Source organism: Spermophilus citellus (assembly GCF_964194105.1).
Source record: "Spermophilus citellus genome assembly, chromosome: 18".
Taxonomy (NCBI): domain Eukaryota; kingdom Metazoa; phylum Chordata; class Mammalia; order Rodentia; family Sciuridae; genus Spermophilus; species Spermophilus citellus.
In genome coordinates this window covers 14,926,554-15,028,026 of record NC_138200.1, presented here as the reverse complement: position 1 = coordinate 15,028,026, position 101,473 = coordinate 14,926,554, and the positions used below count along the sequence as shown (strand labels likewise).

Genomic DNA, 101,473 nt, shown 5'->3' with positions numbered 1-101,473 from the left:
GAAAAATTAAAATCCCTACCTCACACCATACACAAAAGTCACTTCCAGATGGATTGCCAACCGACATGGAATGCAACATGGTAAAGCTCTAGGAAAATAACGTAAGAGAACATGGGCACAGTGGTGTACTCCTGTGGTCCCAGCAGCTCAGGAGGCTGAGGCAGGAGGACTGTGAGTTCAAGGCCAGCCTCAGCAACTTAGCAAGGCCCTGAGCAACTTACCGAGACCCTTTCTCAAAATAAAAGATAAAAAGGGCCAAGGATGTGGCTCAGTGGTTAAGTGCCCCTAGGTTCCATCCCCAGTACCATGAAAAGAAAGAAAGAAAGAGGCATTAACAGCACATAAACTGACAAATGGCTTGTATGCAGAACATGTAAAAATGGACAACTCAACAGAAACCAGCCGAGACACTTGAACCAGCACATCACAGAAAAAACAAAAGGACAGACAGAAGGCCAATGTGGAAAAGAAAGACCTTCTATGTCCTGACTCATGGGAAACGCAAATTAAAATGACAGTGAGCTGCCACCTCACGCCTACCAGGATGACTTAAAGAGAGACAGCCGACAATGCCAACATTGTCCTCGAGGGCCCAAAGCGATGGAAATGTCCCCAGGGGGCTGGTGGGAGAGAGATTGTTACAATGACCTTGGAAAACTTTTGGGTGGTATCCACTAGAGATGGACAGGCATAGACCACAGGACTCAGGCATTCTGTCCAGGAGAAGTGTGTGTGTGTGTGTGTGTGTGTGTGTGTGTGTGTGTGTGTTCACCCACAGAATCTGCTCTAGAATGTTAAGAACAGAAGCAAACACGGATCCCCACTGCCTGGTGGATAAATAAATAGACCAGGGAATATGCACACAATGGATACTACTTGGCAACCAGGAGGAATGGATTGCATTTATCAGTCCAACCCAGATGAATTTCACAACAGTCATGCCGCGGGAGAGAAGTCAGCCCACGAGTCCACACTGTTACCCTGTGCAAAAAAAAAAAAAAAAAAAGGCAAAAATGGAACTACCGTGGATCGGGAGTCATACCTAGGTAGGAAAAGCAAAGTCAGGTCAACGTTGGCAAAGTAAGTTTCTCCACATGGAGGGAGAAAGTAGTACCTGGGAAGGGTCAGGAGGGGGCTGGGGAGGTGGAATTTCTGCCTGGATGATTGTCACACAGGTGTGCTCACCTTATTGTACTCATTCAATGGGACACTTATGTTTTGGGTTCTTTTCTGTCTGTATGTCATATTTCATAATTTAAGAAAGTTTAACTGGGCACGGTGGCACAGGCCTGTAATCCCAGTGACTTGGGAGGCTGAGGCTGGAGTTCAAGGCCAGCCTCAGCAACTTATCAAAACCCTAAGCAACTTAGTGAGACCCTTTCTCAAAATGAAAAATAAAAAGGGCTGGGGGGTGTGTCTCAGCAAAGTGCCTCTGGGTTCAATCCCCAGTACCAAAAAAAAAAAAAAAAAAAAGAAAGAAAGTTTAAATGAATTAGAAAAGTAGGCTCAAGTGGTGGTGATGAGTTGTCTGGGGTTTAACCATAATTGGAAGGGATGTAGGATACTTGCTCTGTGCTAGGCACTGTTCCAAGTGTTTCATATCTATTACTTTATTTAATCCTACAACAATCCTTTGAGGTAGTTACTGTTATTATCCCCTCTTAACAGATGGGGAAACTGAGGCATCATGAGGCTAAATCACTTGCCTAAGGCAGTCCTGCTCTAGCTATCTGGCCCCAGAGTAGATGCTCTGGTCACCACCCCAAGATTATAGCAAGACCTGGGGGCCGAGTCCCACTCCACCACACAAGGCCCAGCCAGTGACTCCAATGGGGCCCTTGAACTTGGGCTGGTGGGTGGACTTCCAGGGCCACAAGTACTTGGATAGGAGAAAAAAAAAAAAAACCCTTCATCGAGTTTGCTTTTATTATCCTTCAACTGGATAGCCTTAAAATGCGGTCTGGAATCTCTATGGGTTCCCCAAGATCTTTTTTAGGGGTTCATATGTTCATAATGATATAAAATGTCTTTGTCTCTTTCATTCTTCAAAGGCTCCTGTGACGAGACCGTCCCTCCGAGGGCTTTTGGAATGTATGCATGCCTGTGCTTATTTTATTTCTTTCTCTATTTTAGTTTTCTACAGAGTCAATAGTAACAGACGTGACCACAATATAAAAAAGTTCATAAGTTTTCAGAGTGACACTTCTGAGAGCCTTTGCTGTCCTTGAACTTCAGCGCGTCCTCCTGGGGTGAGGAACTCGGGGACCATGGGATTATTTGCAGGCTTTGTCCTTCGAGGAACTTACAGGGGGTTTTGAATCTATTACAGCCATTAGGGCGTCTCAAACGTCTTCCATGCACATCAAAACTTCTAAGTCACCTTATTCCTTTGGGCCTGCCACCCGAGTGACGTTAAATGCATTAATAAATAAACACATGACATATTTGTTTTAAAAATATTTGTCTGTCTGTAATCAGCATGGTGTCTCTGTAACTCTCTGTGTTTGGTTTACACGTGTAAAAACATGATCTTGAGAAGGGCTGGCCAGCTTGCCACAGGCGCTTTTAGCACAATGACAGTTAAGAATCTGTCCTGGGGAGACCATCAGAAAAATAAATAAATAAAACAAGGGGTGGTGTCATGACGGAGCCCACAGTAGTGGTGGTTAGAGGTTCTTGAGTCTGAGATGCTTTTCTTTATATTTTAAGGTGCTAGGGGCACCATGTAAGGTGGGTGCAGAGGGTGGGGGCACAAACCTGCAGAAGATTCCTCTGCAGTTCAAGTCTCAAGTTGCCTGTCTAGGATTCTGGGTGCTGGTCAGCCACAGAAACCCACACTCTGAACTTACAAAAAGGGGAGTGAGGTCATTGTAGCTGCAGACAAGAAGGGGTACAGAGGGGCTGGGGAGATGGCTCAGTTGGTAGAGTGCTTGCCTCACATGCTCAAGGCCCTGGGTTCAATTCCCAGTACCCCAAGAAAAGGGGGGGGTGGATCTTTTCTGCATATTTTGGTGACAAACAGCCCCAACATTCAAATAGCTCACAAAGGTTTGCGGAATTCACGCATTCATACTAGTAAAAATACCAGGCTTAGGATGCACTTGAACCCTCTGCCATCCCTGGCACGGCAAAAACCGAACCTATATCTGGTTTGTATCCAGTCCTTACTGAGCCAGGCCGGATTTCCAGCATCAACTTGTTTAATTCGCACAGCAGCCCGGGGGTTATGAACTATTATCACCTCCTTTTTACAGGTGAGAAAACAGAAGTTCAGAGAAGTTGAGTAACTCCCTAGTGCGCACAGCTCAGAGGCGGCACTGACATTCCAAGGGGGTCTGAGGAGGAGTCCGCGCACTAAGTTCAGAAAGGGAAGAAGCCCCAAGGAATTTCGAGAAAGATGTCGCGGGCTGGGCTGGAGCGGCCGGGGATTCCCCGGTGCCCACCCACCTGGGTACCCGGGGACGGGGCATCGCCGGGCGGGGGCGGGTGTATGTACCTGGGGCTCCGCAGCTGGGCGGTGGGGTGCGTGGGGGGACGAGCGCAGCCTTACCTGTCCCGGAGCTAACCCGGTGTCCGGCTGGGAGTAGTGGCGACTCGCGCTGTGCCTTTCTGGGTCCTCTTTCCTGTGCCCCACCCTGGGGGGCGGGCGGGCGTGGGGAGCCAGGGACCGGCCCGACCTGTGGGACCCGGGGCCCCAGCTGTCTGGGGAGCCGGTCACCCCGAGGCAACCAGTCCTTCCGGGGCTGGGACAACTGTGGGCGGCGGGAACCCAGCTGGGCGCCTGCAAGCTCTGCAAGCTCATAAATAGTGCGGCGACACTGGTGGCCGAGACCAGCGTGCGTGCAGCCGGCGCCCGCGAGGGTGAGCCGGGGTCCCCGAGGGCGTCCCAGTCCCAGCCGCCCGCCTTCGGGGGGACGGTTTCAGCCCCGATCAGCCCCAGATTGTCCCCGGGGAACCGGAGAGAGCCCTGGGGACAGAGAGGGAGGACGGAGAGGGCCGGGCGACAGCTGGGGGGAAGGACGAAGGCGGGAGGACAGCGGCACCAAGGCAGGATGGGGTGCGGGGGGCCAGGGGAGAGGCTGGCTTCGTGAGCGACCCGGTGATGGAGCGAGGGAGAGGGTCACTGAGACCGAAATGGAAGGCTGAGGACCGGGGCCAGCGGCGGGGTCCCTGGGGACGGGTGGGACACTAGGAATCTGGGCAATAAGGCCGAGGAGGCTGCGTTGCTCGAAGCTGGGGATGGGGAGCCAGGGGCACCCCACCACGCTGGGCGCCACCCTGTCCCCAGCCCCCTCCAGCTGTGAACTAGGGCCGAGCGCGGCCCCGGCAATGGGCGGTCCAGGGTTCAAATCCTCTCAGCTCCATCACGTCCTGGCCCTGCCACTGAGTCACCCGGTTGCTCAGTGTCCTCTCGGTGATAGGACGGTGCTCGCCGCGGCCACCTCCTCCTAGGAATGCGGGAGGCGTCCCGGGTGCACCTGTGCTCAGTGCCCAGCGCGTCGCCAGGCTCAGAGCCTTGCGCTCGGCTCCCGCTGACGGGTCTCCTCTCCCTCCAGCATCTGGATCACCAGCGCCTAGGAGGACCCCCTGCCACCCTCCCTCCGTCCAGAGGAGGGACCGGCCGACGCCACTGCCCTGCGGGAGCCCCTTCTCTCCACCCCTGCTCCCTCCCGCGGTCCCTGCCTGCCCGCCTGGTCCCCAGCATCCCCCAACCATGAGCCCCCGCTGTGGCTGCTGCACCTGCTGCTGGCTCCTCCTCCTCTCCTTGGGAGTCCAGCGGGCCCCAGGATACCCCAGCGCTGCCCCAGAGCAAGTCCATCTGTCCTACCCAGGTAAGTGTCCAGGGGTCCTGGCGATGAGTCTCCAGTGAGGCCCTGCGGTGCTTCCTTGGCTGGGGGGCAGGAAATCTGCGCTGAGTGCTGTGGACCCTGAGGCTACTGGCTGTTTCCTCCCTGGCCTCAGTTGTCTATCTCTGTGAAATGGGTCTACCAGCGGCCCCGCCTCTGGCTGTGTGGGAAATGACGGCGGTGTCCACCCCATCCTGGGTGCTCTCCTGCTCTCCAAAGGGGGCTGCTGCTGCCCGTGCTCACTGTGTCGCTATTGTATCTTCCGGACCTGGTGTGTTAGTGTACAGTAGGCCCTAAGATCCATTGTGGAGGAAACTTCTAATGCCCCCACCCCCCCAAAAAAAAAAAGTACTGGGATTGAACCTAAGGCCTCTACCACTGAGCCACATCTCCAGCCTTTTTTTTTTTTTTTTTTTTTTTTTTTGAGACAGGGTCTCTCCTGCCTCAGCCTCCTGAGTGGCTGGGATTACAGGCATGTGCTTCCTCACCAACTCCTCCTTATCCTGAGTGGAGCAGTCACAGGGGCACATGTCTTTAATCCCAGAGACTCAGGAGGCTGAGACAGGAGGATCTCAAGTTCCAGGCCAGCCTGGGGCTCAGTCCCTGGGCATCAAATCCTGGTACCAAAAATAATTAATTAATTTTAAAAAGGAAATGTGTGAAATCTTGTAATCTGAACCTTCTGCATCCATACCACCTGGTTTTGAATCTCAGTTTTGCTACTTACCTGCTGTGTAGTCTTGGGCAAGTGACTTAACCTCTCTGGACTCGGACTCCTCATCTGGACAATGGAGTAATAGGAGAATGACTTTGTGGTGAGTCCCTGTGGAGTGGCAGAAGTGAGCCTGGCATGCAGCAGTGATTGGTGCACGTTTTTGTCTCAGGACAATGCTGAAGATGATTGAGAACCTGGGAGAGCTTTACTTTACATGAGCTATGTCTATCAGCATTCACCAAACTAGAAATGGGAACTGCAGCCGGGGCTTGGCTCCGTGGTAGAGCACTTGCCTAGCACATGCGCCCCTTTGGTTCCCCCCCAAAAGCTGAGACATTTAAAAATATTTATTAAGTCATTTAAAATGAATAAGAACAAACACCTTCTATATTAGTATAAATGACTTTTTTTTTTTTTTTTTTTTTTTTTGGTACTGGGGATTGAACTCAGGGGCACTTAGCCACTGAGCCACATCCCAGCCCTATTTCATATTTTATTCAGAGACAGTGTTTTTCTGAATTGCTCAGAGCTTGGTTAAACTGTTGAGGCTGACTTTGAACTGCAACCTTCCTGCCTCAGCCTTCTGAGCTGCTGAGATTATAAGCATGAGCCAGGGGGGATACGGGCATGTACCACCGCACCTGGCTAAGTGACATTCTTTTTTTTTTTTAAAGAGAGAGTGATAGAGGAGAGAGAGATAGATAGAGAGAGAGAGAGAGAGAGAGAGAGAGAATTTTTAATATTTATTTTTTAGTTCTCGGCGGACACAACATCTTTGTTGGTATGTGATGCTGAGGATCGAACCCGGGCCGCACGCATGCCAGGCGAGCGCGCTACTGCTTGAGCCACATCCCCAGCCCGAAAGTGACATTCTTAATGAAAAAAAAAAAAATCCAGAAAATTCTATTTTGCCAAAAAAGAAACATAATAAGGACGAGGACAGTGGAATTGACTTAAATCTTTTATTCTGTCTTTTTCTTTTCTTTTCTTTTTGTGGTATTAGGAATTGAACCCAGAGGTGCTCTACCACTGAGTGACATCCCAATCCTTTATTATTATCATTATTATTATTAGGCTGGCTTCAAATTTGCAGTCCTCCTGCCGCAGGCCCCCAGTAGCAGGGGTCACAGGCGTGCCACTGTTCCCAACTAGATTTACACCTTTTAAAAGTCTGGCTGAACAGGTGACAACCAGATTTTCCCTCAATCTGCTCCTCTCCCAGTTTTTGGTGGTGCCTTGGTGCAGATGAGGTAGGTGAAGGAGATCTGGTCTCACTAGGCATGTGGCTGAAACAGGGAGGGAGAGTTCAGTAGGAGTTTCAGATAATTGTGGCTAGTTTTTCTTTGGTACTGCACCCAAACACAACATAAGTTTTTAAAAATTTATTTAGTCTTCAATGAACACACAGTATCTTTATTTATTTTTATGTGGCACTGAGGAGCGAACCCAGTGCCCCGCACATGTGAGGCAAGCGCTTTACCACTGAGCTACAGCCCCAGCCCCAAGTTTTTCCTTATTTTGAATAAAAATTTATAAAGGATTTTATTTTGAAGTAATTATAGACTTTCAAAAGAGTTTCAAGGGGTGTCTGGACTTCTTCTCTGCCCTGCATCCATCTTCCCCTCAGGGGACTCTCTTCCATCACCCCAGCCCTGTCAAGGCTCAGGCATGCCCATGGGTGCCATGTTGTTAGTGAACTTCTGGGCTCCACCTCTGCCTTTACTCTAATCCATAACCCCAGCCCCTCCCGGCATCTATTTCTACCCGTGATGGTTCCTCAGTCTTTTCTTGTTTTTAAGTCCTTGACTCCCCCAACCCCTGCTTTTTCCTGATTGAGACAGATTCTCACTATGTTGCCCAGGCTGGCCTTGAACTCCTGGGCTCAATCGATCCTCCTGCCTCAGTTTCCCCAGTAGCTGGGACTAAATACGACACCACTGCACCCGGCTCCTTGACACTTTTTTTTTTTTTTTTTTTTTTTTTGGTGCCAGGGATTGAACTCAGGGAGCCACACCCCCAGCCCTATTTTGTATTTTTTTAAAATTTAGAGACAAGGTCTCCCTGAATTGCTAATCACCTTGCCATTGCTGAGGCTGCCTTTGAACTTGTGATCCTCCTGTCTCAGACTCCTGAGCCACTGGGATTCCCAGCATGCGCCACTGCGCCTGGCTCAGGTTAATCTTTTAACTAATTTATTTTGAATGTCATATATAAATGTTGTATTTAGGAGGTTTGAATCTGAACCTCAGAATGGTCTGTAGATTTTTTTTTCATTGAGACATAAGATCTGGATATCTTTAAGGGGCACATTGTGAGAATTTGATACATGTATATAATGTATAATCATCAAATCAGGATAATAAGCACCTTCATTTCTTTAATGATGACTATCATAATTTTAGATTTAATAGTGGTTTCCAAAAATATTACAGAGAATTCCCATTCCCCACCCCCACTCATTCCCTGTCTGTGAGCACCTTGTGTAATCATGGTACAATGACAAAAACCTTTTTTTTTTTTTTTTTGACAAAAACCAGTGCAGGCTCTTCCTGCATTCCAATTCCAGATTATATGATCTGGAGTCAGACTCTTCAGTTTCATGAGCCTCAATTTACTTCTTTATAAAATAAGAGTGACAACAGGGACTACATAACACCCATAACAGCTTTATAACAGGACCTATACTCAACCTATACTTGCTCCAGAAAAATGGAGCCAGGCACAGCTGGGTGCATATTTAGTCCCAGCTACCTGGGAGGCTGAGGCAGGAGGATTGCTCAAGCCCAGGAGTTGGAGGCCAGCCTGGGCAACATAGCAAGCTCAAAATAATTTAAATTAAATTAAATTAAAAAAAAAAAAGACAACAAAACAGGAAACCAAGGCGTACAGGGCCCTCGACCTGCTGCAGGCCTGGTTCTGAGTTCACGAACTCCCCTAAGTCTGTGCTGTTGCAGGATCCAGTCCCTGATCTCATGCTACATTTTGTGGCTCCGCCTCCTGAGCCCCGTCCAATCTGTCAGTTTCTCGCTCCTCTGTGTTTGTGATCTGGGTATTTTTGAGTAGGATCAGGTATTTTGCAAGACGCCCCTCATTCTGAGTTTGTCTGGTGTCTCCTGATGGTGAATGAGGTTGTGGATTTCAGGCGACACTCCCATAGACGAGCTCTAGCAGCCCTTTCTCTGATTGATAGCAGAGGGTCCCTGATGTGGGCGTGGCTTTTGGCTGCCACCGCTGCTGTTGACCTTGACGGCTTGGTTAAGGAGACAGATGCCTGCTGGCTTTCTCCACGGTAAAGTCATTATTCTCCTCTTCACAGTTAATAAATGGCTTGAGGGAGCAGCTCAAGACTCAGAAATCCTATTCTCCCCCAGTGTTCACCCACTAATTTTAGTATCAATCAGTGGATTTTGTCTGCAATAATTATTAGTGTGGTGCTTGCCTAACTGTGATAATTTTCTCATTCTCTCTTTCTACCTAATTGAACTGTTAGTATAAGGAGGAGTGGTCCCTCCCTCCTCCGTTTATTCAATTATTTATTCCTATCATGGACTCATGGGTATTTCTTATTTTTCTTTTCCTTTTTCTTTTTGTGTTTTTGTTTTGTTTTGTTTCGTTCTGAGGATTAAACTCAGGGGCACTTAGCCACTGAGTCACATCCACAGCCCTATTTTATATTTTATTTAGAGACAAGGTTTTTCTGAGTTGCCCAGGGCCTTGCTAAGTTGCTGAGGCTGGTTTTGAATTCGAGATCCTCCTGCCTCAGCCTCCCAAGCTGCTGGGATTTTAGACGTACACCACTGCGCCTGGCTCATGGATCTTTATTTTATTCCATAAGTGAATTCCAATGCTATTGTTAATTATTCTTTGGCTCACAGTGTCCTGGATTTGGTCCTTTGAGATTGCTCCTGATTGGCTTCTGTGTTCTTTCTTTCTAACAACACCCCCCACCCCCCCCACCCCCCACCCCCGTTTTGAGCAGTTCCTCAGTTTCTGACACCATAAATGAGTTCCTGCCTCTTCCTGGGAATTACCTATTCTCCAGCGAGTCCAAACTCCTTTTACTGGAGAATGGGTATTTAGACACCAGTCTCAGCACCAGGTGTGTGCTCACTGGGCCTGGGGTCACTGGTTCATCTCTCTCAATAAGCAGAGCAAGGCGGTCCCTGTGGACAAACACGCACACCGCACATCTAGACGTCTGTATTTGTCTGTGTCAATATCCACACCACGAGCTCCTGCTGATACCTCTGATTTCCACCTAATACCGGGGTTTAACTGAACCAACCCCTTTCCTTACTTGCAATCTCTTTCTCCAACACCAAGGAGCCTGACTCTCCCTCCCACCCACGTGCCTGTTCCATCTTAGTGTATATGAAGCAGCCTCAGCAAAGACACCGGTCCCCCTGGCCCCGTTATTCTCCTCCCCTACTCCCTTGAGTGCGTTGTACTAGTCATTTTTTGATGTCACAAGGGCCACGTGTTAGTGTTTATATTTCATATTGGGTTCCTTCCACACGCTGCGTGGGCTTATTTATTTATTTACTCATAGTATTTATTTTTTTAGTTGTAGTTGGACACAATACCTTTATTCCCTTCATTTATTTATATGTGGTGCTGAGGATCGAACCCAGGGCCTTGCATGTGCTAGGCGAGTGCTCTACCACTGAGCCACAATCCCAGCCCAGATCATACTCTTAAGCCATTTTTTAAAAAATTTAATTGTATGTCCTGGAAATCATGCCATGACAGTGCATAGAGCTTCTTCTTCTTTGTGTGTTGTACTAAAGATTGAATCCAGGGCCTAGCATATGCTGAGCAAGCACTCCACCACTGAGCCACATCCCCAGCCCTATTTATCTTTTGAGACAGGGTCTCACCAAGTTGCTGAGGCTGGACTTGAACTTATGATCCTCCTGCCTCAGCCTCCCGAGCCTCTGGGATTACAGACAGGCATCTCAGCGCCAGCTCCTCATTCACGTTTGCCTCACTGCGTGGGTGGTGTTGAGGCTCCCTCCCATCCACTGGCATTTAGGTTGTTTCTGGAAGTTTACAATGACAACGAGTGCTGCCACCGCTGACCCTGTGCACGCACACTTTCGTGTGCTGGAGGAAGAGCCCAGTCCGCAACATTATGCCAGACCATCTGGTATTTTGACACCTTGACTTGGTTGCTGACATTTAAGAATTGGAAGCTACCACTTAAAAACCCGAATTTGCATATCTATCTATATTGTATGCTCCCGGGAGATAAAAGAAATCTCTGTGTAAAGATTTACTCTAGAAGTTGATAGGTTTGGTGGCGCCCCGCCAGTTCCTGCCTGGCAGCTCTCCAGAGCTGAGCCACCGCTGTCTCTCTTGGAGAGGACGGGTTCCACAGTTTGAGCATGCTCCGATGCCTGCGGCCTTACAGCTGGCCCTTGTCCCCGTTTATATCACCTCCCTGGCCTCCAGACATCTGTGTTGGCATCTCTCGGATGGCATCACGTGTGTGCAATATTTAGTTAGCACAGAGCCGTGCACAGTGAAGAATATTGATAACGATATTCATTTAACCCTGACTATATCAGGCATTGTTTCAAATGCTTGGCTTCCAGTCTCAGTAGCCACCAGTGATTGGTTCTAGAACCTTCCATGAACACCAAAGCCTGCTGATGCTCATGCCCAAGTCATCCAGTGGCACAGTCTTTGCACATAACCTCTGTGCCTCTACCCGTGCACTTTAACTCCTCCCTAGATCACGTACAATACCTAACACAACACAAATGACTGCTCACTGAGTTGTTTGAGGAACCAGGCCAAGGGAAGACACTCTGTGTGTTTACTACTGACTCATTATCCCCCCCCCCCGAATATTTTGAACGCACAGTTAGTTGAGGGTCAAAAAGGATGTGGAAATCAAAGACAAGGAGGGCTAATTTATTTTATTTTATTTTATTTTATTTTATTTTTAAAGAGAGAGTGAGAGAGGGGAGAGAGAGAGAGAGAATTTTGAATATTTATTATTATTTTTTTTTTAGTTCTCGGCGGACACAACATCTTTGTTTGTATGTGGTGCTGAGGATCGAACCCGGGCCGCACGCATGCCAGGCGAGCGCGCTACCGCTTGAGCCACATCCCCAGCCCCTAATTTATTTTAAAACATATATTTTTAGATGTCAATGGACCTTTATCATATTTATTTATATGCGGTGCGGAGCATGGAACCCAGGGCCTCACACATGCTAGACAAGGGCTCTATTAGATATATTAAATATATAAGTGCTCTATTATATATACTAAGCTTATCTTTAGTATTTATTTTTTAGTTATAGGTAGATGCAATATCTTTATTTATTTCTGTGTGGTGCAGAGGATGGAACCAGTGCGCCACCACTGAGCCACGTCCCCAGCCCCCTGTACATCTATTTTTTCATCTAAGCTTCCTAACGACCTTGCAGGGGACCTGGTATCGTCACTCCGTTTACACCCAGGGGAAGCGGGGCTGGGGCGGCGTGGCGACCTGGTGTTGTACCTGGGCAGCTCCCGGGTCCTTAGCCGACGGCTCTGCCCGCGCCCCTCGTGCCACCACCCAGGCCCCTGACCCGTGCCCTCCCGCAGGTGAGCCGGGCTCCATGACGGTGACCTGGACCACGTGGGTCCCCGCGCCGTCCGAAGTGCAGTTCGGGCTGCAGCCGTCGGGGCCCCTCCCTCTGCGCGCGCGGGGCAGCGCGCGGCCCTTCGTGGACGGCGGCATCCTGCGGAGGACGCTCTACATGCACCGGGTGACGCTGCGAGGGCTGCTGCCGGGGGCTCAGTACGGTGAGCGCCCCGAAGGCTGGGGTCCCCGAGGGTGGAGGCCCCGGGTGGGGACGGGAGCGCACCGATGATGCCCATGGGCCGTGGCCGGGCGGGCTGGTCACCCTGCGCACCGCGCCCCCCTCGCCGGGCACCGGGACGGAGCCGAGGAGGGCAGGGGCCTCCCCTGTCACCCGGCCTGGGGCGATGCGCTGACCGTGGCCTTTCTCGTCCCCGCAGTTTACCGCTGTGGCAGCGCCCAGGGCTGGAGCCGGCGGTTCCGCTTCCGAGCCCTGAAGAACGGGGTCCACTGGAGCCCCCGCCTGGCTGTGTTTGGGGACCTGGGGGCCGACAACCCCAAGGCCTTCCCCCGGCTGCGCAGAGACACCCAGCAGGGCCTGTTCGATGCCGTTCTCCATGTGGGTGAGGCATCGGCCCGGGCGCTGGGGACGCAGGGGCGCCCGGGAGAGGGACAGGGAGGAGGCTGGCCAGGAGGTGGTGTCCGAGGGTCACCAGCCTGCCCAGGTCACAGTCCCAGCTCGGCCCTGTAGGGTGAGAGATTTTTCCCTGTATAATAATGAAAATAGGTCGGGCCTGGTGGCCCCGCAGGTCACCCCACCGACTCAGGAGGCCGAGGCAGGAGGATCGCAAGTTCAAAGCAGCCTCAGCAAGTTAGCGAGGCCCTAAGCAGCTCAGCGAGACCCTGTCTCTAAATAAACTATTTAAAAAGGGCCTAGGAATCAACAACAAGCCAAGGTGCTGCCCCCCAAGTCACCGACCCTAGGGGGTCAGGGCTGGAAGATGGCGTGGGCCCTGCGTGGTTCACAGCACCAGCTCTGCAGTCGGGTCCCCTGATTGGACTCCTGGCTCTCACTCCGCAGCCATGTGGCCCGGAGCCTCAGTTTCCCCATTTGTCACAGGGACAGTAGGACACCCCCTTCTGGGGATGTTTGGAGGTCGGAGTGACCAGGTGTGCCAGGCATTTGGAGCTGAGCTTGGTACACAATCATCCCCAAACTCTATGTGTACTGATGTCATTGTTGATCTGGGAGGGGACAAGTGGCAGACAGAGATGGGGGCTGGCGTGATCAGACAGCATTGTCCTGAGGGGGCTCGGGGACCAGAGCATGTGCGGTGGGTTGGGCTAGGGATCTGGGAACGGGGATGACTCGGGGCCAGGGGTGTCACAGCTCCCCCCAGCCACCCTGAACCACCAGGTCAGCTCTCGGTTCTGGCCAATGCAGAGCCCCGTTGGTCCTGACTCTCTCCCTGCCACTTGGCCCCCAGGAGACTTTGCCTACAACATGGATCAGGACAACGCACGCGTCGGAGACAGGTTCATGCGGCTCATTGAACCCGTGGCTGCCAGCTTGCCGTACATGACGTGCCCTGGGAATCACGAAGAACGCTAGTGAGGATCGAGGGCTGTAGGGGTGGCAAGGGCTGGGTCAGTGAAAATGCTTCGTCCTTCTTAGTGTCTCACCTTAGTTCCTCATGCTGCTGTGTCCCATTTGTAGTGGCCAAAAAAACAGGAGATGAGGGGTGGGCTGGGAGCTGGACTCTGGGTCTGACAGTGCAGAGGTGGGCTTGGGGCTGCAGCTCCCAGACCCTCATCCTCACCCTCTGACTTGCTTTTTTCTAGCAACTTCTCTAACTACAAGGCCCGATTTAGTATGCCAGGGGACAATGAAGGCCTGTGGTACAGGTAATCTGGGGAGAGCTGGCGGGTTGGCCTTGTTCCCCTGAAGGACCAGAGGTGCAGAGGAGACCCCCAGCCCTGACCCCTGCCCTTTGACCCCACAGCTGGGACCTGGGCCCCGCCCACATCATCTCCTTCTCCACCGAGGTGTATTTCTTTCTGCATTACGGCCGCCACCTGGTCCAGAGGCAGTTCCGCTGGCTGGAGAGCGACCTCCAGGTAGGTGGGTGGAGGCCCCGTTGTGCCCGGGCTGGTCTCCTCTCTTCCTCGGCCTCACCCGGGCCCTTCTCTCTAGAAAGCCAATAAGAACCGGGCGGCGAGGCCATGGATCATCACCATGGGCCACCGGCCCATGTACTGCTCCAACGCCGACGTGGATGACTGCAGGTGGCATGAAAGCAAGGTGAGGACCTGGGGCAGGGCGGGGCAGGCAGCCAGGTGGCACCGCAGCCTGGGTCCCCCTCACGGCCTGCGCATCCCCCCAGGTCCGCAAAGGCCTCCACGGCAGGCTGTACGGGCTGGAGGATCTCTTCTACAAATACGGTGAGTGACCCTTGCCACCCCCTGGCCCAGCCCCACCCCCGCCCGCCCCACTCAGGGCCCTGACCCCATCTTCCCGCGTCAGGAGTGGACCTGCAGATCTGGGCTCACGAACACTCCTATGAGCGACTGTGGCCAATTTACAACTACCAGGTGAGGTTCCTGGACAGACGGCCCAGGACCCTCGGGCTGAGGTCAGTGTGGTCACAGCCCCTGGACATGCCCACCCTCCTGTCCCTTCTCCAGGTGTTCAATGGCAGCCTGAAGTTTCCCTACACCAACCCACGAGGCCCTGTCCACATCATCACAGGATCCGCGGTGAGCCCCCGGGGACAGGGGCCTTGCTCTTTCCCCTTTGGATATATGTATATATATATATTTCTTTTCTTTTTTTTTCCCCTGGTACTGGGGATTGGACCCAGGAAGGCTCTTCCTCTGAGCCACATTCCTCAGCCTTTTTTTTTTTTTTTAATTTTAAGACAGAATCTCACTAAATTGCTGAGGCTGGCCTCGAACTTGCAATCCTCCTGCCTCATCCTCCTAAATCGCTGGGATTACAGGCGTGCACCGCCGTGCCCAGCAAGAGGGCTTATTTTTAAAGTCGATTCTTACAAGCGATTAAGATCAAAGTCAGACTACTGGGGATCAAAATTCAAACGGTGCAGAGGGCAGGAGGTGAGCCTTGGCCGCCACGCCCCCCCCCCCTGCTGTTCTCAGCCGGGTCTCTTGGGTGGCATTTGAAGCTGTCCCTGCATATAGAAATGAGTAATGTCGAGACTGAGACGTGTTCTCAGATCGCCACTTTGCAAAGAGGACCTGGATCACGCTCAGACCCGGGGTTCTCTTGGTGCACATCAGCATTACCCAGGGAGCTTTTACAACTCAAAGCCTGGGCCCGCCCCAGACAAAACATGGGTCTTTGAGGGCGGGACCCTGACCTCAGACACACCTTGGAGCCACCACCTGGAAGAGGAAATAGCTGGTTACCAGGGTCTGCTGGCTTCTCGTCCTCCTCCCAGCCTCGGCCCATAGTGGTCACTATTCTGACCTTCCTCAGCAGGGATTGCTTTTTTGTCTCATTTGATTGATGGATGGACAGAGTGCTGGGGACTGAACCAGCAGCCTGTACCTCTGAGCTCCATTTATTATGTTCCGACACACAGTCCTGCCAAGTTGCTGAGGCTGGCCTTGAACTTGCCATCCTCCTGCCTCAGCCTCCCAGGTCGCTGAACTGGGCTCCTTTCATTTCCAACTGTGACGTGATCTCAGACGTTCGGGCTGAGAGGTTGCAAACATGACATAGGATGTTCTATGTGCCCTTCGCCGAGATTTCCCCAAATTTGAGCCTTTAGCCTCATTTGTGTTAATCTTACCCCGTCTCCTCTTAAGTACTATTTTTAGATCCATTCAAGAGTACACTGCAGGACTGGGCTAGGGCTCAGGGGTAGAGCGCGGGCCTGGCATGGGTGAGGCCCTGGGTTCCATCCCCAGCACCCCATAAAAATAAATAAGTAAAGGTTTTATGTTCATCTACAACTTAAAAAAAAAAAGAAAGTTGCAGACATGAATTCCTTTTACCCACCTGTGTTTCCTTTAACAAAGGACATTCTCTCTCATCACTCAGTGTGATGAGCAAAGTCAAGTCGTTAACATGGGTAACACACTGTCACCCAACCTACCGGCCTAATTCAGATGAGCCAATCAAGGCCAAAATAATCCTTCCCCAGCCCAGACCTGGGCCGTGGTCACGCATTGTGTTTAGGTATTTCTCTTTAGCTTCCTCTAATCAGGGACATTTCTCCACTCTCTCTCCATCTTTGGACATTGACAATTTTGAAGATTCTGTGACATTGTTTTGTAGCATATCCTTCAACTCGGGTTTGTCCAACGTTTGCCCATGATTAGATCAAAGTTCTGCATTGTGTGGGGGGGGGTAGGGAGAAAGTAGCAGGGATTGAACTTGGGGGCCCTCAACCACTGAGCCCCATCCCCAGCCCTACTTTGCATTTTATTTAGAGACGGGGTCTCACTGAGTTGCTTAGCGCCTCACTTTTGCCGAGGGTGGCTTTGAACTGGAGATCCTCCTGCCTCAGCCTCCAGAGCCGCTGGGATGACAGGCGTGGGTCTTGGTGCCTGCGAGGTCATGCATTTTTTGGTCACAACAGCAACCCTGGGTTGTCAGCGGGTCCTTCCAGGAAGCAGCGAGGCCTCTTGGACTTCTCTGAGCCTCCTGTTTCCCAGTTGGGCATGCAGCCTGGTCTGAGTGGCTCCTGGTTCTTGCTTCAATCACTTGTCACCAAACGGGGTTCAAAATGAGTCTCCCTCCTCTCCTGTGGAGGCCGCTCCTCTCCTGCATGGGCTCTTCCGCGCCTTGGGCCTGGGGTCTTAGAAAGCTCTCTCAGAAGGTTCCCTGTGTCCGGGGGAGACCCACCGTTTTCTTCTGTTCTTCAAATGGCTTCTGCCCTTCCATGTGCCCAGCTTTGTGGTGGTCACCCCGGGAGTTATCTGAGGGGCCCGGGGCATCTGGGAGGCTGCCTTTGGGACACAGCCGGGTGCTTTTCCAGAAATCTGAAGCCCAGCAGGAGGGAGGCTGGCCAGGCCCATGCGCCCCTGGAACACGGCTGTCAACTGGCTTTGTCTCTCTGGGGGGCAGCAGGGCCTGGCCTGACGGGTCCTTTCTGTTCCTTTGGGTCCTGAACCTGCCCCAGCTCCGCCTCTGACCCGCTCTTCCCCTGCAGGGCTGTGAGGAGCGACTGACCCCCTTTAGCATCTCTCCGGGGCCCTGGAGCGCCCTGCGCCTGAAGGAGTATGGGTACACCCGGCTGCACATCCTCAACGGGACCCACGTCCACATCCAGCAGGTGTCTGACGACCAGGTCAGTGAGGGACGAGTCGTTAGGTCCTGGAACTCAGGAATAAATAAGTCTCAGAGCTCGGGAGGCTGAGGCAGGAGGATCCCGAGTTCAAAGCCGGCCTCGGCAAAAGTGAGGCCCTAAGCAACTCAGTGAGCCCCTGTCTCTAAATAAAATGCAAACTAGGGCTGGGATGGGGTCAGTGGTCGAGGGCCCCTGAGGTCAATCCCCAGGACCAAAAATAAATAAGGAAATAAAATAAGATAAACACTAGAGCTGGAAATCCTGGGTTCAAATCCTGCCTCTGCCTCTGGCTGCCCTGTCCTGATGCTTCCCTCACCAAGTACAGCCGGCACCTCCGCTCAGACTCACACGCCTTGGCCACACAGACGGGGTGTGCTGGGATATACCGGGTGCCTGGACTCCAGGATTTGTGCTCTTTTAAAAAATTATTTTTGGTCCTGGAGATGGAACCCAGGTGCCTTACCACTGAGCTACGTCCTCGGCCCTTTTTATCTTTATTTTGAGACTGGATCTTGGTGAGTTGTTTGGGGTCTCACTAAATTGCTGAGGCTGGCCTCCAACTTGTGATCCTCTTGCCTTAGCCTTCACAGTCATTGGGATTACAGGTGTGCACCACGGTGCCTGGAGTTGAGACTGTGTTCTTAATAACAGCCGCCTCCACTTCCCCAGTACTTGTCGCATCTGGGCTCCCCTTTGGCCCCTGTACAAATATCTCATTTAATCCCCATAGTGTCTATGACAGAGGTTCTTCCACTACCGTCTTTTTCTTTTCCTGGGCTGGGGATGGAGCCCAGGGCTTCGCACAGGCTCACAAGCTCTCTCCCACTGAGCCACTTCCCCCGCCCTCAACTCTCCTTTTCAAATGAGGAAAATATCAACTCAGAGAGGTGCAGCAATTTTTCCAGGGCCACCCAGCCCACCAGGGGCAGGGACAGGCGCTGAGCACAGGCCACTGGCCCTCGGTCCAGGCTTTCAGCCCTCAGAGCCTTTCCTGATTCTGTCCTTTGCAGGATGGGAAGATCGTGGATGACGTCTGGGTGGTGAGACCCCTGGTTGGCCGGAGAATGTACCACTAGGGATGGGGGCCACTGTCATCGGGCACTTGCCACCGTGGACGGTCACAACTGGCCATTGCTGTGACTGGGTGGGGAGTCAGGCAGGTCCCGGCTCCCCTACCCCCTAGAGGCCCTGTGTGTCCTGACGGGGCTGGAGTGTGGGAGCCTGGCTGCAGGGGGACCCGCGTGACAGTGGAGCTGGCCCGGGTCTCGCCTGGCACAGACCCCCTCCTGGGTAGCATCGGGCACCGGCCTCGGGAATAAAAGGCTCCCAGCTGTGGCTCTGGGACAGGGGTCTGTGAGGGTGACCGGGGACAGGAACTCGAGTCCGTCACCTCCACCGAACCTGCCCGCTCTCTGGAGACCGCTCTCCCGCTGGACTGTCAACCTGGGCCCGGGCAGAGCCAGGGCTGCTCCCAGGCAGCTGCACACAGACTCCTTACATGAATGAAGGTCGCCATGCGTCCGGCTCTGGCCAGGGGACACTGGGGACAGCAATGAACCAGCCCCAGTCCTGCCCAGTGGCAGCCCACAGGCAGCAGGGGAACCGTCATCCAACCCAGGTGACCAACGAGGAACGGGGGGACATCACGGAGGGACCAGGGCTGCGAGGTCACGGCTCAAGGCTGAGCTGGTGTCCCCTGTGGGCCAGGCATGTCCCGTCCCGGGCTGAGTGAGGCTGGGGACGTGCCTGGGCCGTGGCGTCCACAGAGGGCAAGGGCCTGGCACTGAAGCCAGATGGAAATTGGATTCAAGTCTCAGCTGTGGTGAAGTGTCACCCCCTTCTCCACTGAGAAGTCCCAACGGGGCTGCTCCAGACATCCCCACCATGGCTGACTTAGGGCTGTCAGCAGAAGAGTCTCTGCAAAAGAGTCCATTGGAGACAAACTTCCTGTTTTCCTGTCGCCCTGTTTTACTTGGTCACTGGCCGGAAGATACCAGCCCTCCAGGTGCTGGACACCCTGTTACTAGTTTTCACAAACATGTATCCAGTGAAGTACTTTGTAGAAATGTGCAAACAAGGCCTCTGGCCTAGGGCTGGGCTTCACAGAGATGTCTACATTCCGAAGAGGAGAGAAGTTACCACCTGGGCTCCATGGTAACCCCTGGCAGGGGAGGAAGGGGAGGAGAAGTCCCCCCTTCTCAGGTGCTGTCCTTGAAGGGTTAACTTGCCCAGAACAGTGAGAGAAAAAGCTGCTTTATGTGAACTTCTGCAGACTGGGAACTTCTGAGCCCCTCCCCTTACACGCTGGGTATAAAACTCCTGAACTCGGGGTTCAGGGGGTTGATTGATGACCGCAGAAGCTGTGCCCCCTGAACTGTGTCCTGCTGTCTCCGGTGCCCTGCCTCGTCTGTCCCTACAACAGGAGCACTTCCTGTGTGACTGGGGGCAAGTGACCCACCCTCTCTGAACTTCTGTTTCTTCATTTGTAAATAAGAATGATATTAAATTCGTGTGACAGTCCTGTATTCCCAAGTCCTCTTTTTCTCGAGCCCCGGGTCCAATTAGCTGTAAATTCTGTGGACTTTGCTTTTAAAATGGACCCAGAATCTCTCCAGTTCTGCCACCTGCCAGCCCGGACCCTGGTCCTGTCTCTATTCACCTCCTGCCCACACCTGGGGCTCCTGCTCTCTCCGTGTCCCTGCTGTTCACCATCCACAGCCAAAGGGACCTGGAGCGCCTGGGTGGGTCATGTTCCCTCCGGCTCAGAGCTGGTCCTGAGATTTGCTCTACTAAATAATAAGCCACAGTCCTCCCGTGGCCCATGCGCCCCGCCCCCTCTCTGTGCTCACCCCCCCCAGGCCAGGATGCTGTCCCCAGGTATCCACAGGGTCCCCTCCCTTCAGGGCTCTGCTCAGCGGTACCTTCCCCATAAGTTCTCCCTGATCACTGGGTCACACGGCCCCCAGCTGGGGTGTGGCTCACAGGAGCACTTGACTCTGTCCCCAGCACCACGAAATCTGAAGACAAAGCCGCCCGACGTCTCCACCCAGCTCTACCTTGTGGAGCACGCTTAGATCCTGTGACCCACCGTCCAGACCCATTTCACTTATTTTTGGTCCCCTCCATCACCCCTAGGCCACGGGACAGTGTGCGGTTGTCCTGGTGCATAGTAGGTGCTCAGTAAACTGCCCGACCGCCTGGAGGAGGACTGAGAACCGCAGGTACAGGCCAGCACCTGAAAGCGCATGACAAAGAGCAAGAATGACAGTGATTTAGGCGACTCACCAAAGGCCCAGCCCCTGGGAGCTCCCACGGCTGGGTGCGCGGGAGGCAGGGAGGCCCGAGGGTGGGGCTCCTGGAACCACGCGTCTCCGCAGGTGCGCGGGAGGCTCCAGGTGGCGGGCGGGAGACCCGGGCTTCCTCAGGGCGGAGGGAGGGGGGCTTTGGAAGGTGCACAGATGGCATGCGAAGGCTCAGAGGACGGGGAGGGTCTGTGACCTGCTTTTCCTGCCTCATGAAATTCACATGGCCACACTGTCTGTCGCCTTTGTTTTTCCTGTCAGTGTGGGGCCTCCTACATCCAGGCAATCTCTGAGCTGTGCCCTCCTCCTCCTCCTCCTCCTCCTCCTCCTTCTTCTCCTTCTCTCTCTCTCTCTCTCTCTCTCTCTCTCTCTCTCTCTCTCTCTAATTTTGAGCCAGGCTCATTAAGTTTCTTAGGGCCTCATTAAGTTGCTAAGGCCAGCCTCGAACTTCTGATCCTCCTGCCTTGGCCTCCTGAGTTGGCAGGATTACAGCTGTGGGCCACCACTGCCCCCAACTTCAGCTCCTTCATTTTATTTATTTATTTTAAAATATTTATTTTTAAGTTGTAGTTGGACACAATACCTTTATTTTATTGACTTATTTTTAGGTGGTGTTGAGGATGGAACCCAGGGCCTCCCACGTGCTAGGAGAGCACCCTACTGCTGAGCCCCAACCCCAGCCCCAGCCCCTTCATTTTAAAAAATAAACTTTAGTCTTTCGAAACAGTCTACAGAAAAATTGCAAAGATAGTAGATCACCCACAAACCCCACACCCAGCTCTCCCTTTCATTGAAATCTTAGTGTCTTATCTTGTTGTCATGAACCAATGGACAGGACCCAGGTGAAGGGCCAGCCCAGGAGGCTGGGCCAAAGGAGGCGGTCTTAGAAGGCCGCTGACTGTAGGGTCCCATTCAAGGCTTTGGGAAAGGCAGCGTCACCAAGACTCACTCTGTGGCAGCCAGAGTGGGTTCATTGTTGCCTATGGGGGGGGGGGGCGGGGGGAGGATTAGGTGCCAAGGCACAGGAGGAAGCTCTGGGTGATAGAGATGTTCTCTCTCTGGTGCTGGGGATGGAACCCAGGACCCCACAAGGAGGAGGCAAGCACCGTACCCTGGAGCCACACCTTGGGGACTATGCGCTCTTTTTACGGCTGCCTAGATGTGTTTATTGACTTGGAATTTCTCTTTTTAATTCTGCCCATCACTTCATTTTATATTATGTTATTTATTGATTCCTATATTTATCATGTATCAACCAAGCATTTATGCTCTGAAAAAAAAAGAGAGAGAGAGAGACAGAAGTGGTTAGAAGCCCAGACCCTCCAATCCAGGCTGCCTGTGTGGCTTTGGAGAAGTGACTTACCCTCTCTGTGCCTTGTTTGCACATTTGTAGAATGGAGATGACAATAATGCTTAGAGATGTTGTGGGGAGCGAAGGAGGCTGTGCGCACTAAGTGCTCAGCACTGGCGGGGCCTGTGACGTGGAAGGCTCAGGGAGTGTTCACGGTTGTCACTACCCAATATGCTGGGCTCCCCGATGGCGTCAAGGGGTGTGTTCATGAGTGTGAGCCTCTTTCAGGGCCTCAGTGTTGAAGTCGGACTCCCTTCCTGTTCCAGGTGGGGGCTTCGCTCTCTCCCTCCCCTGCCCCGGCCTCAGTTTCCTCATCTGTTAAGTGGCTCTGAAGGTCCCACCCTATAGACAGTAAATACAGTGATGTGGGCAGGACCTTCAGAGAGGGCCTGGCGTGGAGGACAGAGAAAGTCTGGGAGCAGCAGAGTATCAGACAACAGGGATTCAGATATTCCACGATCATCAAAAACCAATGATGATAAAAATTCCTACAATAGTACTTGCAGGCTGGGCTGGGGCTCAGTGGAGAGCGCTTGCCCAGCACATGGGAGGCCCTGGGTTCGATTCCCAGCACCACATACAAATAAATGAATAAGATAAAGGTCCATCAACATCTCAAAAAATATTTTAAAAATAGTATTTACCACTGATGAATATTTTCACATACATGTTTATGCCTAAGTCAGTCTGTCTGTGTCTCTTTCTCTCTCTCTCTCTCTCCCCCCCCCCCTCTCTCCAGATTTGGAATTTAACCCAGAGGCACTTTACCACTAAACTACATTCTTGGCCCTTTTAATTTATTTTATTTCAGGACAGGGTCTTGCTAAGGTGCTGAGGCTGGTCTTGAACTTGTGATCCTCCTGCCTCAGCCTCCCAGGTCGCTGGGATCACAGGCTGCACCACTACACTCAGCTGCCTTTCTTTCCCTTTAAGATCAATTCCTAGAGTTGGAATTGCTGTATCAAGTGAAGAGTAGGTGACATCGTTGAGTCTCTTGATGGCTATCACCAAAAGGCTGCCTGAGAGGCTTTTTACTTTTTTTTTTTTAATTTTAAGAGTGCTTCTTATTTTGTATTCTTACCAGCACTGATTATGACATTTAAAAGATTTTTTCTCAGCTAAGTACAATAGCTCACGCTTGTAATCTTAGCAACTCAGGAGGCTGAGGCAGGAGGATCTCGAGTTCAAAGCCAGCCTCAGCAACGATGAGGTGCTAAGCAACTCAGTGAGACCCTGTCTCTAAATAAGATATTAAAAAAAAAAAAACCCAAAACATTAGAGGCCAGCCTCCGTAACTTAGTAAAAAGTCTTGTCTCAAAATACAAAATAAAAAGGGCTGAGATGTATAGCTCAGTGGTAAAGTGCCCCAGGGTTCAGTCCCTAGTGTGTGTGTGTGTGTGTGTGTGTGTATTTTTCGCCCAAGATACCTAAAGAATCAGTTTAGTATGCATTTCATTCATTGCTTATTCACCAATTCCATTTTTCTCATTTATTGTTTGGATTGTTTTTTTGTATTTTTGTTCATATCTTTTGCCTATATTTCTATTGTATAGACAGCTGTCTTATTGACTTGCAAGTGCTTTCTATATATGAAGGACCTAAAGCCTTGCTTGCTGTCCATACACCAGTGATTCACCGTTTTCCTTGATACCTAAAAATCTACAATCTTTATTGTTACGAGTTCGAATGCTCCTGGCCGTCTTCACCGTCTCCATCCAATTAGTCACCTCCACAGCACTCCTCCAGGGAGGCTCTGTGGGAGGCTCTTTGGACTCTGATTTCTTCTTCCAAGGCCTTGAAGTAGGAAGGGGGTCCTGCCCCACCCTGAGTAAGCTCTTGGGGCAGGTCTGTCACCGGGATTGTCCCAGGGGTCTGATCTCTACCTGGGTCCTCAGCTAAGGTACAAGGGGCTTCCCCTAGCACATTCTGCAGCCGATTGCCCTGAAACTCGGGCTGGGGCATCAGAGAGACAAAGACTGCGCCCTTTCTCCTCCCATCCCTGTGGCCTGGGTAGGATTCCATCCTCAGCCCCTGGTCTTGCTCCTTCTAGAGCAGAGATTCTGTGAGGGTTCAAAGGAGCACAACCAAGAGCCTTTCCTGCCGGTGAGGAGCCGCGGAATGCGGAGCGGGATCACACCATCTTGTAACACGTGCTCAGGCCACCAGGGGGCAGCAGAGGGCAGCCGGTGAGCAGCGCTAGGTCCAGGGTTTGCCCCACGAGGTTGAGGCTGAGCGAGGAAAGAGGTTTCTTTCAGCCTCGGTGGCCTCCTGGACGAGCAGAGGTGGGTGTCAGAGCTCGTTGTTCAAATCAAATGGCTGAGCAGGGCGCGGTGGCGCACGCCTGTAATCCCAGCGACCTGGGAGGCTGAGACAGGAGGACCACAAATTCAAGACCAGCCTCAGCAACAGCAAGGTCCTAGGCAATTCAGGGAGACCCTTTCTCAAAATAAAAAATAAAAAGGCGGGGCGCTGGGTTACACCTGTCATCCCAGCACCTCGAGAGGCTGAGGAAGAAGGATGGAGAGTTCAAAGCCAGCCTCAGCAAAAGCGAGGTGCTAAGCAACTCTAAATAACATACCAAAAAGGGCTGGGGATGTGGCTCAGTGTCAGCGCCCCTAGGTTCAATCCCTTGTGCCCCAAACAAACAAACAAACAAACAAAATCAAATGGCTAGAATTATGACTCTATCAAGAGTCATAATCATAGAAATGCTTGAAACACAGGAAATGTATTAAATTTCAAAATGGACATGCTAGGATTTGGGAATGTAGCTTGGTGGTAGCGCCCTTGCCTAGCATGCCAAGTCCCTGGGTTCGATTCCCAGCACCGCAAATAAATTCATAAGTGTACATTCCCTCTAACTCAACCGTTCTATTCATGGTAATCTATTCAGAGGAAATGATTAGAGCTGTGCACAAATGTTTAGCTCTTTGGATTTTTTAGGAAACAGATTTATAGTAGCAAAATATGTATTAACAGTATAGATGCTCAACAGAATAGAGGGTTTAAGCAAATTAGAGTTCATTGATAGGATGCTTCTTATGCAGCCCTTAAAATAATCTTCTGAAAAATGTTTAATAACATGGAAAGATACTAGTGATATCTTGTTTTTAAAAGACACAATGTTCTTTAGAAATGTATGTCTCTGACCCTATTTATTTATTTATTTAGTTGTTGATGGATTTTGTTCATTCATTTCTATGTGGTGCTGAGAATCGAACCCAGTGCCTCACACGTGCTAGGCAAGTGCCCTGTCACTGAGCCACAACCCTGGCCCTCCTATTTCTTTTTTTTTTTTTTAAAGAGAGAGAGAGAGAGAGAGAGAGAGAGAGAGAGAGAGAATTTTTAAATATTTATTATTTTTTAGTTCTTGGCGGACACAACATCTTTGTTGGTATGTGGTGCTGAGGATCGAACCCGGGCCGCACGCATGCGAGGCGAGCGTGCTACCGCTTGAGCCACATCCCCAGCCCCTCCTATTTCTTTTTTAAAGATAGGAAAATGTAAAGAGAACATACCTTAGCATCCATCATTCAGTCATGGTTTTCAGACATTAATGAACTGCCTACTGTGTGCTAGATGGTCGTTGGGGCACAGGAGCTGCATCAAACATTTAAGTGCATCTCTGAAGAGTGGAGTCACCAGTCGCTCAAAAACTACATACCCCAGCCCTTTTCATTTTATTTTGAGGCAGGGTCTCCCTAAGGGTGGCCTCAAACGTGTGAACCTCCTGCCTCAGCCTCCCAAGTAGCTGGAATCACAGGCTGCACCACCATGCCCAGCCATTTAACAAATGTTTATTGAGCACTCCCACGGCATCGATGCCAGCGCACTGGGTACGCGACGGTGAACAAGGACAAAAATCCACCATCTCTTGGAGCTGACATTCCAGCAGAGGAGGCAATTGACAATAGACGCAATCAGCAAGCACTAGTAAAGGTCTTGGTAGCATCTGAGAGACATGTTTGCTGCTTTAGGAGGGGTGGGCAGGAAGGAGCTCAGTGGGAAGAGCATGCTCCAGGCAGAAGGGAAAGCCCGTGCAAAGAAAGGCCTGCAGCTGAAAGTGCTCCTGATTTTTTTTTTTTCCAGGAAGAGTGAGAAGACTGGAGGCTGGTGAGTGAGGTCATAGATGTCCGAGTTTATTCGTTTTTGAAGTTTAAAAGGGTTTTTAAATTTTTCTATTGTTTTATTCATTACTTTAAAAACTTATTTTAAAAAGGAAGACCAAATAGTGTCAGATGACTGTCCTTCAAAACCTATTCCCTACTTTTCTGGGATCCTAAGCCAGCTAGTCCTCCTTTAACCTGTTTCTTATCTGTAAAATGACTAATAGAAATAAAACAGGCTGCGTTGCGTGTCCGGCTAATCCCAGGAAAGCGTTTACCGCATGGCTGACGCCTCGTGCTTAAGAACTATTCCTGGCGATTATTAACCCATTGCTGTCTTCCGTCCCCTAATTCCTTCTGGGAGAAGTGGGAGCGCGTGCGACAGGAAGACAGTCATTTCCCCTTTAAAAGAAACTGGGGTGGGCCGGGAGTGGGCTTCTCCGCACCTTTTCCAAATTCTCCAATCCCCGCCTGGCATTTTCTGCCCGAAAGTCTCCGATTGGACCATCTACACCAATTAGAAGCTGGAGCGGGCACAGCCCCGCGCTCAGCTCCGCCCCTACGTAGGCCCAGCCCTCTGCCCGGTCAGCGCCGTTGCTATGGGGACTGGTGGGCGGCGAGGGGGAAAGCCCCGGATGTTCGTTGGGGATTCAACATGGCGGCGGTAGTAGCCGCGGTGGCGGCGGCGCAAGAGAGCTGAAGGCGGCGTAAGGGCGCGGATTTCTGGGCCGAGTAGCCAGGCCGCCTGCGACGGTGGCGCCGAGCCGGTAGGCTAGGCGGTCTGGGCAGGGATGGCGGGGTAGGCCGGGCGCCGGCCGTGGAAGAGCTTTGAAGTCGGAGGGGGCGGGGCCGCCGGTGTCAAAGTTCACAAGTGGAGGGAAGGGTCGCGTTGAGAGGGTCGGGGGTCAGCGCTGAGGGGAGGGAGGCGTAGAGGAGATCCGAGATCCAGCTCTGGGGGGCGTGGCGAAGGGCAGGGCAAAGTTTGAAATTTGAAGTGGGGGCGCGGAACGAGTACCCCAAAAGTGTGTGGGGGGGTCAGAGTTACTAATGTGAGGGGAGGGTGCCCCTACATGGGTCAGAGGTCACAACTATGGGGTCGGTGGGTTGCAGATCTAAAGGCCACAACTAACAGGACAGGTGAATGAGTTTTAGGTTTGGGGGTCTTTTAGGGGATCAGAGGGGGCGTGGCTAGAGGGTACAAAGGTCAAAATCTGACAGGGAGACTGAGGGTTCCGAGGGTCTAAAACTGAAACCCAGGGGACATACTGCTGGAGCGAAGGGGCAGGGACATGCAGAAGAGAGGTCAAAAGTGCTTCCTGGTGGTGGGAGACGGGGAACCCCTCCCACAAATGATGACGCTGGTCTCCTGCTAGATCTCTTCCCCTGCTTCACTGTGTCCCCATCTAGGCCCCCACAGCCCCGTGGGGTCTTAGCCTGTTGTTAAGAACCAAAGTGACTTGCCCAAGGTCAGCTATAAGTTGTGCCGCCGAGAGTCCACCTCTGGATTCTGTCTCAGAGCCCTGTGTTTCTGCCTCTCCAAGAATCGCAGTGTTGGTTAACCTTTAATGAGGGCTCACCCCGGGCCGAGTGCCCGCACCTGGTTTTGTTCCATCGCTATCACAATTGGAGCAGTGAGTTATGGAGATAAACCCACTTTACAGGCAGAAAAAGAGAGGCTCAGAAAGCCGCTGAGGACAGGGGCTGATTCAGAGTCGGGTCAGAATGCTCCCAGAGCTCCTGCCTCTAGCTTCCACACTGACCATTCCCCGGTGGGTCTGTGTCTGGAAGCAGCAGGTTGGGCAGGGCTGGGCCACTCCCTGGGCAAGAACAGAGTGTCTGTTTGGTCTCCTTGGAAGGGTGTGATCTGGGCGGGTTCCCGTGGGCCTGTTGGAATGGGATGTTGGTGGGTGGCCCACAGTTCAGGGAGACTGATGGGCTCATGGTTGGGAGGGTGTCCTTGGGGGGGGGGGGACCTGTGAAAGCCGGATGTTGTGTGTTCTTGGCCCCCAGCCTCTCCCTGGGTCCTCAGTGGCTCCCACCTCCTTTCCTGCCACTGTTTCCCCAGCTCCCAAACTCTCCAGCTTCAGGCGTAGGCCTCCTGGCAGGCTCTGACCTCCCTGTTCCCCTTTGGCTGGAATTTCCCCACCCGCAGCCGCTCTCACCCTGCCCTGGACCACCGCCCCCTGCAGCCTCTCCCTCTGCTGCTTCCCAGCCTGCTGCCGGCCGCACCTGTTTGCTAGGGTGCGCTTGGAGTTTGCCTGTTAGAGGTGGGTGTTCCAAGCGCTGCCTGGCTTTGGGGAATGCCCTGGGGTGGCGGGTGATTGCTGGGCGCTGGGACTGCAGCAGAGGACAGGACCCACAGAGCCCCCAACCTCAGGGTCTCCTGTGGGAGCAGACTAGAACCAGACGCCCACCTGTGACACATGGTGACATCTCTGCCAACAGTGATGAGGGCTGGAGCGTGTTCATACCCTGGGCCTGGCCTGAGACCTTTGTCCCTGGGAAAGTCCCTTGAGGAAGCTCCGAAGGTTCGGTAGCCGAAGGTTCGGTAGCCGGGAAGGAGCGCCGGGCGCTGGCTGTAGTGGAGGCCATGTGTGGGGTTGGGGAGACCCTGAGGCTCAGCCGGGGAGGGCCGGGGGCAGGAGAGGGGCCAGGAATTTCCTCCCCTGTGACACAGCACAGTGCTGGGCTGCCTCGTGGAAGTGCTGCAGGGACTCAGAGCACCTGTCCTGGCCTGGATCAGGGAAGCCTGGCATCAGGGGGGCCTGGCATCAGGGGGCACGTCAGCACTAGGCTTGCTGCTGCCACTGCCACCAAGAAGGGCCTCGGAGCTGGTTCGAGGCCTCGCCCCACCTGCCCCTGGCTGGCTCTGCAGCCACCCCTCCCCCCAGGCTCTGGCATGGTTGGGAGCAGGCAGGCCGCCAGCAGCCCTCTGAGGCACCCAGCTCAAGCCTTGTGCTGCCAGCTTGGCACAGTGAGGGCAAGGCTCAGCCGTCGGAGACCCACACTTTCAGGTTCCTGCCTCGTCACCCAGCAACCTGGGACCTTGGGCAAGTGGTTTCTTATTAGCTGATTTTTACCTTGTGGTAGATTTTAGGCTGAAAATGTAGGGACGAGTTGTAGGGGTGCGCAGGAAGGTCAGAAGGGAACTCTCCCAGGTCCCAGGGAGCCAGCCGTGCTAGATGGCACGGAAGCCACCTCTCCCTGCAGCCTGCCTTCCCGGGCCCTGGGGCAGCGGGAGCTTCCCTGCTCAGCGCAGGCACACTTGTCCCACTGAGCCTAGGAATGGTGTCCCCGTCACATGTCTCCGTGCCCTGTGCTTTTCATGTTCCATCTTAGACTTCGGGTGTTGCTCTGGGCGGCTGGGTCCGGCCTGGGGCAGCGTTCAGTTTTCCTGCCTTTGAGGGTTTTGTGATTGGGTCTCAGGAGTTATCCACTTGCACTCTTGGTGGCCCTCCTGCTGGCTTCCGTCGGAGCTGTAACAGTGTTGCGGTGAACATTCTAGACTGTTTGCTGTATGCCAGGCCGAGTCTGGCCCAGTCGCCTTGCAGTGGCAGTGCTGCCTGTGGCTTCACAGCCCGGGCCCAGCGCCTCCCAACAGCTCCCAGCTGACCTCGTGCCACAGTCTGCAGCCACAACAGCAGGCTGTGGGGGACCCACCGGTAAGCCCGTTGGGAACGTTGGAAAGATGGTTCACGGCACTGCCTTAGCTGGGGCCGGACACCGACAAGTCCCACACCAGAGGCAGAGGCAGGCTGGGAGGGCTTTGACCTCTACCCCGGGGCAGGCAGGACGCTGACCCAGCTTTGATTCAGTTTTCCTTGGAGGGCAGCTGCCAGGGCTGGCGTTTGGGTGAGGGGCTGGGCTGACCTGAACCTGCTCCAGGGGCGAGGAGCGGGGAGTAAAGGTGGGAGGGGGTGGCACAGCCTCACTGCACTCTTGCATGTGACCAGCACAGACAGCCGCTGACAGACCTGCTGACTCCAGACTGTGACAGCCCAGAGTCAGGACTGTGAGGGAGGAGCCTCAGGCAGAGGGCTCAGGGCCTGGGTAGGGCCGTACCTGACCTAGCCTGGGAATTCCGCAAGGGCTTTCTAGAGAAAGGGACCAGAAAGGTTGATGAGAAACAGTGATGGGGCTGGAAAGGAGGCAGAAAGAAAGAAAACAGGCAGTGGGTACGGAAGGTGCAAAGGCCCTGAGGCCAGAGCGCCTAAAGCCCATTACTTCAGCTGAGGTGGGGGGGGGGATGCACGTGGAGGAGAAAGGGGTGTGGCGGACAAGCAGGAGGGGAAGTCATTTAAGGGTTTTAACAACATCTGGTTTCCCTTTATAAAGACTGTGCAGGCCGCTCTGGGAGGGAGGGACCCAGGGTGCCAGGGAGACGTGGGTGGGTGGGGGGGGTGTGTGTGCTGCTGTCATAGTCCACGCAGGAGAAGAGGGTGGGTTGGTGAAGGTGACTGTGATGCGGGCTTGTCCCCTGCTGACCGAGTCTGAGTTCTGACCCGCATTAATCCGTGGTCGTCCTGGCAGTCTGAGACGGTACGCTACTGTCCCACTTTAGGGATGAGAACGCAGATCCAGCCAGGGGTGTGCCTTGCCTCTGGATATGGCAGGCAAGGCAGAGGCGGGACTGCACCCCAGGCTTCGGGCTCCAGAGTCGCTGCTCACTGTGGCCCTCCTGGCCCCTGCTTGTCCCCTTGCTTCGTACCCAGGCTCCTTTTTAGACAGAAGCCCCGGGGACCCTCTGGACGGATGCAGAGTCCCTCCTTCCTCAGGCCCCGTCCCGCTCCCCTCCGTGTGGGCCGCACCCTCCTTCGGCTCGTGGCAGCTGGACTTCCTGGCCAGACGCCGTCGGGGTGTCCCCGCAGCTGTTTCTTCCATCTCCAGAGCAGGCGGTTAAGGTGCTGCCAGCAGGAAGCCGTCCCCTTCCAAGTCGCGGCCAGGGAACCGGGACCCTTTCCGTCCCAGCCATCATCCGGGGCCAGGGCTTATTGTCTGCTAGACACATTGACCACAGGAAGGGCAGAGGGAACTCTCCAGGTCCCAGGGGAGCCGGCTGTGCCAGATGGCACAGCAGCCACCTCTCCCTGCAGCCTTCTCCTGGGCCCCCGTCCCTGTCCCCAGTCGTGGCCTGCCTTCCCGGGCCCTGGGGGCAGCGGGAGCTTCCCTGCTGGGGTGCACAGCTGCCCCCAGGGCGGGTGCTCCCCTCAGGGCCGAGGAGGGGCTGAGGCCACTGGCCTGTGAGGTGCTGGCCTGGGCTTGGCGCAGAGCTGGGCGAGCCCTTGGTGAGCCTTGAGCTTGATGGCTTTCCCCGCTGCTGTTTCCTGCCCGCTGTCCTGTGGGCTCCCGGGTCCTTAGCAGCTGTGGTCACCTGGCTCCTGTTCTTGGCTCCTCACGGGCACGTGCTTCCTGAGTGTCACCGCCAGGGCTCTGCTGGGGACCCTGAGGACCAGGTGCTCCTGGCCCCATTTCTTTCCTCCTGTGCTTCGTTTTCAGGAGGCAGGTTTGGCCGCTGTGCCTGGGTCACCTAGCCCCCCGAACGCGCTGAAAGCCCTGCACAGCCAGCAGGTGGCCGCCCCGGGGCCAACGGCCTCCCTCTGGCTGCTGTCCCTTCCCGGAGACAGGGTGCCCGTGGTTTCCCTCCTCTTGCTATGTGTGTTCCTGGGAGCACCCCCGCCACCGCCACCGCCACTGCTTTTACCCAGAGGTCATGGAGGCCAGGTCTGTCCTGCCCTGGCATTTCCACTCTGAGGTTCTGGGTCAGAACAGCTCGTGCTGCCAGTGCCCGGCGGCTCCTGTGTGCCCCGCTGACCCCCTTCTGGCAGGCCAGGCCGGTTTCCCTGCTGTCGACAGGGCCACACTGCGTGTGAGCGTGGCTGTGGACAACTTCTAGAAGTGGGCTTGAGATTCGTCCCTTCAGCTGTGCCAGTATGTCCCACCCTGCAGACCGGTGGTGCCAGGTCACACTCCCACCCTGGTGTGTGGCAGCTCCACACCTTCGCTGCCTTGGACGGTAACACCTTTGACCTTTGCCACTTTGATGGGTGACAAACGGTCCTCATCATCTTTCTCATTTTAATAGAGTGGAGTGGAGTGTGGGTGTGTCGAAAGCCGTGGAGTGTCCTTTTCTGAGTTGTCTGAACCTGATCATTTTCCTTTTCCTGAGAAGGGGAAGCAGGCCTAGGCCTCGCCACCCCCCAGGCAGGTGACAGATCCGGCCTCCCCCCAGCCTTCCTGGCCCCACCCTGGAGCTCTCACCTGCCTGGTGCGGAGCGGGACTGCTGGGCTCCTACTTACTGGCTGAGTGTGCGGAGCAGTCACTGCCCCTGTCTCTGCCCTGTGTCCTTGTCTGTAAAATGGGGATGCGTCCGAGTAGGGTTGTTTTGAGGATATAAATGCACATTCAGCAGGTGAGATACTAAGTGCCAAGGACCGTGGCTGCTGAGTTCAGTAGTTGTGATAGTACCTGGCCCACGCCATTAACAGGCGCGGTCTAAGTGCCTTCTGCAAACTGACTTAATGGGCCTGTCCCTCCCATCAGCGCCAAGACATGGTGTCATTATCATCTCCCTTTAATAGGGGAGGGATGCTAAGCATGGTGGCGCATGCCTGCAGTCCTAAGTACTTGCAAGGCTGAGGCAGAGGGTCACGAGTTTAAGGCCAGCCCAGGCAGTGGGCGAGACCCCAACTCAAAATAAGCTTTAAAAAGGAAGCCAGGCTGGGTGGCGCATGCCTGCAGGCCCAGCGACTCAGGAGGCTGAGGCAGAGGCACCACAAGTTCGAAGCCAGCCTCAGCAACTTAATGAAGCCTTAAGCAACGCGGGGAGACCCTGTCTGAAAATAAAAGATAAAAAAGAGCTGGGGGTGTGGGTCAGTGGTTAAGCACCCCTGAGTTCAACCCCTGGTACCAAAAAAAGAAAAGGTAGGGCTGGGGTTGTAGTTCAGGGGTACAGTGCTTGCCTAGCATGCTGGGTTTAGTCCCCAGTGCTGGGAAAAATGGGGGAGGAAATTGGGACCTGGGTCACTCGCCCAGGGTCAGCCCTGGGTCATGGAGCAAGTAGGACTGGGACTGGCTCCGCAGGCCTGGCTCCTACCCTGGGACCCCTCCTGCTGCTGCTCGTCCCTCCTTCCCACAGCCCCTTCTAGGATGTCCCCATTCTAGGCAGGCTGCGGGGGAGCTTTGAGGGGACACTGTAGTGGGGGGGACATGGCAAAGTCCTCTCACTGCGAGTCTCGCCCCCTCCCACCCCAGGTGCTGGCCGGAAACTCCTGATAAAGCAGCATTGTGTGAAGCTTCGAGCTTATTCCCAGTCTGGTTTCCCCACTCCCACGGGACAGAAAGTGGCTTGTCATTCTGGACTGAGGGAGATGCTAGGGACTCCCCACTAGCCCTCTGACCCCACCAGTGGCCATGGTCGGGCATTGGAGAAAGAAGGACACTGCAGCCCCCGGCTCCTCGGAATAGTTTCCCTGCAATTGAGGAGCCCCTGCAGGGCCTTGAGCGAGGGGCCAGTCCCTTCCTGGTGCCCACGGGGCCTCCCCAGGCCTGGCCTGCCTCCCCCAAGGCTCCCACAGCGGCCACCCCCGGTACTTGACTCTGACAGGCGTCTGCCAGCCCGTGCTCCCCAAGGACCTTTACCAACGACAAGTGTGTGTGCTGCAGAGGGGGCATGATGTGCGTGCCAGTTAGCAGAGTGTCACAGGTGGACAGACCTTCATCCCTTCATCCCTTCCTGGTCACAACTTCCATGGTGACCGCCATTTGTTCCCTTTGGCCAGCGGGGCCTTGCTTTTCCAGAGGTGGGTACTCGGGGTGTGCGTTCCCGGCCACGGAACACCGCCCCCGCTGGCCGTGGCCTGTCCCTTCCTTCACCCCTCCTTGCTGCCAGCGAGTGTCTGTTTCTCTCTCTTGGTGGCTTCCCTGTCCCTTCTGCACATACATTTCAGGAGCACGACCAGGAGTGCGCTGTTGGCACAGAGAGCCTGGTGTCACCACGATGTGTGTCCCCTGCAGGGTGGGGGTGACAGCGTGGTCCCTGCGCAGCCCCAGCACTGGAGACTGTCAGTTTTCAGTTGCCACTGGGACAGGTTTATTCTTCTTCTCTCCTGCCAAAGTAGCACTTGGTTCTCGTCGGGTGGGTCTTCCTGTTCCTGCCCGCCTGTGCCTGGCGCTCCGGCTCGCGCTCCTTCCGTGCGGAGGAGTCAAGTGTGGATCCCTGATAAGCCTGCGCTGTGACCGGGGCCCCGGGGGTGAACCCCAATGTCAGCAGCCTGCACAGAGCCCTCCAGCAGGGGTACAGGCCTGGATCGAAGAGTGACACCAGGACAGGGCAGGACTCTGACATCCAAGCCCCCGTCTTGCCCCCTTCACCCCGTGCTGGGCCCAAGCCTGGTCTTGTCCCCAGCCCTTCCTCTCCTCATCCCGAATGGCAGCACCTGTCCCTCCCTCAGGCCACCTCACCGTCCGACCCTCCCCAGGGCCTCCTCGCTGTTCCCTACTATCCTTACAGCCTGTCCTCATAACACCTGGCCACATCACGCCCGGCCCTGCCGGGGACCCTCCTGTGACTCTCTCTGCCAGGGGAAGAGCCTTCAAGGCCCAGGGCCCTGACCCGGCCTTCCCGCCTGCCGCACCCTTGGCGCCCTCCGCCCTCTGCCATTCCTGGACATTCCAGGTCAGGTCTCGCCCCAGGTCTCTGTTTCTTCTGTTCCCTCTGCTGACAGCGCTGTCCCTCTGTCCATTCAGTCACCCTCAGAGACCCCTGCCCACAGGGTCTGCGGTGGCACATCCCACACCTGCGTTTTTCTTTGGCCGCCCCCCGGCTTGACCTTCGCCCTGGTGCTCGTCACCGTTACTTACGCTACGTGGTGATGGGGGTCTGTTGGGTTAGGGTGCACCCCTGCTCCTGTGAGAACTTGGCACACATTATTGGGGGTGGGCGTGGAAGGACGGGCCCTCGCTGTGTCCATAGTTTGTTCCCATGGTTGGTGGGCAGTGGTCTCAATAAATGCTGGTGGGCTGGCGCAGGCACATGCCTATAATCCCAGTTACTCAGAGGCTGAGGTGGGAGGATCACAATTATGAGGCCAGCCTCAGCAATTTAACGAGACCTTGTCTCAAAAACCAAAAAGGACTGGGGATGCGGCTGTGAGTAGAGTGCCGGGTTCAGTCTCCAGCACCAGAAAATAAATCAATAAACAAATGTGGGGGGCTCGCTCTGGCTGAGCTGTGATGACTGAGGGTGGTCACAGTGTCTAATGGGACCTGCTGTGGGCGGGAGTGCAGCCACTTTCCAGAGTAGGAAGTGTCACTCCAAGAATGACCTGGCCTATCTAGGGGAGGAGGGGTTATGGGCATGGGAGGCTGAGGCACAGCCCGTGGGTCCCCCCCACGAGATCACAGGGCCCTTTGAAGAGTGGGGAGAAGAATGGGGCTGCCCGGGTTCCCTTTCTGAGGCCCTCGGGCTGCGCGCCTCAGGCCTTCCTGCCCAGCGCAGGCCTTTCTCAACTCGCGCCCTTCACATCCTCCGCCTGGCGCCTGGCGTGTCCACCTAGATGTGATTGTCTAGTTTTAAACACGTGCTGGCCTGCTGTGACCTCCAAGAGGACACAGTGGTAGATAAACAGACCCGGCTGCCACCCCTGGAGCCTGTCTCCTTGCCTCAGCCGCCCGGGGCAGCCCTGCTCAGAGGCAAAGAAGGCCTGACATGACCTTGAGCCTGGGGAGTCCTCTTTCTGGACACAGGATCCTCGTTAGACTGATTAGAGGGCAGGGTGAGCCAGCGAGGTTTGCGCAGCCCGTCCTTCCTGGAACCCCGAGGTGGCCACACCCACCTGACCCATTTCACAGACCGAGGCCGGTGGCTGTCGTGGTGGCCAGTCCTTGGCGCGTTGCGGGCTGGCACTGAGCCGAGCGGATCCGCAGCGGCTCCTGGCCTGGGGACCGAGGGTGGAGCCACTCCCAAACTCTGGCCTTGGCCAAAGCCTCACCAGGCCACTGCCCGCGTCCCCTCGGCTGGCCGTCCTTTCTTCTTGATTTCTTATTTCTTCAAGTTGAACCCCGGGTCCGGGAGCGCCTCGCCCGGGTGCTGTGCGGCTTCCCCAGTTGGGGGCTTGTCTTCCTCTGAGGTCGAGTACTGCCGTGAATAACCGGGCTCCTTGTGGGGTCACTCTGCTGCCATCTCACTAGGCTCTACATTCCTGCTCCTCACACGTGGCCGTGGCGCTGCTGTGTGTAGGTGTGAGGGTGGCAGAGTGACCCCAGCACCAGGCATTCAAAACAGGCTGCCCACCCTGCCCTGGTGGCGGCTCTCACTCCTGTGTGCAGCCGTCGGGGGGGCTGTCACCTGGTGCAGGCCCTCGCGCACCGCGCTGTCCTCGCTGTCCTCCTGTCCCCAAGTCTTGGCTGCGGTGAGAGGACCCACCCTCCCACTCGCTCTCCTCGGGAGCGTCCTGGCTGTGCCTGGCTTCATGTTTTCATTTAACTATTAGCGCAGCAGCTTGTCAGTGCGTGCCCCACCCCCCATGCCTACTGGTCCATGAACTGGTGTGCCTTGGTCATCTCCCCAGCGTCTCTCGCAGAGTGTCACCCTTGCCCACACGGGCCTTGCCCACTTCCTGGTCTGTCACCGTGGCAGGAGGTCTCTGCCCTCCCTGGCACCAGGCAGGTCTGGCCGCAGGCTTGGCCTTGCGGGGGAGGATCTCTGGCATGGCGGGCCACCCCTCATTCCCGGCCTCTTCCCGACACCACCTCTGAGCCCTGGCAGAGGGTGGCAGGGTGCCCAGAGGGGAGGCTGTAATTTTCCTGAATGATTTCAAGGCTAATGAAAGGTTTTCTTGACTAATCAGCTTACAGTCTAATTATCAGGGAGCAGGATGCAGGAGCAGCTGTGCTGGGGTCTCCCCGCCACATGGCGGGATGGAGGCGGGGCCCAGCCTTACCCATGGGGGGGCAACAGCTGGGCCCACCCAATACCCTCCAGGAGGTAAGCAGGGTGGCTGTCCCTGAGGGTCCGGGGTGCAGGTCAGCAGGTGCTGGGGGGGAGCAGCCCCTCCCCCTCTGCTGGAGGAGCCGTGTCCCCTGGCCAGGCCCCTCATGGCCTCACTTCACTTACTTTTCCACTTACTTTTTGCACCTCTGGAGGCCCTGCCCCGCTGGGGGCCAGCTCTGATTACAGTTGTTCTGTCCCTCCTCATCCTGCCCACTCTGGTGAGCACTGGAGGGGCGGCCAGGCAGGGTGCTGTGGCTGGGAGCCCAGAGGAGCCAGGGCCCTGGGCTGGAGCTGAGGCGAGGGCTGGGGGTGAGGAGCAGGCCCTGACAGTGGTTCCGGGGCTCCCTGGGAAGGCAGTGGCTGGGCCCGGGATGGGGTGGGACCTGGGGATGGCCGTGCCAGGCTGGCTTCATTCCTTGCATTCCTCAGCAGGCCCCAGACTCTGGTGGCCCTGGTGGGGGAGGGTGGGCCAGCCCCTGGACACTGCCCTGCGCTGCGCTGCCCCCTCCCCTGGCCGCCCCAGGCCTCACTTTACACCTTCGCCCCCTGGGGAGCAGTGAGTGCTGCGGCCCAGGCTCTGGCTATGGGCGCCTGAGTTACAGGAGTGACAGCAGACCCAGTGACTAAGTGATGACACAGTGGGAAGTAGGGCTGGTGTCCCCATGCTCTGGCAGGGGTGGCCTGCCAAAGCTCAGGGGGGTGCTTCTGTGCTGCCTCGTCTGCCTTGGCCGCCCTGGGTCCCGTCCGGGACTGTCCAGCAGTCCGGGCAGCTGTGCCCAGTCCCTGCTTCTCAGCCTCTTGTCCCTCCCCAGCCCCTGCGGCTCTGCTTCTTCCCCCTGGCAGAAGGGCCCGGCTCTGTGTTTTGCAGTCAGATCCTGCTGAGGCCAGAGGCCTGCCGAGCGTCTGGTGGAAAGGGTGCTGAGGCGCTGGGTAGCCCCCCTGCACCTGGGGTCTGGAGGAGGAGCTGGGGGCCACGTCTGACCCACAGTGGGGCTGGTGCTGGGGCCGAGTTGTAGCCTGGCAGGAACACCAGACCCCTCCATGAACCCAGAATCTGGTCATCCACTGCCAGTTTTCATTTGCAGCCCTCGGGAGGACTGCCTGCCGGCCCCTGGCTGGCCACCAGCACAGGCGGGTGCTGCAGAGCCCACGTGGCATCACAGAGAACCTTAGTTATTTCATGGAGACGGCAGTGATCGCCAGTGCTCCCGTGTGCCCCTGCCTGTTGGGGGCCGCCGGCCGCCTCTCCCCCGGTGCAGCTCCAACACAGCCTCCTCTGTGCCTCAGGGAGCCCCTGAGCCTCAGATGTCCCACCTGACTCTTTCCTACTCCCCAGAGTTCCTGCTAGGGGAGTGTGTGAGTCGGCTGTGCACGGGCGCCACGCAGAGCTGCTGCCCCGTGTCACTGTGGTCCCTGTGACCGTTACACCTGTTGTAGTCGTTAGAGAGGCAAGGGTGCAAGATCTCGGGGTGAGCGATCCAGGACTTGCCACTCTGTGATTAGGTCACTTCTCCTTTTAAAAAATGTGTGGGTCCTCTGCGCCGTGGAAATGCTCACACAGCCAGGAGAATGGCCTCCTGCCCTCTCCAGGTCCCCGGTCCAGCTTTAGCAGGTACCAGTCGTGACCAGGCTTTCCCAGCTATACCCACAGCCCCTACCTCCCGATATTTCAAAACAGTTTCCAAAGATCGTGCACTTTACCCAGGAATGTTTCAGACTTAGTTATAATTTTAAAAAAAATTTTTTTAGTTGGACACACACCTTCATTTTATTTATTTTGTGTGGTGCTGAGGATCAAGCCCAGGGCCTCGCACGTGCTATGTTATGAGCCCCAGCCCCTCATAACACGAATTCCCTCATGTCCTCACGTTTCCCAGTTGTTTTCAAGTCCTTTTCCTTCTGTTGCGTGTCGGTCCAGAGTCTGCCCTTGGCCTTGGTTGAAAGGCTCCGCCTTCCACCCCGTGTGTCCTGTGGATTCCCCCAGTCTGCACCCAGCCAGGCCTCATCCCAGGTTCATTTCCTGGGCTACCTATAGCTGGGAGCAGGTCCAGAGGCTCGGCCTGAGGGGAACACCTTCCAGGGGTGGCAGAGTGTGAACCTGGGGGGCACTTAATGTCCGCATGGCTTCCAAGTTAACTTTGAAAATTAAGATTGCTAAGTGGAAAAAGACGAGTGGATTAAAGCAGACCTTTTAAAGCTCTCCTCACGAGGCGGTGCCGGACACAGCAGGAGCAAGGCGGGGGACCCAAAGGACGGAGGCCGACAACTCCCCTGGGCCGGTGTGTGACAGCTCCAGCTTCAGACTGACCCCTGGGTCCCCGTAATTGACTTGTGGTGCGCGGCTTTGGGGTCCCATTCTGCTAAAGGCGCAGGCCCTGCTCTGGCCCTGCCTGCCGTGCCACCCTGGGCAGCTTTCCCAGCCTCTCCGCCTCTTCTTCCTCGTCAACAGGATGGTGACCATGTCCTTTGGAGAACCAGTGCTCCAGAGCCGCTGTTCCTCTTGGGCAGGACCTTGGGCCTCAGCTGCCCACCGTCCTCAGGCTCTGGCTCCTGGCCCGCCCAGCCCTCCCCCCAGTGTCCTCTCCCGACCCCCCAGGGCTCCCTCATTCTTTCTGATCTTTGCTGATGTGCCACCACGTCAGGAGCCTTCCCAGATTTGTCCTCTTGTACAGCACTTTGACGCTCTATCCCTTTTCCCACTTATTTACTAGAACATCAGCCCGGGAGGGCGGGGACTCTATCTTACTCACTGTTGTGGGTGGCCCCAGTGCGTAGAGGAGTGGCTATCCCCAGAGCGGAGCGCATGATGCAGAGCCCTGACTGCAGATGAATGGGGTGGTGAGGTCAGACCTGCTCTGCTCTGTCCTGTGCGACCCGGGTCGGCGCCTTCCCTTGAACCTCACTGTTCTCTGCCCATCTTGCTTGGCGCTGCCGCTGCCCTGGTTTTGTGTGTAATGCTTTGTGGGGGCCTCATTGCTGTCCCCTGTCGCCAGCACAGGGCACAGAGGAGCCGGTCAGGGGCTGTCCCTGCCATGGGGTGCTTCACCTGATCTTAAGTAATAATAACTGCTTCCAGCTTCCGTGAACGGCTATGGTGCCCAGGACTGACCGGGACTGGGACGCCTTGGGCGTTTGGTGGCTAGAAAGGCATCCTGGGCTGGGACTGTGATTCCAGAAGGACGGGAGAGTGGCAGGTGTGGAAAGGCCTGGGTGTTCAGGCTGGGCCGGGGTCGGGGGGACCGAGACTGTCCGCAGGCCACGCAGACGCAGAGGGCGCGCCCGGGGTCCGGCCATGCTGCCTTGTGCCCTGCATGGTGGGAGTCTAGCCCGCGCGTGGGAGCTCCACGTGCAGTTTCGTGACTAGTGATGCCCTGTGGCTGCCCCAGATGGAGGGCGTGGGCACCGTGGCCCCGGGACCCGCCTGTCGCTCCACCAGGTCCTTTTCCTTCTTTCTTCTTGTTGTCTGTTTGTTGTGAAGGACTTTGGATGTCCCCGGGAGAGCAGAGAGTCACCTTGCTGACGTCCCTCTGGCCCGCTACCCACCTTGGACGAGCCTGTTGGCATGGCTGAGCCCGCAGCGGCTGCCCGTGTGCCCAGCGCCCTGCGCCCTGCCTGCCTGAGCCACAGGCTTGGCGCTGTAGGTCTGCGGGGAGGTGCGTGCGGCAGGCGTCCGTGGTGTTTTGCTCTCAGGGTTCTGCTGGGCACACGAGGGAAGCCCTGTGCTGTCAGAGCCTCTCCTTGGCGGGTCGGAGGTCCCTTCTCTGAGGCAGCCTTGGTGCCCTCTGTGATCCTGCCACCCAGCTGCCTCCACTCACCTGGCACCAGCCGCTTCCCCAGCCTTTGGAACAGCAGTGGAAGTGGTGCTTCCTGTTCCTAGTGACCACGCTGGTGCCCAGGTCACCAAAAGGGACTCAGGTGCAGACCCTGAGCACCAGTGCAGTGTTAAGGGTGCTCTGGTCCCCTGGCAGGTCTGTGTCACGCACAGGGACCTTCCTGCAGGAGGGCCTTTGCCCCTCCCTCCGCCCCATCCCCCCGTTAGCCAGGTGCTCGTGGCCCCTCGTGGGGACCCGCTGGGGCAGAGAGTACTCAGGCTCCGCACCTGGCTGCCTGGGTTTGCTGCACAGCCCTGCCACCTCCAGGTAGTGACTTTGGACTAACTGCCTCTGCTGGCCTCTTGCCCACGTGGAGACTGCTGTGTAAGGGACATCTCATCCACGGAAAGCACTCAAGAGCGGGCGCGGAGACGGCTTTGTGTCGTGGAGGAGGGCTGTCACTGTCACTTGTTCGCTCATTTAGCGGATTCACTGTGTGCCTCCTGGGAGTCCAGCCCACCAGCCACCCCTGTGACAGGCTGGCGGTGACCTGTCAGGCTGAGGACCAGCCCCCATAGGACTTGTGGATACATACCAGGTCCGGTGACAGCAGGGGCAGGGGAGGGACCCCGTGGCTGTGGGAGGCCAGGCTTCAGGCTGGGAAACCTGGGAAGGGTTCCTGGAGGAGGGGACATCTGGGCTGAGGAGCAGGAGTTAGTGTGTGGAGGTCTGCTTTGAGGAGAGTTCAAGGCAAAAGGATGGGAAGGGCCTGGCATTTTAAGTAAATTATTAGTATTTTTTTTTTTAAAGAGAGAGTGAGAGAGGGGGGGAGAGAGAGAGAGAGAGAATTTTTAATATTTATTTTTTAGTTCTCGGCGGAAACAACATCTTTGTTGGTATGTGGTGCTGAGGATCGAACCCGGGCCGCACGCATGCGAGGCGAGCACGCTACTGCTTGAGCCACATCCCCAGCCCAATTATTAGTATTTTTAAGTAAACTTTTTATTTTGACCACCGTAGATTCACATGGGTTTTAAATAGTGCGAAGGGGGATCTGGTGCCCTCTCCCCTCTTCCCCTCAGTGAGGCCATCTTGCAAAACCATGGACAAGCCCACACTCAGCGTGGACGTGGACAACAGTCAGGTGCGGAGCCGCCATCGTAGTAGCCCTCCTGACGTCCTCTGAGCCCACCCTGGCCACTCGCCCACCTGTTCCCGCGTGTGATCCTGTCGTGTGAGTGGAATCGCACTCTGGGCAGCCTTTGGAATGGGCTTCTGCATGCTCCTGCCCCCAGAGCGTCATGCGGACAGCGCGCACTGTGGGTCCCTTGCGTGTGGTCGCTGCCAGGTGCTGCGCCGATGCGTGGCTGTGCTTGAGCCCTCAGTCAGGGAGGTGCGGGTGCTTGTCCCTGCCTTCACCATCGCACAGAGAGAGGCTGTGGCATCCCCCTGCAGGTTTCCGTGGGGCACGTGGGTTTCGTTCTCTGGGGTGGACACCCAGCGGTGGGATTGCAGGACTGGGTGGTGGTCGCATGTTTTGAGGCAGTTTCCCCAGTGCGGCACCGTGGGGTTCCCACCGGGAGTGTGTGAGCGGTTCCCGTTCCTTTGGCCTCGCCAGCACTTGGTGTTGTCACGGCTTTTTTATTCTGACTCTTCTAATAAGTGAAGTGACAGCTCGCCGTGGTTTCAGTGTGTACCTCTGACGGCTGATGACGTTGGACTTCCTGTCCTGGCGTCTCTGCCATCTGGCTGTCCTCCTTGGTGGGATCTCTCAGGCCTCTTATTTTTCTTTCTTTTTTTTATTGTTGTGGTGCGGGGCTGTGTACCCCGGCCTTGTCCACGCAAGGCCTTGCGCACTCCGGCCCCTGAGCTCTCTCCCCTGCGCCTGGATTGTGCGGTTTTGGCTCTTGAGGCCTGAGGACGCTCTGCTGCCCGGGACAGCAGGCCTTGGTCAGTGTGACCTGCAGACCTTCCTCCCGTCGCGGCCTGTCATTTATCCTCTCCACGTGGACGTTTGTAGAGCAAGGTTTTTAATTTTGATGAGGTCACTTCATTAATTTTTCCTTCTATGGATCGTGCTTTTGGTGTCAGCCTAAGAGCCCTGCGCCTTGTGCTAGATGCTGAAGATAGTGCCCTAGTTTTTTTTTTTTTCCAAAATTTTTATAGGTGTGCATTTTGCATTTAACTTAACTACAGTGAGATAACCCTCCACACCTGCCAGGGTGGCTGCCATCACTAAAACAGAAATAACCAGCACTAAGAGGATGTGGAGAGAGCAGAGCCCCACGCTTTGCTGCGGGCATGTGAAATGATACAGCCTCTTTGGGGACCAGTTGGGCAGTTTCTCAGGATAAACACTGAAGTACCATGTCACCCAGCAGTTCCACTCCCAGGTATACATCCAAAAGAAGTGAAAGCACAAATGTGAACAGGTACTCGTACATCCAGGTTCATAGCGCCTCACAGCCCCGGGAGGCCGCCAGCCCGGCAGGGAGGAAAGAGAGGTGCTGCGGGGTCTTCAGAGGCGGGAGGCGTGTGTGCAGGTGCCGCCCCCAGCGCAGGACCCCAGGCAGGGCCGCCTCCAGGACAGAGCGCACAGGGCCAAGGACGCTGTCACTGCTCAGCCTCGGAGCCTTGGGCTTTGGCGCCGTAGAGACAGAAAGGAAAGGGCAGGTGGCAGGAAAGGGCAGGTGACTGATGCTGAGGACCCCATACAAGGACCTTGTTCCTGCTGCAGCCAGGGCTGCCCAGCCCACCCCCTCTGGCCAGAGCCTGAACCAGCTGGTCTGGTTTGGGGAGGTGGCCGCCCAGGTGCTCTCTGGTGACTGCTGCTAGGTGCCCCACCCCCACAGGAGGTGGGGCCTGCGGTTTGGGTCTTCTGGGACCCCCCATACCTGGCCTGCTCTGGCCCAGGCCTGGTCCAGCCCCTGCTTAGAGCCCTTGGCTGGGAGGACGGGGTGGACAGGGCTGGGCTGCGGCTGTGGGCCCCTGGCAGGGTGCCGTCCGTCCTCGCAGCGCCTGCCCTGTGCGTGGAGGGTCTCTGTCCTCAGGAGCTGGCTGCTGTTGGGAGGGGGGCCGAACAGGGGTGGACAGGACACAGGTGTCTGTCCACACACTCACCTTGTCACCTGCTTGCTTCACCAGGCACCCAACAGGAAGGGGACCCCCAGCAGAGGCCTGTCACTCAGCCCCTGAGGGGCTGCTCTCTGCTGACCCCGCAGGGCCTCCAGGCCATGTGTCGTGTGAGTGCAGGAGGGAGAGAGGCAGGCAGGCAGCAGGCTGGGACCCAGCCTGGAGCCTCAGGGTCGGCTTCCAGAGCAGGTGCGGGAGGCCAGGCCCTGCCCTCAGGAGGCTTTCAGCCCTGGGAGGGACTGATAGGTCACCACACCAGGGGACGTGCCCCGGGCCAGCAGGGAAGGTGGGGCCTGAGGGAGAGGGGCTGGATCCCCTCAGGGTGCTGGAGAGGTGGCTCTGGGCAGGCTGGCCTCCCCCTCAATCCTGGTTAAGGTGCTTGCCATCTGTACTGGGCGACACTCGGCTTCCTCCCTTTCCAAAATGGGCCTGCAGCAGCATCTGTCCCGTCCAGGGCAGTGGCTGGGTGACCACGCTCAGCTTAGGACCTGACCCGACCCGGAGTGCTGCTCCCGAGGCGGCCGCTTGCACTCCCCAGCGCTCGCCTCCCCTGAGACTGAGACGGAGATGGGCCAGCAGCAGGCGTCCAGGTCCTAGCCCCGTCCTCTCTCCCATTCACATCCCCCTCCCGGCTGCCCCCTCACCTCCCCTGGCTGTGCCCCCTCCCTCCCCTGGCTGTGTCCCCTCACCTCCCCTGGCTGTGTCCCCTCACCTCCCCTGGCTGTGCCCCTTCACCCCCTGGCTGTGCCCCTTCACCCCCTGGCTGGCTCCTACAACACTGGCTGGAATCCAGGGTGGGGCTCGTTCCAGACACCCCTGCACATCAGAGAGGCCACCCAGCCCTTGCCCAAGGGCCCTTCACCCTGCACCTAACTACCACCCTGATGCACCCTGACCTGAGCCTGCCTCCAGCCTGCTGGCCTCCCAGGGGCCCCAGGCACTCCGCCTTGCCCGGCTGTGGCTTCCCAGCCCTGGGGGCCAGCCTGGCGTCAGGGTCGAAGAGGAGGTCAGTGGAGGAGGTCAGTGGAGGCTGAGCCTGCTGAAGTGAGTTGGTACCTGAGTTTGGGTGGTTTGCTCTTAGCCACTCGCAATTCCCTGGGCCAGCCCTGTGCTGGGCAGTGGCCAGATAGTAGGTCCTGTCCTCGTGGAGCAGGTGCCACCAGCTGCCCCACTGCCCGCTGCCGTGGGCTCCCGGCTCTGGTCTCCCAGCTCGCCCTGCCTCCTCCTCCGCCTCCTTCCCACAGGTGGGAGCCACATCCAGGCTCAGCGGCTGCCAGCACAGGGCCGTCACCAGCACTGCCACCAGCACCGCCAGGGCAGCCGGGTGCAGGGCCAGCCACTTTGCTCTGCTGGTTCTGCGCATGCTCGCCTTGTCCCCCTTGCTGGAACCTCCACTGGCCGGCCGCCCCTTTGAGGGTGGCCTGGGCTCAGGGAGTAGGAGGGGAGGGAGCTGGCGGGGCCCTCTCACTGCCCACACCTTTCTTGGGCCGGGGTGGGTCATGGGCCTTTCTGTGTGGTGCTGGTGCCGTCAGCGGGGACTTGACCCGAGTCTCAGCAGGCCCCTGGCCTCGGTGCTCTGCACGTTCCTGAGTCTGGTCTCCTGGGCGGGAGGGTTCCTGCGGTGACCGAGTCACTTTGGGAACGCACCCGTGTCCCTTGGAGGGGCACAGTACCTGCTGCCTCTTGTCTCAGGAACCCTCGGCCGTCGTGGGAGGTCCGTGGACTGCGTGCCTGTGGGCGCATCCCGTGTTCTGGGGGTGGCTGCCCTCCATAGTGTGTGTCCCTGGGCTCCCCGGGTCCCTGCAGCATGTCCCTTGTGGGAGTTCCTGCTTCTCTGGGGTGCGTGGCTCCCTGCGTGTCTGTGGAGGGCGCAGGGCTCGCTCAGGGCCACCTCGCCTGCCCTCCTGTTGGTTGAGAGTTGAGGGGTCCTCGGCGTCGGAGCTCCTCCCTCCGTCTTCCCGCTGATGCCTCTGAACTCTGTTGGTGCCCCGTGTTCCAGGCAGGACCTCAGGCTCAGGGCACGTGTCCCTGCCCCGTGCTTCACAGTGAGCAAGGCACTGAGCCCTAGCCACCAGCTCCAGGGCCCCTGCTCCTGTGCTGGCTGCTGCCAGGGGCTCAGGGTGCGTTGCCAGGTCTCCCTGTGACCAGCGTCCGTGGTTCTGTGTGTCTGCCGTCCATTCTGCGTGTCTGCGAGGTGGTCTGGGGGCTCTGTCATGTGTAGTGCCCCAGCACTGAGGCCGCACGCGTGTGTGTGTCTGTAGCAGGATGCCCATGTGCTGGTGTTGGTAACTGGGCATCGGGCTCCACAGTAAGAGCACAAGTGTGTGCAGTGGGCGTCGGTGGCTGCTCAGGGTGCCGTGTGCCCATGGGGTAGGGGGCGGTGAGCGCTTGGGATCCCGGGCCAGGGAGGGCCCTATCGGGCCTCGTCTCCCTCCTTCCTGCCCGGCCTCAGGGGAGGGATGAGTGAGTCCTAGTCTGACTCCCTGTCCCCAGGCTCACCACGCTCTCAGGTTTGCTGTGGCATCCATCCCCGCCCTGGGCGCCTCTGGGGACGAGGGGCACAGTGTCTGTTCTGTCTGTGCCCCATTGTTGTGGCCCGTTTAGGAGCGGGGGCTGGCAGGTAAAGGAAGCACCGTCTCTATTCAGCCACGCTGTGTCCTGTGCCCTCCTGTGCTGGGCAGGGATGGGGACACCAAGCGACTCAGGTGGCTGAAGCCCTGCTTTTGGAAGGGAATAACCTGCCCTGGGAGGGCGGCCTGTCGTCGTCCTTCTTCACCATGGAGGGCTGAGGCGAGCATGTGCCTGCGGGCAGCCGGGCCTAGCCGGGCCTGGCCGGTCCTGCGCTCTGTGATGTTCTACGGGCTGTACTTGTGTCATCTCCATTTCTGTCCAAACATCCCCATGAGGTAGGGACTGTCATTACTCCGAATCTGCAGATGAGAGCACTGAGGCCCAGAGAGGTTGAGTGATTTGTCCCAGGGACACACAGCTTGGGATGGTAGAGTTGGTACCTGAGTTTGGGTGGTTTGCTCTTAGCCACTCGCAATCCCCTGGACCAGCCCTGTGCTGGGCAGTGGCCAGATAGTAGGTCCTGTCCTCGTGGAGCTACCGTCCATTGGTGGAAGCAGGTATCCATCAAAAGACCACGTGACACACGGACAGTGCCAGCTGGGACGGATGGCCACTCAGAGATGGCAAGGTATGGGGCAGTTGGAGGGTCAAGGAGGGGGCAACTGGGGGCCCAGGCCAAGTGCACAGTGTATGAAGGCACTGGGGGGGGGGCAGTGCTGCCTCTGGGCTCTCCCGATGACCAGCTTCCCAAGGTGAGGGCACCTCTGGGGCTGTGTCGCTGTGACCTGTCCCCGTGTGGCCGCTGATGGGTTCTCGAGGCCTCTCTGTGGCCCGCCTCCTGCCCTCTTAGCTAGAGCCCTGGCCACGAGGCTTGGGTGAGGTTATGAGGCTCCCTGCAGGGGGACAGCCTGGGTTGGTCACAGTGGGCACGGATGGCAGTGTTGGGCACACACACCGGGCTCTTTGCTGAATCCCGAGGCATCAACGTCCGACTCTGAGGTGGAGTGGAAGAGCGGCCTTGGGGACTCCTGCCGGCCCTGTCCCTCCTCTCCCTGCTCCTCCTCGGGTTCAGGACTCCTGTTGGCAATGGCGTCAGTCTTTGTCCCCAGGTCTTTACTGAGAGCTGCTGGTGCCAGGTGTTGCTCAGGTTGCCAGGACCCATGCTCCCCTGGGGGGTCCGGGGAAGGGCCCACGTGTGACACCCTGTGGCAAGTGCCCTGGGGAAATAGCAAGTGGACCCCAGCTTTGTCGAGAGTTGGGCTGGGCTCCTGAGGACCATATGGCCAGCAAGGGGAGTCGCAGCTCTGGGCAGAAGGGACAGTGGATACGCCATAGGCTTTGGCGTGGCCAAGGGGGGAGGCCCTGGTGGCCAGAGCAGAGCAGTGGGGGGCCAGGTGCAAAGGCGGAGCCCCAGGAGGAGGGGAGCAGGGGGATTTGGTCCCTTTGTTGACGGCCAGCTCCCTGTCCCCAGGCAGCGTTCCCATCTCACCTGGTCATGTGGGGAGTTGTCTCTGCTCATGTCCCATGAGCCTCTGGGTCCTTCCTCGGGAGCGGAGCGAGCCCCGATTTCCCCTGCTGTGGTGTCTCCCTGGGGAAGGGGTGGAGCCCACCTCCCTGGGCTCTGCCCCTTGTCCCCTGCGGTGCCTCTGCTGCCCTCCCCAGCTCAGTAGTCATGACTGTCGTGGAGTCGACGGGTGGGCGTGTCGGGGTCTTGTGCATAGAGAAGGTGGGGGCGTGTGGTCCTGCACCTGAGGACCCTGGGGAGGGGGAGGGGGCAGATGTGGCGGGGAGGGAGGGTGGGGGAGATGTGGCGGAGGGAGTGGCGTGGCTGGGGTGGGGTGGTGAGGAGCCGTGGGGGCTGCAGAGGGAAGCCAGACCCCCCACCCCCGCTGGTCAGCCCTGGCGGGAGCCGTCCTTCCTCCCAAAACCAGTGGTGGACATGATGGCCGGGGCAGGCCTCTGTGCAGGTGGGGGCCAGCGAGCACTTCCTCCCTGGCTCTCCCTCCCAGGGTTTCACGTTGGTGACTAGGAAAGGGTGTCTGTGACTCTGGCTGTGTCCCCTGGGCTTGCCATGGGCCCAGTTCCACTTGGGTCAGCCTGGAGGGCAGGCCGGAGGGTTCCTGGCCACACGTGTGCGCACGGGCACACACACACCAGGCGGCTTCGTCACACCGGGAGCTTGTTCTTCCCCCAGGCTGCACAGTGACGGAGCCTGGGCAGTGTGTCACTTTCCTCTCGGAAGCCGAGCAGGTGAGGGGCCACTGGAAACGGCCGCCGCCGCTGGGCCGGGCAGGAGCCGCTGGGGCTGAGGAAGGCGAGAGGTTTTCGTTGACGTGAGCACTTTCCGTGGTCCAGGGACACGTGTGCCTCATGTTCAGGATCGATCAAACACGACTTCAGGGGCACCTGTGCCTGTCCTCTGGTCTCTTCCCGGGGTCCCTGGGTCGCTCTCTGCCCCTGGGTCCCCAGGTCCCTCCTGACTGTCCAGTGCCCTGGCCCTGTCTGCGGTGGCCGGGGGAGGTGCAGCAGGCGCAGGTGCCAGGCCCTTCTCCGCTGTTGCCCAAGCGCCTGCAGGGGGGTGGGGGGACAGCATCTAGGTGTCTGTGTTGCTGGAAGCAGGGTGGGACAGTCCTTGTTCTCCGGAGCTGACCTTCGAGGGGAGAGGTGGACACAGAAGACTCACAGCCCCGCTGCACACGCTCACCGTCACCCCACGTGGCCAGTGTGGCAGGGGACGATCTGCAGAGGGTGACAGGACGGGACGTCTGAGTGTAGACCTGTGGGGGGGCAGGTGGGCAGCGGAGAGTCAGGGGCGGCCCTGCAGGGGCACTCGCTGCGCACCCGGGCACGGTGACCATGTGGCGAGCAGAGCGAGCGCAGGCAGGGGTGGCAGGAGGGCAGTGGGTGACGGGCAGGCCCTGCAAGGACCGTGGCCCCAGGAAGCAAAGGGCTTGAGGCAGCTCATCTGGAGTGAACTAGACGGCCCAGAGCCAGCTCTGCTCGATGGCTTTAGAGAAGGACTTCACCTCTGTGAGCCTCAGTCTCCACATCTATAAAATGGGACCCAGAGTGGCCACTGAACCCAGGTGCAGGTGGCCTGTGAGCTCCGCCTGGGCACTGAGGTGCGGGTCCCCTCGTGGTGACCCCACGGTGCCAGGCACAGAGCTGGGCCCAGAGAGCTACAGCGGCCGTCCTGTCTCTCTGCTGCTGCACACACTGGGCTGGAGGCCGAAGAGGCGAGAAACAAAAAAGGGAGGGAAGGGCCGGAGCCCTGCTGCGTGCTGCTCCCCACACTCCTCAGGACAGGACAGCCAGGGAGGAGGTGGGGACCCCTGGAGGGACCAGGGCCCAGAGGCAAAGTGAGGTCTGGGCATAGAGCAGGCAGGGAGGGAGGGGGCGTGGCCAGGGCTGGCCGGAGGGGATGGTAGCCGGCCTGCAGCCTTGGCAGGACAGGCAGGGGGAGCGCAGCCTCTGCCCGCTGGCTGGTTCACATCCCGGCTGCCTCTCCCTGGGCGCCCTGGATGGGGGGTTCTGCTCTCCGGGCCTCAGTTTCTGCATTTGAGGATCAGGGTGTGTCTTAGGCTGGCCACGAGGACAGACTCGGATTAGGCCCGAGAGCAGTGCCCACACAAGCTGACCTCCGCCAGCGGCCACCGCCGACTCCCACAGCTGGTGCAGCTGCAGGTTCAGGGTCAGAGGGGCCAGAGGTCTGTCCTGCCTCCCTCGCTGTCCCCTGGGCACGTGGGCTGTCCTGGCTGCCTTTTTCCTTGTCTCTGGCGTGGGCTTGTACTGTCCCCTTCTTCCTCCTGGGTCAGACTCATGGGCTAAATGAGGGGCGTGGCTGAGACCTTGGGAGAGGCCCAGCTGCTCAGCCCGGGTGCCTGGCGCTGAGCGCTGTCTGTGTGCAGCTTGTCCTGGCTCTGGCCCCGCGGACTCGGGCAGGCCTCAGCGCCTGCTTCCCTGTGTTCAGGGGGAGAACAGGCTGGACGTGGACATCCTAGGACTCGCTCGGGTGGCGCCTCGGAACTGCTCCAGGGAGCAGCGCCGTCATCGCTGCCTGCTGATGGGGGAGCCAGCGCAGGCCCCAGAGCTGCCTGGGACGGTGCTGGAGCTCCCTGGACATGGCGGGCCAGGTCCACCCTCCACGGGGGCAGTGAGGTCGCCCTGCCACTAACAGCAAGCCAGCTGCGGGCGCTCAGCCACCGACTCATGTTCCCAGCGGGCTGCGGACCCGCCCCTGCACCCCTGCCCACGAGGCCAGGCGCTGGCCAGGACTGCAGTGCCTGGAGCCGGCTGGGTGGGGCTCCCATGGTCATTATAAACACGGCCAGTTCCTCTGTTTGTCCTGTCCTCGGGGCTGTGCCCAGAGGAAAGGGGTGGCCCAGGCAAATATCCGGAGGTGTGCCCCTCTGCCCCTTCCCCACAGGGGCACATGAGGCTGTAGCCTGCAAGGTGGCTTGGGGGTGTATGCAGGGGCTGTGGGGCAGCGGGAGGCAGGCCACCCGGACAGCCCCGCGCTCCTGGTCCTGGGTTCCTCTTATCTCAGTATCTGCTCCTCCCCCCCTGGGTTTAGTGAGGGGTCTCGGCTGACCCTGTGCCCTTAGCCGGCAGAGGCCGTGGGAGCCGCCTTCGTGCCCGACAGTGGGAGAAGGAGCTGATAAACAACACGGAAAGTTCAAGATGAAGAACAGGCTGCACACGGAAGATGGGGAGGTCACGGGACACGGAGCAGGAACTAGAGTGCCCTGTGTGGGATGGGGTGGGGACTTTCAAGGTTGTAGGGACAACCCTGGGAGCCAGGACTAGAGACCTAGAGTTGAGCCAGGGAGCAGAGAGCGGCCAGGGCCACCAGGCAGACCAGGGGTGCATGGCTGGAGGACAGATGGACAGTGTTCAGGGCTGGGGAGAGACTGCGCAGGGGCTTGCTGACCCTCCTGGGGTCAGAGAGGGGGCTGGGGTGGAAGTGGAGGGTGCCCTGTCCGCCCAGGTCTGCTTACCACACACCCAGGCCCTGGAACCCAGGGCCAGCAGAGAAACAGAGCCAGTGGGGGAACCCTGGCCAGGCCTGGCTCTGGCCACCTCTGGCCTTTATGGACCAGTTGAGACAGGTTGGCTGCCTGTCCCCACCCGCTTCCCACTGGGCTCCTGCTGCCAGACCGGTTCCCCTGGTTGGCTCTCCAGGACGGCCTTCTCTGGCCAGGGCTGGCCGTCTCCCCCTTGGAGCTGCACTCAGGAGAGGAGCCCAGGAGCCAGAGAGCCAGGCCTGGGGTGGGGGCGTGTGGCCGCAGACCCTCTGCAAGTACCCTCTCCCTAGGCCATGAGATGGTGCCACCCTGCGCCCACTACTGTCAGGCACTGGGAGCCAGCTGGGAGCAAGACGGAAGTCCTCCTGGAGTGTCGCTCCTCACCCTGCTCCTCCACTCCCACAGCCCCTCTCTGTCCAGAAGCCCCCCTCAGCCCGCACTGTCCCTCCCTGGCTGCTCCAGCTCCCTGGATCCCAGCTCTGACCACTCTGAGTTGTCTTTTTTGGGGGCCAGAACTTTTTGCCCCATAGAGACAACCCCATGAGGTCAGAGACTGTCCAGGTCACCACTGTGTTCCTGCTACCAGCCAGCAAAGAGCTGGGCACAGAGGAGGCCCGTTGTCGAGTTCCTGAACAAGCGGACGGATGGATGGACAGACGGACATTTTCTCCCTGTTTTACAGATGAGTCATCCGAAGCCCCGAGAAGGCACATCACCTGCCCTTGGGCACTTCTAGCCCAGCCACCCTCAAACCAGGTCTGTGTAACCCCAGGGCCCATGTATTAGGGCATGGGGTGGGGCCCACGGCAAGTGGCAGTGCCTGGAGCCCTCCTCCCACAGGCACCTGCACGGCCTTCCAGTACTTGATGTCACTGTGCCCAGCCCTGAGCTGGGCACGTTGTTCACTCATTCATTCCTCACAGCGCCCTGTGGGATTGGCCAGCGCTTAGAGGGGTTCAGTCACTCACCCAGGGTCACAGGTAGCAAATGGCAGAGAGATTTGTGCTCCGGACACCTGGCTTCTCTGCCATCCTTTTGAGGGCTCCTGTAGGGTGCCACCATCACCCTCCCCTTGGGGGCCCCATGACAAGTTCCAGACCCTAAAGACAGGTTCGTGTCACAGTGAGCCCTGCCCGGCACCCTGCCTGTCTGTGGCTGTGGGTGGAGTCGTAGCTGAAGGTGGGCAGCAGCTGGAGCCCAGGGTCAGGGCCCGGCCAGCAGGGTCGGGGCGATGGCTGAGCACTCAGAACACGCTAGGCCTGGGTGGGACCCTGAGGAGATTGGGCAGCCAGGCCTGGCCCTGGCCCTCATGTCTGTTGGAGGGGGTGATGGAAACATCGAGCAGGGGACACGAGAAGCAGCACCAGACTTTTCACAAGTTAAACCATCGCTGGGACAGGGTGGTTTTACTTGGGGTGGGGAAGGATTCACTGAGCACTCAGTGCTGAGGAGGAGGGGTGTGGGGTGCCGGGCAGGGCGCCCAGGCAGAGGACAGCTGCCCAAAGACACTGATGGGTGAGGGAGGGCGCCCCGAGGTGAGAATGGAGAGTACTGGGGCGATCATGGGCCACGGAGGGCTGCGGGGCTCTTCCCATTGACCCCAAGCAGGGAGAGCTGCCGGGGGCTGCGAGCGACAGGGCTGTGCGTGACCTCCGAGTGCTGGACAGACCCAGGGCCGGGGGCCTGGAGGAGACTGCTGAGGAGAGGCTGCAAGGGACCCAGGCAGAGGAGAGGGAGCATCGGGCAGGTGTGGGCAAGCCCCACTGGCCCCTGGCCCGCCACTACCAGCATGTCCTCCCGCAGGTGCCCTGGTAGAGGAGCCTGAAGCCACGGCGCCATGTTTGGGAAGAGGAAGAAGCGGGTAGAGATCTCGGCACCATCCAACTTCGAACACCGCGTCCACACGGGCTTCGACCAGCAGGAGCAAAAGTTCACGGGGCTGCCCCGCCAGTGGCAGAGCCTGATCGAGGAGTCGGCCCGCCGGCCCAAGCCCCTCATCGACCCCGCCTGCATCACCTCCATCCAGCCCGGGGCCCCTAAGGTACACCGCCGCCTGCCACCGCCTCCCCGACCCCCACATCCCGGCCCAGTACTGGCCTCCCCACCCCCACCCACTTCCCTGCTTCCCCACCCAAAGCCCTTACTGGTCCACTGGCCTCCAGGCTCTGTAATCCTGTCCCCAGTGCCAGTCACCCAACTGCCAGCCTGCCCAGAGCCCCTTGGCAGTGCGGGGACAGGCCTGCTCCCAGGCAGTGACCAGCACCAAGTGGTCTGGGCTGGGATAGGGCACACAGAGGAGGCCCGGACGCAGGCCTGAGGGTGAGCGGCTCAGAAGGGCGAGCTACGGGCTGTGGAGGAGGCGGGCAGGTGCCCGGGAGGCCTGGGGGGCTTTCGCGTTTCCTGGGCTTTTCTGCCATCTTGAGCACAGCGACCAGGCTGGGGTTGGAGCTGGGACGTGGCTTCAGCCTGTACTCTGCCCCTTGACCCCACCCCCATGTGGAGTTTAGGAATTATGGTCCTGGTGGCCCGGGGGTGGCCAGGCTGGCCTTGGGGTGCAGAGTGTCTAGTGAGGCCACTCTTCATCCAAGGGTGATGGGACCCACAAGGGCTGCAGGCCGGGGCACTATAGCCAGCGGGTGGAGATGGGCACGCCTGTTGCTCGGCAGACTGGCGCCCTGGCAGGCCGGTGGCTGACTCATCCTCCCCCAGTGCCCTGGCGGGGAGGAGGCCGAGGTCATAGGGTTGATCGTGGACAAAGTGCTGGGCCTCAGTCTGGGGCCGCTGGGGCGCTCGTGGCCCTGCAGGGTACTGACTGCTGTGGCCTCTTTGCCCCTGCTTCGAAAGCAGGGTTCACGTCCAGAGCTGTGTTTGGGCTTCTCCTGCCACACACCAGCCACAGCCCAGTGGCGGCCACCTCTGTCTTCTGTGCCCACACTGCCCCTGTGGCACTCCAGGCCCTCCCTGTGGCCACTGTGTGCAGGCAGGGCCCAAACTAGCTGCCTCTGCTAGCCAGGAGCCCCGCCAGGAAGGGGCGCCTGTCTTAATTCATACAAAGGTGACCCTCAGTCCAACACTGTCCTCAGGCCCCACAGGCTTTGTGTTGGCTGCCCTGGGCCAGGAGTCCCCACGCCCCCAGGGGCCTCTTGGCCCCCTTCCAACCCTGCTGCCCAGCCACACCCTGCGTCTCGGGAGGCCAGGCTTCCAGGCTGGAGCTCAGACTCAGGAGGCAGGGGCAGCAGCAGGCCACCAGGGGCTGTTTTTTGCACATTAGAGGAAGTCCTGGGCCCCTGTCCCTGCTGCCAAAGACCCACAGCAGTGGTAGAGCCCTCCCCCAGCAGGTCCCATGGTTGGCTCCTGTGGCCTCTTCCCACTGGGCTGCTGCGTCTGCTGAGCACCTCTGTGTGCCACGCAGCTCGGGGGCCCAGATGTCGCGGGACTGGAAACTGATGGGAGAAAACGGTCACTGCCCTAGGAACGTGGCACGTGGCAGAGCCCTGCAGTGGACAGGTGTGCTCCTACTGCACTGAGGTCAGCCCCTGAGAAAAAGAACCCAGGGAGAGGCGGGAGGTGGGAGCTGGCGTTCTAGACTTCAAGGGGCTGGGGTCAGCCGAACCTGAGAAACCCAGTTTGAACAGAGACCTGAAGGGTGGGAGGGGAGAGGCCATGGCTCCCTGGGAGATGTGGGGCCCAGGTCGAGGGACAGCAGGTGCAGAGCCCTGAGACTTGCACCTTGTACGGGGCTTGAACCCTGAGGCGCTTAACCACTGAGCCGCCTCCCCAGTCCATTTTATTTTTTATTTTGAGACAGGGTCTCCCTAAGTTGCTCAGGCCTCACAGAGTTCCTTAAGGCTGGCCTTGAACTTGGGATCCTCCTGCCTCAGCCTCCCAGGCTTCGGGGATAACAGGCGTGGCCATCATGCCCAGGGTGTCTGCAGCTTAGCGGGTGTGGGAGAGCCCTGAAGGCCATAGCTCTGCCTGAGGGGAGGCAGGTGGTGGCCGCGGGCTGCGTTTGTATTTGCCATGCGGCACCCAGGGCCCCCTTCCCTGCAGTTTGGGCCCAGGCATGTCCACTGTCCCTGCACCCCACCTCTGGCCTCCAGGGGAGCAGAGAGCTGGTTTGGGGGAAATGACCCTGGCAGTCTGTAGAGGAGACGTGCCCAGCTGGGCCCTGGGCACAGCGTCCTGTCACTCACAGCCTTTCAGAGCTGACGATGGGGCGGGTGGCTCCCTCCTTCCACCAGAGCAGGACTCTTCCCGCCCGGGGAGCCAGATGAGGGGTTGCCACCTAGGGGTGCCATCCATCCTGGCTCTGGGGCGACAGCTGGGCCCTGGCGAATGCTCCTTCCGCTCCCTCCTGCCCTGAAGTGTGGTGGGGGAGGGCCCAGCCCCCTCCCCCGCCCTCCCGTCCCCCTCCATCACCCCCTGGCATTTCTTCATTGCGTCTCTGTCTTGTCTCTGTGTTGTGTCGTCCTGTCTGTCGGATGCACTTCCTGTGTCCCCTCCTCCTTGCCTGGCCCCCACCCTGCCATTGCCCGGGACCCCAGACCATCGTGCGGGGCAGCAAAAGTGCCAAGGATGGGGCCCTCACGCTGCTGCTGGACGAGTTTGAGAACATGTCGGTGACACGCTCCAACTCCCTGCGGAGAGACAGCCCGCCACCCCCCACCCGTGCCCGCCAGGAAAATGGGATGCCCGAGGAGCAGGCCACCCCAGCCAGAGGGGGCCCAGAGAAGTCTGGTGGCCGAGGCCGGGTCACTGGCCGCAGCGAGGCAGGGGGCAGCAGTGGTGACAGGCGGCGGGTGGGGCCCGAGAAGAGGCCCAAGTCTTCCAGGGAGGGCCCAGGAGGGCCCCCGGAGTCCTCCCGGGACAAACGCCCCCTCTCCGGGCCTGACGTCGGCACCCCCCAGCCTGCCAATCTGGCCAGTGGGGCGAAGCTGGCGGCCAGCAGGCCCTTTAACACGTACCCACGGGCCGATACGGACCACCCGCCCCGGGGTGCCCAGGTAACCTGTCCCCCACTGTCCCCTGCCCCTTGCTTCCCCCTCCCCGCCTGCCAGCCCCAGCCCAGGCCCAGCCCCTGTGCGTCACTCATCCTGACCACCATGTGTCTGTCCCTCAGCTCGGAACAGAGCCGCGCTGGCCCCTCAGCCCCCTCTCTCTTCTGTTTCAGGGAGAGCCTCACAGCAAGGCCCCGAACGGGCCCTCGGCAGGGGGCTTGGCTGCCCCCCAGTCCTCCTCTTCCCGGCCTCCCACCCGAGCCCACGGCACCCCCAGCCCTGGCGTGCTGGGCCCCCACGCTTCCGAGCCCCAGCTGGCCCCTCCGGCCCGCGCCCTCGCCACCCCCGCCGGGCCCCCTGCTGCCGGGCCCCCTGGACCCCGCTCACCCCAGCGGGAGCCACAGCGAGTGTCCCATGAGCAGTTCCGGGCCGCCCTTCAGCTGGTAGTGGACCCCGGGGACCCCCGCTCCTACCTGGACAACTTCATCAAGATCGGGGAGGGCTCCACGGGCATCGTGTGCATCGCCACCGTGCGCAGCTCCGGCAAGCTGGTGGCCGTCAAGAAGATGGACCTGCGTAAGCAGCAGAGGCGCGAGCTCCTGTTCAACGAGGTGGGTGGCCGGGCTGCAGCCAGGCCTCGGGACAGGGCCGGGCCGGGCAGGGAGGGTGCCTCTGGGTGGAGTGCCCGGGGGCCACAGCCTCGGCTCTCTTCCCAGCTCTTCCCCTCCTGCTCCTTGCACCAGCCACCTCCCCGCTGGAGGGTTCTGTCTCCTGGAGGGTTCTGTCTCCGCCCTAACAGCGCCTACCCTCCGTCCCAGTGTGCCTCCCAGCCTCAGGGGAGGTCCTAGGGACCCCTGAGGCCCTCCCTCAGTGTCCTCTGGGCCTTGTCACCCATCAGGGTCCACCTGGCTTTCAGATCATCCCCTCAGGCCTGTTCCTCCTCTGGTTCCCTGTCTCCAGGAGGCCCCACCACCCCTTCTGTCTCTAGGATAGCGCCCTGGACTCTCTTTGTCCTCCACCCATGTCTCTATGCAGCCTCCCCTCTTGGACATCCCCTAAACAGTCCCCATAAAAGAGCCCAGGGGGGCCAGATGCACTGGCGCATGGCTGTCATCCCAGCAGGTCAGGAGGCTGAGGCAGGAGGATCCCAAGTTCAAAACCAGCCTCAGAATTTATTGAGGCTCTAAGCAACTCAGTGAGACCCTGTCTCAAAATTGTAAAAGATTTTTTTTTTAAATCAGGCTGGGGTGTGGGTGTGGCTCAGTGGTTAGCATCTCTGGGTTCAATCCCTGCCCCCCCCCCAACAAATAGCCAGGGGTGTTTGCCGTGTGGGCCAGCCACGTCCCGCTCTGCTGCACAGACCCTCACAGCGCCCGTCCCCGTGCTCTCAGGTGGAGCCCTGGCCCTTCACTGTCCCTTGAGGTCCTTTTTGATCCGGCCCCAGTGAGGCGCCTGGTCTGTCCAGCTTCCTGCTCTGGCTCTCGTGGCCTCTTCCACAGGCAGCTCCCGGCTCAGCCCCCAGAGTCTGGGTAGGAGAAGTGTCCCCCTCTGACGCAGGATTCCTCAGAGGAGCTCAGGTTGGGGGTCGTGGGGACAGCCCCTGTCCTCCTGTCTCTGCGTTTCCTGGCTCTCCCTGGAACCCACCCTGTGCTCCCTGAACCCCGCCTGCCCATCCCCTGTGGGCAGGGTCCCCGCAGGCCCTGCTTCCCCTTGCGGCCTCTCGCTCCCCCGCACGTGCGTCTTGTTCACCTCAGGCTGCGGGGCTCGCCCGTCCCTCTCCAGCGCCAGCCTGGTGGTCAGGGCCCGCCACCGCTCGCCCAGGCGGGAATGGAGGACGGGGTCAGAAGGCCAGGTGGTGCATGGGGTGAAGGGTCGGCCCCCCCAGTGGAGGTGTCGGGCCTCCACCTGGCTTTAAGGCTGCTCGGGTTGGGTAGCGGGGAAGGCCACAGTAACCGGTGAGCAGAAGTGGGGTGGAACCTCCCGAGGGGACGCTGCGCCCTGCCTCACGGACACCCCCCAGGTGGTGATCATGCGGGACTACCAGCACGAGAACGTGGTGGAGATGTACAACAGCTACCTGGTGGGCGACGAGCTCTGGGTGGTCATGGAGTTCCTGGAGGGCGGCGCCCTCACCGACATCGTCACCCACACCAGGTACGCGGGTGGCCGCACCCTGGCTGACCACCAGCCTGCTGGCTCCCAAGCTCCCCTTCACACCCCCCTCCCGTGACAGGGTCACGTCCCCCTAGATAGGATGGGTAAGGCCACATCTCAGCCAGCAGTGCCATGAGCCCCAGCCTGGGTCCCTGTCTTCTTAGATTCTTCCCCGTCCCCACTCAAGGCAGGTCTGTGTCCCCCATTGACTGGGATTGTGTCTTCTCAGATCCCCCCACCCATACCCCAAGTCAGGGCCGTGTCCCTCTCAGACCCCCGAAGCAGGGCCCTGTCTGCTCCTCGCCCACTGCCCCCTCGCTCCTTGCCCCTCACCCCCTTGCCTCTCACCCACTGCCCATTGCCCCTCGCTCCTCGCCCCCTCGTCCCTTGCCCACTGCCCCCTCGCTCTTCGCCCATTCACCCAGTGCCCCTTGCCCACTGCCCCCTGCCCCTGGCTCCCTCGCCCACTGCCCCTCGCCCCCGCAGGATGAACGAGGAGCAGATCGCTGCTGTGTGCCTGGCCGTGCTGCAGGCCCTGTCTGTGCTCCACGCCCAGGGCGTCATCCACCGGGACATCAAGAGTGACTCGATTCTGCTGACCCACGATGGCAGGGTGAGGAGGCGGGTGGCCAGGTGCTGGTGCTCCCCCACCTCTCCCCAGGTCCCCTCTGTCATTGGGGACACGTGCTGACCCTCAGTTCAGGGCTGTGAGGAGCAGTAAGCTGATCTGTTTCCCGTGGAATAGTCCAGACCTGGGCCCAGGGGCAGGCGCCTAGACTGACAGGGGGCCTCGGCCAGGTGCTTCTGCCTCCGCTGAGCAGCTCAGTCCAGCCCCGGCGGGCCGTGGGCGCCCAGCCATCGCCCTGCCGTAGACAGAGGTTCAGAATCCAGGGCAGTACCCAGAACTTGTATATAACTCAAGGGGGACGCCATTGTCCTCGGGTAAGGGAGCCCGAGGTCCCTCGTGTTCCTGCGAAGGCAGGGGGTGCGCGGTTTTCACGGAGCCCGAGGCGGAGAACCCCAGGCTCTAGACAGGTGTGTTTGGGAACGTCCATGAGCCTCCTGAAATCGCAGGCTCCCCCCGAGAGCGTGTTTTCTGGAAAGATCTAGATACCCTCAGTAGTCGGGAGGGGCCCAGCGTTCCGGACCCTTGGTTCTGGGGTCTTGGCTGTTGCCGAGGCAGGCTGTGTCTGTCTTTCTGTCTCCACCACGCCTACGCGCGTTCACGCGCGCGCGCGCACACACACACACACACACACACTGGGGCACAGTGTGTTGCTTGTCCCCATCCCCACCCGGCCTTTGGTATGTGCAGGACTCAGGCGACTTCCCTTTAGAGCCCCAGGGCACCTGGTGTCCCCTACAGAGTTTGTTGGTTCCAAGATGAGAGACCCCGAGGGCTCCACAGGGGTCAGCTGCAGACCCCGGCTCTCACCTCTGGGCTGTGCCTTGGCATCAAGGTGTCCAGGGCAAGGAGAGAGCCTGGCGGGCCCCTCTGCTGCCCCCAAGGCCACGCCCTGACCTGGCTCTCTGTCCCCAGGTGAAGCTGTCAGACTTTGGGTTCTGCGCCCAGGTGAGCAAGGAGGTGCCCCGGAGGAAGTCGCTGGTGGGCACACCCTACTGGATGGCCCCGGAGCTCATCTCCCGCCTTCCCTACGGGCCAGAGGTGAGCGCAGTAGCCCAGCTGTCCTGGTGACATTTGCAGCACAGCCCTGGTGCTGGGCTGAGGAGACCAGTCTGGGCAGTGGTCACAGGGACGGTGCAGGGGAAGAGGGCGGATGCGTGTTCTCGTCGTTGGTGGAGCTCTGGTTCTGGGCCAGGCCCGGGGCCTGGCAGTGGGAACAGAATGCTGGCAGAAGTGGTCACTGTGGGAAGGGGCCGCAGCTGTGGGAGTTCACAGTGGGGAAGCCCGATCTGGCTTCAGGGAGCCCAAGTGCCCTCATGGCCACTCTCGGTGTACTGAGGGGCCCCTCCCCTTGGAGAGGGCAGACACTCTCCAGCCCATCCCGCTGCCAGCCCTGGCCTGTGTCCCCCCCTTGCCCTGGCCTGTGTCCCTCCCGCCGGTAGCTGCTTGGTGCAGGACTCCTCCCTGGTCAATCCACAGGACTTGACCCAGTGCCTGGCCAGGAGAAAGGCACCCTGGGAAGCACATGGGGGACTCAGGCTGGAGTGGGGTCACCCTGGCAGAGGAAGCTGGTGTGACTCCGAGGGGACATCTCAGAACCGTCTGAGACTGACAGAAACCCTCACAATCAGATTCAGAAAAATGTGAAGGTCATGGATCCCAGAACCGTCCCAGGCTTCCGACAGCCACCACGTGTTTGTTCCCTCCCCAGCCCTGAGTTCCTCGGGTGGCCTGTGCCTGGCACGCGCCCCCCGATGGAGCAGAGGCGGCCTCTGGGGGAGATGCTCTCCCCTGGGAGGGCCTCGCTGTTTCCTGGTGTTTCTGCTGAAGTCCCAGGACTAACTCTGGCTCAGCTTGGTCACATGCCCTGTGTCCCCACAGCTGACCCAGCAGCCTAGGTCATGGCCACATTGGGCCACAGTAGACCTGGTGCACTGAGAGGGAGGGCTCAGCGGAGGAGGCGCGAGTGCCCTTAGAGAGCAGGCGGGCAGGGCCGGGCGGGCAGACCCTCAGGAGGAAGCCATTCTGGGTCCAGGCGTCCAGGAGCAACACGGCGAGGGCAGACCAGATCCTCACCCAGGGCTTCCCACGGACTGGCCGCTCCTTCTCAGTCAGCCTGCTGTCCCTCCCCCAGGTGGACATCTGGTCACTGGGGGTCATGGTGATTGAGATGGTGGACGGGGAGCCCCCCTACTTCAACGAGCCACCCCTCAAAGCCATGAAGATGATTCGGGACAACCTGCCACCGCGACTGAAGAACCTGCACAAGGTCAGGCCCCGGCAGTGTGAGGAGCGGGTGGGACTGCGCCCCGGACAGGGCGCCCAGGGTCCCGCACCTCATCGTCCCCAGAGGTGCCGCCCAGCCGAACACGCCACGCGGCAGGGCCGGGACCTGCCCGCTCGCCCAGACAGGTCAGGCCCACTCCAGGGCCCGGCTGTGGCCTCGTCCTCCCAGATCACAGCAGTGGGGAGGAAGCGAGCCCCAGAGGCCGTGGGTCGTCACCGCCCCAGGTCAGGCTCTAACCAGGGCTTCTGGGCCCTCCCTGGTCAGCAAGTGCCGTCCGCTCATTAGAGGAGGCAAGGGAGACCTGAGGAGGTGGCAGCAGAGCTGGCCATGGGCCCGGTGCAGGGCTCTCTTGACCCTCCTCTGCCTCCCCCACAGGTGTCGCCGTCCCTGAAGGGCTTCCTGGACCGCCTGCTGGTGCGTGACCCAGCCCAGAGGGCCACGGCCGCCGAGCTGCTGAAGCACCCGTTCCTGACCAAGGCCGGGCCGCCCGCCAGCATCGTGCCCCTCATGCGCCAGAACCGTACCAGATGAGGCCAGCGCCCTGGCCCTGAACCAAAGAGCCCTTGGGTCACCCTGCCCTGCCAGAGGCCAGTAGGGCAGCGTCCCCACTCCTCCCAGCCCACGAGACACTCCGTGTGGTGCCACCTCCTCACTGGGGGCTTTGTGGGACCTACTACTGAACTCTGGTTTTGGACTTTGAAAAACACAGGGACTTGGAGCAAGTGAGGCTCCAAGGACCCCCACCCTCCGGGGCAGGCCCTCCCCTGCGTCTGTCTCCAGGACAGATGGACGGACGGATGGCGGCCCACACGTCGCTGGGAACCTGCAGCAGGGTCGCTGCAGGCGGGGACATATGGAAGGTGTGTGAGTGCGCGTGCCTGCGTGTGCACCTGACAGTCCCTCTGTCCTCAGCCCGCAGGTGGGCGTCTCTGAGACCTCGCCTGGCCTCCAGCCTCCTGAGCCATTGTGGAGGTCCATCATGAATGTCTGAGAGTGGCCTTCTCCAGAGCCCGCACCCCTGGGGCTGCAGGGGTCAGGGGGCCACCCCAGCCCCACCCCTGCAGCTCGTGACTACTGCACCAGACAGCCTCCGTTTTCTAGAGATCTATTTATATTGTCATTTTATAACACTAGCCCTGCCCCCAACTGGGGACAGATGATCCTTGTTCTGTGGGGTGGCACAGGGACAGAACCACTGCCTGAAGATCGGGTTCCTGCCCCGCCCTCCCCCGCCAAGTCAGTTTTACAATTAAAACATTTTCTTGTTTTGTGGGGTTTGTGCGTGTGGTGCCCAAGGCCCCGGCCTGGCTGCTTGGGGTGGGAAATCATGGGCAGGGGCCTGGCTGACCGGGATTTTGTGATGGTCCCCCGCCCAGGCCCCAGACAGGAGTGGGACAGACCCCGGTCCTGGAAGCAGCCCAGCAGGCTGAGTCCACGGGCCACAGCTGCCAAATGGCAGTTTCCTGGAAACTTCGAGAGTGTTTTGAGCTGACCTCACCCTCATCGTGACTACTGACGAGGCAGCAGATGAGCCAGTGACAGCAGACGGGCCACATGACAGACGGGCCAGTAGACACACGGGCTCTTTAGGGACCTGATGAAGTTGAGTGACCTGGAGCCGCCAGCCTGAGCTGCTTACTCGGCCAGCAGAGTGCGTCCCCTAAGCCGAGGGGCTGAGCCCAGTGGGCAGGCACGGAGGTGCCCACCTGCCTCCTCCCCAGCACCCAAGAGGGGGGCAGAGGCTGACAGGAGCTCCCCCTGGAGCCCAGTGGGCACCCTGGCACCAGGACCTCTGCCTGCTGGCGGGGTGGGCCGAGGTGGGTCCGCAGACCTGCCCTCCCACTGACGGGAGCCGCCGTCCCTGCGGGGCCTGCCTGGGTGTCCTGGGCGCTCACTGTTGGTGCCAGAGCTGTGCTCAGCCCGTGGAGTCCCCACTGGGACAGATTTAAGCCTGAGAGTGAGGAGCCCCCGCTGCACGAGAACCTTCTTGAGGCCCGGGGAATGGCATGTTCTGGAAAGAAGAGGCCCGAGCTGGCAAGACGAGGCAGAGACCAAGACCCAGCCAGGAGAGCCCGTGCGGGGGCTGGGGCTCCTGGGGGCACTCCTCGCCTCGCACTGAGGCCTGGCTCCGCCTCAGCCCAAAGTGGAGTGGACGGCCTTGGCCATGGGCAGTTCTGCCAGTGCCCACCACGGGCTGGGAGAAGGCTGCTGCTGCGCTGTGCGAGTTGCTCCAGAAAATAGGAGCCCAGGCAGGCGCACGCAGGCTCCCCGGTGACTGCTGGTTGGGGGGCCCTGTCACTGCAGTGGAATGACGTCCTGGGGAAGGGGAAGCTGCCACCCAGCAACCGGTGAAAACGGGAAACTGCTGCCACCCACATGCCATGCTGGGACAAGGGGCTGGTGTGGTCACTTGCAGGAACACTGGGAGGCCGCTTGCCTCTGTGTGCCCCCCCCCACCGCCTCCACCCTGGGCTTCAGGTGCCCCCTGCTGGCAGAGCCGGCTGGTCCCCCTGCGCCTCCGAGTGGCTCTCAGGCCTCAGTCTGGGCAGATCAGCCGCTCAGGGGGGAGGGTGTGAGCCTGGTGGCAGCCGCCTGGGGCCACAGGGGGCTCACTTTGCCCAAGTGTGACTGGCCAACTTCCATGAGCAACGGACGTCGACTCGGGCCAGGAGGTGCCGTGCTCAGGCCCAGGGTCCAGGCAGAGGAGCCAAGGGCGGTGACGAGGCCCCAGGTGGGCCACTTAACAGGTCAGACCGGTGCAGCAGCCTGGGAGTGTAGAAATGCAAACTCCTGGGCCCCACCCCAGGCTGAATCAGAGACTGGGCGGAGCCAAGCAGACTGTACCCCTGCCATGCTGGGGACAACACGGTGCTCTCCACTGGGCTGCATCCAGCCGTTGTCATTTTGAGACAAGTTATCGCTGAGTTGCTGAGGCTGGCCTCAAACATGTGATCCTCCTGCCTCAGCCTCCTGAGTCGCTGGGACTGCGGGTATGCGCCACCCTGCCAGCGGCAGTCTGTGGTCAAGACCTGTTCCAGTGTGGAAACCCCTGAGGTCCACACTGCTCTGGTGAGACACGGAGCCGTGTGGGATTCCCCCCTCTGAGGTGTTGGATCCCAGTGACCCTCCTTCCACCTCGTTCCTTCATTGGAACTAGCCGCTCCTCGTGGGATTCGGTACAAAAGGCCACACCACCACAAAGAGCTGGGAAAGGTGGGGCGCTCTCCTCAAGGGCTTGACCCAGAAGCAGCAGCATTTGGTGACTGGGCGCGAGGCACTTGGGAATGCAGTCTCATTCTGCACAGCCCTGTGGCCCTCAAAGCTATGGAACTGTGATTCCTCGCCTCAATGGTTCATTGAATTTTCTTGGCCTTACTGAAATTTTGACTAACAGCACAACAGAGAACGCAGAGGCAGACCAGATTCGTGCAGAAGCTTCCTAGCGGAGACCGATGGCCCACAAACCAATAGGGGAAATGTTAAGGCAGGTCGGTGGCCTGTAATCCCAGCAGCTCAGGAGGCTGAGGCAGGAGGATCGCCAGTTCACAGCCAGCCTCAGCCACTCAGACCCTGTCTCTAAAGAGCCTCTGGGTTCAATCCCCGGTACAAAAATAATCATTTATTAATAGGATTCAGAAATGGAGAAAATATTTGCAGAGTCTTACACTGATAAGACACCTTGGGGGAAATAGAGAGTGGTCCTAACAGGATGAGGGCAAAGGTGCGAAGAGGAAGTTTAGAGAAGAAAGAACCCAAGACCAACAAGGGCACGCAAAGGCGCACAGACTCGGGTCATCAGAGGAGCCCAAAGTCAGACGACCCGATGCCGATGCCGTCTCACACGGTGAGCGGTGGATCAAGTAGGCCTTGGTCAGATTAGGCACCGGACACATGCAGCTTCCTGTCACTCCAGCAGTCATCCTGGGACTTCCCAGAGCCAAGTGCAGTCTAGACACGGGGACTGTGCACGACGGTGGCCACGCAGCTTTATTTATGGGGCAGGAGCTGGACACAGCCTGTGTGCCCTTTCTGGGGACAGAGTGCAAAAATGGGGGGCTGTCCCCAGGATTCCTGTGTAGCTGCCAGAGCCAGAGACCAAGGGTGGCCTTGGGGAGGAGGGTCAGGCCAGTGAGACACAGAGGAAGTGCAAATACCAGGTCCAGGGAGTTCACATTACAAATTAAGGGCATAAACAATGGTCCTCATTTGCAAGTCAAAATACCAATTAAATACTACAGCCACCACTCTGGGGATCAAGGGAAAGAAGCCAGGGAGAAGCAACACCTCGATGGCCCATGGCCATGCTCTGGCTATTTTCTCAGCAAAGGGCACCTCCCCAAGTCTCAAGTATCAAAGGTAAAAATTATCCAGGTAAACCAGGCGAGGTGGCGCACCCCTGTCATCCTGGCAACTCAGGAGGCTGAGATTGGAGGATTGCAAGTTTGAGGCCAGCCTCAGCCTCTTGGCGAGACCCTGTCTCAAAATAAAAATTAAACAAGGACTGGGGGTTGCTTACCTAGCATGTGTGAGGCCCTGGGTTCCATCCTCAGCACCTCATAAAAATAATGAAATAAAGGTGCGCTGTTCACACACAACGACCAACGAGGTGTGTAGCCAGGAGTGAGGACAGGAGAGGGTGGATTCACCCACACTTCATGCCTCCTGGCAACACCCCACGTGTATCAGAAGACCCACTTCCCAGATGTGGAGACTGAGCCCCATGGAGAAGAAGGGCCAGGCCCTGAGTCAGGGCCAGGCCGTGGGCTGGTGGGGGTGCCTCAGCCCGGCCAGGAGCCTCGAACTCACTGATCCCCATGGCCAGACGGGGACATGGGTAGGCAAGCGGCTGAGAATCAAGGGCCACAGGGGCAGCCGCTGCCCAGGACGCTTGGCCTTGAAGGTCACCAAATGTTCTGATTTTTAATTTTTATTTTTCAAGAAATCTCCATTTCCCTGCTGAAGCCCTTAGATTTTAAAGGAACCAAATCACACAGACAGGAGCCATCGGCCACCATCAAATCCGACTGCGTCCCCGCCTCTTCTAAGCGCCTGGTTGACCTCATTCAACCCAAGTGGGCTGCACGGTGTCCCCAGGAGACGTGTCCTCCCGGGACCCAGGAGCGTGACCCTTGTGAACAGGGCCCGCAGCTGCGGCTGGGTCGGGTCTCCAGTCTCTGGGAGAGGCAAGGGATTGTCCCCACGGCTCCCAGGAGCGAGGCCCTGCTGACACCTAGATCTGCGGCTTGGGCTTCCAGGACACGGGAGCCGCGTCTGAGCCCCGTTTGTGGCCACGCGTCCAACAGCCCAGGAGACGGGAGCCCAGGACCAAGACCCTCCCTCGGCCCCTCACAGATGTCACCCAGCCAGGAAGGGGTGGGGCACTGGGCTTGGGGTCTCTGCACACACTCACCATGCCACACGGGTCACTGTGCCCTGGAGGGACCACAGTGTGGACAGGAAAGAGTCAGCTTCTCTCTTCCCCCATGGCCAGTGCCTCCATGGGCCCCGAGAGGCGACTGGGGCAGCCCAAGGAGACGCCTAGGACTGGGGGACAAGCGGGGCTCGTTCTGGGAGGTGGGACAGCTCAGCGTCCTTCTGCAGAAGCCCCGGGTCATCTTTGGAGTCCAGGGACCTCGGCAGCATCCTCCCCCCCTTCTTTCCCACCCCTCCTCTGACCCTCCACCAGGTCCTCACGGGGCTGTGGAATCTCGTCCGCGATGTGAACAGGTGACCCAAGCCCAAGGCACCAAATGCACCAGAAGGCAAAGTCGACCTTCCTCCCCCTCCTCCCCACCCCCCAGTGCCCCTCCCGAGACAGCCACTGGGAAAGAGTCCGCTGTCTCCTTCCAGAAAAGCAGCACCCACAGGAAACAGCGGACACGCTTTGCTCTGCGGGTCAGCATGCTGCCCGGGACGTCTGCGTCTTGCTTTTTCCTAACAATGCACCTTGGTGGCTGTCACTTGATGGTACCTAAAAAGCAGCCTGGCTCTTGATCGTGGCTGTGTAGTACTCCTCTCAACAGATGAACCAGGACAGATGGAAACTGTGCTGTTGACAGACACAGAAGGAGCTTGTGGCTGTCGCTGTTCTAAACGACACCACAGCAGAGATCTCACTGGCACATGATTTACCCAGCACACCTACACTTCCCTGGATGCTCACCTGCCCTGGGCCCCAGGTGATGCCTCTGGGTATCCCAGATCCCCTGTCCTTCTCTGGCTCTGACCACCCCAGTCTCCGTGTCTCTCTTGCTGTCTCTATGCCTCAGCCTGACTCTTTCCCTTTCTGTTCATCTCTTTGAGCCGGTGATGGTCGACCACCGAGCCACATCTCCAGCCCTTTTTAGTTTTTATTTAGAGACAGGATCTCACTAAATTGCTTAGGGCCTCGCTAAGTTGCTGAGGCTGGCCTCGTTTTTGCAATCCTCCTGCCTCAGCCTCCCATGCTGCTGGGATTCCAGGTGTGTTCCACCACGCCCGGCACGCAGACTCTATCTTTGACTGGCTCTGGCTCCTTCTGAATCCGTCTCTTCCTCCCCTATTGCCCTGTCCCCATCTCTGCCTCTGTCACAGCCAGCAAAGGGACAGACCTTGGCTAACCACCTGCCACCCCCAACACACAGCACTCAGCCCAGCCCACTCTGCCCCACCCCAGCCCCTTCCAATGCAGCCTCCTGTCCTGCAGCCCTGGTGGGAGCCCGGCCTGCTCCCCCAGCCTGGGCACCCGCTTCCCGCAGGCTCCGTCTTAGGGACATGCCGGCTTCTGGGGTGACGTGGGTTCTGCAGGGAAGTGGGGGAGCTGGCCCAGGTTCCCACTGGACGCTCTCCTCCCAGCCTCCTGGCCCTCCGTGCCTAGCAGGTGGAGCCGCTGGGCAAGTCTGGACCAGGACAAAGAGTGAACAAACCTGCCCCAGGCCCTGCCCTGGTGACACTGACATTCTGGCGGGATGAGCCAGATCATGATCCAGCAAACAGGTCCAGGACTCCGCGGATTTCTGGAGCACAATAAATGCAAGAAAGGACGGAGTGTGGCGACAGAGAAAAGCAGAGCTAGGAAGTCTGACTCGCCCGGGAAGACCCCTGGCCATATCTGTACATGAGGACAACCAGCAGTGCCTTAGGAAGTGACGACGGAGTGGAGATGAGGGCGGCTGTGGAGGCAGCTAGGAGAAGGCCATGCAGGCGGAGGGCAGCGTGTGCAAAGGCCCTGAGACAGGAGGGAAGCTGGAGGGCCCAGGAGCAGCAAAGAAATATGGAGCACCGTGCGCAGGACAGGGGGTACATGGGCTGCCCCAGCAGGAACCAGGGAGGACTGAAGCTCACTCCTGGGGAAATCCAAGCCTCCAAGAAGGAATGTCCTTTGCCAAGGACACTGTGATTATGGTAGGCGTTGTTACGTCCAGGCAGCCGGGGCTTCTGCACAATGCTCCATGTTGTGTTGTTGTGTGTGTGTTGCTGGGAGTCAAACCCAGGGCCTCTGCCAGCCCAGCACACCAGCATTACCTGGGAATTAATTTAAAATGTAAATTCTCGATGGGTGCCGTGGCGCATGCCTGTAATCCCAGTGAATCAGGAGGCTGAGGCAGGAGGAGGATTGCAAGTTCGAGGCCAACCTCAGCAACTTAGTGAGGCCCTGTCTTGATATAAAAAATAAAAAGGGCTCGGGATGGGGCTCACTGATAAAGCACCCCAGGGTCAATTCCCCGCCCCCAGAGTTAAAAAAAAAAAAAGGCAAAGTGTCAGGACCACAGAATCAGGGGAACGGGGTAGAGGCCAGCAGCCCACAAGTTCTCTGAGGGCTCTGAAGGGCACCCAAATTTGAGAACCACTGAGCTAAGCTCTCCTGCCTGCCCGAGCCTTGTCCCTCTCCCCTGATCGTCCCCGACTGCAGTGGGTGGACAGTGGGACCCATGAGTGCTGCTTAATCTGGGGAAAAGGTTAGTTGAGCTGGAGACCTCGAGGTGAGCTCGTCCTGGGCCATCTGGTCGACCCACAGCACACTGCCCACTGAGTGTCCTGAGAGGAGGGAGGCCCAGGGGCCACACAGGCAGGGGCTGCAGTGACGGGGCTGTCAGCAGAGGGCGCAGCAGCCACCAGACACTGGGAGAGGCAGGGAAGGCCTCCCCCGTGCCTCTGGAGAGAGCCACCAAATGCCACACCTGGAAGGGGCTTAAGGACAGGGAGCCACCAGGGAGGAGGATCATTCTGGTGTCAGGGACAACATGGGGGTTGGCCCTAACCTAGCCCCTCCCCAGGGACACTGGCCCAGCCCAGAGCACAGACCCTGGGGCCCAACTGCCAGGGTCCAGGCCCAGCCCTGCCATTCCCTGGCAGGTACTTCACCCACCCCCCGTGCCTCAGTTTCCACATATTTGGGGGGGGCACTGGGGTCGAACTCAGGGGCACTCGGCCACTGAGCCACACCCCAGCCCTATTTTGTACTTTATTTAGAGACGGGGTCCCACTGAGTTGCTCAGCGTCTCACTGTGGCTGAGGCTGGCCTCCAACTTGCAGTCTTCCTGCCTCAGCCTCCCCAGCCGCTGGGATCCCAGGTGGGCACGGGCTCCCGGCCTGATCCGCAGAGTGAAGTGTCTCTCAGAGGCTCCAGGCCCTTCCAGATGCCCAGCGTGGGGCTTGGGAACTAGCCTTTTTCTTTTCTTTCTTTCTTTTTCTATGGACACACACCTTTATCTTATTTATCTTTGTGTGGTGCTGAGGCTCGAACCCAGGGCCTCGCACGTGCTAGGCGAGCACTCTACCCCTGAACCCAGGAGTTGGCCTTTTGCAGAAGCTTCCCGGGTGATCTGACTCGCCCTAAGATCCGGAAACCCCTGAGGGTGGGGATGTGGGGGGCACGGGGTGGGACAGCACTCCAGGAGGAAGGACGTCAGGAGCAAAACCCCAGGATGGAGCAGGCGCCATGGCGCACACCTATCCCAAGTCCCAGGTTCCATCCATGGAGAGAACGGATCACGGAAATCCAGGGCCTGAATCCAAAGAGCTGGAGTCTCCTCCTGAAGGCACTGGGGAGCCATGGAGGGTTCAGGTGAGAGAGCGGCTGGCTGGGCGTGGCTGTCGTGTGGTGGGTGGGTCACAAGTGGGTGAGGAGCCCAGAGGGCCAAGACATGGGCAGCATGGTGGGGTCAGCGCCTCCTGGACTCCTCAGGCCCCTCCCTCATGGTGTCCCTGCTCCAGGCCACTCCCTGCCCTGGATTCTGGCTCCACTTGGCAGAGGTCCTCCTGCCCCTGACAGGTCTGAGGCAGTGGGTGGGCAGCCCGGGCGAGGGTGCGCGCTGAGTGCCTGTGGTGGCCGGGAGTGTCCCTGGTTACGGGTGTGTCATGGGTTCTGCTGGGGACTTCCGGGTGCACCCTGGGTCACGCCTACCATCCGTATCCCCTGATGTGCCCCCCTCCAGGGCCTGGCCACTTCCCGGGTCTCCCAGGCAGGTCACTTCACCCATCTGGCCTCAGTTCCACTATCACCAGCTGCTGCTTCTGCAAGCTGTAGTGAGGCTGAATGAGTTCAAGACAGATATTAATGTGCCCATCGTCCCCTGTCTGCTTCTGGGTGAACCAGTGTTTGTTCCAGGGGTGGATTTGGCTCTGTGTCCTGTGCAGCGCTTCTGAGTCTCCAGGGTGTGCCCAACTCACCAGGTCCAGCTGTGCAATCTTGGGGAGTTACTTGACCTCTCTGTGCCCCAGTTTCCTTGTCTGCACCCCGGGCATACCAACAGTGTGTGTGGAGGCCGGGTTGCTCCACCTACAGGACCAGGAAGAACGCCTGGCACGCAGGCAGCCCTCAATTACCCGAGCATCATCACTGGGGTGTCACAGCCTGTGACAGTTTGAGCACATGTCCCTGTGTCTCAAGGGAATGTGGAGCAGGAAGTGCGGTGGGAACAGGTGAGGACCAGTCCGGGAGGGTGGCCCCTATTTTCTCATCTGCAGAGTGAGGAACAGCAGCACCTCCCCCGGGCTGCGCTGGGGTGCCGGGCGCCCCCTCCCCACCTTTGATGGGAGATGAAATGAACCGGAAACCCCTAGAGCAGCACCTGCAAGCAGAGGCACTGTGGGGACAGCTAGTGACCGTCCCCACAGGGGGGCCACTCTGCTCCTGGCTTTTCTGAACCAGCGTGGGACGTGGCCCTGGGCACCTGGCCCTACAGGTTCCTCCACACCCGCCGGGTCCCCAGCGCCCATCCCCCTGCGCCCCATCCCCCTGCGCCCATCCCCGACTCCAGCAGCCCCGCCCTGTCCCCCTCTGCGACTCCCCAGGTCCCCACCTTGGCCTCTGCGCCTTCCTGGGCCTCACTTTACTGCCCGAGACCGAGAACAGCGGGCAGAGGGCGAGGGCGCAGGGGAGGGACCGAGGCTGGCGACCTCCGCGGAGGGACAGGGCGGGGAGGGGGTCGGGGTCAAGGAGCCCCTCACCTGCCGGGTCCCTTAACGAGGTGGCTCGGCCCAGGTGTCACACCCTCTCCGGGGCCAGCGGGTCCTCAGGTGGCCCCGGGAATGGGGCGGGGCGTGGGGGGGGCGGGAACCCCGGGAGGAGGGAGGTGGCCCCGGGCGCAGCGCCGTCCCCCACCGCCCCCGGCTGCGGCGCCCCGCCCCCCCAGGTAACCCCGAGCCCCGTGGAGCCGCGACAGTCGCGCACACCCGGGCGATGGAGGCGCAGCGGGACCGCGACGCGCTCGGCGGCGGGACGGGGGCTGACGCGCCAGAGAGCCCCCAGGAGCCGCCGCCGTCCCCGCCGTCCCCGCCGTCCCCGCCGTCCCCGCCGTCGCCAGCCACCCCCGAGAGCCCGCAGCTCCCGCAGCCCGAGCCGCCCGCGGAGGCCCACGCGCGGCAGCTGCTGCTGGACGAGTGGAGGCCCCTGGGCGGGCGCCTGCAGCTGCCCCCGCGCCTCACCTGGAAGCTGCTGCTCGTGCGGCGGCCGCTCTACCGCAACCTGCTGCGCTCGCCCAACCCCGAAGGTGCGGACGCTGCACCGGCGCCACCCGGACCGTCTGGATCTTCCTCTTGGCGACTCAGTTTCCCTGTCTGTTGTTCCCACCCCCCTCCACCTTCTTCATCCTTCTCGTTTCCTCTCTTGTCCTGTGTCTGTCCCTGCGTCCCTCTGTCCTGCCCCGCATCTCCACGTCCTAGCGTCTCTGCCTCCACCTGCGTCTCCCTGGGCGTCCCAGCCTCTGCCTGTCTCTGTCTCTGGGTGCCTCTCTCCCCCCTGTTTCACCGCATCCCCCTCCGGATACCGACCTCTCCCGGAGTCTGAGTCACTGCTCCCTGCCCTTCCAGTGCCACCCCAGGGCAGGGAGGTGACGGTGCGGAAGGACTGGCCTGAGGCTCCCCCTTTGTGCATTTCAGGGATCAACATTTACCAGCCAGCACCCCCTACCGGCCCTACCCGGCAGCCCCTGGAGGCTCTAGGTAGGTGCTCCCAGCCGCCGCTAGGGGAGGGTGGACCCCCAGAGGAACCGGCTGACCCTTGCCTCTTCCACTGCCAGGCAATTTCCGGGGATGGCACATTAGAACAGAGACGCTCCAGCAGGACCTCAGGTGAGCCGCAGGCTCTGGGGCCTGCCCCAGATTCCCTGCTGCAGCCGTCTTCGCTGGGCAGCCTGCAGAAACTGACTTGGCCTCTCTGGGCCTCCTTTCCTGCTGTCAACAGGGTTGGTCATGAGAGAGGATGGGGGCCAAGCCGGCAGCACCCAGTAGGTGCTCAGCCCATTCCACCGTTACTGTTACTGTTCTCAGCCTCTTTCCCCAGGATGGGAAGAGACACCTGAGGCCACACCTGTCCTCCATTATCTGCATCCCTACTCTGTGCAGAGGATGAGAGGGTGGGACTTGGTGGCTTGGAGTCGCACAGGCCTGGGTTGGGTCCTGGCTCTGCCACTTCTTTGCTGCTTGACTTTGATCTTAAGCCTCAGTTTTCCCATCTGCACAAAGGGTTCAGATTGCATCGACTCCAGGGGGCGGTGGGAGCCAGACGGTCAGGCGCAGCGCGGGTGGGTCTCCTCCTCCCAGGGCCTGGGAGGCCGGGGTCACAGCGGGTGCCAGACCCCACCTCCTCTGCCCCCCTTTACAGCTGGACGGTGAAGCAGCAGTGCGTGAGCCTCCTGGCCGAGGGCCTGTGGGAGGAGCTGCTGGACGACGAGCAGCCGGACATCACCGTCATGGACTGGTGAGCGCCCGCGCATGCGCTTGGCGGCCCAGGGACTCCCCAGAGCCCAGACTCCCCTGCTCCCTGACACTGAGCTCCTCACTGACCCCCGCCCCATGCTGCAGGCCCTGCCGTGCCCAGCTCTCTGGCCCATTCTCTGTCTCTCAGGTTTCAGTCTTTCCAGGCCCCTAAATCTTTGGGCTTTGCTGAGGCTGTTCCTTTTTGTATGAATGCTTGTCCCCTCTGTTATTGTTTTTCCTTTCTTTTTGGTCCTGGGAATTGAACCCAGGGGCAGTCTACCCCTGAACTGCATCCCCAGCCCTTTATTTTCTTATTTTGAGCAGGATCTCACTAAGTTGCTAAGGCTGGCCTCTAACTTGTGATCCTCCTGCCTCGGCCTCCATAGTTGCTAGGTTACAAGCATGTGCCACTGTGCCCGGCTTCTCTGTTATTCTTGGGATGGATTCATATATATGAGAACACACACACACACACACACACACACACAGACTTTTTTTAGTTGTAGATGGACACAATTCCTTTATTTTGTTTATTTAGGTGTTTTTTTTTTTTTTTTTTTTTTTTTTTTTTTTTTTTTTTACTGTGGTGCTGGGGATGGCCTCCGGCCTCATGTGCCAGGCGAGGGCTCTACCTCTGAGCCCTGGCCCAGGATGGCCTCCCTTGACCGCAGGAGTCAGTAGCACGAGGCTGGGGAGGAAGCCTTCCCTGACCACCCCCTGCTGGGTCACATGGGTTTGCCCCAGGGCTCTGGGTCCCCGTCCCATCCCGACCCCTCTGCCTGCGCCCCCCTTCCATCCCAACCAGATGTCACTGTCCCCCTGGACTGTGAGTCCCCTGAGGACAGGGCGTGGGGCTATCTTGGTCCCTTGGCTGCCAGGGCCATCCAGGCTGGGCCTGCAGACTGGGTGGGGAGCGGGTATTGATTGCGGGAGGGGACGCGGTTGTTGGGACGTGGTGGCAGCCCAAGGCCCGACCCCTGCCTGCAGGTACGAGGACAGCCGACTGGACCAGTGCGTCTACGAGCTGCACGTGTGGCTGCTGGCCGCGGACCGTCGCACGGTCATCGCGCAGCACCACGTGGCCCCCCGGAGCTCTGGGCGTGGCCCCGCTGGCCACTGGGTACAGGTGAGGCGCCTGGCCCCGCCCCGCGCGACAGCCGCTGCTTTCCCACGACCTCGCGGGCGGAGGGGAGCAGGGGGGGGTCTAACCAGGACTCCCTCCCACCGCCCAGGTGTCCCACGTGTTCCGCCAGTACGGCCCCGGGGTGCGCTTCGTCCACTTCCTGCACAAGACCAAGAACCGCATGGAGCCCGGTGGGCTTCGCCGGACAAGGGTGACCGACTCCTCCGTGTCTGTGCAGCTCAGGGAGTGACAGGCTGACCTTGGGCCTCCCAGAGCCTCCCCTGACCCCAGAGCACCCCCTGACCTTTGACCCCGACCTTGGCTTCTCCCCTGAAACCTTCACACATCCCTGAATGTCTGGCACTCTGAGCTCCAGAGGCAGGGCCACTCCTTGCAAAGTCAGTGCTTGTCAGATAGTAGGTGCTCAATAAACTTCCCTGAGTGAATGAATGGCCACCTGTGCCCTGGGATGCTGGGCGCTGCCCTGGTCTCCCCTTCCTAGATCTTCCCTCCGTTCATTTCTCGTTTGCAAACCCTCCAACACTTGGCCCTCCACCATCTTCATGAGCCCTGGACTTTTTGCGCGGACCCTGACCTCTGTGATTTCTTCCCCCTCCTCCCCAGTACAGACCACTCGACATCCCTCCCACCATTTCTCCTGTGTCTCTTAACCCCTAGACTCTTCCCAAGTCCCCTCCGGCCCCAGCTCGTGCCAGTCATCATGCCCCAAGGCTGTCCCCATGCTCCTCCCCCCACCATCCCTGTGTCTCTGCTCTAGTCCCCCAAGGTCTCCAAACCCAGATGTCCCCAAGGGCACTTGTCCCTAGGGTGGGGACACAGAAACATCCAGATATGAGCTAAAATATCTTCCATGTGTGGGGGAAGGGGATTAGAAGTTCTCAACCCCACCCCAAGGTCAAGCTCTAGCAGACTACTCCACCTGCCTGTGTTGGGGGTGGCCAGGGCCCTAGAAGGCCCCTGGTGTCCCAGGCCTGAGTCCTGAGGGTCCCAGCTACCTGAGGGCCAGAACGGCTCAGGGCAGGATTTGTACCAAATCACTAACCACCAGCCAGCTCCTCCCACGGCTCCTCCCCCCGTGTCTCTGCGTCCCACCCCAACTCCACTTCAGAGCTGGTGGCTGGGCCACCCTCCCGGGCATTTGCATGGCCAACCTCCGTGGACGTGGGTCCCAAGCACACTAGATGGCAAACGGACAACTTGTCAAGGGCTGTATTGCAGAGAGGGTGGCGGGTGGTGGGCTGAAGGCGCCCTCCTCCAGGGTCTTGAAGCCAGGGCTGGGCGGGGGCTGCAGTGAGTCCCTCCGGGATCAGTAGCACCTGCAACGTAATCCGAAATGGTCACCGGGCTGTCAGGGCTCGGGTCCAGGGCATGGTGGGGAGCTGGGGTGGGGGTCCAGGGCTCCGAGTTGGGGAGCGGGGCTGCTGGCCTGGGAGTGTGTGGTCGGGGCTCCTGGGGCTCTTGGGGAGCGTGGCTGGGCTGCTTTGGGGGTGACACAGTAGGTGCCAGCGTCTGGGGGCCTGGGTATTTGAGTGTAGGGTGGGCTCAGGGGCCTCCAGGGCTGGGCTGGGGACTGCGGGACTGATTTGAGGGTTGGGGCTGATCTAGGGGGTGCAGGTGGGTGGGGAGCCCCAGGGCGGCTGGGAGGGGTGTCCTGGAACGGTCCTGGGGTCTCCAGGGCTGGTGGGTTAAAGCCTGAGAGTCCCAGAGTTGGGTGGGGGAGCTTTAGATGTGACAGTCTGCAGCAGGAGGCTGCTGTGGGCCTGGGGCTCCTCCCCTCAGGCAATCCTCCCTGGGGAGCACATGGGGGGAGCAAGTGGATCATTCCAGAAGGGGGGCGGGGTCTGAGTTTAGGGAGCTGAGGGATCCAAGGGGCAGGGGCTGCCTGGCCCAGGCTGGGGTGAGGTGCCGGGGGACCTTGGACTTGGGGACACCCAGGACTGGTGTCTCTGGGTGGCAGCTGGGGCGGCCCCGGGGCGCGGGCACCTGCAGTACAGCGCGGAGATGGCGTTGGACCAGTCCCCGAAGATCCCGAGGCGCAGCTCCTCCAGGCGCGGGTAGGAGCCCGAGGAGAACTTGCGCGTCTTGCCGGCCTTGCCCGCGCGGGACCACACGGTGAGCTCGCAGCGCGGCGCCACCACCAGCGAGGACGCCGTGTTGGCCCAGCCCGAGGGCAGGAAGGGCAGGTCGGCGCCCGGCTCCACCGAGAGCTCGGCGCCCCGGCAGCAGTTGTCGTAGTAGGGGTCGCTCTTGTCGTAGAGCTTGGCGCAGGTGCGAGTCCCATCCTCGCGCTTGAGGTCGGCCGGCACCGGGCAGGTGCCCTGGACACCCGGCACAGCCACCAGGGCCAGGGCCAGCAGCAGCAGGCGCAGGAGGGACATGGTGACACGGCAGGGCTGGCCCCCTCGCGGTTTTATGCACCTGAGCCGTGGGAAGGGAGAAGGTGCAAGATAAGGACTTGGGAGGCAAGGAGGGGGCACCTTCCCCCACGTGGGGACCTTCCCGGCCCAGGCCATGGACACAGGTGGAGAGAGAGCAAGCTTGCAGAAAGCCTGGCACCTAGCGTTTGACAAGGCAAGGCCACCATGGTCAGTAGGCAGGACTTGAGGTCATTTGCAATACACAGGGTGGCTTGGGGTCCCTGCATGGGAAAGGCAGGGTTCTCAGGCACTGACAAGGCAGCCAAGGGTGGTGGCCCTGGCCTGTCATCCCAGGGCACCTGCGCGGGCAGCCTAGAAAGGGAGAGAGGCTGGGAGCTTCTCCAGAGAGGACCGGGTCAGCGGCGCAGAGGGGCTGACCGGGGACGGGGCCATGGCTCTGTGAGTGAGCACGAGTCCAAGCCTCAATCTTCTCATCTGTCAAGTGGGTATTGCTTCTTCCTATACCGTGTGTGTGTGTGTGTGTGTGTGTGTGTGTGTAAGATTACGGGGGCCGTGAATTCAGAGAAAAGCCCAGGGAGCCAGACGGCCTGCTCACGTCCCAGCAACTCCACAACCCTGTGCACAGCACCGCCCCCAAGGCCTCATGGGCACACGGATCCTGTCTTCTCCAGAGTGCTGGTGCAGGATCAATGAGGTAATCCAGGTTTACAGGAGGCCCAGCTGTTGCCGAGTACCACAGAGCATTGGCCATCGTCATCACTATTAAAACCCCTAGCGGGGAGGCTGGCACAGATAAGAGCCATGAAATCTAGTCTCCAGACGTCAGCCGTCACCACAGCACAACACAACAACACTTTGCTGCCTTCCAAGGCCACTGGGTGAGCCCTGCCTTGGGGGTGGGTAGCACAGTGGTTAGGGATTCTGACTCTGCCACCTGCTTGCTGAGTGGCCGTGGGCAGGTGAACTTACCTCTCTGAGCATCGATTTACTCCTCCCTTCAATGGATAAGAGAAAGTAAGGTCTCTATATAAAGTGATCTGTACCCATATGAAACCTTATGAGCACGCCATGTGATTATTACTATGATATTGAACAACAACAAGGAGTGGATGTAATATATGAAGTGAGGGGTGGGTCCCGGCAGGTGCCCAATCAACAGGAGCTTCGTGACTGTCCTCACAGTGATCCGACCCCCGCCCTCCCCTGGCCGGCTCCGGGTCCTTCTCCCCGCTTTCCTCCCGTGACCCCGTGAAATCTAATCTCCAGCTGCTCACTTCCCAGAGAGCCTCCTTGACGGTAGGACCACAGAGCCCCGCCTCCTGACACTGCAACGAGACACGTAAGTGTGGCACGGTCACCCACAGTCCCACCCGTGAGGGTCCCAGGAGCCTGAGACACAAAGGGCAGGGAGACCCTGAAAGGGAAGCAGATCCAGGGCCAGCATCACGCAGAACCACTGAGACCAGGGCATGTCACCAGTCCAGCACCTGCACTCACAGGGGTAGGGGACAGGGCAGCTCCTTCACACTGTCCCCAGGGTGACACCACTGTCACCAGTGCCTCCAACACCACTGGTGGTCACGGATTCTCACTGGTGAATTCCTCTTCCTCCCTCTCTCTCTCTCTCTCTCTCTCTCTCTCTCTCTCTCTCCCCTGGGGATGAACCCAGGCTCTGCGCTCTAGGCTCATGGCTCTCAGGGAGCCTCACCCCAGCCCCTTACTGGTGACTTTGGAAGGTCTGCACACTTGAGTGCCAACGCATGCTTGATCCGCAGGCCTGGGGACACGCTCACCGACACCCTCACTGGAATGCGCACACAGTGGAGTCCCACCAACAGGCCCCCAGCCCCGGCCCCCAGCCCTGCACCCGCAAAGTCTCCGTGCACACCTGAGCCTCACATGTGCGTGCAGCGTCTCCACCCAGGAGTGATCCCCCGTTTATCAGCACAGACTGCACAGGGCTAGGAAACATCGGCCTCTCTTCACTACACAATTTTTTTTTAAATTTACACCGAAGAACGTCCTGCCCTTGGGGAACCCATAAGCCCTTGAGAGAGTGGGATGGTAAGTCAATAATTGGGCACCACGTGAATACAGTGCTAGCAGAGGACTCCGGGGCGAGCGGTGGGGAGAGAGACAGGCTTGAGTTTTTAATCTCCACTGCTGTTTTGGTTTGTATAGGAAACAGAATAAGGGCCCTCTCTTCAGATCCCACCACCTTGACTGCACATTTTTCAGCAGACAATAAAAAGGTCACAGCCACAGACTGCCACTGCCACTGGGAGGAAAGAGGAGGCGTCTGCCTCCCTCAGGATGGCACCTAGGCGCGAACGGCAGGCGGGTGGCACATGGTTCAGTTGACGTGCGACAGGTGTTGGTCAGATCGGCCCTGAGGTTCATGTTGGGCCATCAGAGCTCATTACCATTGTGTCATGATATGTCACTGAACAGGATTATTTTTATGTACAGTCACTCGTCACTGAACAATGGGGACACATTCTGGTGCAAACGTGGAGTACGTACACAAACTAAAGCGACACATGAGGTCACTAGGTGATACCATCTCAGGGACCAAATCCTATATGTGGCCCCTTGTTGATGGAAATGTCATCATTTGCAAGCATGGCCGTAATTCCTAAGGGATGATATGACCTCAGAGAGCCATAATGGTTGGGAGGCAGTGGTTCTCAAAGTGTGGTCCCTGGACCAGCAGCAGCAGTAGCTGCTGCTAGAACACCAAACCTCACTCAGTCCCACCAAAGCAGGGACTCTAGGGCAGGACCTAGCCACCACCCCCAGGTGATTTTTGATGCAAAAGAACTTGGGTTTGGTCCAGGGCTTCAGACATCACTGGTTGTATATTAAATTTAGAATTTTCTGTATTGATAACCCCCATTTGTTCAGCTCCTTTAAAAGTATATTTTATAGCCAGGCGCCTGTACCCTGCTGCTAGGGAGGCTGAGGCAGGAGAAACGCCAGTTCAAAGTCAGCCTCAGCAAAAATGAGATGCTAAGCAACTCAGTGAGACCCTGTCTCTAAATAAAATACAAAATAGAGCTGGGGATGTGGCTCAGTGGTCAAGTGCCCTGAGTACAAAAAAAAAAAAAAAAAAGAAAAGGATATTTTATATAATTTTCCTGGTTGCAAAACCTTAGCGATTAGAAAAAAGAACATTTATTTCTTGGGGTGGGGGTCTCAGGTGGATCTTCATAAGGCAGTGCCTGGAACCCAAATGCTTAAGATGAACTTGAACTTCTCCGACACAGACAAGAAGATCGGTCACCATCTAACGTCAGGACACGGTTGACATCCATTTTCTCAGACACACCTGCGTGTGTGCCTTTTCTCAAGGTTCCCTGGGTCCCACAGCCACCTTTGGGTCTGGGCCAGAGCTATGCATACGTGACCCAAATTGCCCGTAGCCGGGAGGGGGTCCCGCCCAGGGCCGGTTCTGACGCGCGGTCTGTGTCTCCTGCACAATCCAGGTGACGCCGCCCTTCGTCCGGGGACACTCTTTTAAGTCTCCCCGAGACAGATCAAGCAAGAACACGGCCTCGACTTGGAACCTGCGGCGGGAACAGAGGTGAGCAAGTCCCGGGAAGGAAGGAAAGTGACGAGGGAGAAACTCGGACCAAGTCCAGAAGGAGCCGGGCGAGGAGGCTCAACCCTCCGGGCGGGCGCAGCTTCGGCCTTTGCGGGCCAGGGAGGCGGAGCCTCCACGCCGAGCGGGGAGAGGGGGCGGGGCCTCTACGCCAAGCGCGAGAGGGGGCGGGGCCTCGCTGGAAGCAGGACCGGGAAACCGGGATCCCAGAGCGAGCGCGAGGTGGCGCCAACGCGCAGAGGCTGAGCGAGTTGGTTCTGGATCCCTGGACCCGGGTTCAAATCCCGGCTCTGCTGCCTACGCGCTGTGTGACCTGGGGCGAGTAATCAACTTTTCTATGCTCCAGTTTTCCTCATGTGCGAAGTGAACGTGATTCACTCAAAAACTAGTTGCACCCGCTTGGAATTTTGAGATCTGCAGGGAAGTTGTCACTTGCTTTATTTTGGTAGTTGGTGCACCCCCCTTTTTATTTATTTTTATTTTTTTTTTTTTAAAGAGAGAGTGAGAGAGGAGAGAGAGTGAGAGAAAGAGAGAGATAATTTTTAATATTTATTTTTTAGTTCTCGGCGGACACAACATCTTTGTTGGTATGTGGTGCTGAGGATCGAACCCGGGCCGCACGCATGCCAGGCGAGCGCACTACCGCTTGAGCCACATCCCCAGCCCCCCTAGTGGATCTTGAGTATTACATATTTGGGGTTTTCTCCTTTAATGCGTTCTTATTTCAATAACAACGACAGTGACAACATTTCTTTCCTTTGTGCACTTGGCTTTTATTTCTTTTATTCTGTTTTCTTTGGCTTTATTGTGCTGTTCTTTCCTAGCACTTGAGATTGACGTTCCAGTCTCGTTTTCAGCCTTTTCTTTCCCCACATTTCTATTTAAGGCTTTATGGATTCTGTATAGGATCGCTATGTGGCTTCCATGTGACAAAAAGCCCAGGGTGCTGAGACCGTTTCTGAGACCGTTTCAGGCACACGAAAAGAGATCAGCAGTTTGCTAATGAAGATGTTGGTTTGGGTTATTGTTGTCGTTGTTATTATCATTATTGGTGCTGAGGATTGAACCCAAGGGCTCTGACCACTGAGCCACGGTCCCCACACCTTTTTGATTTTTATTTTGAGACCGGGTTTCACTAAGTTGCTGAGGGCCTCCCTAAGTTGCTGAGGCTGGCTTTAAATGCACGATCCTCCTGCCTCAGCCTCCGGAGCTGCTGGGATTACAGGCGTGTGCCCCAGTGCCCTGCAAGATTATTATTATTAATCAGGGATTTTGAAGATGGAGAAAGATTCAGGGCAAGAGGCCTGGACCAGCCTTTGGTGAGTTTCCTTCAGCGATCATAACAAATGACTGAAACTCAGTGGCTTAAGACGTCATGTTTATTCTTGCAGATCTGGGCATCAGGAGTCCAAACTGGGCCTCACTGGGCTGATGTGTAGGTGCCACAGGGCGGGTTCCTTCTGGAGTGTGTGTGGGGGGAGGCCTTTTCGTTGGGGTTTCTGGATTCTGGAGGCCACCTGCCTTCCTCCTTCATCAAAGCCAGCAGCGTCTTCAAATCCCTTCCCATATCCTCCTCTTGTGCCTCTCTCTTCCTCCTTAAAGGATCCGGGTGATTGCTTTGGACTCCCCTATAGAATGCAGGGTGATTCCCATAGTGACGTTCTGCTTGGAATAAGTGTCCCCTGAAGGCACAAGTATGAAAGGCCTGGTCACCAGCCCTTGGTGCTGTTGTGAGGGGGTGGAACTTAAGAGGAGGAGCCTGGTTGGAGTCCTGGGTCACATGGGGTGGCCCTGGTCCTGTCTCTCTCTCTCTCTTTAGCACCTGGTGCCATCAGGTGATCAGCTTAACTTTCTCACATGCTCCCGCCATGACGTCCTGCTACGGGCTCCAAATCACCACCCACTGACCATGGGCTGCAACCGCCCAAACTGTGAGCCAAAATCAGCCTTCTCTCCTTCTAAGTCGGTCATCTAAGGCATAACCATCGTGGAAAGTGGATCAACCCACCCCCTATCCAGGGGCGATATGTTCCAAGAACCCCACTGGGGGTCTGAAGCCACAGATGGTACCCGCTCTCTCCGTGCTCTGTTATCTCCCTCTACATATAGACCTACGACGGAATTCAGTGACATTTCCATCTTGACTAAGCACTTATCGTGCACTGTGGCTGTAATTTTTGCAGTTTGAGGTGCCACAGAAAAAACAGCGTGAATTTCCTTTTCCTTTTTTGCAAATTCACAGATAGAAGATTGGTTTTCAGCAGCTCTTAGCAACCTCAGCGCAGGACTTTTTTTCTTTGCTTATTAAGTCAAGAGCATTCACCTTTTCACTTAAAGCAAACATTTTATGGCTTCTCTCTGACATATCTGAATCGCTGGCATCATTACTCTTGTGTTTTGGGGAAGTTATTAAGAAAAATGGATGTTTCTCGAACACAAAGACTGCAATACTATGACAGTTAATCTGATAACCAAGAGAGCTACTAAGTGATTAATGGGCAGGTAGCATATACATCGTGGATACACTGGACAGAGGGAAGATTCACGTCCCAGGCTAGATCGAGAAGGACTGCATGAGATTACATCCTGCTACTCAGAACACAGTGTGCTAAAAAAAAAAAAACAACTTATGAATTGTTTATTTCTGGAATTTTCCATTTAATATTTTCAGACCACAGTTGGCTATGAGTAGCTGAGACCATGGGAAGTGAAACTATGGAAGAAGGAGGACGCCTGTATTTTAAGATCAGCTGATTAGTGACTTAATTTCATCTGTAACCTCAACTTCCTTCTTGCTGTCTAACTTAATATAATCACAGTTCTGGGGACATCTCTGGGGGCCATTATTCTGCCCACAGATAAGTATTTGGTTTTACCGCTAATGAGGAATATTTTTCTTTTTCCTATCAAGAGAGAGAATTGCCGAGGCCATCTGGGGCTTCCCCCTGGCAGAACCCAAGCTTCATGTGTCTTGTGCTGGATCATCAATAAGTGGCTTCCTCTTCATGGTCTTAGGTGGCTGCTTGGGCTCCATCTTTCACGCCTGCGTCACGACCAACTCATGGAAGAAGAGGAGAAGGGAGAGAGCTGAAGGGGGCGCTCATCCCAGAAGTGACGTAGGTGACGCGCCTGTCGACGTCTTGCTGTCAGAGTTTAGCTCTAGCTGAGTCTGGACTCAGGTCAGCCTTTGGCCTGGCCACCGTCAAGTTCCCTATTACTGAAAAAAAGAGCAGATACTGAGAACCTGTCCCAAAGGTTGGGTAAGAGACAGGTCGGGTGGATGACAGAGAGTCAGACAGGGCCCGGTCTCCAGGGGAAAAGGGAATCTAGACTTTCTACAGCCGGGTGCACAGAGGAGGGGAACACAGTAGCTCGTGGTCTCTGAAGATCGCCAGGGCCTGTCCTAGAGCCTGCACACGTGCCCTTATTTGGCAGAAAGGACTTTGCGGATGTGCTTGAGTTGAGGATCTGGCAAGGAGGAGAGTGTCCTGGAGTATCTGAGTGAACCATAAACGGAATCACAAGTGTCCCTTTCAAGAGGGGACACAGGGCTGGGCATGGTGGTTGGGAAAGCATCCCCAGCAGCAGGAACAGAGGGAACAGTCAATGCAAAGGAATATTTGAGGACTGGCCAGGGGTCTGTGGCGTTGGAGAGAAGAGGTAGGTGGAGAGCCCGAGATGAGGTCAGAGGGCAGACCTTCATAAGGCCTCTGTCACTCTGAATAAGTGGATGACATGAGTCACCGATGGGACTCACCCCAAGCAAGACAGAGCCGTGGGACGGCCACTCCCCCTGAAGTCCCACTCTGAGAAGTGACCGTCCTTGGTCTGGGCCCGCTGGGTCATCTTGGTCCCTTGCCAGTGACTGTTTAGGTTGGGGCATGTGACACCATTTGGAGCAACACAACAATCGTTGACTCCTCCAACGAACACTCACTGTCAGGCACTGTTCTGGGCCCTGGGAAGGAGCAAAGCAACTGAGAGCCCCCTCCTGGGGAACTTCCCTTCTAGCAGGGAGAGAGAGACGGCCATGAGCCCCGGGCTGAGCGGCTTGACCGTGGGCGGGGGGTGGTCCACGCTGGGAGGAGAGAACAGGGCAGGGACCGTCAGGAGCCGTGTGTCAGGTGGAGTGTCGAAAAAATATTTCTCTTTGGTACCAGGGATGGAACCCAATGGCACTCAACCACCGAACCACAGCCTCAGCCCTTTTTTGTGTTTTATTTAGAGACAGAGTCTCGCTGAGTTGCTCAGGGCCTTGCTGAGTTGCAGAGGCTGGCTTTGAACTCGCGATCCTCCTGCCTCAGCCTCCCGAGCCGCTGGGATTACAGGCAAGAGGCAAGGCACCCGGCCGGAGTCGTGATTTTTAATGAGATGTTAGCGTAGGTCGAAGGGGATTCTGATAAGAGGCTGTTGGGGAAGGGTTTCCTTCACAGTGAGACACAGAGTAAAAGTCTGTCCCTTTTCTTCCTCTGGACCTTGCCAGGGGATGGGATGCCTGGAACTTGTGACCGTGAGGAACTCCAACTAGATGCGGAGGACGCTGAGGCCGGAGATGGGAAGAATCTCGATTATTGATAACACTGGTGCGATGGCCTGAGTGAACCAGCCCTGATCGACCTCACCCCAGACTTCCTTTTATGGGAGATCACAAATCCCTGCTTCTTTACTTGTCTATTTGCTAGGAGCCACAAGCAAATATACGATGTATGGCACCTTTGGTTGTAAAGTGACGCCAGCTAGCCACTGAGATATGATTATGTTAAGATTTACATTCATATGGAAATTGGACTCCCGCTGTTCACCTTGGCCTGCTACCGGACTCATGTTACCAGACTCTTGGAGAGTTCCCATTGGTTGGGGAAGGATAGTAGGAGGGAATTCCGGGGGAGGTCCGGGGGACCCACGGTTCTGGGAGACGCGCGGTTCAGGTGGACGCCCGCGTGGGAGGACCGGGTTTGGCTTGCCGGCGCCTACAGAGTCTTGGCGGCTTTTTCAAAATAAAGTTTTGTTCCTGCTTGAGTGGCTCGTGATTCTGTGCCCAGCCAAGACTGCGGCATCTATTTATTTATGCGGAGCTGGGGACTGAACCAGTGCTCACACTTGCATGGCTCTAATTGTTCATACGTAATGTGAGGTTTCATTGAAAAAAAAAAAAAGAGGGAAAGCAACCCGTCAGTACTGGAGAAGTTAACAGGTATCCATCAAAGACCAGGGATCAGCCAGGTGCAGTGGTGCCCACCTGTAATCCCAGAGGCTTGGGAGGCTGAGACAGGAGGATCGTGAGTTCAAAGCCAGCCTCAGGAACTTAGTGAGGCCCTGTCTCTAAATCAAATATAAAAAAGGGTTGGGGATGTGGCTCAGTGGTTGAGTGTCCCTGAGTTCAATCCCAGGAAACAAAAAGAAACAAACAACAACAATAAAATTAAAAAAAAAAAAAAAAAAAAAAAAAAAAAAACAGGCATCAAAGAGGCCACTTGCAGACTCAGGGAACCAGCCAATGAGGTGAGCCAATCTGAACAGAACTCAAGACAGCTCTTACTGCACAAGAATAAAACATTTTGAAACCAGAATGGGAGAGATGAGGGGCTGGGCTGTGCTCAGTGGTAGATGCTTACCCAGCATGCAGGAGGCCCTGCTCCATCCACAGGAGCACACCCACACGAAAAAGGGAAATGAATCCAGGGTGGCCTAGACCGTTTTATCATTTGCAATAGTTTCTTCCTTTCCAAATGAGGAATTTGTTTCTTTGTTTGTTTTTGGTACCGGAGATTGAACTCAGGGATGCGCTATCACTGAGCCACATCCCCAGCCATTTTTGTATTTTATTTGGAGACAGGGTCTCACTGAGTTGCTTAGGGCCTCACTAAGTGGTTGAGGCTGGCTTTGAACTCGCCATCCTCCTGCCTTGGCCTCCTGAGCCGCTGGGATGACAGGCGTGCGCCACCGCACCCAGCAGGAATCCATTTCTTGGGGAATATTATAAATCTCTGCCTATTGATCTCAGGCTTGGCCTTGTCACCTGCTTGGGCCAGGGCAGTGCGGGTGGAAGCGGAGTGACATGTCTCTAGGAGCCGGTGCATACCCACTGCAGGCTCTGATCTCTCCCTTGTGAGACTGTCAAATGTCCCTGTTGGGGGCTGCACCTTCATCTGGATCCCAGCGGGGAGCCGAGACAGAGCTACCCTGGGTCCTGTCGATCGATGCAGAAAAAGCATTTTCTAAACCTCAACAGCCATTCGTGACTTTTCAAAATCTCTCAGAAAACCAGGGATGGCGGGAACGTCACTCAAGCTGGTGGAGCATCTGTGAAACCTGGGCTCACATGATGCCGTCTGGTGAGGAGCTGAGCGCTTCCTCCCTACGACCAGGGGGAAGACAATGTCCTCTCACCAGCTTTTTCTGGGTACTGAGACTGGACCCACTGTCTCTTCCAGGTGTCCCATGGCCCCTGGGGATGCCTGCACCTGCCCCCCAGGCCTGTCTAGGTCCTCACAGGACCCCAGTGAGCTGCTCGGGGAAGCGTGCCTTTGGCTTTCCCCTCTGGCTATCCCCCTCCTGGTGCTGGGGACTGAACCAGGGATGCTCTACCACTGAGCCACACCCATGGCCCCCCTCCATTTTTCCCTTTTTGGGGTACTGGAGATTGAACCCGGGGGTGCTTGACCACTAAGTCACATCCCCACTCCTTTTTATTCTATTGATATTTTTTCTTTTGAGACAAATTCTCACTAAGTTTATTAGGACCTTGCTAAGATGCTGAGGGTGGCCTCCAATGTACGATCCTCCTGCCTCAGCCTCCTGAGCCGCTGGGATTACAAGTATGTGCCACCACGCCAGCCATCTCTTGTCATCCTTACTGAACATACTACTAGGAGTTCCACTGAGTGAAAAAGTAAGGGAAGGAATGGAAATTTCAGGAAAAGGAGACATAGAACTCTTTACCGGTGACATAATCATCCACATAGAAGATCCAAGGAATCTACAGAAATAGTCTTGGAACTGCTGAGGGAGTTGAGCAATGTCACAGGATACAAGGCAAATACACAAAAGCCAACATAGTTCTAAGCAACAGCAATGGATGCATCCCTCTGTCATCAAGCACTTACTGAGCACCTACTGTGTGGCAGGGATTGTTGTAGGTGCTGGACACAAAGAAAAACAAACAGACAAGAATCTGCTTGGAACACTGAATTCAAACTTCAATGCTGCTGTGTGCACACCTGTAGTATCAGCAACTCGGGAGGCTGAGGCAGGAGGATTGCAGGTTTGAGGCTGGCTTCAGCAACCTAGCAAGGCCTTGTCTCAAAATAGGGCTGGGGTGCAGCTTGGTGTTAGAGGGCCCCTGGGGTCAATCCCTGGGACCAAAAAAAGAAAAATAAAACTGTAATATCATTTTCAATAACGAAAAAATGAAACATTTAAATGAATGATAAAAAATATGCATAGGACTAAAGGTGACAAAATTCTGATGAAAGACATCAAAGGAGACTTAAAAGCAAAGAGAGCTACTGTTTTTGTGGATGGGAATGCTCAAGAGACGCCCATCCACTCTGTACTGATAGATGGGTTCAATGTGATTCCTATCAAACCCCAGGCAGGAGTCTTTCTAGATCGCTCTAAAGTTTACTGGAGAGCTAAAGGATCTAGCACAGGTACAACAATTTTCAAGAATAAAGTGGGAGGGTGAGACTCCCTGACTCCAGGGCTTAGTGGACATGACGGTAGTGAAGACGGTGTGGTGTCCCTGCAGAGCCGGGTGGAGAGCAGGGGACAGACGCAGGGACTCACCCCCGACTGACTCTTGAAAAAAGTTAATTTCTGCTAAGGAAGGCCGGCGATTCCACAGCAGGACAGTAGCCTCCAACCAATGGCACCAGAACATTCGGACATTGGTGGGCAGAAGGGACAGACTGCACATGGGTCCCAAGCTTTCATAGAGACTGCAGGATCCTGAAACCAGGCGCACCCCTGCCGTCCCAGCCACTCAGGAGACGGGGCAGGAGGATTGCGAGTTCAAGGCCAGCCTGGGCAACTTCATGAGGCCCTGTCCAAAGCAGACAGACGGCTGAAAACTTTTAGAAAAGGAAAAAAATGACTGACAGACTCACGGTGAGGCAACAGGAGCTCTTAACTCTACAAGGGTGTGAAAGCCACATGCACCGAGTGGAGATGGTACTTTGAATCTTGATCTCTTTCCCAGTCAGTGGTGGGGTGCAATGCTTTCTCCCCCGCCCCCCGCCTCTCATGCTGGCCACCGAGCCCAGGGCCTCATGCACACTAGGCAAGGGCTCCACCACTGAGCTCCACCCCAACTCCCAGGGATCATGTCTCCGAGACGCCGGGTAGTGGCAGCCGCTGCAGCTCCCCGTCCGCAGGGCTAACCACCAACACCCAGTAGTGGGCCGTGTTGCTGGGCTGTGGTGTCCAGTGGTAGATGGACCAAATGCATTTTTGACTTGTGATGTTTTCAGGCTATTCATAAGTTTGTTGGACAGATCTCCATGGGAAGTAGAGGAACATCTGTTTAGAAGAAAAAAATCTTTGAGATCAAGGGCTACGCAAAGAGCTCTTAGACTTGACACCAAGATCACAAGTCACGAAAGGAAAAAAAAAAAACCTGGTAAATTGGATGTCATCAGTATTCATATTTTGGCTCCATGAAAGACCCCAATAAGAGAACAAAAGACAAGATTGGGAGAAAATGTTTGCAAACCACATGTCTCACAAAGGAGCAGTATCCGGAATGTATCTATAGGTTTAACGTCTCAAAATTGAAACCCTGGAAGCAGGAAGGCCGTTGTGCACACCTGTCATCCCAGCAGCTCACTCAGGAGGCGGGGGCAGGAGGATCGCAAGTTCAAAGCCAGCCCCACCACTTAGTCAGGCCCTGAGCAACTGAGCGAGACCCTTTTTCACAATAAGAAAATACAAAAGGCTGGAGCAGCAGTACTATTACTGCTACTACTAATAATAATGACACGAATAAATAAACTAAAGACAACACTCTAATCAGAAAACAGACAAGGATAAGAAGAGACATTTCATCTAAGAGGCTACAAAGGAGCCCACATCCGATATGTTAACGATCATTAGCCACTGGAAAAATGCACATTAAGACAACAATGAGGGCTGGGGATGTGGCTCAAGCGGTAGCGTGCTCGCCTGGCATGCGTGCGGCCCGGGTTCGATCCTCAGCACCACATACCAACAAAGATGTTGTGTCCGCCGAGAACTAAAAAAAATAAATAAATATTAAAAATTCTCTCTCTCTCTCTCTCTCTCTCTCTCTCTCTCTCTCTCTCTCTCTCCTCCCTCACTCTCTCTTAAAAAAAAAAAAAAGACAACAATGAGATCAATGAGCAAAACAAAAAACTGACAACACCCAATGCTGGTGAAGATGCTGATAAACCAGTCACTCCTGCATTGCTGGTGGGAGTGGCAATGGTGCAGCTGCTCTCCACCATGTTTCTCTCCTGAAGAAAGAACTGGATGCAAGAGGCAGAGTCCTAACTGAGGTTCAAGACTCCGATTCCAGACCTTTCCCCAGCCTTTCAGGATTTTCATTTTGTTTCTTTTTTCCAGGGTCTCCCACATGCTATTTGAATGCTCTACTGCTGGGTTACACCCTAGGACTTCTTTTTATTATTATTATTATTATTATTATTATTATTATTATTATTATTATTTGTTTGTTGGCACTGGGGATTGAACCCAGGGGCGCTCAACCACTGAAACACATCCCCAGCCCCTTTTTGCACCTTATTTAGAGACAGGGTCTCACTGAGTTGCTAAGCGCCTGGCTTTTCCTGAGGCTGCCTTTGAACTTGCGATCCTCCTATGTCAGCCTCCCGAGCCGCTGGGATGACAGGTGCCCGGCAGCACTTCCTGTTTTATTACAAAATATTTAAGACTTACAAAAGTGTATTTGAAGTGCACACATGAGTCATGCATGTTAATGGTAAATGAATATTTATGAACCCCCGGCAGTCAGTTAAACTCAGAACATGGCGATGCCGGGGAGCCACCTTTGGGCCCTTCTTGATTCCATTCACCTGGTGCCCGGGTAGCCAGCTGGCACATGGCTTTATTTATTATCCCAGTGCTTTTCTGTTTGGTTTAATTATACAGGAGTGGGTAGTTTGATTGTTGTTGACGCTTACCAAAATGCCACCTCAGGCTACGCAGATTTCTGCAACTTGATGTTGGAACTCAATGTCATGTCCCCAAGTCTGTTAAAATCAGACGCTGCCATGGAATGAGGAGGGCCGGGGGTTTATTGGCAGGTGATACCTGGGAGAGCTACAGAGGAGGGGAAATCTGGCAGGGAAAACTGACGCTGGGATGCAGATGGGGCACATCTGGAAAGCCACAGGGATTAGTGCCACGGGGAAAGGAGAGACGCAGAAATTGTCTGTGGCTTCCCTGGTCTTGGCTTCGGAATGGAGGCGGATTCTGCAGATGCCGTGGCTGGAAGCTAAGTGGCATGTTCTCTTTTGGAAGGGGATCCAAGTGGCGCCCCTCCAAGGATGCCGGAGTTCTAAGATTAATCCACATTGAGAAGTGTAGCCAGACGCGGTGGCACACGCCTTGAAATCTGAGATACCTGGGAGGCTGAGGAAAGAGGTTCATGAGTTCAGGCCAGCAACTTGTCTTTGCCTCAAAACAAAAATGGAGCCAGGTGCTGTGATGCACGCCTGTCATCCCAGGGGCTCTGGAGGCTGAGGCAGGAGGATCACAAGTTCAAAGCCAGCCTCAGCAATTTAGCAAGACCCTATTTCAAAACAAAACAAAACAAACAAACAAAACAAATCAACAACAACAAGCTGGAGATGTGGCTCAGAGGTTGAGCACCCCTGGGTTCAGTCCCCAGTACTAGAAAAAAAAAAGCTGTTCATTCATTTTCTTTACTTTTTTTAATATTTATTTTTTAGCTTTAGGTATCCAGGTGGGTGGACACAATATCTTTATTTTACATTGATGTGGTGTTGAGGATCGAACCCAGTGCCTCATGCATGCTAGGCGAGTGCTCTGCCACCGAGCCCCAGCCCAGCCCAGCACTCATTCATTCTCTTACTGCATAGTTTCCCGGACCCCATTTCCTTTATCCATCCAGTTAGTGGCTCTTTGGGTGGTTTCTAATTTCTCGTTGTCACCAACAATGCTCCAAAGTACATTCTTGTGCCGGCTTCAGTCCACAGGTGCTGGAGTCTCGGTTGATATATCTTAGGGGGAGAGTTTCTGGCTCATAGAGTCTGCATCTATTGGACTTTCAAGGTAATGCCAGAAGCTTCTCCTAAACTCTTCATTTACCGCGCACACCGTTCCCCTTCCACTTAGGCTGGCTCGGGTGGGTTTCTGTTGCTTGCAATCAATATGAGTTCTAACCTACCTAGGCCCATCAAAGAAACGCCTTCTGGATGACATCTCTCTCTGGGACATTCCTGGGACAACCCTGACAGTAGTCACCTGCAGTGGTTGACACACGTCCTCAAGTCGAAATCTCATTGCCACTGCAACAGCAGCAAGAGGCGGAACTACAAGAGGTGACTGGGTCACGGGCCGCCACCTTCAGGATGGATGAGGGCTGTCCCTAGCCCAGGAGGGGCCTCCCGCCGAGTTCCCTGGACGGTCCTGCTCCCACGCATGCGCGCTTTCGGGACAGGCGAGAGGCCACGCCCTCCAGGGCTCTCTGCGGAGCCGGCCCGCGCCCTGGACTCCCCAGCTCTGGAACTGGAAGAAATAAATCTCCCTTCTGTGTGGACTCTGCGGTCCCAGTGGCCGAGAATGGAAACCACCACCAAAGGCGGTGATGGCGGATGTGACACAGTCCCGACGAGTGTCCTTAGAGACACACCCGGTGCAGACTCGAGCCCAGGAGGAGGCCACCGTCCTGCTGACCTGACCCGGACACAGCCCCCTCGGGGCAGCTTGTTCCTTGTGACTGTTGGTCGGGCCCAGGACGCGCAGCCGAAAGTGTCCCTCGTGATCCCCGTTTGTTCCTTGAGGTTCTCCCTCTCCCCCTTTCTCACTGTCCCCCCCACCCCCGCCCCGTCTCTGTCAGTCACAGTCAGACACTGGGTGCAGTCACTTAGACAATAAGGTCAACATCACAGGCAAATTGTTTATTTTCCACAAAGTGTATAAAAATCACAAGAATAAACATCTTTGGGGACTTTACAACCAAATACCTCTGGAGGCCGCGATCGAAGGGCCTCATGATATCTAAGGGGCGGGCACATGCAGCAGGGTGTGGGTCAGACGCACAGGTGTCCACTGGCCACACACTTCAGGTCGCGCACCAGGAGGCGGAGGAGGTTGAAGGTGACAGAGGCCTGGAGGCAGGCGGGGGACTCCTGTGGGGACGAGGGGCTCAGTGGCTGACGTGGCCAGGCCCAGCTGCTCCACCTCCGTCCTCTGCCACCCACTCACCTTCTTTGGAGCCTGCTGCAGCCTCTGCAGCCAGTGCGACAGGCGGTGGCGGTGGCGACCCTGGGGCCTGGGGCCTGCTGTGGGCTGAGCCGGGGCCTGTGGGCAGAGGAGGGCATGTGAAGTGGGACTGGGCACAGGGGACACGCGGGTGTCACAGCCATGACCCAGCCGCCCAGGACCCCAGGACTCACACAGGCCTGCAGCTGGGACTGGATGTGGCCCAAGGTGTGAAGGGGCTGGTCCAGGACGTCCCCCAGGGTCGAGTTGGCCATGGTCCCCAGGACCCGCAGCGTCAGGGCCAGCTCTGCCTGCAAGGCCACAGGGCGCTCCCACACCTGAGGGGACAGAGACAGTGAGAGGTCTCCCTGAGAGAGAGCTGGGAGGGGACAGGGAGGGAGGGCAGGGAGAGGGAGGAGGAGGGGCAGGGAGAGGGCACAGCAGTGCAGGCAGCAGGATGGGGAGGGACAGTGGGCAGGGAGGGACAGGGACCCTGAGAAGGACAGGGTCCCCTGGGAGGCGCTGAGTGGGCGCAGGAGGCCTGGCTCTGCCAGCTCACCTGCAGCTGCCGCAGGTCCCAGGGCCTGGGGAAGAGCGGGGAGCGGCAAGAGCGACTCCTCCTGGGGAGCAAGGGCACAGGTTAGCCCTCACTGGAGGGCGAAGGTTAGCCTACACAATAGGGGCCCAGGGAGCCTCATGAAGGGGTCCTTCACCCTCTCAAGATCTCACCTTCACTTCCCCCAGCTTCCTCCCTGGCTCCGATGCCTCTTCCCCAAGAGGAGGCTGCAGCTCTCCCAGGCTCAGGGTCTCACACTTGCTCTCCTAGGGCATCTCTGACCTCAGTCTCCTCTTCTAGATCTCAGCCTCAAAATGCCAGCATTTTTTAATTGATTTTATTTTTAAAATACATAACAGCGGAATGCATTACAATTCTTATTACACATATAGAGCACAGTTTTTCATATCTCTGTTTGTATATAAAGTATGTTCACACCAATTCATGTCTTCATACATGTGCGTTGGATAATGATATCCATCACATTCCACCTTTATTGCTGACCCCCGCTTCCTCCTTTCCCCGCCCACACCTCTGCCCTATCTAGAGTTCATCTAATCCTCATCTAAGGCTCCACCTCCCTACCCCACTATGAGTCAGACTCCTTATTATCAGAGAAAGCATTCAGCATTTGGTTTTTTTGGGATTGGCTAACTTCACTTAGCATTATCTTCTCTAACTCCATCCATTTCCCTGCAGATGCCATGATTTTATTCTAGTTTATTGCTGAGTAATATTCCATTGTGTACACATGCCACATTTTTTAATCCATTCATCTACTGAAGGGCATCTAGGTTGGCTCCACAGTTCAGCTGTTGTGAATCGTGCCGCTATAAACACTGATGTGGCTGTGTCCCTGTAGTAGCTGTTTCTAAGTCCTTCTGGCTGATGGTTTGAATTGATTTTAGGAACCTGGTAAAATCCTGTGTGTAAATCATCACAAGGAGCATCCAGTCCAACAGACCTCACACCAATTCTACCAGAGAAACGTTAGAAGCAATTCTATTAAAACTAAGAAACAGAAAAAAAAAAAAAATGCCAGCACTTCCCGCTCCACCCAGGCTGTCCCCCGCCCGAGCTCCTGGGCACACCCTGCCGCCGCTGCAGGAAACGCGCCCAGACTGCGGGCACCGGGAGCCTGGGGCCGGGGAAGCCCGGGGCGGGGCCGGGGAGCCCTGGGAAAGGGAAACCGACCCAGGTTCCGAGTTCTCCCACCGGAAGGCGACTTCCTGAGCGGGACGATTCCTGGCAGCTCCCGGTGGGTCCAAGAGGCCGCCCGCAGGTGCGGGGGCAGGTGTGGGAGGGGCTTGTTCTGACCACGCCCACAGGGGGCGGTGAGCAGGTTCTCTCTTGGGGGAGAGGTTGTTGGAGGCTCCTAAAGGGAGGCTGCTTAGGGGAGAGGAGACCACCCAGAGGGAGGAGTGCTGTGGGATGGGAAGACAGAGAGAGTTAATAAGCCAAAGATAGAACTAAAGAAAACTAAGAGGGTAAAATGCAGCGCGCAGGCCTGTAACCCAGACCGGGAGGCTGACGGAGGAGGCTCACAAGCTCCAGACCAGCCTCAGCACCGAAGCAGGACGTCCTCAAAACACAACAGTGCAAAGGCCGGGGAGGCAGCTCAGTGGTAAAGCCCCCTGGGTTCAATCCCCTGAACCCAGACAACAATTATCAAGAATGTCGAGGATTGAAGGATTTGATCAGTGCGGGCCCATTCAGGTTCTGAAACATGTCACCGAACTGCATTCATAGGAACACTTGATACACATTACTCAAAAAGAAAAGAAAGTGTGAAGATGGGAGATTGATTGGATCTGAGTGTGCACCAAGCAACAGGGACTTGTGATTGTTACTAAACGATCGACCATAAAGTTTATTACCAGATGGTCACTCACGAACCTGTGTGCCCGGTGTGATCTGCAGAGGGTGAAATCAAGGAAACATTTCTACCTGTGAATTCCATTTATAATTTGTTTTCTTCTTTCTTTAAAAATTCTCCTTCTTTCAATGTGCTTATTGGCCTCTGAATGATAGCAAAACTTCTTCTGGATAAATTGTGGTCAGGTGTGGACATCCAGTTTCACTTAAAGCCTTTTGGGCTTCAACCCTCTTTTTTTTCTTTGTTCAGAATTATTTTAGTGTTATTTTAGCCAGGCCTGGTGGCGCATGCCTGTAATCCCAGCAACTGGGGAGGCTGAAACAGGAGGACACAAGTTTGAGGCTAGCCTCAGCATAAGTGAGGTTCTATCTCAAAATAAAATTTTAAAAGGTGGTGGTGGGGGAGCTGGAGATGTAACTCAATGGTAAAGCACCCCTGGGTTCAATCCCAATACCAAAAATAAATTATTTAAAAACTGTACACATTTGGGGGGATACAGTGTGATAATTTGATACAAGGATATGGTGTCAATATTCCAGGCTTTAAAAATTATTCTTGTCAATCGTGAGCGTGCATCAGAATAATAAATAGTTAAAAACTTTTAAACACACACACACAAATGAAAGGACAGCCCCCCACATCTGATACCAATGGGGGGACAGTAATGAAAGTGTCACAGAGGAGTTCAGGTGCAGCTAAAGCCTTTGAAGGACCCCGTTGACTGTGACCAACCCTTTCCTCTATTTAGCCCATCCTTGGTGCAGGAAGTATTTATGGGGCTGTTACTGTGGGTGGAAACTTCTAGACACTCCAGGTCCACCAAGAACAAAAGACACGAAGACTCTGCCCTGCCCCTCCCGGAGGTGTTCTAGTGGGAGGGCCAGACAACAGCAAAACAATAAATAATAACAACCAAGTCGGTTGCAAGAAGCGCTTTCGAGAAAAATTAAGCAGGAGATGGAGTGGCGTGTGCAGAGGGAGCCACGTGCTGTGAGACAGTTGCAGAAGGTGACATCATCACAGATAGAGGGACCGTCAGTGCCAAGGGAGCACGTGAGGGGCACTTCACCGGCCCTGCCCGTCCTGACATTGCCACACATGACAGAATCCGCAGTGCACCACGCCTGCCACCCCAGCAGCCCGGGAGGCTGAGGCAGGAGGATTGCGGAGTTCAAAGCCAGCCTCAGTGAAAGTGAGGCCCTCAGCAACTTAGTGAGACCCTGACTCCAAATTAAAAACAAAAAGGGCTGGGGTGTGGCTCAGTGGTGAAGGGCCCCTGAGCTCAATCCTTGGTATCTACGCCCTAAAATAGATGGAGAGTCCTCTTCACACTTTGAAGGTGGGAACTGGGCTTCCTGCTGCCTTGACAGTGAGGGACTGGTGAGGGGACTTGGCTGAGCCTGCGCAGCAGGGACGCGCTGAGGGAGGCGCAGCTCTGTCTCACACCTGGTCTCACCTGCACCTCCTGCCTTCAGAGGCTGGGTTCTCTGTCACCTGACTCTTGCACATCTCAGGAGTCCCCTGAGGGGACACGGGGGCTGACTTTTCTTGTCCACCCAATCCCCCTACCCTCCCTCCTCGTCCTAGATATGGAGACCAGTATTGGCCACTGTTGTGGTGTGGAATCCCGTGGTCCCCAGGGCAGCAGTGTTCCGAGGGGCTTTGGGGGAGAGATTGGCTCTGATGTCATCCGTGGATTAATCCACGGGTGGATTCATGATCGAATGGACTTTGGAGGTAGAGGAAATTGTGGGAGGTGGGGCGCAGCTGGAGGTGTGCCCTGAAGGATATGTCTTGTCCCCAGCGCTCTCTCTCTCTCTCTCTCTCCCTCTCTCTCTCACACTCTCTCCTTTCTGACCATGATGGTCAGCTTTACCACAGGCCCAGAGACAATGGAGCCAAGTGACCTGGGACCGCAGCCTCTGGAATGTGAACCAAAAAAACTCTTTGCTCCCCTAAGCTGGTTCATTTTGTCACAACTGTGGAAAGCTGAGGATGACAGCCACCAAACTGAAGAGTCCCTCTCCTCTCATCCTCGGGGCTCCCTGTGGCCACGTGACTTCCCTCTCCCCAGGACCTAACCTTGAAACACGGGCAGGTGGCCCTGCTCTGTTGGAATCAGGACCTGCCTGGGAGCCAGACTTTCCTGTGCAGATGAGGACAGACTCAGAGCAAGGCAGAACAATCCAGGGTGGGCTGTGGTTTGGAAGGGCAGGAAAAAAATTATATATTTTCATTCCACTTCAAACTAAAATTTGACATTTCCTGTCTGTATTAGTCTCTTACGGCTGCTGTAACAAAACAGCATAAACAGTGTGTAGAACAACTCAGAATGGGCAACGGTGAAGGGATCAGCCAAAGGTGTGCATCCAACTCAGTCCTGGGAAGTGAAAAAAAATAGTCACCAAAGGACAAATACAACATGACCACACTTACAGGAAGTCCATAAAGAGTCACATGCAGAGAGACACAGCAGATGGTAGTTGCTAAGGTGAGGAGGAGTGGGGCAGGGGCAGGGCTGGAGATTTGGTTTGGTGGGATGGACAGGGCCAAGCAGTTGTAGCTCCACAGGGTGAATCTGCTTCAAACAGCTGAACTGGAGACCTTGAAGTGGTTAAGATGACAGACCTGGGGTGTATTGGCCACAAGACAATTTTTTAAAAATTGTCCAGGGCTGGGGGTGCAGCTCAGTGGTAGGGCACTTGCTTAGCATGAGGGAGGCCTGGAATTGATCCCCAGCAACACAACACCAATGCACAATATGTAAATGGAAATTATTTAACCAAAAGGAACAGGAATAGGGACAAACCAACCAGCCAGTGCCTCAAAAGCCAAGGAATTCTGAAGGTCAGACATCTGAACTCAAGGTTGGGGGGCCAGTTCCTCAGGAGCCCTGAGACAGGGCTCACCTTTTCAGCTCTGAGACTCCTGTGTTCTGAGCTCCTCATGGCTCCCTCACGTCACTGCACCCTCCTGCTCCCCTTGTCACCCCTCCTGGGGGACACTGGCCTCCTGTCTCCCCTGATGAGGCCCTTGGTGAGGGCACTGGACAGCCCAGACGTCCTGTCCCCATGGCCCTCGCTTCATGTCACCTGCAAGTCCCTCTGCCACTCGGGGCTACATATCCTCAGGGCCCAGGAGTTAGGGCCGTGGGTGGGGCCACCATTCAGGCCATCACACACCGTCACAACGCGGGCATCCAGCCTTCGGAGCGCCAGCAGACCTGTGACTGTCACCCGAGGGCTTCCCGCACACTCACTTCTGCCCCTTCAGGTCCCTTTCGCTCATCTCACTCCTGAGTCAGGCGGTTGTTACGGCAGCCAGGTGACTCCGCCATGCCACGCAGTGACCAAGAAGCTCGTGGACAACGACATCACGGGCGGGAAACGTCCTGATGCCCGCGTTACTTGGCCCCGGGTGGCTTTGTCCTGGGCGCCTTCTCCTGCTGAGGAGGATCGGGCTCCGCCAGGTGCCCAGGCCCGGAGCCAGGATGCTACAGCCCTGTCCTGGGGAGGCGGAGCAGGACTGCAGGGAGCCGGCCAGGCACACAGAGTCCTCCTGTCCCTCTCTGACCTCCTGTCCGGGTGGAGGGCACAGGGACCCGCTCCTGCCTTCTGCCATGACCTTGTGTCTTGGTGCCTGGCTCAGCTAGCAGTCCCCACCCAGCAGGTGGCCCTGGGCCTGGGCCAGGGCAGCCGGTCCGCAGCCGGGCTCTTGTTGGCTTGGACAATTTAGAGATCCTTGTAAGAAACAAAGAAGAAAAATATTTTACTTTGCTATTTTTATAAAAATAAGCAATCATGGGAATATATGGAGAGGGTCGCCCCAGGCCTGGGGAGGGACAGCACCAGGGCAGGCCACACGGGCCACCTGCTGCTCCGCAGGTCCCCTCCACAGGACCCCACCACGTCCCCATGTCTAGCACCTGCTGCTCGGGGCTCCTGGGGACACTCTTTCTGGGGAAAGGGAAGGACAGGGAGCCACAGGCAAGTGCCTCGCCTCAATCTAGTCCCTTCCGAGTGGACAGCCCATAGCCAGTGTCAGCTGCCACCAAGGGACTAGAGCCCCTGAAATGGCTGCAGGTGGGACAGCTCTGGGGACGCCCAACTACAGAGCTCCACAGTGGGGGGAAAGGACCCGGCTGCACTTGGAAGGACCTTGGACCCCCTGCTGTGGCCCCTCACGTCCCTGCAAGGCGTCCCCTGAAACCGCCTCCTCAGAGGCTCTGCCTGCAGCTGCCCCTCAGCACTCCCAGGAGCCAGGCCTCAGTCTTCCTCCCCAAAGAGGTCCCAGTGGACTTGGCCCTGAGCCTCAGGAACGGGATCACTGGCTGCTGGGCTGGCCGTGGGGACCCGCGCATGGTGACAGGTGGAGCATGCTGTCCCTGCCGTGCTCAGGGGCACAATGGAGAGAGCCGTCACCCTGGTGGCAGGGGGGGACGCTGGTAAGAGGAGGCTGCGAGGGGCAGAATCCCTGGTGCCGGAGAAACTCGGGGAAACTGAGCCAGGACCCTGGGACCTGATGGCTCTGGCCGAGATGCTGATGCTCAGAGACACTGAGAGGCTCAGGAGACGCAGCGCCATCACGTCAGAGGGACCCCAGGTCCATGCTGGTCCTAGAGGAAGAGGACACGGAGGAGCGTCTTCAGAGCGGGGGAGCCCCAGGAAGGGCCCTTGCCCCTGAGGGACCTGGAGAACTGCCTTGGGGACATGGGGACAATGCAGTGAGAACCTCCTCTCCCAGAGCCCCCTGGGCCTGCAGGAGCAGCCACGTCCCCCTAGTCAGAACTGGAGGTGTCCCCAGCTGGTGATCTGGCAAGGACCTCAGATGACAGTGACACCAAGCAGACTGTCACCTTCATTTCTGGCTCCTCCGCGTGTGTTGGCTTACACGGTGCTGGGCTGTCCTGAAGTCCTGGGGCCACAAATCCTAGTTCAGCATCCAGGGGCCCCAATCCAGTGCAGCTGGCGGGAGGGCCCCACTCCCGTGGGCTCCCGGGGCACAACTGCTTTCTCGCCCGCTGGCCCTGGGGTCCCCCGTGCTCCTTGGTGGTGGTCCCTGCACTCCACACTCAGGATCTCGGGGTGTCTGGCAGGAGCTGAGTTCCTCCCGCTCAGCCCCATCTCCACGGGGCCTCTCCCTGCCCACGTCTGGGTGCATATGTCCCCCTTTGGGAGGTCACAAGTCACACTGCATTGGGCCCACCCTGATGGCTTTGCTTGCTTGATTGCCACTATAGAGACCGACTCCACAGAAGGTCACATTGTAGGTGGGGGACGAGGACTTCAGCATACCTTTGGGACACTGGAGGACCATAATGCAGCCTGGGCGGGTGGGTGGGGGAGAGGTCACCAGCATGGAGCCTTCTCCTATGACAGACGTGTGCCAGTCCAGCAGGGGTGATGGAGGCGGGGGGGGGGGCGGGGAACGGGGAGCCCAGGTTTCCTGGTGGCCCCTCAGGAAGAGGGTGGGAGGGGGTGAGGCTGGGAATGTCCCATGGGGCTGGATG

The 101,473-nt window shown here is 57.5% G+C and overlaps 5 protein-coding genes and 1 long non-coding RNA gene across 7 annotated transcripts; 3 read left to right on the top strand and 3 right to left on the bottom strand.

Annotated features, from left to right (window-relative positions):
* Positions 1–4,714: 4,714 nt before the first annotated feature.
* On the top strand, positions 4,715–18,527 carry ACP7 (acid phosphatase 7, tartrate resistant (putative); the record flags this gene model as incomplete). Its single annotated transcript, XM_081275327.1, has 12 exons — positions 4,715–4,832; positions 12,160–12,360; positions 12,577–12,759; positions 13,624–13,747; positions 13,979–14,041; positions 14,140–14,254; positions 14,331–14,438; positions 14,521–14,578; positions 14,661–14,728; positions 14,822–14,893; positions 17,314–17,451; positions 18,462–18,527. The coding sequence occupies 12 exons, from the start codon at positions 4,715–4,717 to the stop codon at positions 18,525–18,527; spliced, it is 1,314 nt and encodes a 437-aa protein (XP_081131453.1).
* An 8,295-nt stretch (positions 18,528–26,822) lies between these two features.
* On the top strand, positions 26,823–63,071 carry PAK4 (p21 (RAC1) activated kinase 4). Of its 2 annotated transcripts, XM_081273830.1 has the most exons (10): positions 26,824–26,977; positions 52,423–52,496; positions 53,544–53,781; positions 56,285–56,743; positions 56,911–57,348; positions 58,758–58,891; positions 59,378–59,504; positions 60,432–60,557; positions 61,651–61,785; positions 62,179–63,071. In XM_081273830.1, exons 3-10 carry the CDS (start codon positions 53,578–53,580, stop codon positions 62,332–62,334), a joined length of 1,779 nt encoding a protein of 592 aa, XP_081129956.1. In that variant the 5' UTR covers positions 26,824–26,977; positions 52,423–52,496; positions 53,544–53,577; the 3' UTR covers positions 62,335–63,071. The 2 variants fall into 2 exon arrangements, with proteins under 2 accessions (XP_081129957.1, XP_081129956.1); XM_081273831.1 differs by lacking the exon at positions 52,423–52,496 and having other exon boundaries at positions 26,823–26,977.
* LOC308637955 lies at positions 47,004–50,458 on the bottom strand. Its single transcript, XR_014019712.1, has 4 exons — positions 49,367–50,458; positions 48,869–49,021; positions 48,206–48,473; positions 47,004–47,933 (listed from the first exon to the last, which is right to left on the bottom strand). It is a non-coding gene; the product is annotated as an uncharacterized lncRNA (long non-coding RNA).
* A 7,611-nt stretch (positions 63,072–70,682) lies between the features above and the next one.
* On the top strand, positions 70,683–75,475 carry NCCRP1 (NCCRP1, F-box associated domain containing). Its single transcript, XM_081273834.1, has 7 exons — positions 70,683–70,849; positions 71,570–72,776; positions 73,165–73,227; positions 73,305–73,356; positions 73,889–73,984; positions 74,971–75,109; positions 75,216–75,475. The coding sequence occupies exons 2-7, from the start codon at positions 72,467–72,469 to the stop codon at positions 75,354–75,356; spliced, it is 801 nt and encodes a 266-aa protein (XP_081129960.1). The 5' UTR covers positions 70,683–70,849; positions 71,570–72,466; the 3' UTR covers positions 75,357–75,475.
* A 1,499-nt stretch (positions 75,476–76,974) lies between these two features.
* Positions 76,975–77,505, bottom strand: SYCN (syncollin; the record flags this gene model as incomplete). The annotated part of the gene is made up of 1 exon (XM_081274710.1): positions 76,975–77,505. The coding sequence occupies one exon, from the start codon at positions 77,503–77,505 to the stop codon at positions 76,975–76,977; it is 531 nt and encodes a 176-aa protein (XP_081130836.1).
* A 15,855-nt stretch (positions 77,506–93,360) lies between these two features.
* LOC308637855 (interferon lambda-3-like) lies at positions 93,361–100,547 on the bottom strand (the record flags this gene model as incomplete). Its single annotated transcript, XM_081274709.1, has 5 exons — positions 93,361–93,459; positions 93,536–93,631; positions 93,727–93,870; positions 94,092–94,152; positions 100,483–100,547. 5 exons carry the CDS (start codon positions 100,545–100,547, stop codon positions 93,361–93,363), a joined length of 465 nt encoding a protein of 154 aa, XP_081130835.1.
* Between the last annotated feature and the right edge of the window lie 926 nt (positions 100,548–101,473).

Bases quoted from the DNA above. Each gene is read 5' to 3' on its own strand.
- PAK4 (XM_081273831.1), top strand. From the start codon at position 53,578: ATGTTTGGGAAGAGGAAGAAGCGGGTAGAGATCTCGGCACCATCCAAC. The intron at 53,782-56,284 runs GTACACCGCCGC...CCGGGACCCCAG, and splicing joins TCCAGCCCGGGGCCCCTAAG to ACCATCGTGCGGGGCAGCAA. The intron at 58,892-59,377 runs GTACGCGGGTGG...TCGCCCCCGCAG, and splicing joins GACATCGTCACCCACACCAG to GATGAACGAGGAGCAGATCG.
- NCCRP1 (XM_081273834.1), top strand. From the start codon at position 72,467: ATGGAGGCGCAGCGGGACCGCGACGCGCTCGGCGGCGGGACGGGGGCT. The intron at 72,777-73,164 runs GTGCGGACGCTG...TGTGCATTTCAG, and splicing joins GCGCTCGCCCAACCCCGAAG to GGATCAACATTTACCAGCCA. The intron at 75,110-75,215 runs GTGAGGCGCCTG...CCCACCGCCCAG, and splicing joins CCGCTGGCCACTGGGTACAG to GTGTCCCACGTGTTCCGCCA.